A 135,485-nucleotide genomic window follows, 5' to 3' on the forward strand; every position below is an offset into this window, starting at 1 on the left:
AATTGGTTAAAACCCAAGCAGCTGGGCACACTGGTGAGGGATTTTCCTTCTCCAGCTCACTTGAAGTCAGAAGACTCACCTTAATTCTGTGCAGCCCTAAGAAAAGATCATGGGAGAAGGAAGCTTTTGCTGTTTGCTATCACTATTGCTGGCAAGTTTTTATTTTCTGCTCCTGAGACATTAATGCTTACTGCTTCAGGATTCCGTGAAGACTGAGGACCAGGTGAGACATCCAGCCTCAAGGACTGAACAGTTACTGAATTCTTGGCCTTCCCATTGGGAGACTTGCCACAGCAGAACTAGCCAGACCACAGTGATAGGGCACACTGATAAGTCTCCTTTTTAATATATATAGATTCATTCTGTCAGTTCTGTTCAGATAAAGAAACATGACAAATGAAAAGAATGTGACCATTAGCCTTTACTTCTTTATGAGGTTGCCTGGGAAGGCCATCGATAACATCTCACATATCTTCCACATGGGAAACATGTTAAAGGGTTGGGGCAGTGGCTTATACATGAGAACATTCCAGTGAGAAGAAAGGTGAAGACATGCCTATCCCTCAGGAATTCCCTCCTGCTCCGGAAAAGGCCATCGTTCTGCGGTAGTTCTAACAGTAATGCTTTAAACAATGTTTCACTATTGTCTGCATTTGAAACTAAGTATACTTCTTATTTGTGTATTTTTCTTCTGGAAACTTTATTGGGTAGCATTAAAAGAAATAAATGAAAATGGAAAGCTTTCCTCTAAAATAATTTTTAATAATGAAAATCACAACCAGAAGATAGGTGGGTTATGGTATTGTGTGGCCAGTATTTTTAAGTCTGAATTTGACAGTTCTATTTGGGGACCAGAGATTAAATAAAGAGGAGCAAATTTATAGAATCATAAAAGTCACAGATATTGAAAGTGGATGCAGTAGAGAAATTAGCAACTTAGTGGTTGCTACACATTAATAAGTTTGACAATTCCTTTTCTTATTAAGTACGTGTTTTATTTTCATTTGTCCTGTAGACATTTGCTTCTATAATGACTCATCAGAAGGAATGCTATTGATTGTATCCCTGAACCTTTCAGAGACATAACAGCCAACAGTGTAGAGGCCACCATTCACACAGGGCCACTCTCAGCTGGTTTAGCCTAATCCAATTTGATGATTAAAGAAGACATTTTAGCTAAACCTTACTAATGTGAAAATTAAGTTATCTGAAACAAGTATAAACCAATACTTAAGTTAGCTTTAGAAATACTGGGGTGATTGTTTTATTTGATGGGAGCTAGCATTACTTAAATTCAACAGATGACAGCGCAGGAATATCCACATTAGTCAGCATGAGATAACGTAACTGCTATGGGGTGGATGCAAACTTTCCCCAAAGGCTCATGGGAAAATATAGCTACAACCTAGTGGAAACTCTTTTGGGAAGTTTGGAACCTTTAGGAGGTGAGACTTAGCTGGAGGAAGTGGATCACTGCAAAGTGGACCTTGCGGATTACGAATAACCCAGCATTGCTTCTGTTCCCTGCCTCTGCTCCCTGCCTCTGTTGTCTGCTTCTCTGCTTCCCGATCTGTCTGCGTATTAGCAAGACACAGCATATTCCACTTGTTCCCCTTCACTCGCCACCATGAAAGACTATTCCCTCAAACTGTTAGTGAGAATACTTTTTTTTTCCTTTTTGGTATTTAATAAAGGCAACCAATGGAGTTCCTAAGTTCAACTGTCCTGAAGAGTCTGTAAGGGGATGAGCAGCTGCAATATTGAAATGAAACATGAGATCCAGCATGATAAGAGATGAAGAATTCACACAGTTTAATTTTGTATCAGAGTCGTGATTATTTTTCTGTTAAGAAGAAATTTCTTAGTTGGAAACTGTTTAGTTGCTCCCACACAGCAACCTCTGGTTAGCTGTTGACATGAAGGGAAACACGGCGAACCGTATCTTTAAATCCATTCTCTTTTCAAGATGAAATGTGGAATCAGTATTTTTTTTCTTCCATTTGATGTTACTTGTGATGTAATACGTCTCCTCCACCTCCTTTTATTTTTCCAATTCTATTCTTGTTAGCGTGCCTTCCAGCCAGGAAAAATGGCCCTAGGAAAACCACGTTGTCCAGGTTATAGAAAGGGCAGAGATAAAATTCTTAAAGTGAAATGATCCCTGGCAAAGGGTAGCTTTTCATGGCTCTTGGACTATCGCGTTGAACCCTTAGGGTTTGAAATTTTTTTTTTTTTTTTTACTTAATCTTATTTCCCATCACTTTTGCTGCAGTTGAAGCTACAGATAGCTTTTATTACAAATTATTTTCAATCAGACCATGGACATTGCTTCTCTGTTTAAGTGGTTATTTTTCTTCTGTCTTTCCTCTGTCACTTTCTCTATTTTTCCCTTCCTGCCTGCCTTCTTCTTCCCTCGCTCCCTCCCTCCCTCCCTCCTTCCCTCACTTCCTTCCTTTCCTTTTTCTTTCCTTTCTATATCTCTCCCTCCCTTCCATTCCTTTCTTTTTTCTTCTAATGGATAGAAAACAGATCAATTTTCTTCTTTCCTATTTGTTTTTTATTTGGATTGTCAATATCCTTTTCTTTGCTTATCAAATAAGAGATTCTAGAAATATTTGTAGTGATTTCCCACTTACATGACACATAATGTGGTCATTGTGGTACCTGAGCTTCATTTTATTTACTTCCTCAAATAATGAAAGAACATTTCCGAACGACTCAAATACTTGTCCTCAAATTTTATCTGACTTGGCTTGAAATAAATTTAAAAAAAAAATTAAAAACCTTTTCAAAGGAGAGTTGAAGCTTAATCATTTGTTATTTGTCATACTGATACTTATTAAACTGAAACCAAATTCCCAAGTTACTCATAAGTATTTTAAAGCCCAGATTGGAGATAGGAACATATTTCAGTGATTTGTTTAGTCTAGTAATTTTCACCAACCTTTAACGTGGGCTGAAGAAACTGAACGATTGGTGCTTTTGTCCGTTGCACTGTTATGAAGCAGACGTGTCCTCATAGGAAACACTAGGGCAAGTTACCCCGGAGCTTTGCATTTGGATGTCTGCTCCACAGTTTAGTCATGTAACTGGATTTGGGGTTGTTCGTCAGTGTCCTTTCTTTCATCTGGTCCTTTCAGAGTGCATAATGGAACGGTATTCCTGTGAAGAAACGCTGAGAACGTCCAAGACACCATCCTCTTTCCATAAAAGGACAGGAATTCATGAAATAGGCCCCAGTCTACTTTTATCCTTTGCTACCTTATTCTCTGTGTGTCCAGTCTCTTTTCTTGAATGCCTAACATAGCTGAGGAAGTCTGGGCCCTAGTTTTGAGCATCTCAACTCAATAAAAAAGCCACGAATGCTTGCTATGAGAAAGTTATTTTTGGGATCTCATCTGGCTCAGAGTTGAGTAGGGCAAGGTATGAAAAAATCACGTTCAAAAGCACTTTGCCAGTATGCCTCAGTCTTAGTCTCTGAGTTATTGAACTCTAGGGCAGAACTCCCTATTCAATGTATTCATGCACTGATGGGAAACAAGACACACATGTCTTTAAGTTTTTTCTACTTAGATTTAATTATTTTATATGTGACTATTATGCCTGCATGTATGTAAATTCATTGCATGCTTTCCTGAAGCCTCTGGAGCTGGAATTAGGGATGGTTATTAGCTATTATGTGGCTGCTAGGAAGTGGACTGGGTCCTCTGCAAGAGCAGCCATTCTTTTAATTGCTCTGCCATTTCTTTAGCTATGAAGACACATGTACTAAGGTAAACTTTTTAAGGAATTAGCAATAACTGGCAAGTATCCTATTCTGGGATGTAGTAATCTTTGAGAACTGAGTTTAACAGATTGAAGCCTAGGCAAATTGGACGTGACAATGGATGATTTTCACATAGAAGAAACCTCCTGAGAAAGGTGGTTTGAAAGCTGCCTGGGGTACTTTATCATTGGTCATGGGATGATGAGGTTTTGATTGGACATCATGGGTCAGAAATTATTTTGGATGTTTGAGGCAGAGAAAAGAGAGAACCAACTATTGCCACTCCAATGTATCTACAATATGAAAGGGGAGACAGAATGTTCAAAGTCAACTCTAACCAGAAGAAAAAGATACATCTGAGATAGGAATTGCCCAGTAGGAAAACTGAACTGATCATCAAGGGTATTAGCATAGCATAGAGAAGGTCACTCTAGTGGGAAAGAGGCTCTTACAAAAGAGTGGGCACAAGATGAGACCTTATCCATCACTCCAGCAGATGCTTATACTGGGGAATCCACATTGACTAGAGGGTTGAGGACAGATGTTGAAGGTGAGAAGGATGTCAGCCTGAGCAGAGAAGTGATATTCAGGGTGAAGAGGGAAGCCAAAGCTAGATGTGAATTCATGTTACACTCCTGTGGGGACAAGCCATAGGCTTAATCAGCTTTCTAGCAACATTATTTGAGAAATCCTGGGTAATTCTGGGCAACTACTACAACCAAGGCAGAAGATCTGCTTTCAAAAAAAAAGTATTGAAGTAGAGACACCTATATTTCTATAATAAACAAATATTTCTGGGGGAAGAAAAGCAGACAAAATACTAGTAATAGTCATGAAGAAGACATAGGTAAAATAAAAGACTAAGGCTGGGACATTGAAGTCAAGGTTAAGAAAAAAAACTGTTAAAAGAGCGTCAAGTGTACCTGAGTTCTATAAAATACAGCCTACAAGAAGGTTACCTGATGTGTCAATCTGAAAGTCATTGGTGACCTTTACAAGCAGGTACTTAGTACCTTGTTAGAGTGGAAAGCAAATTACATGGGTAAATGGGCAAAGTAGATAGAGAGGAAGTAGACATAAGAGGCATAGAAAATTCATTTAAAAAATGTGGCAGAGCCTTTGCCTGGCAGTAGATTACCAAAGCCAGAGCACAGCTAATTGTTAAATGAGGAAGTGTGTTGTCATTAACTCTGATGTATAAGCCATGTGCTTCAGCCTGGTTTGCCTAATTTTATTTGCTGAATTGGATCTGGCATTTCTTCATCTGCTTTTTGCTCCATTTCCTGAGTTCTTGGGTGCCATTCTTCTCTTTACACAAAGTGCATCACGACTCACTCACTCACTCACTCACTCACTCACTCACTCACTCACTTTCAGACCATGTTCGGCGCATGATGCTGAATATGATTAATTGATTCAAAAGTTTTCTTTCTATTCATTGTGTTTGGAGGTGTCATAAACATAAGCCAGTCCAAAGAGAAAGAAAAATAAAAAGAATTAATGACACCAGACAGTTCGGGAAGATTAGGCATTTAATAAGTTTCACATAGGTGTCACTGAATCTTATCACATTGGTAATATAAGAGATTTCATTTTCTACTACAAGGTGCTTATTAGTTCCATTAATTCAGAACTGTGATTCTAGGCTAAGTCACCCATTCAGGAAATGGGGAGATTCTGATCAAAGGTAAACACTTTGGGTTATGTGGTGACTACCTTCAGGGCTGGAACACACAACCTGGATGAATGTGAAAGAGAAGCACTCCCTTCTCACCACAAGAAGCAGAGATGTTCACCTTCTGGTCTGCAGAGATGCCCTGAGATGACAGTATGAAGGTTAAGATATGCAAAGACTTCAGTGCTTATTTTCTTTCGAAGGAAACTCATGGAACAGAAGATTAATGGCATTTTTCTCCAGAGAAATAAGTATGAGTTTTACATTTGTCTGGTAGCAGGAACTATAGGAGGGTTATTTAATTTCCTGTTTCTATCAGCCTCATGAAAGGCAAAACATATTACTCAAAGATCAGGGAATTGTGTCTTTGAGATACCTGGAGACATATTTCAAGTATTGTTAAGCTACAGTGCATAAAAGTTGGCTCTGTGGGCTTATAATGGGGCTTGGGGATCTAGAAGGGTAGATGTTAGAGCTGGGATGTAAAGGAAATACAAAGATACTGGTCAAAAGTGTACAGTTTGGTTTTTAGATGACTAAGTTACAGAATGTAACACACAACCTGGATGGGTGTCATGGATAATTCTGTATTGTTTACATGAAGTTTGCTTTAGAAGCGCATTCTCTGTCCTAAAAACACACAATGAGAGTTTCAAAGATCAATGTGTTGGTTATTTTGAATATGGCAATGCTGTCATGTATTTTTAAAACGCCCCCACATTATACGCCTTTGATATAGATTGTTTCTTTTTGCCAATTAACTTCACTTTTAAGGTAAATTCTTCAATGTTGTTATTGTTCTCTCTTAAAATAAGTTTGTTCCAAATTTATTGGTAAAGTCACAAAATCTTATTTTTGCAAGGCAACTGCTTTCTATAAACATCTGGGAATCGTAAAAAGAAAAGAAAATGAAATTAGCTGTTGTGAGATATGTCATAGAAAACAGAAATATTAACATCAAGAGAATGGTAGTGCTAATGGTAGCATCACTACATTTCATTCCGAGTTGATATTATCCTGCATGTGTCCTTATTCCAGAGTATAAAACTGAATGCTGGGAAACCCAAGTCTTGCTGAAGTGTTGTTAATAAGGATCTTCTGGCTTGAAAAGCATGCTGAACTCTGTATTCTAGAGAAGCTTAAAAAGAATAAAGTTTGGTTCTTTCTATCACAACCAGCCAGACATGGACCATCAAGAGTGTCAGAAAAAGACAGAAAATGGAAGTGACATGGCAGGGCAAGAGTGGGCCTTGTGGGTTTGGAATGAGGCTGGAAGCTTTCCAGTTCTGGAGCACAGATGTCAGGCATAGCTGGCCAGCTCTGGAAATATTCATAAATTTCTGGCTGCTTTTCTGGGGTTTGCCTGGCTGGCTCTGGAGGAACTGTGCTCTGGGCTCTCCGTGGTCCCCTAAACAGTAAGTAGAGCCAGCTGGCTTCTTCACCCAGCCAAGTTAGCAAATGAACCAATTCTACTTTGGGGGAGACCGAGAGTCATGGAGTCACACCGCAAGCAAAGCAGGGAATAAAGAAGAGGCTCATAAATTAGACCAGGGAGTCTAGTCACCAGTGGAGAGCTGAGTACATAAAGGAATGCCTGTCTTCCCCAGAAATGATCAAGGTATGCTTGGACTTGGATGTTAATATGTTTGGTGAATGAGGACTCTGTAAAGAATGGATGGCTTTAAATGAGATGAGATGGGCATAATGCTATTCTCCCTCTGACCAGACTACAGCCATGGTCCTCATCTGGATGAAGACTCAAGTCTGGCTTGTAAAAACCTGTCTCTCAACATGATTTCATTCATTCCTCTCCACACATTACAAAACATAAAATACTGACATAGTTTCTAACTGCAAAAATCTGATTCCTGTCTGGGAATGACTATTTACAGCCCACTCATCAAAGATTTTTTTTTGAGAAAGGTTAAGGCAACCCAAAGTATTTACTGTGTGTTCCAGCCAACACTTGATAATAAGCCCTTGATAATCCCGTCTCAGAGCAGTTTCTCTGAAATCTTAAGAGCTGTGAATACACGTATCTCCCACAGCATAGGAAAACTTGAAAGAGCTCATTAGTGCTTTCAAGAACAAAATACATTTATTTAAATTGTAATCTCAGGGATGGAAATGGGCTTCATCTTCTAGAACTCTGGAGGTGAGAACCACAGCTGGGATGTAGCAGGCATGTTGGCTCCTTTTCTCATGGCAGCAGCACATTACTGACTAACATTAAATTTTTATGATTTGTTACCCTAGAATCTGCCATTATATATTTTGATAGATTTAAGCACTGATTTTTGAAATGTAGCTTTAACATCACTCCATTTCTTTATCAACGTGAAAACAGTACAGGGTTTTCAGAAGATTGCAGTCACCAAACTCTAAATGAGTTGTCAGAAGACCCTGGTATTTGTACTAGTATTTAATTGCTGGGCAGTGAAAATAGGCTGAAATATATTGTTTCACTATTAATAAGTAGAATATGACAGAGGTTATAATATACCACTTCTCAGATTTGTCCCTGGAGAGCTATGACTTACATTTTGAATGGCTTTAGCTCCTTTTGGATGGGTCATACTGTCATTTTTGTCAATTGTCAGAAGCTTGGAAAAGATAGCTGCAAAACATGTCTTTTAATCTGTGCCTACAGCGAAGTGACTGAAAGTTGAGAAAACTGTAGCCATCTCAGAGTCAGTGTCAGACACCTTGACCTTGAACTTGCTTAGTTAAGTTGTTTTTATATTCTTGACCGGTAGGAAGTACATGATCAAAGTATTTGCTGGAGTAAGCCATTAAACTTTGAAGTAATTTGTATGCATCAATAGGTATCTACCACAGTGACTTGCTGGTATTTAGCCTAGTTTGTAGTGAAACATTATCCTTGCATGCTTATCTCACACTGATTTGTAACCTCCAGACATTATCACATTGAAAGAAGATGATGTGGAGTTACCAGGCTTTTGTTTAGGGCAGACATTCTTCAGCTGCCTGGAACATACCTCTAGTTACATTTCTTCTGGAGACTTTTCTTCTGTTTGTATGTACCATGAGTATCCATCTTCATACAACATTTATAATTCTACTCAACTTCGCAAGATAATTTCCTAAAGCCATATAACTTTTGACTGAATCAATTAGCAAGTGTCACATGTGATACTTATTACTTCTTTGATTTCACCTGACAAATCAAGTGTATAAAAGGCAGAACTTTGCATTTTAAGTTTATCTAGTTTATGAACAGATTGCTTTACTCCCATTGCAGATGAGCTTGCTATAGTTGACTTTATTGTTTTGGGCACAGGATTTCCTTGTATTTGTTTGCTTACACTCAGCTTGTCATTTTTGGGTCACAGAACAGATAGATTTTACTTTCATTTTAATTTTAATAGGAAAGTAAGAAAATCTTTAGAGTAAAACACATTATCTTTGTGAACTCTTTCCAGGCATTTAAAAACCATCTTGCACAGAATCTATAAAATAAATTTCAGATGCAATATAATTAGTAGTTGCAAAATAGGAAATATCTTTCTTTAGCAAAATGGAAATGCCAGATCACAATTTTGGTAGGAGAATAATGCCACCTACCTCACGAGATCCAGAGATACACATGCCCTAATTCCCAACAACCATGAAAATGTTAGTTTACATGATAATAGGATTTGGAAATGTGATTAAGGTGAAGGTCTTGGGATGAAAAAATTACTTTGTTTTCTTCAGATGGAACCAATGTAATCATAAGGGCTATTGTGGGAGTAAGTGAGCCAGGGTCTCAGGGGCACCATGATGTTATTTTTCTAGCTTTGAGGATGGGAAAAGAGCTAGTCTAAGGAATCTGGATAACTTTAAGAAGCTTCAGAGCAGCCTTATAATAGCGAGAACCTGGAAACAGCCTAAGTGTCCCTCAATAGAAGAATGGATAAAGAAACTGTGGGACATTTACACTATGGAATACTACTCAGCTATTAAAAACAAAGAATTCCTGAAATCTGTGGACAAATGGATTGAACTAGAAATGATCATAATGAAAGATTCTAATGGTATATACTCTTTTATATCTGGACACTAGCCCAAGGGGTATGTCCCAAGAAAGTCTTCGCTTACCAGGAAAGTGGGACAGAGGGGAAGTCTTCCTATTGAGACTCTAGGTGAGAGAATCAAGGGAGAATGAGGAAATAGAAGGACCCAGAGGGTCCTAAAAACCTACAAGTAGATCATTATGAAAGGCAGATCTCGGCCCAGGGGTCCTGCTCAAACTATGGTACCAGCCAATGACAATACATGCAGTAAACTTCGAACCCCTACCCAGATCTAGCCAATGGACAAGATATTCTTTGCAGTTGAGTTGAAAGTGGGGTCTGACTTTCACATGAACTCTGGTGCCCCATATTTGACCATGTCCCCTGGATGGGGAGGCCTGGTGGCACTCAGAGGAAGGATAGCAGGGTACCAAGAAGAGACTTGATACCCTATGAGCATATACAAGGGGAAGAGGTCCCCCTCAGTCACAGTCATAGGGGATGGGAGTAAGGGGAAAATAGAAGGGAGGAATGGGAGGATACAAGGGATGGAATGAAAATTGAGACGTAATATGAATAAATAAATAATGTAAAATAATAATAAAAAAGAAGCTTCACAGATAAAGCGACTAGGTTTTTCTCCTTTGTGCTCATTAAGGAACAAGGGGCTTTGTCAAAACTTTGATTTTACTCTGCGGACACTCATTTTGGATCCTTGAACATTAGAATTAGCAGAATATAAATCTACATTGTTTAGAGCCACTAAGTTTGTGACGATTTCTAAGAACAGCAGCGGTGAGCCCATAGCTGTCCATGTAGGACAACTAAGGATGGACTTTCTCATGTTGAAAATTAAAAAAAATCATCTTTTATATATCTTGAGGATATTTATAGTCTTTATCTTGAACTGAATTACTTTCCCCTTATTCTATTATTTCTTCAATTCAACAATAGAGTTACTCATGAGTGGCTGCTTTTGCTTTGGTATTCTATAATTTCAGCTCTCCAGTACACTATTCCCACATAGAGGGCAATAATAGTAGACTCTTCATTCATATGTGATTTATTGATCTCATTTTCTTATTGCTGTTTTCCAGATACAATATCTTAAATGTCCTGGAAAAGTAATAACTGCAAAATATACCATGATTTGATCCCTAAAAGATTCTTTTTTCCCCTCTATTCTTATGATTTAAAAACATTTAATTTAAGTTTATTTTAACTTGTGTAAGAGGACTCTCATACCAAAGCAATTCATAATGCCAGAAGTATATTTTGAGAGAAAAATAGCATAAAATATACTTCTTTATTTCAGATATATACTGTTTTCCAGATGTGTTTTCTTTGTGGATCTGGTAAAACACAAAAACTGCTCTCAATAACTTGCAATACATAGTATGTTATTAGCCACAGTTACAATGACTTACAACAGGTCTTTTGAAATCATCTACTCTACCTAATTGAAATTTTGTTCTCTTTGACTCACATCTGCATTAATCCTCACCCCAAGTCTAGTAATTACTGTTTTATACCTTATTAAAATAAATTCCATTTCAATAGTATACATATTACTGGATATATATGTACATATATATATTTCATTAACTAGATTTTATTTTTTTACTCAGAGATTGTTTTAGCCTGAACACTAATTATCTCCTTGGTATTTTTGTTCAGTTAATTGGAATGACTCATGATATTATATGTGCCATGTAAATCATGTTACTAATAATATAGTGATTAATAATACCTGATAAAATAATGAATAACATATCTGTTTGTTATATACTAATATATATTTTGCATTATAAAGTAATTTTAAAAGGAAGTCTTTTTATTTTTAACTAGCTGTGATCTTACAAAGTCCTTTAAATCATCATCTTAGTGCATCTATTGCTCAGATTTCGATAGAATTTTTGACTTAATAGAATGAATTTGCATTAATTAAGGAAAAGGGTCCCAGTGCAATCATCTCATTTGTCTTAATTTTCTATGCTTACTTTGTCACAGGGGATAGACGTGTCCATCTTGTAATGTTCTACAGATAACTGCTTTAAACTGATAAGCAAATGGTAAAAAGCTGTACATAGGCCTTACATCCACACTACAGTGTTGGTTGGGGACCTGAGAGAAAGTGGCTGTTTTTTAAAAGAGTAAGCACCAAACCACCCCCATATTCCTAAAAGCTTACAGAGCTTGCAGTTAAAGAGATATCATGAGAAAAAGCAATCTCTATTATTGATGAGTTCTGAACCATTGTAGTCTGGATGACCGTGGGATAATATAAACCAGTAGTAATCAAGTTATTGATCAGCTTTTGGGAATAACATGGTGACCTCTTGGAATGTTGTTATGAGTACCAACAATGTAGCCTGGTGCATGGATAGTTGAGAGGCTCAGAGGAATATTCCAGAGTAACCAAAAGCACAAAGAGTGTTTCCTAAACTATGCATCATAGAAAGAAAGGATGTGAAGGAGATGAGATGAGCTTCTTCACCCTGGGACTGTGAGTAGAGTCATTAATAAGCCCACAGATTCAAGAGGCAGGATGTGAAACCAGTGTACTCCTCTCTCTACAGGCCACAATTCCCTCCTCTGTACCTCTTCCTTCTTAGTCAAATTTGGTCCTAGGTATTAAAAACCCTTTAAAACCTGAACACCGACTGTTCTGTCATTGAAAAGGAGGTAGGGAATGATCAAAAGTTGAGTAAGTGTCAGTCTCCTTACTCCTCTACTCTGTGCTGTTCTTTAGATAAGAGCATGGTATATGGTATGGGTATGATGAAATGGTGGGTGCCTTCCAGAGCCTGGATTTGTTATTTCCAATTACCCATCAGATGGATAATAAGAAGTGCTAAGTCTGTGGTGCTAAGTGAAAAGCCCTAGAAGAATGTGACCTCGGTGTGCCACATAACCTTGGTTTTTTCCCTTACAAGACATTTACTGTATGGAAAGTATTTAGCCATAGACTTAGTTTGTGGCATCCAATCCACTTTTCATTTATACGACATCTTGTCATTTGTTATCTATATATACCTGTCTAGCTGTCATCTTAGCTACTTTCTATCTACCTAAGCCATCACTGAGGCAGTCACACAGTTAGTAATAGTAGAATCACCTTAGATTTGTTTTCACCACTTGGTGACCTAAGCAAGAATCGTCAGGATGTATAGAAAAGCAAATCGCTCTGTAGGAAATTCCAAATAATAGTTTTTTTTTTATTTGAAAATTTGAAAGTCTCAGGGAAATTTCTGGATTGTGTGTGTGTGTGTGTGTGTGTGTGTGTGTGTGTGTGTGTGTGTGTGTACAAGCTAATATATAAAGCACACCATTAATTATGTAATTTTATTGCTTGACAATAGTTTACTCAAATATTTCACTTTTAGTATTAATTTGGTTCATTATCTTGCCTGATATTAGGAAAGTATCTATTCTTCTCTTGTTTTAATTATATTTCTATCAAAACATCAGTATATTTTTTCAGAATAGCTCAGTTGTTTAATCTACATCTTCCAAATATTATTAGTAAATTCAACCAAGCAAATGAAGTCAAGAACTATTTGCCCAACAATGGATGAGTGATTTTTGACATATATTTTACTATTTTATTTATATTACATCTCAATGCTTATCCCCTCCCTTGTATCCTCCCATTTTGCCCTCCCTCCCATTTTCCCCTTACTCCCCTCCCCTAAGACTGTGACTGAGGGGGACCTCCTCCCCCTGTATATGCTCATAGGGTATCAAGTCTCTTCTTGGTAACCTGCTATCCTTCCTCTGAGTGCCACCAGGCCTCCCCATCCAGGGGACGTGGTCAAATATGGGGCACCAGAGTTCGTGTGAAAGTCAGTCTCCACTCTCCACTCAACTGTGGAGAATGTCCTGTCCATTGGGTAGATCTGGGTAGGGGTTCAAAGTTTACTGCATGTATTGTCCTTGGCTGGCGCCATAGTTTGAGCAGGACCCCGGGCCCAGATATGTAATGGTTAACTTACAATCCAGATTTTGCCTCTTGTAACTTGATTACTTAATTCTGGAGAAATAAATTTTGGAGAAATTTATTGAAGAATAATACTAACCACAAAAATATTAAGTGCAAAATAGCTTTCCTCAGACTTCTGACATGATGAAAGTTTGTTGGCTTATGCAGGGCCCTGCAGAACCCTCTTTTGCCTGATATTTGATCTCCCAGCCCTAGTCCTTTTAATTTTCAATTGCTTCAACATTTGGTGAAAAAGAAAGTAACCATTGTGTAAATAATAATATGTAAATAATCATATTTGTATTCTTTAACATATTCTCAAGCTAACATGGGGGATTCAAAAACAATACCTGATTATTGTAGATGTGGTAAGTGGACATTTTCAGGAAGTAATGTCTTCTCAGTAGTCATTAGTCCGAAACAAACAGATAAGAAAATGTGGGATAATATTGTAGTTTTGTCATTTTGTATTGAAAGCTGAGGTCTTCTGTGGTGTATTATAAAGGATGAATTGAGGAGGAGGTAAATGGTCAAAATATACATATGAAAAAATTTAATAAAATAATTTAAAAAATAGAATTCCAAGCAAGAAACGATACTTCTTATAAGTTTAAAGATTTTAGTTTAATTCTCATTGGATAAAAGGTATAATAGAGTTTTCTTTTTCTTTTCTTTTTTAAAAATTTTAGCCAGGCGTGGTGGTGCACGCCTTTAATCCCAGCGCTCGGGAGGCAGAGGCAGGCGGATCGCTGTGAGTTCGAGGCCAGCCTGGTCTACAAAGTGAGTCCAGGATGGCCAAGGCTACACAGAGAAACCCTGTCTCAAAAAACCAAAAAAAATTTTTTAATTTATTCATTTTACATCTCAGTTGTAGACTCTTCCCTCATCTCCTCCCTGTCCCAACTTTCTACCTTGTTCCCTCTCCCCCTTCCCCTAGTCTTCAGAAAGGGGGAACCCTCCTCCCCTATCATCTGACCCCAGCCTATCAAGTATCATCTGTACTGCCTGCATCTTCTTTCTCTGTGGCCTCCCAAGGCTGCTCCACCAGGGGAAAGTGATGATAGAGAATTACATGTTATGGACACAGAGGTCGTTGTGTGTACATATCAGCACTTGCAAAAACAGAAATGTTAATTACGCAGGGTTGTTTCTTCAGAAAAAACAATGTATAACTTGTTTTCTACCCATAAGTCTTGGAAGGAATGTTGATTTATAGCCTGGTGACGTCTGCCCTATCTTTATGGCCTGGCCACACCTGGCTCCCCTAGAGTCTTATGTTTATCTGAATTTATCCTTCCTAGATCCTTATATTAATCATTGTTTCTCAGTTAATAGAACCCATCTTTATGGGAGATGTCACTTAAAAATGGGAGCAGAGGTTGTTAAAACCTGGTGACCTTTCACTGTCTGTGAGACTAAGACCACACAAGGTCTTCCTCCAGATACATAGATGTCACATGTAGTCAATCTATAGAACTTGTCTTTATGGAAGAAGTCACATGTACTTTAAAATAAATTTCAGCATAATCATGCCTTAAGCTTTATTGTACACATGGAATTGAATTAATTATTACAGGGAAACTTAAAAAAAACAAATTGTGTTGTTTAAAAATATGCCTAAAATAAACTTTCCAGTGTCAGACTTGGAAGTTTGAACCAACACTGCCACTGAGTCATGTTGAACTAGACTTCCTTTTGCCTCACACAAATCAACACTCTGCCAGTCTTGGTGGTAACAGAGATGTGCCACAAATTACTATATCTAAAAAAATTTTATGAGGTTATTAGTATAACCAAATAATTCCATAAAATCAGTAATAAAAGTTCAGATCCCAAGTCTATCTTACTATACACATACAAAAGCATTCTACTTAACAACTTGGGCATCACAAAATTGCCTTATTTATTTTATAAGAAGCTGAGATTTTGATTTTTTGGAGGTCAAAGAATATGCCTCTCTATAAAATATGATATATTTAGTGGAGCAGTTTTAGAACAAAAAATTTACCTTCTATCATGGCATAATACTCTCAATCTACACACACACACACACACACACACACTCACACACACATGTGCACACATACTCACACAGAATTTCCATGTTTATAAGTGTGTTGTGGATTAGAAGTCTCTACATATATCATATTACATATATACATATATATCAAATAAAATACAATCTTAAGTATTCACTACCTTTTGCAATTTTTTATCGATTTAATTCTACATATAACTTGTCAAGTATTCTGATGTCTGTAGTTCACAAAGTTTCTTGATATTAAAAATTATTTTCCTTTTATGCATCCAATTTGTAGATCATGTTTTAATAAGCAAAATAGTGATTCAGATAGATAATGTTTTATTTTTAGAGATGGGAAGGAAGATTACAAAATAGCAGTGATTTATCTTGTGAGTTTGGGGTTTAGCTTTTGATTCACTCTCTTATAAGGTGAACACCAGCTTTGGAAGTTAGAGGATTCAAAGTACCACATAGTTTTTGTAGCAAGAAACTTCATACTGTAAAATTCTTGTACTTGTCCTTTCACAGAAAGATTATGCCTGTATTAGTGAGCTTTCCATCACTACAGTGAAAAGGCAGGGTAATCAATTTAGAAGAAAAAGGGTTATATAGCTCAAGAACTCTCGCTGTTTGTTTTCTCTCACCGATTTGAGCCACTGGTGGGGATACAAAATGGCAGTACTTGGGTACAGTAGAACTAATGGCTCATTTCATGAACCAGTTAGCAACAGGTCTCTATGGACATGGCTCCTTGATCCATCCTTAGTGGACATTCTAATTACCTAAGGATTTTCCATAGAGCTCACATCCTAAATGCCCCACTGCCTTCCAATATCAATGTCTTAGAGACCAAGCCATTAACACCTGAACCTCTGGGGCACACTTATCCAGATCATAGAAGCTCCCATAGCCCACAAGATAAGTACGAAGCAGAAGAGCTTAGCAGTTAGTAAGCTGAACGATTCCTCAAGAATCTGGTTTCTTACCATGTGCTAACGATTACACACACACACACACACACACACACACACACACACACACACACACACACACACAACTCTTTGATAAAGAAATTAGCTTAATGGTTTATCCAGTTTGGTTTGCTTCCTACATTCAGAGTGTATGAAGAAGTCAACTGTGTCTCTTACAACTTTGTAAATTCAGTCTTTTGTCCTTGACCAGTTTTTTGGCTTTGACATCCTCACTTGTTAACAGTCTGTGGACCATTTTCTGTCTTTCCTCCTTTGAGTTCCTTGCATTTCTAGATCCCATGTTATTTTTAACCCTTTGTTTCTACTCCTTCTTTCTAATTTTGGTCTACCATTTCTCATGAACCCAGATCTTCTGTTTTCAATGTTTTTTTTTTCTGTTCAATTTTCATTTTATTTCCATATATACTAGTTCTTAGTTAAAAATGTGGAATTAAACACTGGCTAGAACTGCTGTTGCTACAGTATTTTTCTGACCATGACAGATTATATTCTCAAACCAGGAGTCAAAATGAGCCCTTCTTTAAGCTTCTCTTGACATGTGTTTTATTATAGCCATGAGAAAAGTCATTAAAATAGACCCTCACTGAATATATAGCATGCTTGTTGACTTGCTAGTTTCCAGATCCACTGGCCAAATAAACTTCTATTATTATAAGTTACATGGTCTATGTTTTCATGCTACAGTGGCAGAACATAGACTAAAGAAACATTCAAAAGTAAAAGGCTCATACAAACATGAGTAGAGAAAAGAATATATAAGACACAAAGGGATTATGGCTTTTCATAGGCTAAGAAAGAGTGTCAAGGGACTAAAACAATGCTAACACCTTTACCCTGAGCTTCTAGCATCTACTGTTAGAGCCATTAAGTATGCTGTGTTCTGCAAGGCAGGCTTCACAAACTCAATGCAATCTGCAAGGAAAATTTATTTCACTAACGTTCTCATCAGACTCCTTCACATGCTCTTGGCATAATTGAGTTTCTATGCCTTCTTCTGATTCACTAATAAGTAAGGATGAGGTTAGGATTTTCCCAGCTGGATTGGGTGACTCTTTTTCCTTATAAAAGAATGGATTATAGAAAAGAGAAACTGTTTCATTAGAAAGGTATACCAAAAATCCAATGACAAGGGTCCAATGACAAGGGAGGATCCACACACAGCGAGTAGCAGATTATTCAGAAAACTCATGGAAAACCCTTAATCAAATGTCCAGCATATTAAACCATTATAGTCGTTTAATCAAACTGGGACTCACAGATTCTGCTTGGCAGTTCATTGAAGATCATCATTTGTTGTTTCAGTAATACTTCTTTTTTGGTAGAAAGATACATGACATCCCTGTTATGCAAGCAGCATTATACTAATACATCAAAATATAATCTTAAAAGAAATAATGATTTTTATAACCTCAATTTATTATTTGTAGACAGAGGTCTGTATAGTGGTTCAGATGGTGCCATCCCCTAATCTATTTCCTTTAATTCTGAGACTAGATGCTTTGCTTTACTTGGAAGGATTTAAGAGGTAATTAAGTTAAAGTTCTTAACTAAGGGGATAATAATCTTGGACTAAATCTAATTACGTATCTTCCCCCAATCTAATTATGTATACTTAGATTCACAGACTAGTACATAGATACACAAGAGCAGTATGGGACCAGGGTAGTAAAGTCATGGTGATGTGTCAGCAAGCATAGGTAGCATTAAAAGGCTGTGAAGTGCGAAGAAGGATTGTCTCTACTCTCCAGAGTGATTGCACTATTTCTAATGTTTTGATTCCATATTCATATCAGTGAACGAATGCCTGTTATTTAAAAATGTTTGTTGTGATTTCAGTGAAATATACAATTTCCACTCATGCTAACTCTGATTGTTTTTATATATGATTTATTTAACAAGGGCAGTCCCTGATTTTTGATTTTCCAAAAACAGTTTTCTATATGGAGTTTATTTTAGAGAAAGCAAAAACAAACAAACAAAACCAAGTTGTAACATTGTCTGAGTATGAATGTGCATTTCCACCAGTTTTTCATCTTCTCTGGAAATGTCTTACAAAAACTAAAAATAATATTTAGATAAGAAAGCTTTATAAATGATCACCTGCTACATAAACATTTTAGTAACTATGAGTTAAAAATGTTTTATTTAATAACCAGGCAGAAATAATGTGCTTTCTTTTTCACCCTATGCCTCCACAAGGGACCCACTTTTTAAATTAAATCACTTAAAATTAGCCATCTCACTTCTATCTCATATCTCCATTTAAAAAAAAAGAAATTAGGTAATATACAGAAAATATCACTATGCCAATTTTACAAACCTTTGTATGTGTTATAGAAAAATAAATGTTATAAGAGCATAGACAAGAACAGAGGTTGATATGTTGAACTAAAGAATGCTTGGATCCATCATCAGAGAAACAGAAGAAATAGAACTATATAGTGGTGCTAGATCTGTAATAATGGAAAGATACTTCCTAGAAGAAGAGAATTGGAAAGATCACAGGACCCTTTACCGGCATGTTAACCATTACTCTTGTATGTCCACCTCCAGATTAACATGATGCTGAAACATGCTAGAGTACATGGCAGGCAAAGATTTACTGAAGGGGGATCTCTATGATATAGATTTACATTGTTACCAATGGTATATATGACTTTCAGAAATTCAGCTGTTTTTAAGTCCCCCACATTCCAAACACTGTCCACACTGCTGGCCGCCATCTTGGATCCCCCCTCCAAGTCTCCCACATTCCTATAAGTTACTCATGCTCCTGTAAGTCCAATAAGTTTATTGGTTTATTAAGTTAGACTTGAAAGAGATTGTTTCTTTAGTTTGTTGATTCCCTGTCTAAAAAAAATTCACATTTGTTACTGTCTCCACAGGAAAAAAGTAACATGATAAACTTGTGTACAACTGTAGGGTGAGACAGGATCATATATATGTTTTGTAATATTGGCCTTGATTCCTGCTGTGGGTAATAAGACATAACTGAAGATGGTGCATCTGGTGGAGGAATATCCACAATGGCAATCCCATTTTTCCATGTGGTATAGAATGGCATGATTTTTTTATTGTGACAACTATATCACCACTTCTATGGATGAGAAAAGCAAGTCTCTTTTCTGCACATCTGGGAAGTCAGTGTAGACAATATTTGGGGGGAATTTTGATGGGATACTTATTCCGTGCAGTATGTATTGGTGTTCTTTCTTGATGAGTAGGCTCTACCAAGGCAATTCACAGATTAAGCAGAGCACAGATTTTGATCCCTGATAGTTAAATGTGTATACCAGCCCTGTAAATAGCCTCTTTATTTATATTATATTTACTGCTTACATCACCAGCACTATGTGGCTTGTATGTAGAGAGAGGCTTCTTTTCCCTGGAAAATGGTTACTGGCATAGAGTTATAATAAACCTTCTAAGAATTCATGACTGCTGCTGTGGCATTAGTGGCCACATTACACACATAAAGGATCAAACATAGCAAACCCTCCGAAGGCCCAGGGCACATTGCAAAAGAATAAGGAAGGGTATAAGTATCCAATTAAAGTGGGGGTGGCAGTGAGGGAGAAAAATTATATGCTTCAGGCAAGGACACAAATGTGACCACTGGCTACCATGGATTAGAAGTTGTTGTTGTGACCTACAGAATGTGTGGCTCCATAGTCATGGCAACAGAGCAAAGGGAATACAGTGATAGCCAGGTCTCTGTTGGTAATGGCACACTTAATGCTCCCTAGTGAAAACAAAAGAGGAAGGATCACAGCATCCCACAACTGGGATTCCAGCCAAGACTCTCTCTTGAGTCCCGGATGAATATGATCTTGGGAGTGTTAAAGTATATGGGAGGTATAAGCTTAACAGAAGGAGGGGAATGTGGTGGAGCTTTTGTGAAGTTGTGCCCATGACTGTTGAGACTTTCAGTGATAGAGCTGCTTTTGAGTCACTCAACTCCTGTAATTGTCCCTTCATCCACTATTCTATTGCAAGGAAGCCGAATAAAAATCATTGGTTCAAAAAAAAAATCATTGGTTCAGCAAGCTGAAATTGGATGGATCATTTCTTTAGTCATTGTACCTTATCTGAGGTGAATAGATGTTTATTTTCATCTCCCCAAGAAAAGTAGTACAATAACAATAACAACACAGCACTGAAGGAAATGTATATTTAAGGTATATCCTCCCTACTTTTCAAAAATTTTCTTATACCACTAATATAAGCAACACATATAAATTATTAAATAATAAGAATTTCTTTTTTTTTAAGACATGGCCTTCTGTAAAACAAGCTGACTTTGAACTTGTGTGCTGTTTAGCTGAAGTTGACTTGAACTCCTGCTCCCCCTGCCTCTACTTCCAAAGTGTTGTTACTTTAGTACCACATCCGCAAAAATTCTTCCATGGCTTCTTATATTTCCATGTTCATCAAGGTAGCAATAATTCTGTCATGATTACAGTACATCTAACCTAACAGAACCCTGGACTTATACAGTGCAGACATACACTGGATAACGATGGCCAAGGGAGGTATGAAAACTAAAAATACAGAGGTTCCCTCCCCCTTTACGCAAAGATTTCCAGAAAGCAGAGAAAACAGGGGAGTGATAAAGATGTCCAGAATTACTTACTCTTTGATGCACCGTGTCACTTACATTTTTCATTTTGACTTTATATATGGTTGACTTTTGTCCTGGGAGACTGAAATCATTCTAGTGCGGGAAATGGTGGCTTTAGATCATTTGAAATCTGCCTGGCTTTTGGTTGCTACATGGTGTTCATGCCAATGTTCTCTAGCCTGGGAGCAAAACACATCCTTAATCCAGAGCCAAGTTCACCCTAAGAATAATAGTAACAAAGCTCTTTTAATAGTATAGAGATAGCGTATAGTGATCAGCTTGAGGGCTCAAAACACCCACAATGCAGCAAGCTCAGGAAATTCCTGCAGTTAACTTGAACTTCTTATTTTGAAAAGGAAAGAAAAGAACCTCTTTTAGATATTAGTCTCAAGGTAATTTAGGGGTTAAGACCCTTTTCTATGTTCCCTTGGTATTATTAAGGAGTACTGTATTCCTGCCATAGTGGCACTTGTACATTTATCTGATTTCCTAAAGAAGACTCTTCGAAGAGTGTGGTGCCTAAGAAGGTAATATAGCCTTCTCTGGTTGCCAAGGGAATAGGGAAACTTGAACTTTTCCACAAAACTAATTTGCAAACCTATGCACTTCCATTTGTATTGTAGCTACTTACTTTCAATTTTGGTTTTGTCTTCAAAGTCCTTGTGTGTCCCTGATTCTAATTTAGTGTCTTGGTCTTCAAACGGATTTTAATAAAGGATGCGTGACAGATACTGTCTTCCTTACTTTTACATAGTTGCCCTACTTCACAACAACAAAGCTTGGGAGAATCAGGGCAGGCTTTTCCCTAGCTTTCTTTCAGGTTGACAATAAGTTCTTTCCCAATCTGTTTACATCCATGTAGCCCAGTGTTGGGTAGAAACGTACAGGAAGTAGATGGCATTTTACCCTAGTTCCCTTCCAATATTTAATTGCTTCTCTGAGTGTTGGAGGGAGCAAGGACTCCTGTGGTTTACCCATCATCCACTTGCTTCAGAGGATTCAGCATTTGCCATTCAGCAGCATCAATGTCATAACTTGGGACAGTTTTCCAGTCTGGCGATTACTTACCACAAGGATTATCCTGGGAGCACTCTACCCTGGCAAAGGCCAAGGTATACGGAAGGAGGAAAATATCTCAAGAGGTCAGAAATACAGATGAGAAGTGTGATATTTAACAGTAGACATGATAAAGTAGAATTGGTTAATTTGAAAGGAAAAAAAACTGGATTTAATTTGTATCCATTCCTTCTGGTTTTATGTGACCCTAGAGAAATTTCCCAGAGCTTCAGTTTTCTTACCTAAAGAATGTTGCCAACTCATAGACCTAATACACGGACACACTGACACATAGACGGATACCTACACACCAATACACACACATACATGCACAGACATGTATACACACACACACACACACACACTTATACAGACCATAAAATGGAATCTTTACAGTATTGTTTTTTATCCTTCAAATTAGGATAAGATGGGCATGGTTGCCAGAGACCTTTAGGGTCAAGTGGACTCTGGAAGGTGTGCCTTTGCTTTGGTTTAACTTATTTATTTCCATGTGTGGCAGACTAGGGTTTATTTCTTAAGACCTCACCCCTTACTATATACCTGTATTTCTTAGTTGACTTAGCTCCTTCAATCTAACACACGTGAGCTCTTGCTTTTCCCCATCAGCTCATTGTCTTCCAGCATTTGCTGGTCTGATAAACTCCTCCCCTGTCCTTTTCAACCTATAAGCCAGAAACGGAGATGCCGTCCTTAGCATCCTGTTTCTTTACTCTCTTAGAATAATTTCTCTTTGCAAAATCACCAGCACTTCCAGTCCAGCAGAACATTCCTTTCAACATGGAACATTCTTCAGAGAAACCCACCTTTAAAAAGATCCTTCCTTCATTCTATTTTTTCATACAGTTACAGATCCATTCTAAAATGTTGATGGGATTTTATAAGCCTAAAACTCTCTTCTTTCACTTTTTGCTTTCTTTTGGTATTGCAACATAAGTGCACCCTTTCCTCCTTCCCGTTCCTCCACTCAAAGCTTCTCAACTGCCCCTCCATATTCTCTTTCATTTTTTTGTGGATTCATTTTATTTTATTTTTTATTAATTTATTCAGATTACATCTCAGTCGCTATCCCATCACTTGTATCCTCCCGTTCCTCCCTCCCTCCTGCTTTCACCCTGTCCCCCTCCCCTAGGTCTATGAACAAGGGGAACCTCCTACCCCACTATATGGTTATAGGCTATCAAGTCTCATCTTGGTAGCCTGCTTATTCTTTCTCTGAGTGCTACCAGGACTCCCCACTATGAGGAAGTAGTCAAATATGGGGCACCAGAGTTCATGTCAGAGTCAGTTCTCACTCTCCATTTTTAATGGTTGTTACAGTGTCCATAATTCTGCTTGTCTCTGTCTTTTCCTTGGGGATCTGCTTCAGCTGAAATTTTCTCACTGTGCTTTGCGCCTAATCACTCTGCCAAACCTCCATGCTTGCAAATCCAAAAGAAAATCTTCAATTTGCATCTGACTGGGTGGTGTTGCTTGCATATATATATATATATATATATATATATATATATATATATATATATATATATGCAACCTCCAACCTCTCTTTTGTCACCCCCAACTCAATTTCAAATTTATGGACTTTTTAATTGTTATGGCATATATGTGTGAATAAATACATAAATACTATGCTGATTCTGTTTAGTGTTGTTTGCATGCATATGATTTCAGAGATGGCCACTTTATGTTGGATAAACAATAAAGGGGACCTCCCTGAGGAAGACTAATTTTCCCCCTCTTGGTAGTCTTTTGTTGTCTGTAGGTCTTTATTTCGGGCTGGGGCACCATGAGATTTCCCTCTTACATGTGATTGTTCAGGTCTTGTTTAGGCAGCCACACTGCCAGCTGCAAATATCCAGATGTGAGTGTACCACCTGGAGTAACCCCAAAAACCAGGAAAATAAAAATGGACCATGGGCTGGAAGGCGCTAGAGAGGGGGGTAGAATGTTAACTCATCCCTTTTGAAATAGGTCCTTATAACACTCTCCAACTCTTTTCCTTTCATTTCTCTGAGACAACACTAATCACTCTTTTACGTTAATTTGTGGATCCTTGTTTATTACTAATTGCTCAATATTGGAATGCCTCAAGCATGTGAGCTCGAACTTTCCTAAAACCAGATAAAATGTATGTTCTTCTCCCGAAGAATTAATGCCTATACAACATCAACATTTTATTTCATTAATGTTAAATTTCTCTTGTGATGTAGACTTGTAAACCTATGACAATGTTCTGGAATGATCTGAGTTCTCAGCCAATGTAAAGATATTTTTGTATGTATTTTGGACATGCTACCAAACTCTGTTTATTTTTAGCATAACACTGTATTATAAGGATACCAGTGTGGTATGATCAATAATTTGAATTTTATGGTAGAATCAGTCTAAATTGTGTGCTCATTAGAACAGGATCATTTTCCTACATGCTATCTGGAATGTTTACAATTCATTTAAAACTTACCATAGTATATAATTATACTTGCCAGTCTGTTACTAAGTGACTAACACTATGCCAAGAATAATGGGATGTATAAAGGAAATATGAGCCAGTGTTAGTTTAAGAAACTATATACATCATATTTTCTTAGAATGATAAAATATAAATAGGTAATGCACTAAATGATCTTAAATTTTTAAATGTGTTCTTTAAATATTAACAAACGAGGCTAAAGAGATGGCTGTAGTTAAAAGCACTTGCTGCTCTTTCAAAAGACTCAAGTTTGGTTCCTAGCACTCATACTGAGCAGCTTGCAACCTTGTACAATACTAGCTTCAGAGATTCTGACACCACTTCTGGTTTCCATGGGCATGTGCATGTATGTGAACACATGCACACACACACACACACACACGCACACACATGCATACATGCATACACATAACCACACACATACAAACATACCCACAAACATTCATGCATAGATAAAAGGTAAAAATGATGTTTAAATAAGTATCACTATTAACAGAAGGATTCATTTGATGATTTAGATATAGCAGATTTATGCTTCTAAAGCAATTAAAATTATTTTACTGCAAGTTTAGGAGCATAATTGTAGTGTGACCATGAAGCACTGAGGCTTCTACAATATTATTTAGTACAAAGAACCCCTAGCTTTAATAACTGTGAAATCTACTGTTTCTTGAGAGCTGATCATAAGCCAGACCTACATTGTAGTTGACTGAGGTCTTGTGATAAGTTTGTGGCTTTGTGAATATAGACAAGTCACTTAAATTCTCCAGCATATAATTTTGTAGTCTATGAAAACAGATAAATCATATGAGCACTCAAACAATCTGACAAGATCATGGTGTGGATAAAATATGATAATTGTTAAAATCTTGATAAAGCACAAGTGTATGAAGATAATTTGAGGAAGATAGGAAATGAAACATTTGTTAATAGTATTTTGAGCATTGGCAATCATGTTTATGTAATTTGGGGTAGTTGCCTAGAACTTGCAAGTGGAGTGTGAAACACAGCCGACCTGATTATTTGACCTCAAATAGAATGCATAAATGACTGGCAGAATTTTCATCCTTCAGGTGATTGCATTATCATCACTATGTGGAATCAGTTTCACAACATTGTATACAGTCTTTGTGGGTATGTTTACTCATGAGCACATGTTTGTGGACACACACAACATGCACAGATGCATGAACAAGTCACTAAGAAAAGAACATTTAGCTAATTATTTTATAAAGATTGTGGTTAAATATGGTAGAGTTTGGCATATCAATCAAGTTAATTCCTTCCCGAGCCTCTGATGGAGTTGATGACCAGGTAGCTTAGTTGTACAATGAAGCTTAGGTGTTCAGGGGTTAAGATGTTTTTAGGTCTGGATAGATGTTTTAAGTTGACAATGACAAGATGTGACGGAGATAGATTTACATTCAGAATTTTAGATCACCAAGATAAGAAAGATGTTTTCTTCAAGGCTGTCAAATACAAATAACCAAAACACTAAGAATGTAACATTTATATAATTCCTGATTGTTTCATGGTTATTCTTGCTACAGATAGTTTATTGTATATATGTGGAATAATATAAATGTATATGTAAAAAATAAAAAATGTTTAAAAAAAAGAGATGGATGAATTTGAAAGACCTTTGCATGGCATATTGGACAGTTTCAATGTCTAAATATTCATCTTAAGAGTTACTTTTCTGGGTCATGAACGATTCATTCGGTCACATTTAGATTCCTTTTAGTCCTCATGAAAAAGTTTAATCATGTTCACTATTCCTGAACCACAGCATCTAGAAGCTTCTAGAAGAGTCAAGTGGTATTTGATCCATCTTGGCACCCTAAGAAGAAGTTCCCTGGCTGAGAAAGAGAAATGCTGTAGAAATGGAAAAGCAAGGCATACTCTGTCAGGTCTTAACATTTCCCTCAATTATTCACAAGCATTTTTTCAGGTATGTGAAATGCTATTTTCAGATGACTTGGAAATAAATGATATGAAACTCTTTCTGTGTTTTAATGCAAATTAGTTGTCATCTTGGTGGACTGAATGCACATCGCACATGCATTTCTTGCTTCCTCTTTCAGACTGTCTAAAATGTCCTTGCCATTAAGGAATGGGTGGCATTAACTTAGTACAATGCAAATAGTGTGGCAGAAATCCACATGGTTTTCAATAAGCCATTACTCTTTTTAAATGAGGCCTAACATGATGTCACCCATGGACCTAAAAAGTCCTTTAATATGTCAATAGTGAGCTTGTATGAAGCATGGTGATGTCTGTTTCCTAATGATGGTACAAGCACTCTAGCCAAATCTAATATTTTAAGGTTTGTCTTCAAGCTAATTGTATTTTGGTAAAACAAAAATTTTCTAAAGACATATTGTGATTATTAATAACTCTGACTTAACCAAAGAATCACGTTACATATTTAAATGGATTCTTGACTACTTTCGGTATCATAGCATTTGCCTGAGCAAAGAAAATCTCCAGACACCCCCATCTTAAAGGAACAGACTGAAAAATGACCAGAAAGGCATAGAGTGCATGCCTTAACAGAGTTTACCTTGCATTCTGAATGGATGCCAATTAACTCTACTTAGAACTCTTGGAACATAAACTGTTCTGCAGAGTTCATCTAGAGGGTGTACTAAAGAAAATAAAGTCAGTGCCTATTCATATTTGGTGCCCAAGATCTAGGGAAGACATGGACTGTGCTTCAGCCATATAGATCATAAACTTGGTACAAAGTTGTATCTTGGTTAGGACATGAAGTGGAAAACTAGGAAGTAAGCAGATAATTTTTTAAAGGAAAAGGCCCTGGGATAATGTTTAGTAGGGATTGTGGATTTTTTTTCTATTTGATACTAGACATTTTAAAAAATGACCTCCAATATTTTTTATTCCAACTCAATCTTACATGTTATTTTTACATTTTGAAAGGAAATGACTGGCACAGATTTGAGAGATGTTGGAAAGCAGAAAGGATTCTTCAACAGGTGTACATTTATTTAAAATATTTGTTATTATTCTTTGCACTATGATACAAGTTCCTCAGTTACATTTCTGAACATTTATTTATTAATGGTAGCAATGTCAACAAAACCCAGAAAAAAGACAGTGTATTTCATTTTTATATTTTGTATGTATACATTTATATTATTACACACATATAAATTAAACTACATACAGGAAGAAGAACCACAAAAAATCAGTAGTTATATTAATGTTACATTAATAGTGTTTTGGCTCTTTGTATTTGGCTACCTTGAATAAAGCATCTTTCCTATCTTGGTGCATTTAAAATTCTGAATGTAAATCAATATCTATTATATCTCACAGTTATCACCTTAAAACATCTATCTAGACCTAAAAACATCTTAACCCCTAAACAGCTAAGCGTAATTGTAAAACTAAACTATCTGGTCTTCAACCCCATCAGAGATTTGAGAAGGAATAACAATTACCTGAGTAAACAGGAACAGCAAGCTAACATCTTCTTCATTTATAGTGAAATTGGTATTTAATGATATTAAACTAATCAGAAGTAAGTCACCTTCTGGATGACTTCCAGGAGATGTACAGAGAATGTTGAAAAGAACAGGAAGCAACAGTTTATGTGCCCATCTTTTCTTAGGCTTTTCTCATCAAATCCAACCATGAGCGCTATGCTATTAAGTTCAACAGTCTTACTCCTTACATCTTAAAATCGTAAAAGTCCAAGGTTGACTTGCCATGAATTTACTTCCAACTCTCTGCTGTCTTTTCTGATCTTTCCTGAGTCATTTTTTGTGATGTATATATGTGCATGTGTGTGAGTTCATATGTGCATGTGTGTGCCAGTGTATATGTGCTCACATGGGTGAGTGTGCATATGTGTGTGTGCCTCTGTGTGTAGGTACCCATGTGTATTACCTCAGAGTATTTTGATATCTTATTTTTTTCATTATATATTCTGGTGATTTCATCTCATCCCATGGTTTTAACTCCATTCAAATTGATGACCATTTATGAACCTCCAAGTTTTGAAAGTGTATTTACCCAATAGAGACAACATCTTTTCCCCCTGCACATTATGTCCTCTTTACCACTCATACCCTCTTTTTCTAGTTTCTGCTTATTAAATGACATCTATACACTTACAGTCAAAATGCAGAGTTAGTTGTCTCCTGTACCATATATGTTCCACAGATTAAACTCAGGCCATCAGGCCTCTTGTCAAACACCTTTACCTGCTGAGCCATCTCGACAGTCCCCAAATTTCAATTTGTAGAACCTTTTAAGATATTTCTATTCTCTCTCCCTCCTCTCTCCCCACCTGTGAGTGAGTGTGTGTGTGTGTGTGTGTGTGTGTGTGTGTGTGTGTGTGTGTGCTGAGTATAGAACCCTATAAGATCATCCTTAGCTACTGAGAGACATTTGTAATTTTCAGTCTAAACAAACTTGCCTTTTACTTAAGTTTGCCTGTGTCTTGTTCATGTTTGAATATCCCATGATTACCAATATTTGTTATTGGCATTTTTATTCTCTGTTCAAACCAAAAATGCAGTATGGATTTGCATTCTATTTTTTTGTCTTTCTTACACTGAAAATTAATACTTCAATAAATAAAACTAGAAATATTTGTTATTTTAAATATGTTTACTCCAGCCTAAGCTTTTCTGCTTTTGCTCAGCAGTTTTGAGTGAATACTATGACTTACAATGGTAAGATCTATTGACTTAGAAGAACCAGGGTACTCAGCACTTAACTTGGAAGCTTCCTATGCCTATTTTCTTTTAACAAGTCTTTAAAACATTAACTAAACTTTGCAACTTTAAGCCCTTACTTTGTTAGGCCAATAATTACCCAATAAACTTTGAAGGCATCTCATGCAGTAAGTTATCTCTTTCTTATAAAGGAATTCAGATACATGTTATTTTGACCCTTTCTTACATTAGTATGTACAGTGCAGATTACCACCTGTCAATACAAGCATCCTCCATGTTTTCAGTTTAGGCTGAGGACTGGTTCTGAGGAAATGCTGTGTCTGTACCAAAATTAATTTACTTTTGATAACAAAATTGACATATATTTTAGAGCAAATATTTTAACATTCAGGAAACATCATATACATATACATGAGATTTTCAACTCTACCAGAAGAAACAAGTCTTACTATGCTTTGTACTGTAACATAGTACAAATTTATTGTAGAAATATGTTTATTTTCATATATAAATGTTTATTATACTTTTATTTTTGAAAATTTAATACATGTACACAGCATATCTTGGCCATCTCTCCATCTTTCCAACTGTCCATAGGATTCCATTTCCTTAACAACTTCATGTCTTTCTTTTATAAGTTTTATTTATTTACCTTCTGAGTACAACAGTATTGCCCTTATGCACATGCTGTGGGGCCAAACACTGGGTTACTGGGAACTGACCAGTGGCCATACTCTTGAATATAAATGATCATTTCTACTTAATAACCGTCAAATGCCAAAAACTTCTCACCTAGTGATGGGGGTCATAGGAACCCTCTCCTGATTTATGATGGAAGTTTTAAATGGATGGATCATGTACATATCTGCTATGAGTTCCTTGAATGTAGCAGCCATGTCTTATCAAGGGCAGCACTTCACAGTACTGCTCTTCAACCTCCTGTTCTTACATTCTTTCTGCCTCTTCTTCTGTGATGTTCCCTGAGCTTTGGCTAGGAATTTGGAGAGTTGATGAATAAGAGCAGTGGACTCCTAGAGAGAATGTGTTAAGAGTAGATGAAGTCCTGAGTGACTGTGTATTGTTGACATGGGCATGCCTACGCCAAGGGCCAATGCCTTACCCATGGGGATTTGCCAACCCTCACAGTGGGGGTATGATGCTCAGAGAGATGACAAGGCCTACCTATGGTTTGAGTGTGATTGTTGACAGTGAGAGCATATACAATGTTTACTAATAATTCAGCAGTGTATGGAAAAACTAGCAACTGCAGCTTCTTCCTCCTTGATATTTACAGCTTGAGACTGTTTACCTTAAGAAGACCTTCTGCTGAAACTAGCTAACTCTTCTTCCTGTGTTATAAATAACAAATATACTGAGGCTCCAGGTAATTGTATAGTAGACAAGACTCTATCAGAATATTCACAAAGCATCTGGTGCATCTTTTTTGTATGTGTGCCTGTGTGTCTGTCATTTCTTCATTCTTTCACCATCCTTAGTCAGATTCCTATGACGCAAACCACTCAGGACATTGGAAATAAAGATGTCCCACTTATGGCTGAGCACGCAGAGTCACTTAGTCTCAGCACACTGAGCAGTAAGACATCTCTGAATTAACCACTATTCACTGCAATGAAAGGTTTCACTGACCAAAGGTGGGAGCAACACAAATCTATTTATATATAAAAAATAATATTTAGAAGGCAGTGTGATAACATTTAAAAAACCAGCATCAATAGTTTATTCCCTAGAGCTTATGACTTCTCTGGTAATGGGTTTTTAACATTTTTTGTGGTACCAGCCATGAATTCCTTCCTGTGAAGAGAGTGGTTGGTTATTCCATAAACAGCTGTGTTACTATTGCACCAGCAGACATATATTGTCAGCACACTGACTTATGACATGTAAAGTTCAGTGCTGGATAAGACCACTGATGACTTTTTTCTCTTAGCAACCTCCATAGCATTTTCCAGAACTATGGAACTGGACAGTAAGGAGAATTTTGTGATTCAGTAAAAAAATGATTTCTCTAAATCTTAGAATCAAAGTATTCATTATCTTCCATAATAGGTGGGCGACCAACAGTGATGGAAATAGTCTTTGTTGTTTTGGGGCCTCCTCTGATCAATAACCTACAAGGAGGTAACCTGTGCTTGGAAGTAAGGCTTCAGTAAATAAGCCATACCTTCTAAGACTAACATTGTTCTCAAAGGTGGGGTATTTCTGTTCAAAATCATTTTAAAAATAGTTTTAATTTATTTACAAACTACTAGGTTTTATAGGTCTTCATACAATATTAATTTTTGTTAAGCTAGCCCTCCCCTTCCTTTCCCATCTCTTGCCACCCCTAGCTCCAACTAAACCTTTAGCTCCCAGGATGCCTCTTCCCCTTCATATCTTACTTAATATCTTTCCATGTAAACAAACATGGCTATAAAGACACATCAATAGCTAAATAACTACCATCATACAACTTTTTAGGTGATTTTTAAGACAATTCACTATTTTCAAGCCTTCAGATTCTGGGTTTCCACTTGTACAATGACTAAATAAATAATTTTCGTAAATGTTAGTTTATACTTACAGTTAGAGAAATTCATAAAACTGAAAATTTGGATAAAGCTGTATTATGAATGATAGAACTAGGTTTTCCATAAGATTCCATATAGGATTGAAACTCTATGTTTCAATATTTGAAAGGGCCCAGTCATTTAAATTAATTTTCTAGAATCAGAAATTAAACCAGAAGGTTTTAATATACTGATTATCTGTTGTTTATATTTTGTTTCAGTAAATTATATATGTGTATATTATCATTTTATTTTTGAAGTTATTTTTTCTTTTTCAACTATTTAAAATTTTATCTAGATTAATATTCAAGCTGCTGGAAGATAAAAGGTACCAGTGGTCTTACTCAACTGTAAATTCTACAAACTATAATGGAAATCTGCTAGGCAAGATGCACCCAACCATGCAATACTGTGATGGGGGAACCAACTTCTTTCTGAATGGACTTCAGGCCTGCTCTACAAAAGGAAATACATTTCTGTTATTTAAATTTCTGATTTAAAATGTCATGCCTATGACATAATAGGTCCAAGGAAGGAACATACTAGCATTTGAAAAAAATTTCACATTGTCCATATACCTTCTAATTCTTTGTATTTACACCCAAAACCAAATACTGCTCTTTGCCTTAACCAGAAAGCTTGTCTTTGCTGTAAAAGGCAGTGAATGAAGGGACATATGACTGCTCATTTTGCTGAGGGTAAGTGAAGGTTGAATATTCAACCATAACTAAGACATTTCTACTCCACCTCCTAAATCTCAGGACACACTGCATTAAATAGGATGGAAAGAATGCAAGACTCAAAATACAGCAAGAGGGGCTTTGAAATGCATTCCTTTGGGCATGATACAGCCATTCAAGACATAAACTCAGTATAGTTGTGCTTGCCTAATTGTGCTTAAACAGTAATGGGCTAGTGAACAACCAACTGTACATGAGAGAATGTTTCAAGGAGCCCCAAATTCCTCTGTCCTGAACTGCTGGCCACTTACAGATTCAGAGAATGAGGTATCATTGGCATCTGCTCTATAACCCTTAGTGAGTCCATCATGATACATTGGAGGATTGCAAACCATAGTTTCACAAGAAGCTCAGCTTAAACTCATTGGGTTTCCAAACAAAACACAAACACATGAATACAAAAAAGAGTATTAGAGAGAACGAGGGATGGATATGGCTGGGTGAGAGACAAGAAAGGATGGGTGAGAGTACACTGCAAACATGAGAAAATATCCAAGAAGAAATTTAATAAAATGTTAATCTCGTATATATTTTCCATTGTTGTTTCTTTTTAATTTCAACATTATCAATACATGAATGTTTACAGTTTTGTAAGTGACATTTTAGTCCTTTTTGCTTACTTTTCACTAAATGAGATAGTCCAGGAGTGGAACATAAAAACTTCTATAAAGTGTTTCTCTGTACCTCCCTTTGAGGATAGTTGAGTTATTTTAGCACTCACCTAGCTTCCTAGGGTAACCTCTCTACTTTAACACTTTTCACTTAATAATTTTTTTTTGCCATGTGAGGCAATGATCACTGGTCCCAGCTATTCATACCTGCCAGAACAAAGGGCAACTAAGTCAACTTTCTTGTCAGCTTTCTTCATGATGGTTACTCATAAGCAGAACAGCCAGAGTTTCTTCAAACAGCAGGAATGATTTCTGTCTCTTCACATGGTCTAGTCTTTAAACTGACACAGTGAAGGGAGTAAAAAAAAACTATATGAGGGTCAACAGTGCACAGAATCCAAGCTGGACTGATGGTATGACTGACAGTTTCCATTGGTGTTTGTCAAAGAATGAAGTCAACAGTTAGAGATACTCATGTTTACACAGAAATCTTTCTTGTTTTCTCTTTCTTTCCTGCTACTTTGAATCCACATTGTGTCAGTTTTGTTATTGTACAAATGGAAATTTTAATTTCAGCCTTGCATACTGTTTATGCTCCAAATAGCATCATAACTGCTATAGAAGCACACAAAACCTCTGGGAGACTATAGTTTTCATAGTATCACAGCAATGCTGCTAGTAAACACATAATTATATTGAACCAATTTTCCAATACTGACAAAAAACCAATGGAGCCTTTTTCATTAAAGAAAGTAAATCATGTGGCTGATATCTAAGATGTGTGAAGAGCACCAAGGTAGAAATGCAGTAAAGAAAGGAAGCTAGCCCCTGTGTGAAGTATTTTATTTGCATATTAGCCACTTTGAGCTTTGCTTTTTGTTCTTATTTGCAGTCAGTGGCAGTTTATGGGTATTAATAGCCAATACAGTTCTTCATGGTGCCAGCATGTTTTAGACATTGACAAGTTATATATATAACAGACTGCTGTGCTTAGGTACATGGTAGGTGATACTACCCAGGCATGTATAAGTATACTCTATCATGTTTCTACAATGAGAGAATCACCTAAGGAAGGAGTGTAAATCATTCATCACTTTACTCATGTAAAGTGTCTTTTGGGCCAGGAATCAATGTGAGTGTTTCTTGCCTATTAAAGCATTCAGTCTTTTCACCTACAGCTGTTAACCCTTCATAGAAAGAAAACATAGCAAAAAGGGATGAAATAATTCAACCAAGAGCTTCATTAAGTGTCATAGCAGTGAGAATTTGAAGTCATAAAGATAAACACCATTATCTTAACCAGCACACTAATCTTTCTCATATGCCCCTATGCCAAGGCTTCTGCTCACTAGAATAGGCAGAACACATCAGGTAGAGTAGTGACATAGCCCATCTTCTAGGACAGAACACTTAAAAGTCTCTCTTTTACTTCCTTGTCCTTTTTCCTCTTTCCTTTCTCCCAACTCTCTGTCTCATATTAGAGACTGGGCCTGGTATCTAGTACCAAGCAACACCCATAGTTATTTATTTATATTTTTAAACTTTCAAACAGATGGCTTTTCTTCTAAAATTTCTGAAAGTCTCCTAGTAAAATCTTATAGGCAATTATAATATGTAATACATTTATAATTGATTTAAGGTTCAGCTTAATTGAACTTTCGCTCAGCAGCTGCCCATTAGAATCTCCTAGGGAACTATTAAAAATACCAGTGTCTGGCTTCACTCCAGGCCAATTAAATCTCCTCTTTCTAGGGAGAAATGAGTCTGCAGTATAGGTACTTCAGGAAATTCTCCTGGTGGCACTAAGACAGCCAGAGTTCAGTGGCTACCACAAGCTTTTACCCCTTTCACTACTGTAGCATGGAGACTGTAGGTGACGCCCTTAGATTGAATTAGAGGTTAGAAGTGAGGATACTATTGATTATTTGATGGTACCTAACTCTGAGAAGCTTGGCACACTTATACAAGGTTTGTTTGTTTTGGATTTGGTGGAGTTTCTGTGAGTTCCTTTTGATTCCTTTAACATTTTCCAGAGCAGCATCTTGAGACTTTGAACAGAAGTCCAACATCAGTAACATAATTCTGCAAAACTAGACAGAAATGTTTTTTTTCCTGTTGTAGCTAGCTTAAGTACGAGCTAGCCTGTGAGTGTATGGACTGTGTATGGCTAATGCAGTAGAAGATACTTTGTCATATCAACTTGCTGCATGATCTCTTAACATTACGTTTTAAAAGAAAGGTCTTTTAATCATAAGAGAGGCACAAGGATTTGGGAATGACATCACTGGCATTCTGAAAATAAGTGCGAAACAGCACACTATATACTTCAAGCTATCCTAAGATCTAACATGATATAAACTTAAGCATTTTCCCCCCATAACTGAACAAAAGTCAAGATGTTCAGTCATGGACACTATATGTGAAAAACATCAGGGTTCATTAGCACAGCACATCAGGATTGTCAGATGTAGCAGAGGCTGAGATTTTCCTCTAGTTCAACACCACACACACACACACACACACACACACTCACACGAGAGAGAGAGAGAGAGAGAGAGAGAGAGAGAGAGAGAGAGAGAGAGAGAGAGGGAGACAGAGACAGAGACGGAGACAGAGACAGAGACAGAAAGGATGACTCTTTCAGTTTAAGAAAACAAAACCAAAACTCCCACAATTACCCTTTTCTCCACATTCCATCCCATTGTGTTTATTGATTCTGACAGAAAGAGCCGAGATGTGTGCTGATAAACACTGATCTTTTCTTTCTTCTTAATCCTGAATCTTGTTGGCTGGCTTGCTGGATATCTCTATAAATTCCAGAAGTGTTTCTTACCTTTGTCCTTGGAGATGCCCTTTCACTTGACAACACTTGGAAATGGAGAAAAGGAGTTGTCAGGATGATTTAATGGGCCTTTTCTTTTCTTACTCCTTTTATTGGATGGAGATAGGAAGAGCATATTCAGGAGGGGACCTTGCCCCTCAGTGGTTGAATGGGGGATGCACATATATTTGTTTTTACACACACCCCTTGACAAGTGAGTTTTCATCTCTGTGAACTCGTAGAACAGTCAAAAGAGAGCAGAAATGCTAGGAACATGGCCAGGAAATAAACTTGGCAATAATATCTCATGGGGATGGGACTGTGGGCCAGTTATTTAAGTGAGATGCTGAATTTGTGACAAAACGTTTCTCTGACAATCTCTCACTATCTCTTAACCCTCTTTCACATGGCATGATGAGGACTGGGATAAACAAACACATATTCCAGATTACTAAGGTCATTATTATAAATGGGTGAGGATAAGGGGAAAATGGGAGGGAGGGAAGATTGGGAGGATACAAGGGATGGGATAACCATTGAGATGTAACAAGAATAAATTAATTAAAAAAAGGAAAAAAAAAGAAAAGGAAAAAAATAAATTTGTGAGGAATAATTTCAGATCAGGTAGACACGTCAGAATCATGTCTTGAAATTTGATATGAAAACAGGCATTGCATGGTATTTGCATTATTGTTCTTAAAACATTATCCTAGGATGAGGACAAGATCCAGTGAATGTGCACAGTGTCAAGAGAAAAGAAAGAAGTGTGTAACAAGGATGTAGTCACACTATGTAACACACAGGATATAGTCACACTGTCACACAGGGTTTGTTTATCCAGAAAAGCGGCCCATATCTTCCTCACTATTGCTAGCTAATTTTTTCCACAGTTATGCATTCTCAACTTTTGCTCCTCTTTAAACAAACTTAAAGTATATTTTTACTTCTTTCCTGGCTCATGAAAATAATCATCAGTTTACAGAGAGAGAGAGAGAGAGAGAGAGAGAGAGAGAGAGAGAGAGAGAGAGAGAGAGAGAGAGAATCTGTGTGTGGTGTGGTGTGGTGTATAACTCTAGTTGATTTCTGGGACAAAAGAAAGAATGCTCAACTGTCTACATGTTGGTTATTTACTAGAAGTCAAATCCATTTTTAAAAATAAGATATGATAAAATAGACAAATGTTCCCTCTTACAGCATGTAGAGCAATACTATCAACTATCAGGAACAAATGTTCCTTCTTTTCTTTCATAAAACAATATAAATACTTCTCTAATATTTCACCTTGACAAAAATTCAAAAATATGGCATTAATTATTATCCAAACAAATTATAATTACAGATACTGGAGATTGTTTTCTTCTGTTTCCTGTTTTCCTCTCATTTTATGAACCAAGAGTTATTACTAGTTATATGGAAAAACATCCAAAAGTTAATCAATATTCCACATGAACTGGATGGAGTTCCTTGCTGCAAAATTTATTAGAATCAGTTTTCTCCAGATACCAAACTTTGTGGAGTTCCCATGTTTAGAAAAGCTTTCCTCACTTACCAGCTTGTCCACCACCAGTTTCCTCAGCACACATTTATTTTTCTGTTTTGTAAACTAACTTCGTTCAAAAATCAGGTTTAGAACTTTAATATTAAAACCATATGAACTAGGGAAGTATCCTTAAGAAATGAAAAACATACTAAGATTAAAAAGCATAGAAAAGGAGGGTAGGTGTACCCTGGAGAGGAGGAGCAATTGGTGCTTTTACCATCATTCAGCGTCTCTTTGGGAATTAGAAACAGATCCTCAGAATGTCATCCCAGATCCACATGGGAACTCACCAGTTATGAATAATAACAAGAACTTGCACACACAATACTATTACTAAACTGAGTGGAATAGTAGAAGACTTGATAATTGCAGTAACGCAACTGCTTAACAGAAAGCACAGCAACATATCACACAATATTCAAACCCACAAAGGAACCCTATAAAGCAGGGTCATATGCAAATGAGTGCTTTCATTCTTTTCTCCATTCTTCCCTCCCTCCTTCCCTCCCTCCATTTTTCCTTCCTTCTTTTATACATTACTTTATTTGTGTAAAGTTTCCTTTGGGTTTTCATCTCTCTCTCCCTTCACTGCCTCTTGCCTTAGGAATGACCGCTTAAGCCTCCAGTTCCATTGAGCTCAATCAGTGTTCGTTAGATGGTTGTGGTATAACACAAGCATAAGTGAACACATTCCTTTTTCCTCTAGTATTCAGATAGGGATAGAGAAACGATGAATGAAATATCAGGAACAAAGGGAAAAGAAAGAGAAGAACAAGGAGAAAGAAATCCAGGAAAGCTTTAAATCAGCTGGGTGAGTAACAGTGTACAAGGTAGCAACAGTGACAGAGCAAACAAAACATCGTTGGTTTTAGGCTGATTTGGGTTGAGAGTTCAACAGGAGTGACTGAAAACTCATCAGTGGAGTCACAATTAACCTTAACGAGTGATGTGGGCTGTTAACTGTTTTGTCCTTTGCCTACATCATGTTAGTAACCCAACTCCATGAGGGTTCATAAAAACTATTGAGTAAATACATGGTTTCAAGCTTTTTGTCTATCACAATGGTTTCCAATGTCCTGACAATAGCTAAGTTTGGAAAGAGAGGAGTGAGACTCCAACAATGGTTATCATGTAGATCCCCACAATTCTGGCCTTCGCCTTCATTGTCCTCCAGACACTGACAGCCAGGTAGCTCTGTGCTGACTGCGAAGCTTTGCCTCTGCTGTTCTGCTATATAATTCTCCTAAATCATGATGAGATTGCCAGCCTTGGTATTATTTCCTCACTCCACTGTAATTGCTATTTAATGTAACTCCTTCCTTTTCAAAGGATTTTAATATTGAACACTTATTTTCTTTTTATCTGGCCAAATTTTCTTTCCATTACTTTCAGCTTTATTGTCTTTAGAAAATCCTTTAAATTCTCTGATGGAGCAGTAGGGGAAATGAGGCAAGAAGTTGAGAATATAGCACGAGAAATCAGTCCAAAGTTAATGCCTACAGCATTTCTTTGGAGTGAATAACTGATTTTATAGCTTTACCCAGAGTGCATGTCATGCAAGGAGCTGTGATTGATTGGGAAGGAGTTGGAAAGCTTCATTCTTAAAAAAAGAAAAAAAAGAAAAAAGAAAAAAGAAAAGGAAAAGAAAAGAAAAGAAATGTGGGAAGGAGCTCACTATGGCTGTTAGAGTGCCGCAGGGGTAAGGTGCCTTTCCTGAACACTTCCAGGGTCTCATAAGGGTTACTAGAGAAGTCATCCTTGTGACTCTGATGGTCACACACTCACACAGATGATTCTGAATGACAAGGAACAGTGAAAGGAAGAGACAGAGCAAGGCCAAGGACAAGTCTATGACTGAAAAGCATGCTATGGTACCCAATAGTCTCAGAGGACACACAGCACATGTGATCTCAGAAACACAATAAGCTCTTGACAGATGACAGGGTGTGTATTTTATCATAAATCACAATAGACATTATTTGACTAATGTCAAACATGTACTCCTTTGCTCTCTGGCATTGGTATAATTGTGGAGGATGTAGGATTCTCTTGTATACAAACAAGTGGAGGACAAAAATATTTCTTCCATGTAATAGAGATCAACTTTAGCATCTTCACCATAGGTCTAGTAAGGTATGCTAGCTGCCAGCATGGAAGACCCAATTCATCAAGAATAGTTTGCATTCAATAAAAAGTCTAACCTCTGACCCCAGTGATTCCTTCCTCCTACAAGGAGCTCCTTGGAAATCATTGTTTTAGCAACTCATTTCCTTTCATAATGACTACAGAGATTCGGAAATTCAGAATTTCTAATTGATATCTACCCCAGTGGTTTGCTAACAGCTTGTGCCTCTCTGTCCTCATTCTGTCTTCTGCTGCCTGTAGAAGCAGGGCCACCATTTTATAAAACAATTTCATTTAATTGTTGGAGGTTATTGAGTCATTCATCAGAGTGAGCTCCTCTCCTCCTATGGAATAATCATTTTCACACTCCTATGAAATCATAGCTTTGAACACCAGTCAAGGGTGTTAATTTATTTCTTTGGACTCCCCACCCTAGCTGTCAGCATTTTTATTTTAAAGTGACAGGATCACCATTTAAGAAACCATGTGCTCTAATAAAAAGCAGGAACACTTTGATGCTCCTACCTCTGATTCCCCCAGTTTGATAACCACCTTCCCAAAGAGACCAAAAAAAAAAAAAAAAAAAAAAAAAAAAAAAAAAAAAAGGTGAAACCTATAAATAGGTAAAAAGGCCACCATCCCAGGACTGAAGTAACTTTAACCTAGGTCATGCTTGGGAAATTCAGCCATGAACAGTTGGCAACAAGAATCTTTCCCAAATTGCTCCCTGGGTGGGAAAATTCAAGTCAGTTCAGAACAAGTTTGAAGAGAAGAAAAGAAAAAAAAAGTGTTGTTTTTCTAACATTTTCAAAGAATTAAGTTGATGAAAGGTGCTGGATTTAACGCTCTTAAAAATAATTTTCTCTCAAGAGAGAACACACATTTTGCTCCAAGGATGGCAAAAATGATGACCTCTTGTAGCCTTAAATTGCTAGCCCGTGAAAGAGAAGACGGGTGCCCAGGTTTCTATCGAAACTACAAAGTGTAACCCAAGGCAGCTCTGCAGATGATTTGCAAAAGTCATGAAGAAAAGTAAAATGCACTCAACGGGTGAAGTTCATACGGATGTTGTCATAACCTCTTTGATTTTGCCTTGTGCCCCCTCCTCCTCCTCTGTGCTCTGCTCTCGGCTTCTGTTCAAATGCCCTTCAGTACCAACTCTGGCTTTCTCCTCCGGGAACTCCAGCAGTAACTAAACGTGACGGTTTAGGAGCTCACAGCCGTTGCACTGCATCCCTAGTTGTTCTTGTGTACATGAGACTCCATAGAGTAAAAAGGAAACAGAACCACCGTGTATGACAGCATCCCTAATTATTTATATCTCAAATTGTACTGACTCATTTCACTGTCTGTTTACTTTAAGGCAATTTACTATAATTTTTTTCATATATTCTATCTAGATAGGAAAGCAATAATTTGGTTCAATTGCAACAAATTGGATCAATCAATAAATAGTATCAAATAAATTGGATTTTTAAAAATTTATTATTCAGATTACATCCTGATTGTTATCCCCTTCCTGGTATTTTCCAGTTCTCGTCCTCCCTCCCTATTCCCTTCCCCTGGACCTCAGACAGAAGGGGACCTCTTCCTCCACAGCCTATCAGTTCTCACCAAAATAGCCTACTTCTCCTTCCTCCATGCCCTGCTGCTGGGCCTCTCCACTAGGGGGAAGTGATCAAATTGGAGGCACCAGAGTTCATGTTAGAGACAGTCCCCACTTTCCCCACAACCATAGAGAGAATGCACTGAACAGGGGGTCTAGGTTTACTGCATGAATTGTCCACCCAGCGGGGGATGGGGACTGATGCTGGGCCTCGCTGCTGGACTCCAGGTGGAGCACTGACAGTGGTATGGAAGAATTGGAGGATGAAAGGACCCAGAGGATTCAGGAGCACCACAAGGAGATCATTAAAGATGGCAAAATTGGACCTAGGAAGGCCTTGGCACCAGCCAAGGACAATAAATTCTATTTGTCATCACTATCTGTGATGACAATGCATGGTTGGTACTGATACAGTGCTTATCAGGATGTTGACCATCACAGTAGAGACATCACTCTTCTTCTCCTCTTACTGTGATTATTCATAGGAATGGGCCCTTCTCTAAATCTTAGAAAAATAATATTTTTATTATCAAAGTAATTCATAAACAAAAATACGTTAGGTAAAGTTCATCAATATTTATGAATTTTTAAAAAGATAATTGCTGTTCATAGTTTAAAATAAACACTTCAGACCTCAGTCAATTTTAATCATATAGGTATTGAACTTAAGTTTATTATGCAATTTTAAAGTTTCAAGTTCAGGCTGGAGTAAATAATATTCACAGAGGTTTGCAAACTATATAATCACAAAAATTTAAAAAGGAAGAGCCAAACAACAAACCCACAAACTGTTACTGACTAATTATGGTGGCACCAGGCCAAGGACTAAAGCTTTAAAAAAGATGTTTTATATCATTGAGTGGAATTAATTTTATGCAAGCAATTTCTAGCCAAATGTTGATGTTTGAATAAAGGTTAAGGGGCTAACCAGTACTGAAGTGAGTAGATGGGTAACAGTGGCATGAGCTCTGACTTATGGAACTCTTTGTTGATGGGAAGAACCCTTGTAGCTTCGTCCTGTGATGGGCCCCTTTAAAAAGATGCTCAACACCCCGGGGACCCATTTGAAAGTCTTTCAGGATCTTTTGTTCCCCACATATTGGCTTGGACATCATGCATTGTGTCCAACATGGCTTCTGTTATCTTCCTAGATGAATCTTTGATGACAAACGGGATGTCAGTGCTATCTCAGATCTCTCTCACTGAGCATCAGAGAGCAACCAAGTAGAAGCCACATGGCAGAGTCTCCTCTTTGTTGTATTTCTTCTTGGTCATTTCATCTTCCAGCTTTTAATGAACAAAATCCAAGATTTCACACAGTGGTGAGCCACACTAAATTCCTGATATGATCAAACAAAGCCTATTTATTGTTTTTTTCCCCTAAGTGATATGTCACTACTATGGCTCAATCTTATTCATAATCAAATTGGAATAGAAACCTCAGATCTGCAAATATAAAAAAAAAATATGTCCCCCAAGTCCCCTGGTGAAGCCAGTGTGCTATTACATTTCAAGTTGATGTGATTGTTAACCTGTTTTTTATATGTGATACTAGTATCTCACCCACTACAACATTAGGAGATGTTTGAGAAAGAGAAAATAAAAAATACTCCATTCATTCTTATTATTCCTTTTATTTTTAAGATTATAATTATATTATTTCCCCTTCTCTTTAGTCCTTCTAAATACTCTCAAAAATGTCTGTTTGCTCTTTTTAAAATTCATGGCCTCCTTCTCACTAACTGTATACATATGTACAACCTTGTCTGTCTGTATAATGTTTCTTCTGTATATGTTTTCAGCAATGGCCATTTGGTATTGGATAACCAATTCCTCTTTCCTGGGGAAGACTATTGCTTGCCACTCTCAGCATCCTTTAGTTTCTTATAGTTTTCTTTTAGTAGGATTGAGGCCTCCTGATCAACCTCTCCTTCCAAATGCTGTGCATATTAGCATGTTATTGTTGTTGTTCTTATTGAAAGCACACAATTAAAATTTTAGTAAGTTTGAAATAATATATCTGGGTACAATTTAGAATAAATTTTAAAAAGTTTTTTAAAGTTTTTTTTCTTATTTTAAACCATTTCCTTTACATTTAAAATATTTATCTACTAGGAAGAAGTCAACTGCTCAAAGATTCACTTAAAACTTACCATTTTGAATACTTGAGACAGGCCAACTTTACCAAGAAGTGACCAAATCTCAGCGTGTTGGAATTGGCATATGTGTTGGATTGCCAACACATATTTCTAATGTAAACTGTACATCAATGGAGGAATTTATTGATTTGCATTGCCAGTGTGCACAGGAGGAAGAAGTCATTTCTCAAACGAGGCAAGGGGCTGCACGCAGTCAAATCGACCAAGTCTCCCAAGGACCCATGTTTACTCTTGCGAGTGATGACCCCAATGACTTCTGCCTTAATATCATTTCAGGTTCCAGCAGCTCTCTTGCTGTCACACTGTGGTCCAACTTTCCAAAGACACACACAAAGTTCTATTAACAAACTCAATTTTACCCAAAGTTGACAACCATGACAAATCATGACAACATAAAATATGCATAATAGATACGAAAAGAACAGATGCTTTTAGTCAACTTTTCAGAAGTCAGAATTAACCTCAGCAGTATTAGTTTATAGGCACTAAAGGTTCCGCTGTTATGGATATTAGAACCTATTTTTATTTTATATGTTTACATATTTCGTTACCATAATTTTATTGTGGTATTTGTAGATAGGAAAGTATTTTTATATGAGAAATCTTGTGTCTAAAAATTCTAAAGGAATATCTAAAATATCTAAACTCCACTTTTGAAGGTTATTCAGCAATACAGTTAATTCTAATGTCAATAATATAAAGCATGACTGCATTTTTAAAGCTTTAAAAGTAATGGAATTCATTATCAACTTCTGAGTACTGAAGGAAATTTAACAACTTCACATGGATGGGTAGACTTTACTGGGTAATGTTCTGGCAATGCCCACATGTTAGGGCAAAGTGATCAAAAACAGGCAACTGAGACTTCAACATAAAACCAGAAACACTAAATCTGTTAGAAGGCAAGAGTGAATAAACTGAGCTTATCAGCAAAGGAGACAACTTCCTGAACAGAACATCAAAAGCTCAGGCTCTAAGACCAACAATTAATAAATGAGATCGCATAAAACTGAAAAGCTTCTGTAAGGCAAAGGACACTGTCAACAGAACAAAATGACAGTGTGAAAAGATCTTCACCAACTCTACATCTGAAAAAGAACTAATATACAAAAACCTATAAAGAACTCAGAAAATTAAATATCATCAAACCAAATAAGCCAATTAAAAATGGGGTACATAATTAAACAGAGAATTCTCAACAGAGGAACCTTGAGTGGCTGAGAAGCACTTTAAATGTTCAAAGTTCTTAATCATTGGGGAAATGCAAATCAAAATGACTCTGAACATCCATCTTACACTTGTCATATTGGCTAAGGTCAAAAACTGAAGTGACAGCACTTGGTGTTGAAAATGTGGGGAAAGGGGAACACTCCTCCATTGCTGATGTCAGTGCAAACTTGTGGAACTACTTTGGAAATCAATTTGGTGCTTTCTCAGAAAATTGTGGGTAGTTCTAAGTCAAGACCCAGCTACACCACTCATGGGCAGATACCCAAAAGATGCTCTACCATACAAGGACATTTGACCAACTATTTTCACAGCAGCTTTATTCATAATAGCCAGATTGATATATTCCTCAACTGAAGAATGCATAAAGAAAATATGGTACATTTTTACAAGGGAATTTTACTCAGCTATTAAGAAAAGTTTTCTATGCATTAGTTATTATTGCTGTAACAAATTACCAAGTCATTCAGTTTATGAAAAGGCATTTTTAGTCTCATAGTTTTGGAACTGTTTGCTAACAATTGGTCTCACTGATTATGGATGGGCTTGTCCTAAGGAAGCTCATTGTAGTGCACAGCAACATTTGCCTCATGATCAAGATTCAAAAGGAAAGAGAAAGAGAGTGGGTTTCTTAATCTTCTCTGTAGGCATACTCCTAATGGCCAGGAGACTTCACAACTGACCGTGCTTAAACATATCACACTGAGATGGGAACTCCAGCTTTAATTCATTTCCATTCGGGGACATTTAATATATTGACTGCACCAAACTACATCATGATGCAGATGGTAATTGCTTCTTCAGTGGTAATCTAGAGCAAAGTGTCTTCTGGATGTCTGACAAATACTGATACAGACATTGTCTTCTCCCTTGAGCTGGTATGGCCATTACCATCTTATTGCCTTGTGCTTTCTAGTCCCTTCTCCTATCTTTAAATAACAAGATATTACAGCCCACCTTAATGGTCAGCTAAGGGGTAGCATGTTAGCAATCTTCTTCCAGGTGCTTTCTCTTTTTTAAAAAATTTTTTAATTAATTCATTCATATTGCATCTCAATAGTTATCCCATTCCTTGTATCCTCCCAGAGATCCACATGTTTTGTAGAAAGCCCTTGAAAGCAGATTTTTTTTACAGATAAAACAATGTTTGGAATTTAGTCTCAGATCACATGGCATGTCACCTCTCCTTGTCACAGAACACATTAGCATCTTCACAGTGAACTGTAGGAAATGATTGCACTAAAGACTCTGTATAGTGTCTCCTATTGTTTGGATATTAAGTACTCTCTTAAAAACTCATGCGTTAATGTTTAGTTTTCTATTGCACCAGTCTTCAGGAGTGAGCTTTATTTTGAAGTAATTACATCATAAGGGCTCGAACTTTATCAATGGATTAATCCATTGATGCATGCACTTCTAATATGGTACTATTATTGGTAGGTGGGATCTACTTAGAAGAAGTCAGTCAGTACTGGTGTGGCTTTGATGCCTCTTGTCTTTTGTCCCTTCCTGCCACTATTCCCTGCTTGCTGTCATGAGTTGAACACCTACTACCACATACTCTTGACCCCATGTTATTCAGGCTGAGCAGTGGATACAACCAGCTACAGTCTGAAACCACTGAAAGCTTAAGTCAAAATAAATGCTTTTTCTCTCAGAGTGCTTCTATCAGGCATTTTGCCACTCTGCCCAAAATTACAACAGTTTTGGTGTGGCTCTTTCCAGCAAATGAACTGAAAGGAAAACAAAACAAAACAAAACAAAATCACACACACAAAACAAACAAACAAACAAAATGGCTTTTAGCCTAAGTACATTAGATGTCACAATGGGAAAATCTACAAGGAACTGTGGTCAGTCAAAAAAGTCTGTTGGCTGAGACTGAAACACAGGCACCCACAGTTCCTCTTCCCAACATTCTTTAGAGCACACTTGGATGTTGTTTATCTGTAAGGAAAAGGATCATGTTGGAAACCCAGTTTACTCATTTCATAGAAGTCAACGGTCCTGATTCCTATACTTTCATTATAAAAGTCTCTAAAGCATTCTATTTTGCTTACAAGTTATACACATAGGAATATGCATACATCATTATTCATGATCCATGATAATAAATCTTTTTTTGTAAGATATGTTCAAACAAGAGAAGCTCAGCTTTGTTGAAGCTTTAATTTATGGTCATACACAAACTTGAATATTTGCTTATTGGAGGGAGAAGGATCTCTGTGAGTTAAATGCCTGCCTGATCTATGTAACAAGTTCCAGGCCAGCTAAGTCTGTACAGTGAGACTCTGTCTCAAGAAAACACAAAACAAAATACCACCCCCCCCAAGGAAAACTAGTTTAAGAAAGAATAAATATTTCCTTTGACATTTAAAAAAGGGAATAGAAACTATTGTATGAAACAGAAATAAATCAGGTGAAAGAGCAGAATTCATGCTGACCTCGGAAGAGGAAGATGATGTAAAGTCATAAAACATGGGTTTTATTAAATAAGTTACCTACAAAAGAAGACTTTGAAACACTTAATAGTTAGAAAATATCCAGGTGCCATCAACTTTTGCAATGATCACAAGCCATATTTGAGTAAGATTTACTCTTTATCAAAACTTAAACAATTTTGAGAAAAATACAACTTGTTTATTATTATGTATTTGAAGTGGAGTCAGTGTCCCATGGAGGAAGGTTGTTTTGTCCATCAACTTTGTTGACTTTAACATAGTAATGAAATCTGGCAAGATCTCCATGAACAACCGACTCGCCTCACAGAAACATTGCATTTTTATGTATTACGTATTTAAAGTTTTTATTCATCATATTTCTGTTTTGAGTAGAAACTCCTTGTAGTTACAAGCAGTATCGTTGTTTGAATGAAAACAGTCCCATAGACTCAAATATTTGAATGCTTGGTCCTCGGTGCAACTATTTGGCACGGATTAAGAGGTATGGCTTTGGTAGAGGAGGTTTGTCACTCAAAGGCCAGCTTTGAAGTTACAAAAGCACACCTTATTCCGGTTTACTCTCTGTATAAGAGAGAACTCAATCTCAAGACAACCAGGAAACTTTGTCCCTGCTGGCTAGCTTTATAGTGCAAGAAGATAGTATTCAGGGTACTGGCAGTGGTGAACCCTATGTGCTGCAATACTGACATGGCAGGAAAGATGCACTTATTGTTACAATAATGGCCCAACTGTTCGGGGCAACCAATTGCTTTCTGTTCTACAGGAGGAAATTCCATGTCTGATACAGCCAAAACCTATGTCTAAGGACCTCCTGCCACAGGAGGACCTATATATGCGGTTTTCTAAATGATCATATAATCAAACTGCCTTGTAAATATTTATATTTATACTCATAGATCTAAAATGCTTTCAACCTTGTCAGAGAAGTTTCTTTCTTTTCTTTTTTTAAGTGGGCTATAGTTAGTGAAGAGATGCATACCTGGTCAAAGTGTTGAGAATAAAAGACTGAGTGATCAATTCTAAAAGGGATGTTTAAATCACCACTACCAAAGCTCAGAAACGAGTAGAATGTAAGGGATGGAGAATGGAAAGGAATGCCACAAAATATCTTTCAGATATGACACGGCTATTGATTACATGTACTCATAGCACCTATGGCTAACTGTACAATGCTTGCTCAGCATAAAGTAATAATTCTGGCACATTTGGGGAGGTTGATTTTCAGGCCCCACTCTTTCTGTACTAGGGAGCTAGTGACAGATGATACTTGCTCAGGAAGGGAGATTTCCTCTTCTTTATGGTTGTGGTCATTGGTAGTTTCCCATGCTCCGGTGGAAATCCCCATCCACATACACATATAGACAGCACTAACTGGATTTAGTTAGTGAGTTAGTTAGTGAGTATTGAAGAAACAGATAGGAAGACATGAAGTTGGAAGAGGAACTTCTTGGGAGGAAACTACATGGGAAGAAATGGTGTATTTAAGGTGATATTTTTATCATATACATGTATGGAACGTTCAAGATAAAAAAAAGTCAGAAATCAAAAAAATCTGATAATTTTTAAACATGAAAACAGGCACAGGGCATTGTTGTAGTGTAAAGGCAGAGGTTATTTCAATCAATTCAGTACCATTTCTGTGAGCAAGGCTCTTACCTTGAGCCAGGAAGTAATGAAGCTGCCTAGACTTATTTGTTCCTGACCACAACACATTGGAAGTAGAAGACTCCTTTAGAAGTTCACTTTGTGAGGGGCAGAGGCTGGGGAAGGAGCAAGGCAATCCATTTAGTTCCCCTGTACAAGCTAAGTACTGACTAAGGGAAGGGGCTGTCACTTAGCCAGAGCTGGTAGTGCTAGTAGTGTCTAGCCATTCATTGGAAACCATGCCAAAGGAAGGATGTATCAAATCAATACCGGATTGTCATGGGATCAAAGCAGGTGTTAAGTACATCTAAGTCCAGCTAATGTGAGAGAAGAGAGTGTGATGCCAGTGCGGGAGCCAGGCATCCCAGAAGAGCATGAAGGGTCTAGCTACCCAAAGAGAACATCTGTGTTTCAGTGTCTGATGGCCCTGGAAACAAGGGACACATAAAACAGGCTAGAACTTGGACACATGGCCTTTTCAAGCCATTTTCATGTCTGTTTTTGTGATTTCTAAGAAGATCTGGTGGTGGTGGTGGTGGTGTGAGAATTAGGGGTCATGCAACAAATGAATTTTTCATTGTCCAAAATGAAAGATATTAAGGCCTGTGATCATTATGACTTGATTACTCAATTTTCTGCTCCTGTACTTTGTTTTCACTGGTCAAGAAGCATGAAGTGGAAAGAAGCCTGGCTCCCCAGAGTTCTATCAGTTCCTGTAGCTGTTTGAGACAGCAATGTCAAATGGGCAAACCTAGAACAGCGCAGGACCCTGAGGTCCATGCCAGCTCTGGCTTGCTAGCCTTCTCTCTGGCAAGGACTTCCAATAAGAAGAGGTACAGGGCTCTGACCTCAGAAGTGTCTATTAATAGGAGAGGAATCTGAGTGGATCACAATCAGTCTGGAAACCCATGTGTTTCATTTTAACTGTGGATCCTTTTAGCAGTTCATCCTCCTATAGATGTGTCAGCAAAGCCTGTCATATGGGATGCTGACTGTGGGATGGAAGCTTAAAAGCAAAAATAGATAGATTCAGATAAAGAGAGTAATGATAATAGGAAAGATCCAATTCTTTCTCTGCAGACAAGCAGCTTGCAGCCAGGCAGAAGCACCAGTGGCCTGCGCCTGCCCTGAAAACCACCCTATCACTGTCCATGCTATTCAAACTTGAAGCCAAGACCAGTTCTCAAGATCTCCTTCCTACCCAAAGATTGCTCCAGATTTCTGCTGCCACAGAAATTATGGGATGGCTGCAAATACTCTCAAAATATCTGAGATTGCTTTTATGGCTGAGATAATTTTGTAGACTTTGTAGAGAGTAACAAAGTAGTGTAATTGTTTGTCTCCCCACTGAGGTCCAGGACACACTTATTTATCCCTCCAGAGGAAGGAATTTTCTCTCATGTACTTGGCACTCTGAGGGTAGCAAAAGTTCATGCTGGGTTGGCAGGTTAGCACTGGGACATTCCTATGTTCTTTCTAATATTCATGATTAATCTTACATTTCTTAGATTTTGAGAATAGCTAAGAACTCAAGTCAGTTTTTGAATATTTATGTATACTAGTGAAACCCCTCAGCAATTTGGTTTCACAATTGGCAATCATAATACTGAAACGTTTTTTTTTTAATTTTATGTAACGAATAGTAACATTTTAAAAGTGTTCATGGCTTTAAACTTTTTCTAAATCATCAGGCGCGGTGGCACATGCCATTAATCCCAGGACTCAGAAGGTAGGGGTAGGCAGATCTCTGTGAGTTAGAGGCCAGCCAGGTCTACAAAGAGAGTCCAGGACAGCCAGGGCTACTCAGAGAAACCCTGTCTTAGAAAGCCAAGCCAAACCAAACCAAACCAAACCAAACCAAACCAAACCAAAAGACAACAAAACATAACAACAACAACAACAACAACAACAACAACAACAACAACAACAACAACAAAAACCCAAACCAAAGCAACAAAGAAACAACAACCCTCCAAACCAAAACCAACTAGTCCCTGCAGTTTCTAAGGAGAAAATGGTACTCCCATACCCTCGCCCATTGCTTTCTGTCACTTGCAGCTTCTGTTCTAAAGTATAAAAGGACCATCTCAGAGTAAAAATCTACGGAGAAAAGATCTCAAATCACGGACACACTGGTGATTTATAGAGGGCCCTGGGTTCTAGAGTTCTAAAGCTGTTTCCTGACTTGGTGTGGAGCTTCACTGCAGGCTAGTTTCAGAATGGTTCTGAGTCCCCCACTCCAAGGGCGCTGCGCAGGAACCGAGGGACTCTAACAAGACACAAGGTGGCAGTAGCACACCATTTACATTTACCGTTTCCTCAGGGGGACTGTAGTCTCATAAATCAATTGTTTTGTGGTAAGTTAAATTCCTTCTGAAAGGAGAGGGAATAGGTCCTTTAAAAATCTGAGCAGTGGCGTAATTATGTTTTCCCTACCACCCCAACTGTCTTGTCTATACATTTTAAAAAATTATTTAATTAATTTATTCAGATTACAAGTAAATTTTTTCCCTCGCTGTATCCACCCGTTCCTCCCTCCCTCCAGCTTTCACCCTATTCCTCTCCCCTAGGTCTAAGACCAAGGGGGACCTCCTCCCCCACTATATGGTCATAGGCTATCAAGTCTCATCTTGGTAGCCTGCTTATCCATTCTTTGAGTGCCGTTTCTTATTTTATTTCCATGAACTTCAAGATAAAGTACCCACAGGGAGTAGAATTATAGGAAAAGCTCAGCAATCTCCATATCAAGGGGAGAACCTCCTAAAGAAACTAAAGAAATCTAGGCCAGTGGGTATGAAGGTGCACTGCATAGATAGCCTTGACGCTGCATACTGAGTTCCCAGAAGTAAAGGAGGGTGGTGTGATGGGTATTGAGACACAACTAGGTTCATGAGAATTATTTGGGTTATTTTGTTTTTTATTTTATTTTAGGGAAGTTTGGAGTTTTGTTTTTCCTAATACTCTGACTTACACACACACACACACACACACACACACACACACACAGAGAGAGAGAGAGAGAGAGAGAGAGAGAGAGAGAGAGAGAGAGAGAGAGAGAGAGAGGTTTTTCTCAACTTATAAAAGCAAGAAGGATTTAAAGGTACAAACTTGTCTTTTCTCATTGTTTTTATATTATTAAAATGTAGCAAAATACAATATCTATACTTTCATGTATTAATTATTCAGCTAAAATATTCGAGTAAACAATTTTAATAGAATCACATATGGTTTCAATTAAAGATTTGTTATTTGTCTTTTAAAAATCTTAGTAAAAACCCCGAGGAATGAATCTTTACTCTGGCATAGCAACATATTGAATTACAAGTATTTGTGACTGGTTCATGAAAACCTGGATGTAGTGATATAGGGGAGGAGCCCAGGATGATTCTAGAACTCTGATTCAGATTTATAATTTTCTTGTTGACAGAAAATTTTTAGTACTTTCCCAGAAGCACACAGCTGCCCTGAACGGACAGAACACAAGGTGGCAGGATGGCTTTCCAAAACCTCTTGACTTTTAATATGCTCAAAATATAGAAAAGTTTCTAAAAAGTAGCTAGCATGTGCTAACAACAGTTTTAGAAGTATTGCATGCTCTCCAAATTTTGTGGCAATATCACAGGGTAGGAGGCAAAAAAATATGTATATTACAAAAGCCTACTATTTCAGTTTCTGCTTAAGAAAATTAAAAATTGTAATGAATATGTTTATTTTTACTATATCTTTTATGGTAATAGTATTTTAGTGAACCATTCTTGTAACGTGATAGTGAATCTGGTTTTTTTTTTTAAATACAAGTTTTGAAATTGTTTTAACATTCAAATTTCTAACAGACGTCATTTGGAGCACCACTTCTGTTGATATTTTATGTGCAGGCTAAACTATGTTAACATCAGTTTTCTTAAAATAAATTAAATCTCCAAAACAAAACAAATATAATACCTGTGGTCAGAGGAAAAAAAGCTCATCATTGTGAAGGCTGCATAGTCTAAGTTGACATTTTATAAGAAAAAACTTGTAACCTGAGGTCCAGTCCATGAGTATTTACCTGAATTTATCTGAAAGTGTTAGGGCAATAAATGTTCTTATGAAGCCCTGCCACCTATAATGTATTTATTTGTTTGAAATTGTAAAGCTTGTCAGAAAAGGTACTTTAATGTTAGTAAGATTTGGAAAAAAAAATAACTCCTGGTGTTGAATAGTTATAAAAAAAAACTTTTCTTCTATTTCCATTGTGCATGCTTGTAAAGAGACAAATATCTTGTAGCAGAACAGTAGACCTCGATGCTGTTAGCGGGACTGCATTTCCGACAAAATATTTAACAAAACCATCTATCTTCTGTGAGATTATGACTCTTAGAATGATGGAAAAGTTACACACGTGAGAAACCTCCTTGCATGATATTGGTCAGGGTAGTTTAGGTGACTCCCAAAATGGGATGCATCCCAGAGGTTGAAGATAAGTCCAAATCACTGAAGATCCTCTCCTTAGGATGTGGGACTCAGATGATTCTAACTGAATCTAATTGGATGTCCTTCATGGGAGGAGCTTCTTTAGTACCAGAAAGTACTGTGTAACTAGCAAGAGAGGGAAGCCCGTAACAGCCCTACCCAACTGTGACACCTAGGAACCACAAGGCTGACCACCATGTTAAGCTACGCCTAAAGGTGTAATATTGGCACTCACATCTTGGTGGTAACCAGCTTCTCTTTCATTAGATTTGGGGTATACTCAGTGAGAGGGAGGGAGTATATCCAATCATGCCTGGTGTTGGAAATCTAGCTAACTACCAGGCCACGGATCTTTAAAGAGAGTCTACTGCCACCACTTTACTAGTCAGGCATAATTTCTATAACTATATTTTGAAAACATATCCTTATGCCCACTGATAAGTGTAACTCTCATCCTACATCAAGGAAGCTTTTCAAGAGAGAGACCATTATTTTAAAAAGCACACCTGGTAATGATGCAGAGATCAACAGATCGTTGGGAACCCAGCCTCTAACAGATTCATTTATAACACAGTTCCTGAAGCCAAAGCTCAGAACACATCACAGAAGAGGAGCAGAAAGACAGTAAGAGCTGGAGAACCAGGCTATCTGCTGTGAGATTATGATCCCTAGAGCTGACAGAAAAGTTACAGCCGTGATAACTCAACAGCACCCAAACTGTTAAACAAGCCCAAACATTGACAGTTCCAACAAACATGCTAATAAAGAGGAAAGTCTTAGTTCAGACAAAGAGCTATAGACAACTATTTCAAGAAAGCGAGAACTAGCCTTTCCCAGGGATGCAGTCCCTAACTGCTTATCCAAGACAAAGAAGTCAGGATGAAATTACGCACACTAAACAAACTCCACGTGTTTTATGTTTGTATACATATAAAAAAATTAGGAATTGTAGAGGGAAAGGAAATGGAGGAAGTGATGTTAATTATATTTTAATTAAAACTCTTAAAATAAAAACAAAACCACAAAATAAAAACAGACAAACAGACAAACAAACAAACAAACAAACAAACCCAAAAGGACACTCAGGAGTTCTTAATTCTGAAAGTACTGGGAGTGGGTGGGTATCCTTCAGGCTAGCAAAGTCTACAGGAAGGCCAAGAGGTCAAGAGGTTGGGATAAGAGTTAGTTTCAGTCACAGTAATGAGCAGACATGTAGATATAGTTCATTTAACTCCTAGGAACGCTCAGCTCATTATGTTTTCCCTTCTCTGTGTGGCGGGTATTCCTCTGTCTTCCACAGATCAGAGGAATCAACATGACAGCTCCCAGTCTCTTCACCTTCCTGTCAAGCATGGTTAACAGAAAGCAGATGTATTTTATTCTACCCTAGAAACTAGTCAGTGTACTTGGGGCTCCCCTGGAAACCTGCACACATTAGCAGGAGGATGACTTCTGTCAATCCTTCCAGCCTCCACAGTAAGTTTTATTTCATTACATGTAATAATATTTTTTATTTTTAAAATATATTTTATTAATTTATTCATATAACATCTCAATTGTTATCCTATCCCTTGTATCCTCCCATTCCTCCCTCCCTCCCATTTTCTCCTTACTCCCCTCCCCTATGACTGTGAATGAGGGGGACCTCCTCCCCCTGTATATGCTCAGAAGGATAACAGGCTACCAAGAAGAGACTTGATACCCTATTAGTAATAATATTTTAAAGTTCCCAAAGTATCTCTGTTCCTATCCCAAGGTTAAGGTAAATGAGGAGTGTGCTATTTTGGTTAGGAAAGATGATACTCTCTCCTGGGCTTCCATTTGAGAGTTTCAGATGTTTCTTTTTGCTTGGGGAGAAGGGCCTATCTGTTTAACAACCTTCATTCATAGACACCTCCAAGTCCTCTTGGTAAGATCAATTCCATTTTCAATCTTCAGCTCCTTGCACTTTTACAGAAATAAGAGCATTATTAGAAAGTGTTAGTATTCAGATAAATTAAAATTAACATGAAATAGATTCAGCTTTTTCAATGCATAATTTATATCAGTAAGGATGTTCAGAGTATTGAAAATGTAGATTTAAATTCTTCAGTGTATGACATATTAAAGAGAAGTGCTAAGTGGTGTTTTCTCTTATGTTGTTCTTTATAAGAATTATGCTTTCTGGTAGTGTAAAGGAGTTTCCTGTCTTGCCACGTTGAGTAGTAGATTTGGAAAAGGAAGCAAGTCAGAATTTATTGAGAACATACCACACGCCATGCCATATTCTATTTATTTATTTCCTCTTTGAATGTGTCTTCATAATAGCTTTTATAAGTTAGAAGTTCCACCAAGATGCCCCAAAGATGTGTCCTTTATGTAATATAATCCCGCTGCAGCTTTTCTTTTTCTTTTTCTAAATTAATTTATTTATATTACATCTCAATTGTTATCCCATCCCTTGTATCCTCCCATTTTCCCCTTATTCCTCCCCTATGACTGTGACTGAGGGGGATTACCTCCCCCTGTATATGCTCATAGGGTATCAAGTCTCTTCTCGGTAACCTGCTGTCCTTCCTCTGAGTGCCACCAGGTCTCCCCCTCCAGGGGACATGGTCAAATGTGAGGGAAAGTTGCTATTTAAAATCCAATGGGAGTCTTTCTTCATGGATGTTGATGGTATAGAAACCATGCCTGAATGTGTCTTAGAAAGAGGAAACTCCCCTTGGAAGAATGTCCAACAAGTGGATGATGGGGGTATAAAGCTTATAGTTCTTTGTGTAGGGTTGAGCCTATTGGTCTTTTCCCCATTCACTTTACCATGTCTATTGTTGCTTTCTTTGTTCAGCTCATGTTTGGGCAGTCACATTGATGAGACTGAAATTACAAGGACACACAATCACACTGAAACCTCTCTGGCTTTTACTTTTGGCCCAGCTCTACTTCTTCAGTGTTCCCAGAGTCTTAGCCATAGGATCTGTTCTATAAATCCATTCAATGGGACTGGGCTTCCCAAGTCAGCATTTCTGTTCACTGTAATGGTCTCTCTTTGTTGCAAAGGATAAGTTTTGTTTCCTTGATGAGGAGTGAAGACTACCTTTACCTTTGGTTATTTTGTTTCTTTATGATAATGTATCTCACCAGCATTTTCGACTTTGAAGACGTCCCTTACGTTCTGCTTGTGCCATCCTCAACGCCTCAGCTTCTTGTTGAATTTGTGAGTAAATGCCTCCTGTTGTTGCATAAAATACCCTCAAAGATGTGACAGATAAATGAGACAAAATGTGTTTTGTAGGTGTTGTGCTTTGGGTTATATTACAGAAACTCTCAAGCAAGAGAGAGTAAGGTATTTTCAAATTTGATATAGCTTAAAGCCGCCATGTCTCTATTTAAATCTTGATATCTTCCTAAATTATATTAGACAGATTTTATAATGTTAGGAAAGCAAAACAGTTACTAGCAATTCATGGTGAACACATTTTAATCATTTAGATATAACATACTCTTTTACATATTGTCAGAATTTTCTTCAAAGGAAGCATGTGTTTCAAAATAAAAGGGAGGCACATTTTAAATTATGAATAAAAATGAAAACACTTGAAGACAATGTCCTAAGGCCTGAAGTCAAGTACACTAATGAGTTCTTTATCAGTTCAGTATGTTTTGCCAAAACAATCTTCAGCCTGACTTTAGTCTTGTTTTTCAGTGAAGATCAGTTTTTGGTTATCTTTCATGAAGAAGTAGAAGGCAAACAGGAAGAATAAAATAAGCTGAGAATTATTTGTATGTGATATGACAGTGAGCTATGGTTACACCTCAGAGCAGATGGTACTCACAGCACTTTACATAATTCCACATGAAGATGACATTGCAGCCTCATTTCTGCTTGGATCTTCATCAAAAAATATTTCCCAGTCCCACCATGGCAACTGGATTCTGTACATTCTTCCTTTTTCACAGCACCTTACCATAGTCAGAATGTTAGCGAGCATCTATGGATACAGACAAAGGTACCCATCTCTAACCTAGGAAACTTATGGAAAAGAAGTAGAGAAAAGGAAAACAAAGGGGTATGTGAAACCATGCAATTCTTGGGAAGAGCATGAAAAAAATTGGGGGTCTGTAAATTTGACATCAGTAGTGAATCTCAAAGGTTCATATTTACACATTTACACATATATGTAACTGTATACCAGCATACATCCAAGTCAACTTCGGATGAGGATTTCTTTCTGTCTTGCACATGGTCTCCTTATTGCTCTATCTTCATCTGACCTTTCCTTGGTGGAAAACAAAGACCTTGCTCCCTGGTGCTCCTTTCAGAAGAACACCATTCATACTATCTAAGGGCCTCGCTGTTTTCCTTGCTAAAATTTCCTTTCTTTAAAGACGGAAAACACAACTACACTAGGTTCAGTGTTTCTACATGAATTTGGGCAAGCGTGCGTTGATTTGTTTCATAATGTTCTCTGAGTCACCTTCAATGAAATCTAAAAACCCAAGTATCACAGGAAACCAATACTAAATTGTTGTTTATTGGTTAGAATTTAATAGGCTAAGAAAGTTATGAAATGTTGGCCTGGAATAATAGCTAAGAAAATCTGAATGTAACCAGGTCAGTTGGGTTAGAAAAACATGGATCTCAATCAGAAAAATATCCAGAAAAAATGGACAGCTGTCTATACTGGAATATAGAAGGGAAAATGCTTAGAATCTGAATGTTTAGAGTATAATTAAATTAAGCAATTTTGTAGATTTCAGCCTATATCATTCAGCAACATATCATCCAGCATTTTTAAATTTAAAATTATATCTTTATGCTTGTATGACTTCATATGCATCATATCATGTATGTTCAATGCCCACAGAAGCCTGTAGAGGAAGTAGATTTCCTGTAATGGAGTTTCAGGTGGTTGTGAGCTGCCTGATATGGGTGTTAGGACTAATCTTGGCTTCTCCACAAGAGCTCTTTACTTCTGAGTCTTGTCTCCATCTCCAAAGATCACCCTTTTACTGTGATCTTCTTATTTTGTTTTGTTTTGTTTTGTTTTGTTTTGAGATAGAGTTTCTCTTTGCAGCCATGGCTGACCTAGAACTTACTCTATAGGCCAGGCAGTCCTTGAACTCACAGAGATCACCTCCTTAGTGCTAGAATTAAAGGCCTGTACCACCACCAGTGGGCTATTGTAATTATTTTTTCAATAAAAAGAATATAGCACATGAATAATATCAAATGATATTTTTCTTTGTATTTTGGGGTGGGAGCAATTTGGTTAATTTCCACAGCTTTAATTCTCCTTGTTTTTTTTTTTTTGTGTTAACTTAGTCTCCTAATAATTATGTAGACTGATTTAAATAGTTGAACAACAATAAGCAAATGGTCTATATTACTGTAACTATATCTTACAACAGTATTGAGTGATACTGTTATTCTCTTTCCTTGAAGTATGATTGGTACAACCCTTTGATACCTACAGGAAAAGGTCAATTCTATTCTCATTTTTTCATCACTTTAAATTTTAGAAAGCAACATCTACTACAAAATTCTATGCTCTCTTGGTACTGTCTAGGGTTTATAAATACTTTTATTCTATCTTTTTTAGGAAATTACATGTTATCGATGTTATCTGCCATTTCTCTCATTTTATTACTTAAAATAGATTCCACTTTGCCTCTACAATGTCATTACACTCTCATCTAATTTAGAGAAGATATTTAATAGGTGTATTATTGTTGCTTATGTGAAAGTTTGCTTTAATTGGATTTTCTTTTTTTTTTGATTTTTATTAAATTTTTTACATTTACATATATATTTATATTATCACACACATATACAATAAACTACCTACAGCAAGAAGAACCATGAGACAATCAAGAATCATGTAGATGTTTTGGCTATTTGTATTTGGCGACCTTGAAGAAAACATCTTTTCTATCTTGGTGCAGCTAAAATTATGAGTGTAAATCAATCTCCATCACATCTCATCATTATCTCCTTAAAATATCTATCTAGACATAAAAACATCTTAACCTCTAAAAAAAATAAGCTTAATTGTAAAACTAAACTATCTGGTCTTCAACCCCATCACAGACTTGAGAGCGAATAAAATTGATTACCTGAGTATACCATGAGTGACATACAGAATATGGCATTTAAAATGTTTTAGTTATTTTAAAGATTCATAGACAAAGAGACAGGTTAACTCCTGGCAACACCCAGCCTACTTCAAAGAGGATGATGAGCATAAAAGAACCTCCTTATGGAGATGGCTTCAAATGTGGTAAACAAGCCACTGGGGAAAATGTCCTCATTTCTACCACAGACAGAATTCTGCCTAGAAAAGAGCAAGCTTGGATGCAGTGAGAGTGGATGGCCAAACTCTATCAAGACAGGGTAAGCAAGTCCTCAATGGTTCCTGCCTCACAAATATATCTGTCATATGTATTAGGACAGAAGGCTAAAGATGATGCTCCAAGGTTATAGAGAGTTTTGGGTGACTGCTCAGCTAGCAAACTGTTTTAATTGGATTTTCTAATTAATTTCTTCATTCATTTATATTTTTATAGATCCTGGCTTTTATCTTCTCTCTTGGTCATGCTCCTTACTCTACAGAGTCCTATTGCCTTCAGTATTTCTTCTGAAATCATGTCTGTTTTTTGGATGATCTGGTTACTTTTTGATCCTCCACAGCTCTTATTCTGGGATAACAGTTCAAAACTTCCTTAAGTGTTTAGAGTCATTTTTTTCCTTAATCTAATATCTTTCTTTTGATGTTTCTCCTTATTTAACCACAGCATATCAGTTCACATCCAATTAGAGAAGTGGAGACTCCAAGGATTAGGAAACGTCATTGGGATGAAGCCATAGATGGTCACGGGAACTGATGAAGGCATTTAGGGAATGTTGTTGCCACTCTGCCTGGTATTAAGCCTGAAGTGGCCATTGATTTTACAGCTAGGAAAAGAAAAGCTAGACATAGAGTTACAGGGAAACAGAATCAACAAGTGCCAGGGAGAATCTATGGGAGAGAGCTGGAGCTGCTGTTTGTGTCTCATTTCCAGTTTTATGCCATGCGCCCCTTGTTAAAAAAGAATAGTTACTCCCACATACTGTATGTGATCTGGAGACTGAAGTACAGGAGCTGGCTAGAGATGAAAGAGCTGTGGCTCTGGATGGTTCTGTATGCCCAGGAGATGCCCCTGACGGATCATTAACAACCTATGCAAGCTGCAGGCGTGTCTAGCACTCTCCAGCAACATTAATGTTAACAACTACCTAATCACTCTCACCCTTCAAACTGCAACTAGTGCCTTTCTTGGCTACTGCAACTCAACAACATAGGAAAATGAACTCTATATGAACCAACCACAGTAGTTTCTTTGCGGTTATTATACTGACACAAAAGCATTTTAATTTTCAAACAGAGACCAGCAAATTGCCCTTCAGCTGAATGAATGGCCACCATAGTATTCACCAGAGATGGTTACAGACACTTGGAGTTTCGCTCTATAAAGTTTTATTATTTTGGTGTGAATTAACATATTTAAATATTTTTATTTTATATATATTTTTTGTGTTTTGTGTTTTCCTGAAAACTACTCCAAGTTTTAAAAAATCATTCTTATTTTAATGTACTACCAAGGAAAGTGGGATTCAGAAAGCATGTGTTTACAGCACTGGCATTGGTTCAAACTCAAGTTTATATTTTTTTTATATAATGAACATACGACAGCATGCTGCTTTTTCAATACTTAGTGTTTAATAACGGACAAAATTTTAACAATACACTAATATAAATACTGAAAGGGTTCCTCTTCTTATAGCTGTGGTTTTTAAAGCCACACCATATGCAATGGAGTAGCTAAATGAAAAGTTCTGTGCTTTATTTCAGTCTTACATCCAGAGTCATATAAAGTTATCAACAAAAGTAATTACTGCAAAACATGCTAGACTTTTCCATGACCCATTTTAGCATTCACAACCCTTTTGAGTTTTAGCCCTTTTTTGTGGACAGATTTAGCTTTGTTTTCTGGCCTCTGGTCCATTAACGCTGGCCATATGCCTGTGTGCTTCAGACTCCTCTCTTTCCCATAATTGTATTGGAAAACTAAATGTGGCAACTCATTTTGTTTACTAAAGAGTCTTGTTCATCACTTTGAAGTACTAATGACATTTATTGAACAGATCCTTGAAAACTATGGCCATGTACTTTGGGTTTGCCAAACTCTTACTTAAAGCAAGTTTGCAGTAGGAAAAGAAATACTTAAAAATGCCAATGCAGTAATTTTTAATTAGGAGACATTTTTTCCTAGGGAAGTAAAGTTTCAACTTCTTTGAATATGAAGTTAAATGTTAATACATTATTATTATTTATTGTTAAAAAGCACAAGACCTTTCTCTGTTTCATAATTCAGTAGAAAATATTTAAGCCTCAACTTTGATTATTGCATGTCACCTAATTATCATTAAATATTTCCCTCACTGCAACGGGTCTATGTGTTTAAGGTATTTTTCTGTGTCATTTAAGACAAGTTCTTGTCCTGAATTAGCACATGCAGCATTACACATCAGGAACACATTACTCAAAGCAGCTTCATAACAACAATCATTTGAAATTTCATGCAGATTTACAATAGAGTGATGATTTTGATCTTCCTTAAATTTTAGTTAGCATCTGTACAAGACACTTTGGCTTTATGTATTTCCATATCCACAACATTGAATGAATGGTTTTTGTCTAGATTAAAAAAAAAACTAAAATACAGCATGAATAGCTCATGATGTAGATGAAATCCACATAGAAGAAATAGGCCACTACTAAGTATCAGTGAGTAAGAGGCAAGCACTGATGAAGTAGCTCCTGGAATTTGTTCCAGATAGAACTCAGGAAGGGGTACAGAGTCTACAGGTAAATAGTAAGGCAACTCTTTCATTTGGAATATAGTAGCTTGGGCTGATTCTATAAATTTTGATTTCTGTTGTTTGATCATATTATATCCAGAATACCATCATATCCTTTTAACCCTTGCATGGGTTATTTCTTTGTTTTCAGGTCCTCGCATCTCTAGTTGAATCATATATGTAACATTATATATGCATTCAGCCATTTTCTTTCTTCAAGAATGATGTTTTAAAAAATCAGTGTTTTTCAAAGAAATATTTCTGCCAGCCAGAGAGTGTAGAAATATTTCTATGAAATTGAAAACTTGGACACTGTTTGGGAAATAAACACAAGAAGGCTGCAAGATATAGAGGAGAAACCAGATTGGCTAAAATTTGGATTCCAAAAAATTCATGGCAGGGAGTATTTTATTGTAAATATATAAGTTAAAGAGGATTAGAATTCTCAGAAATCATTAACAAAGCACAATATCTGTTAAAGACTAACTAGGAAGTTTTGGCTTCCATTCTGCCTTACTAGTAAGTAAAGATGTCCTCCAAGGATGCCAGAGTAAACTAAGCAGGAAGCTGTAATTTTCATTCCTGCTAAGGCTGATCAGCTGCCCTGGCATCTTTACTAGCATCAAGGATTACCACTAAGGGAATTTGAGCTTTTACACCCACCCAGCTGTAAAGAGAATACCCTACGTTCTTTCTTATTGTGCCAGGAAAGCCACAGTGATGTTAAGGATTACCACCTCAAGAGCTTGAGCTTTCATATTTACCCAACAATAAAGATAATATTCTGATTTTCTTTACAATGGTGCCAGGGAAAAGTGTAGAAGAGAATTGGGGCTTTCATCATTGCCCACATTCCTCTCTGTACTATTATAAAGGATACACCAAAAGGGCCAATAAAGCCCATCTACTCTTTCTTTTTACTCCAATAATATGTGCTAATGATCAGCGGTGAAATAGAATGCCCCCTCTCCTTTGAGTGTTAACAGAACTTTAGTTGGAAATCTGAAAATTTACATCTACCTCTACCATACATTCTTTCAAAATATCATAGTTTTGATCCCTGCAGAGGAAACCCAATAAAACTTCCAGAAATGTTCAGGTTTTACTAAGACTATCACTCATCATGACAAAATAGGAATATTCCTAATAGAATGTAAAAATACAGCCAGCGAATGTCAATACTAAGAGAAGGCAGATGATTAGATTGAAGGGTCAAAAGTCCAATGTAGTCTTCTAAAATTATCCTTCAAGAAGTAGTTAGAACCACATTGGAGAGACAATCAAAAGTTAAGAGTGTTTGCTGCTCTTCTGTAGCATCAACAACTATGTTGTTAATTGATAATCATCATAGAAATACAAATTGAAATCTTAAGATATCATCTCATCATGGTTAGAATGACTATAATCAGTAAGGTAAAATATCTCTGCATGGTATAGATGTGGAAGAATGGAGGTGCTCACACATTCCAGCTGAGAATTTACACTGAGCCATTATGTAAGAAAGTATTCCTTTAAGAAGCTAGAAGTGTAATGAATAATAGAAATAAAGTTGCCATACACTCTAGTAATCATACCACTTGATACATAAACCCAAAGTATTTTAAATTAGTACATTACAGATGCATGAATTCTTCTATTTATTATAACTCTTTATAACTATCTAGATATTAAATTAACTTATCTATTTATTCATGGATGAATGAATAAAAATATGATACATTTACTTATGTAATCAAGTGGATATTATTCAGCCTTTAAAAAGAATTATATTTTGTTATTTGTAGATATATAGATTGAACTGGAAAGAATGTTGTCAACTGTTAAAGGGCAAAGCAAATGAATGTAAATGCATCATGAAAGCATTCAGAGGAGAACAGGGGAGAAAGAATCAAAATATATTCAAATAACTTACAGCTTTCGATAGGTTCATAACTGGGTAACATTTTATATATGGCCTAGATAACATCACAATACCAAAAATCCCAGAAACATTATGCAATGAAGAGGAGTGTAACACCAAGAACGGAATCCATAGCAATGAACACCGAAACTGGACAACCTAATGTTCTACCATAAAACAACAAATATAAAAACTCATTACAATAGTCTCAGAAAAGTTAATTGCCAACAATGACATACCAGTGGTTAATAAGACTATCAAAACCATGTTTGGCATCAACAATAATTTTCAGAGGAATATGAATGAAAACCATGGTGAAATATTTTCCTTTTCATGGACGGTTAGTGAAAAAATAAAGACACAATCTGGCATGAATAAGCAGAAGCAGGAACACATTTACACTATTGACAGGAGTACAGAATCTCTAGGCAGTTATGCAAAGCAACCCTTAACTTACTAAAAACTTAAAATTATCATTACTGAATGACACAGCAATCCTACTCCTTGATATCTTAATGAAAGACAAGATTTTTCAATGTAATATTTTATTGACTATTTGTGTATTTCACATCATACATCATGCACCCTGATCACACTAATCTCCCAGTATTTCCAGTTCCATCCCCAATTTTGTGATCGGAAGAAGAAGAAGGAAAAGGAGGAGGAGGAGGAGAAGGAGGAGGAGGAGGAGAAGTAGGAATAGTAGGAGGAGAAGGAGTAGGAGGAAGAGAAGGAGGAGGAGGAGAAGGAGGAGGAGGAGGAGGAGGAGAAGGAGAAGAAGAAGAAGAAGAAGAAGAAGAAGAAGAAGAAGAAGAAGAAGAAGAAGAAGAAGAAGAAGAAGAAGGTCCATTTCTCAACTGTGAGTCTGTGATCATTACTACTACTGAAAATATAGTTTTCTTACCCTTTACAGTAAGTGGAAGGATGGCTTCCACATAGGTTCTGGTGACAGTGTAGATGATGAACATCCTCATGGTCTCCAGCATTAGCATGTGTCATGGACTTCAGCATGGTCTCTGGTGGGAGAACAGACCATGGTCATCAACATGGCTTTCTGCCAACATAACCCTTGGTGGTAGTGCAGGCCACTCACATCCACATGGCCTCTGGCAGCAACACAGATCATGACCACTAATGAGGCTTTCATAAAGTAGCATAGACTATGGAATTCCACCTTGCCTCCTGAGGTAACAAGGGCCTTGGCAGCCACATGACCTTCAGTGGCAGCTGAGAACATAGGTATCTACATGAACCCTGAAATTAAATATGGTCTGGGGAACCATAGCATCCAACAGATACCAACAAGGCCCTCAGGAGCAGCATGAACCACAGAGGTCTTTCGAGGAAGTCCAATCTAGAAATTGAACTGTTCTTCAGCTCAGGCATCTTGTCCTTGCTCAGAACCAGGGGGTGTTTGTGCAGGTGGGCAGTATGTTCCAGGGCAGGGTATGTGAAAGCTCCAGGCTGCTGCAAACTATCCTGTCAACCCTACATAGCAATGACATCTTCCTCCATCTACCACAGCCTTCTCTCTGACCTGACACCACAGTTATCAAGTTATGCCTCTAGTGTTTCTAGTTTAGCCTCTTTCCACCAAGCATGCACAACTGCATTCTTGCATCTTTCTTTCCTTTCTGTTGCATACTCATTCATGGTAATACCATTGGAAACTGAAGTGTGTCACACAGCTTTGCATGCATTTATTATTGCAATGAGACATTGGTCTGGTTCAAGGTTTCTGGTTTCTGAAGAACATAAAAACAGAACCATTGCTGAGACTTATCCTGCTGTTTTCCAGAGTCAGAATGAGGATGCTGCTAGACAGAGGGGCCTGGGAAAGGTTCTTGCAGCCATACACCTCCAGCTCTCTTTGTCTTCTGCCTTAAGGCTCACCAAGCTTGACTTTGTGCTTGTAGTAGCTTTCCTACCTTGTGCTTTCTGTCTTGCAACAGGTCAAGTAGCAGAGGCCACAGCCTTGAAGGCTCCTTGCTCTGAGCTGGCCTGGGGGCCTAGGGGAGGCACTAAGGAGATTCACCTGTTTTTCAAGAGCTCCAGGCTGCTGCACATCTTCCTATCACTGTGCTGGCAACCTAGGGATCATATCAGGCATGACTTGGTTGAGATGCACCAAACAAAGCATATAGATTTGTTATTCTTGACCACTTGAGGCTCTGTTCTGCCATCTCCTTTCTTGTTCCCTGAGTCCACTTTTTAAAAGTATCTTCCCATAAGGTTGATATTTATTTATTTATTTATTTATTTATTTATTTATATGCTTCTGTGTTGGTTGGTTGATTGTTTTGGAGATACTTCAGGCTCTGCAGACTTCTTTCCTGTCACCTCTTCACTCTTTGGAGCCTTCATGGGTCACTCAGACTCCATGGCACCCAGCAGCAGGTGCTGATGGCTTCCTTTGTCATCTTTGTCTTCTCCTGGAATCAAGATCTTAAGCAGGTTCCAATAACTGTATGTTTCTGTATCAATATTCACAACAACCAAGATATGGAAATAATTTATATGTCCAATCAACAAGTGAATAGGCAAAAGAAATATGGAATAATTATACCATCTGGGAAGTATGACATACAAGTTCAAGGAAGAGATTCTTGTAGGTATGACAATATGAATGAATCTTGTTATTATGCTAAGTGGAACTGCTTGGTTATTTAAAGTTTTTATGTAATTACATATTGTATATTAAGCTTATTCTTCATACTTTTCTATCTTCCCATAGATCTGTTAGACTGCTTTATATTATCACATAGCATATATAACTTTATGCATGTTTGTTGCAAGTAGCAATCAAAATCACAGGAAACACATGATAATGACTTTCCAAGACTGTTTTAACTCAATATGATTATATCCAATTGCATACATTTTCTTGCAGAAAATATAACTTCTTTCTAGCTAAAAAATAATCACCTATGTGTATATATATATATATATTCCATTTTCTTTGTATATTAAACTGTTACCAGGTACCAATACTTGCTTTTCAACTTAGATATTGTGCATAGTGTTGCAGAAAACATTGATATCTGAATCTCTCCACAATATGCTATCTTAGTGTGCTTGGATAACTACTTAGGAATGAGGTAGCTGAAGATTTATTTTTGGTTTTTTGGAGAAACTTCCATAGTAAATTCTATACTGTCTGAACTATATTACATTTCTTCTCATGGAATGTAAGTACACCCCTCCATACTTTTACTAGCATTTTCTGATGCCTTTATCAAGTAACAAGATTGAAACATTAACAAAAAGTGTCTCAACTAAAATAGATGGGCGTGAGAGATTGCCTAGTAGTTCAGTGCTTCTACTCTTGCAGAGGACCTGATTGTTTGCACTCAGGTTGAGAAACTCACAATTGCCCATAACTCCAGATATTTGGGATCATAACACCTCTGCTAGTCAACACAGACACCTTCACTCCCCTGAACACACACCTACACTCACATGCACACAAACCTGCACATACACACGTGCACACATCTGCACTAACATATGCTCCTACACGCACATGTACTTGTTCTCATGTGCATACACATGCACTGACATACACACATAATTAAAAATAAAATAAATCATAGGAAAGCCCAAACCCAGATTGATTCACTACTGAATTCTACCAGACATTTAATGAAGACCTTAATAAATGATTCTCAAGCTATTAAAGTGGAAAAGGAAGAAATTGTACCATAGCCTTCAAAAAACCAGTATCATTTTGATACAAACTAGATAAAGACACAATAATAAATAATATTATAGACAACTCTCTGTAATAAACAGTCACAAAAATTATCAATAAATTATTTGCAAACTGAATACAGAGCATGTTAAAAATCTCACTACTATGAGCAAATTTGCTTCATCGCATGATGCAAGGATGGTTGAGTATATACTGATCAATTAATATAATAGTTACATAAATGAAAAGGGCATAAATCTCAATATATGTCAAATCCTTTGACAAATTTATTACTCTTTCATGTATGAGAAATATATAAGGGATAGGAAGAACATATTTCAACAAAAAATAAAGGCAAATTTGGAAAAAATCTATAACACATGGTAAAAGAGCAGAAAAGTCAAAGTGTTTCTGTTAAAGTTAGGAAGAAGACTGTGGAGGAAAGTCTTGAGTGGATGTAACAACTGTCAATAAAGCACTGTTTAGCAGAAGGACAGGAAGTGGAAGGTGGGACTTCCTGGAGAAGGGACAGAGCCAAGATTGACAGTTGAGAGGGGAAGACTGGACAGTTGAGGAGGATCAGGGAGAGAAATAGCCCAAGGATCATAGTGGCAAGTGCTTGGGATATATGTATGTTATGAGGTGTAGAGTAGTTTATTTAGTTTATGAGTAGATTTATATCAGTTTATATTCTGCGTAGGGCTAACAGCTTTTAAGTAGTTTCAGACTCTGTGTCAGTTATTGGCTGAACTGATACAAACTATTGTAACACAAGACAAGCATATTCACTTTTTTCATTCTTTTTTTTTTTTTTTTTTTTTCTTTTTTTTTTTTTTAAAATTAATGGTTATTTTATTGTCAGGTAATTTTTTTTTTTTAATACATTTTTATTAATTTATACATATTACATCTCAGTTGTTAGCCCATCCCATGTATCCTCCCATCCCTCCCTTCCTCCCACTTCCCCCCCCTACTCCCCTCCCCTATGTCTGTGTCTGAGGGGGATCTCCTCCCCCTGAATATGCTCATACGGTATCAAGTCTCTCCTTGGTGACCTATTATCTTTCCTCTGAGTGCCACCAGGCATCTCCATCCAAGGGATATGATCAAATATGGGGCACCAGAGTTTGTGTGAGAGTTAGATCTTCTTCTCCACTCAACAGTGGAGAATGTCCATCGGCTAGTCCGGGTAGGGGTTCAAGGTTTTTACTGCCAATTTTTTCCTTGGCTGTTGCCACAGTTTGGGGAGGACCCCAGGGCCCAGACTCGCCTGTAGTTTTCCAGGACCCACTGGATCCTTCCATTTCCTCTTTCTCCCAGGCTTCTCACACCTAAAGATTCAATAGGATGTCCTCCCCTCTTACCCATTATTCTGGTAGGTACAGTTTTTCATGGGGACGTACACCTTGGGCTAGTGTCTCGATATAAGTGAGTATATACCATTTAGCTCTTTTTGCTTCTGTGTGAACTCACTCATTATGACAATTTCTAGTTCAATCCATTTGTCCACAAATTTTGGAAATTCCTTGTTTTTAATAGCTGAGTAGTATTCCATAGTGTAAATGTACCACAGTTTCTTTATCCATTCTTCTGTTGAGGGACACGTAGGTTGTTTCCAAGTTCTGGCTATTATGAATAAGGCAGCTATGAACATGGTTGAGCATATGTCCCTGTTGTGTGGTAGTACATCCTCTGGGTATATTCCAAGGAGTGGAATAGCTGGGTCTTGAGGAAGCCCTATTCCCATTTTTCTGAGAAAGCACCAGATAGCTTTCCAAAGTGGTTGTACTAGTTTGCATTCCCACCAGCAATGCAGGAGTGTTCCTCTTTCTCCACACCCTCGCCAGCATGAGGTGTCAGTTGAGTTATTGATCTTAGCCATTCTGATGGGTGTAAGATGGAATCTCAGTGTCGTTTTGATTTGCATTTCTCTGATGACTAAGGAGGTCGAGCATTTCTTTAAGTGTTTCTCAGCCATTTGATATTCCTCTGTTGAGAATTCTCTGTTTAGCTCTGCGCCCCATTTCTCTATTGGGTTATTTGGTTTGGTGGTGTTTAATTTCTTAAGTTCTTTATATATTTTGGATATTAGACCTTTGTCAGATGAAGAGTCGGTGATGATCTTTTCCCAGTCTGTAGGCTGTCGCTTTGTTCTCTTGACAGTGTCACCAGCCTTACAGAAGCTTCTCAGCCTCATGAGGTCCCATTTATTAATTGTTGATGTTAAGGCCTGGGCTGTTGGTGTTCTGTTCAGGAAGTTGTCTCCTGTGCCTATGAGTTCCAGACTCTTCCCCACTTTTTCCTCTAACTGGGTTAATGTCTGTGGTTTTAAGTTGAGGTCTTTAATCCACTTGGACTTGAGTTTTGTGCATGGTGACAAATAGGGGTCTAATTGCATTTTTCTACATGTAGACATCCAGTTAGACCAGCACCATTTGTTGAAGATGCTGTCGTTTTTCCATTGAATGGATTTGGCTTCTTTGTCGAAAATCAGGTGAGCAAATGTGTGTGGATTCATCTCTGGGTCTTCAGTTCGATTCCATTGATCCACTAGCCTATTGCTGTGCCAGTACCATGCTGTTTTAATTACTGTTGCTCTATAGTACAGCTTGAGATCAGGTATGGAGATTCCTCCAGCGGATCTTTTATTGTAAAGGATTGTTTTTGCTATTCTGGGCTTTTTGTTTCTCCATATGAAGTTGAGAATTGTTCTTTCAATATCTACAAAATATTTAGTAGGTATTCTGATAGGGATTGCATTGAATCTGTAAATTGCTTTTGGTAAGATGGCCATTTTTACTATGTTGATTCTTCCAATCCACGAACATGGTAGATCCCGCCATCTTCTGATGTCATTTTCAATCTCTTTCTTCAGAGGTTTAAAGTTTTTTTCAAATAAATCCTTCACTTGCTTGGTTAGGGTTATTCCTAGATATTTTATATTGCTTGTGGCTATCGTGAAGGGAGTAATTTTTCTAATTTCTTCCTCTGCCTGTTTGTCATTTGTATATAGGAAAGCTACTGACTTTTTTGAGTTTATTTTGTATCCTGCCAATTTGCTGAAGGTGTTTATCAGCTGTAGGAGTTCTCTGGTGGAATTTTGGGGGTCACTTATATACACTATCATATCATCTGCAAATAGGGATAATTTTACTTCTTCCTTTCCCATTTGGATCCCCTTGATCTCCTTTTGATGTCTTATTGCTCTGGCTAGAACTTCAAGAACTATATTAAAGAGGTATGGGGAAAGTGGGCAGCCTTGTCTGGTCCCTGATTTTAGAGGGATTTCCTTGAGTATCTCTCCATTTAATTTAATGTTGGCTATTGGTTTGCTATATATAGCCTTTATTGTGTTTAGAAAAGTGCCTTGTATTCCCGATCTCTCCAGAACTTTAAACATAAATGGGTGTTGGATTTTGTCAAATGCTTTTTCTGCATCTAAAGAGATGATCATATGGTTTTTCTCTTTCAGTTTGTTTATATGGTGGATTACATTGATGGATTTCCGTATGTTAAACCATCCCTGCATTCCTGGAATGAAGCCTACCTGGTCATGGTGAATGATGTCTTTGATATGCTGTTGTATTCGCTTTGCGAGTATTTTGTTGAGTATTTTTGCATCAATGTTCATAAGAGAAATTGGTCTGAAATTCTCTTTTTTTGTTGGGTCTTTGTGGGGTTTAGGTATCAATGTGACTGTGGCCTCATAAAAGGAGTTTGGTAATATTCCATCCATTTCTATCTTTCGGAATAGCTTGAATAGTATCGGTATTAGCTCCTCTTTGAAGGACTGGTAGAATTCTGCGCTGAAACCATCTGGCCCTGGGCTTTTTTTGGTTGGAAGACTATCAATGGTTGCTTCTATTTCTATAGGCGAAATAGGGCTATTTAATTTGTTTATCTGGTCTTGGTTCAATTTTGGTAAATGGAATCGGTCGAGAAATTTGTCCATTTCCCTTAAATTTTCAAATTTTGTGGCATAAATGTCTTTGAAGTAGGTCCTTACGATTCTTTGTATTTCTTCGGTGTCTGTTGTTATGTCTCCCTTTTCATTTCTGATTTTGTTAATTTGGATAGCTTTTCTTTGTCTTTTAGTTAGATTGGCTAACGGTTTGTCTATCTTGTTAATTTTCTCAAAGAACCAGCTCTTGGTTTTGTTGATTCTTTGGATTGTTGTCTTTGTTTCTAATTTATTGATTTCAGCTCTGAGTTTGATTATTTCCAGGCGTCTACTCCTCTTGGGTGTTTCTGCTTCTTTTTTTTCTAGGGCTTCCAGATGTGTTGTTAGGTTGTTTATGTGGGATGACTCCATTTTCTTTTTAAAGGCACTTAGTGCTATGAATTTTCCTCTTAGCACTGCTTTCAATGTGTCCCACAAATTTGGGTATGTTGTTCCATCATTTTCATTGAATTTCAGGAAGTCTTTTATTTCTTCCCTTATTTCTTCCGTGACCCATGTGTCATTAAGTAGAAAGTTGTTTAGTTTCCACGTGTTGGTATGCTTTTTGTTATTTCTATTGTTGTTGAAGTCCAGCCTTAGACCATGGTGATCTGATAAGATACAAGGTATTATTTCAATCTTCTTGTATCTGTTGAGGTTTGCTTCGTGACCAACTATGTGATCAATTTTAGAGAACGTTCCATGGGGTGCTGAGAAAAAGGTATACTCCTTTGCGTTTGGGTGGAAAGTTCTGTAGATATCTGTTAGATCCATTTGATTCATGACATTGGTTAATGAAGTTATTTCCCGGCTTAGTTTTGAAATCAAAGTCCTATCCTTGAGTGAAAGTGGGGTGTTGAAGTCTCCCACTATTAATGTGTGGGTATCGATGAATGGGGCAAGCTTTGTTAATAACTCTTTTACAAATGTCGGAGCCCTTGTATTCGGAGCATAGATGTTCAAAATCGTGATGTTTTCCTGGTTGACTTTACCTTTGACAAGTATGAAGTGACCATCCTTGTCCCTTTTGACTAATTTTGGTTGAAAGTCTATTTTATTAGATATTAGAATAGCTACCCCAGCTTGTTTCTTGTGACCATTTGCTTGGAATATTTTTCCCCAACCTTTCACTCTGAGGCAATGTCTGTCTTTGTGGTTGAGATGTGTTTCTTGAATGCAGAAGAATGTTGGGTCGTGTTTATGCATCCACTCTGTTAGTCTGTGTCTTTTTATTGGAGAGTTGAGACCATTAATGTTGAGAGATATTAATGACCAGTGATTGGTAAGTCCCTTCATTTTTGGTATTTATAACAATCGAGTTTTTGTGAAGTTGTGATTTTGCAATGGTGTAGTTATTTATTTCTTATGTATTTTTGGTTGTAGTTTGACCGGTTGGGGTGGAGTTTTCCTTCTAGTAACTTCTGTAAAGCCGGATTTGTTGCTAGGTATTGTGTGAATTTGTTTTTGTCATGGAATATCTTGTCTTCACCTCCAATGGTTATTGATAATTTTGCTGGATATAGTAGTCTTGCCTGGTATCTGTGTTCTCTTAGCGTTTGCAGAACCTCTGTCCAGGCCCTTCTGGCTTTCATGGTCTCTGCTGAGAAGTCAGGAGTGATTCTGATAGGTTTGCCTTCATATGTTACTCGTCCTTTTTCTCTTGCCGCTTTTAATATTTTTTCCTTGTTCTGTATATTTTGTGTTGTTATTATTATGTGGCGGGAAGATTTTCTTTTTGGGTCTATTCTATTTGGTGTTCTGTAGGCCTCTTGTATGTTCGTATGCATCTCCTTCTTCAAATTGGGGAAATTTTCTTCTATTATTCGGTTAAAGATATTTTCTGGGCTGTGGAGTCGGTTACCTTCTCTTTCCTCTATCCCTATTATTCTCAAGTTTCTTCTTTTCATGTTGTCTTTTATTTCATGAACGCTTTGTGTCAGGAACTTTTCAGATTTAGCATTATCCTGGATGATTGTTTCCAATTGTGCGATTGTATCTTCAAGTCCTGATATTCGTTCTTCCATTTCTTGCAATCTGTTAGATAAGGCCACCTCTGAGATGTTTGCTTTCTTTTCTGATGCTTCTCGATCGCGTTTTTCTTCCGTGCGTTCTTTTATGATTTCTTCCATTTTTATCTTCAGGTCTTGAACTGTTTTAATAATTTCCTTCATCTGGTTATTTGTGTTTTTCTGAAATTCTTCAAATGCCTCTTTATATGACTCTTTTAAGTCATCAGCCCTCTTGTTTGCTTCCTCCTGCATTTGTTTACAAAATTTATTTGATTCTTCCAATATCATCTTACTTACTAAGGATTTGAGGTGGTTTTCATTTATATCCATTGTTGTTGGGTTCTCCAGGTTGTTTTCATTAGGATTGCTGGGATCTGGAGATGCCATCCTGTTTTGGTTTTTGTTAGCATTCTTTCGTTGTCCCCTTGTCATTTTGGTGAGTCTAATGTTGGGAGGTGGTTTGTAGTGACCTTCCCTGTTTGGGAGTGGATAGTTGATGTCTGCTTATAGGTAGGGTGCCCTTATCTGTGGGGAACAGGGAGTACTTCCCTGGACCAGGCTGGTGATTCAGATTCTACTCCTGTAGATTTTTCTCAACACCTTAGGCTCGAGGCTGAGTCCCGCGAAGTAGGTTTCTGTTTGGGCCTTTTCCCCTTACTGCTGTATCTCAAGTCAGCAGTATTGGGATCTAGAGTAAGGTCAGCACACAAGCTCTCTGGTTGTGTAGGTTGATCCCAGCTGTCTGTCTTTCCTGTTGCTTTGTAGCCAAGACCCCAGGTGGATCAGATCTTCTGGGTTGTAGCTGTCTTAGGAGCGTTCAGCCTTTCCCATGAATTTGGGAGTTCTTGCTGGGTCTGCAGGAGCTGACACAGCTAGGATCTGCCTGTTGGAGATTACAGGATCTGTGCCTGTAACCATACGGTTTCAGGCCACTGGCAGTATCTGAGGAGGTAGCAGTTTCCACGCCCCTGTATGCCAGGCCACTCCCAGCTTGCTATAAATTAGCGGTTATACCCTGCACATATGAGCCTCAGCTCCCTATATTGTGGGATACAGCTAGGGAGAGCCCAGTCAGAGCCAGCAGTTCGTCCCCGTGGCTGGGGACAAAAGCAGGTTAGACCGCTCCCAGACGCTTTAAGGCAGCAGTTATTCCCTGCCAGCAAGGCCCACAGCTCCGGATAAAGTGGGCGGTCCTAACGAGGGCGCGCAAGAATGACCCCTGCTAGGTCTATTGATCAAGTAGAGCCCAGTCAGAGCCAGCAGCTCGTCCCCGTGGCTGGGGACAAAAGCAGGTTAGACCGCTCCCAGACGCTTTAAGGCAGCAGTTATTCCCTGCCAGCAAGGCCCACAGCTCCGGATAAAGTGGGCGGTCCTAACGAGGGCGCGCAAGAATGACCCCTGCTAGGTCTATTGATCAAGTAGAGCCCAGTCAGAGCCAGCAGCTCGTCCCCGTGGCTGGGGACAAAAGCAGGTTAGACCGCTCCCAGACGCTTTAAGGCAGCAGTTATTCCCTGCCAGCAAGGCCCACAGCTCCGGATAAAGTGGGCGGTCCTAACGAGGGCGCGCAAGAATGACCCCTGCTAGGTCTATTGATCAGGTAGAGCCCAGTCAGAGCCAGCAGCTCGTCCCCGTGGCTGGGGACAAAAGCAGGTTAGACCGCTCCCAGACGCTTTAAGGCAGCAGTTATTCCCTGCCAGCAGGGCCCACAGCTCCGGATAAAGTGGGCGGTCCTAACGAGGGCGCGCAAGAATGACCCCTGCTAGGTCTATTGATCAGGTAGAGCCCAGTCAGAGCCAGCAGCTCGTCCCCGTGGCTGGGGACAAAAGCAGGTTAGACCGCTCCCAGACGCTTTAAGGCAGCAGTTATTCCCTGCCAGCAAGGCCCACAGCTCCGGATAAAGTGGGCGGTCCTAACGAGGGCGCGCAAGAATGACCCCTGCTAGGTCTATTGATCAGGTAGAGCCCAGTCAGAGCCAGCAGCTCGTCCCCGTGGCTGGGGACAAAAGCAGGTTAGACCGCTCCCAGACGCTTTAAGGCAGCAGTTATTCCCTGCCAGCAAGGCCCACAGCTCCGGATAAAGTGGGCGGTCCTAACGAGGGCGCGCAAGAATGACCCCTGCTAGGTCTATTGATCAGGTAGAGCCCAGTCAGAGCCAGCAGCTCGTCCCCGTGGCTGGGGACAAAGGCAGGTTAGGCCGCTCCCAGACGCTTTAAGGCAGCAGTTATTCCCTGCCAGCAAGGCCCACAGCTCCGGATAAAGTGGGCGGTCCTAACGAGGGTGCGCAAGAATGACCCCTGCTAGGTCTATTGATCAGGTAGAGCCCAGTCAGAGCCAGCAGCTCCTCCCCTCGGCTGGCGACAAATCTCCTGTATTTTCCCTTTCTGCTAGAGAAAGGCAGCGTGCGTCGCCTTAGGGCAGCAGTTATTCCCTGCCAGTAAGACCCACAGCTCCCGATAACCTGGGTGGATCTGTCGCGGGCCCACAAAGATGGGTCCAGTTAGTTCAGTTGTTTGGGGATTGCCGGCAGTCGGGCCACGCAGCTGGCGCCAAAGGCAGTTCAGACCGCTGGCGTGAATCTCCTGCCGGAGTACTGCCAGTTCCCTTTAGGGCAGTAGTTAGTCCCTGCAAGCGTGACCCTCGGCTCCCTATAACGTGGGCGGACCCACTGGGCTGTGGGAGCAGACCACGCCGGTTGCTAACTGCCCCAGTTTGCAGGGTCAAACCTTTGTGTCTGGCTTCAGCTTGAGCGCAGGACGCGGACGCGGTCCCCAGATCTAGTTGGTTTTGGTGAGACTCGCCACCTGTGTTTCCACCCGGGTTAGGCAGGTGCCGTCCGCAGTTCGGCGCGGTGTGGATGTACAGGATCAATGGTAGTTTCACCCTATTCGCTGAGACTCCTCAGGCTTGGGGCTCCGGAAAATCTCCTCCCCAAATGGCGAATTTGGGTTTTTTGTGCTGGCTACAGCTTGATTGTGGATTCCTTTTCAGAGTTTGGGGAGTGCGTTTAGCCCTCGGGGCTGTCGCTTGTCCCGGGGTTGGACCCCCTGGTGGTCTGCGGAGTTTGGGGTCCCACTCACCTACAGTTCTCAAAATCCAGCAGTCTGTGGTTCCATTCAAGTCCCTGGTCTCCTCAGAGAAGATCAGCTATGGTGCCTACTGGTCGGCGCCATCTTGGAATCTCTCACCACTTTTTTCATTCTTGTTCAGTTTAATACTTGAAGACTTTGCTAAGGACAGTGAGATAAGGAACTAAAGGGGAAACAAACAAGAAAGGAAGACACCAAAGCAGCTCTATTTGCAAGTGATATGGTTCATAAATAAGAGATCCTAAAGAGTCACCAGAAAACTCTTAATACTGATGAGTACTTTAAAGAAAATGGCTGCATACACAATTATCATACAAAAATCACTAGCTTTATTATAAAGCCATGACAAATGAACTGAGATATAATCAGGGAAACAATATCATTCATAATCGCTCAACAAAAATCCTGAAATAAACCTAATTAAAAAACTAAAAGACCTTTACAATAAAAACCTTAAAAAAATCGAAGAAAGAAATTCAATGCATGTGAAAATGTCAAGGATACAAAGTCCATATTCCTGTATTTAGAGGACTTCATATTGTAGAGGTGACTACCTTACCAAAAGCCATCTAGAAATGTCATGTAATTCCTATCAAATTAAAAGGTCATTATTCACAGAAATAGAAGAAATATCTTAATGTTCATACAAAAATGCCAAGACTGTAGATAGACAAGACTTCTGGTTCAGTTTTGCTTACCTCATTAATCTTGAGCTCCTTATTCTTCTTTATTAACATAAGCACTAATTAATTAACATAAACATGAGCAGTGATAATAGCAGATATAAATTTCCCATAATGTTGCTGAGTTTCTTGTAGTTTTGGATTAAAGATTTCTTTCAAATAAAATTTGTGAAAATATTTCATATATTTAACAATTATTCTATATATTTCTCTTTGGGCATTTATCATAAAACTCTCACTAAGTGTGGCATACTTGATGCTGTTCCTCACACTCTGAACCTGGTGTGTTCCTCAGGAGAAGCCTTTGATCATTTGATCCCAGAATTACTATTCTTGTTTTATTGCTAAGATAAATGTACCACTGCGCTTATGTGTTTTATAGGATTTTTGCCCCTCAAGCTCCTTTTCTTAATTTTGTTATGCCAAATTTACCCAGATCACCAGAACCCCGCCCCCCAAAAAAAAGACCACCAGGACTCGATACCAATGCAATAGACACAGTGTCCTATATTACGGGCTTAGAGCTTCAGATCACAATCCTTTCTGACAGAGCAGGATAGGAGAGTGATACCAGAGCTTCAAGGGAAATGGATTTATAAGGAAAAACTTTACTTAGGGGTTGGGGTCCCAGGGAAGTGAGGAAAAAACCATAAGCGGGGGTCAGGAGTCTCAGGAATGTCGACCTTCAGTCAGGTTGGGTGGAAGCTGCATCTCCAGGGAAGTTGTTTTATTTCAGAGAATCACTGGGTGTTAATTGTATCTAATTGTTCCAATGGAGTTTCTGGAGAGTGCTGGCAGGTTTAGGTTACAGTTTGTCACTTTATTGTTGTTTATTTTGGTGAAACATTGTTCTTAAACATTATTTTATTTTTAATGAGTCTTCCTTTGTGTGTGTGTGTGTGTGTGTGTGTGTGTGTGTGTGTGTGTGTGTGTGTGTGTGTGTATGTGCACACGTGTGTGTTGAATATAGGACTTAACCATACTAAGCGAGTATTCTACTACTGAGCTGAACCTCCAGTCTTTTGTCTGTTTATAAATTTTGAGGATAGGGCTCACTAAGTTCCTAACACTTACCTTGGACTTTCACTGTAATCCAAGCAGGTTGGAATGTGAAGTCTTATCGCCTCAGCATCCTAAGTAGCTGAGGTTGTAGTTTTATACTCCCGGGCACATTTCACTTCTTTATACATATTTTGAATAGATGATATAAGAGAGTCTAATAAATCTAACATCCGGGTTTCCTCAACTACATTTTCTATTGGTTTAGTAGTGGGATGAGAGTAATCAACCACTTTTTGATTAGATGTAAGGTCTGCTCTACAAGTTGAAACTCATACCTGGAGCCATTATTGGACCAAGAACCTGTGGCCTGTCAGGCTGTAGGTCCTAGGAGAGAAACTACTATTACTATCCTAAGGGGACACAATAGTAAACAGGCACACATGACACATAATACTCTATAACACTTGCAATAACTCCCTATACGTACTGATTAGTACATCTGTCAACCCTTATCACAGAAGCTTCTTTTTGCAGTGTACAGCAATTAATACAGAGACTCACAACTGGCCACAGTAAAAGACAAAATACTCATGTCCACATAAGGCATTATGTCACACCCATCCTGCCAACACTTGAAAATCATTGTGGAAAAGGAGGTAGGAGAAATAAAAGTCAGAGATAGTGAACGACTATGCAACTATGTTTTCTGGACAGAGCAGGGCCCTGACATATGCAAATTCTCAGCAGGTAGGACAGCATGCAGGAAGACAAAATTCCAGTATGGAGAGTGGAGGTGTGCACAAACTCCCAGACCTAACTGAGAAACTCTTAATAATTGATAGCTTTGGGGTGAAAGGGAGTCTGTTTTTCTTAAGGGTGCAAGCCTTGGGAGGTTGATTATTCTTTAGGGAAGGCCCACATATCTAAGGATACACAAAGGATACGAATTAGACTGATTGGGGAGTGGCACAAACTTGGAGAAGTAAGGAAGATGAGATACATCAGGGAGGAGTGAGGAGAAGGTATAAATATGATAAAAAAATACATTCTAGGAAGTTCTTATAGAACTTAAAAATTTTCCAAAATACAAAATAAGAGCAACAAGGAAATGCAGTACAATGAAACTGCACGGTTTATTTTTATTCATTATATTTTGCCAATGTCTTTGGAAATAGAGTTAAGAAGTGCTTTAAAATCTGCCAAGCCAGCACATTTGTTACCTCATAACCCTAAGTCTGAACTTTTAGTGTTATAATATAGCATATTGAAAGACATCTTACCTTGGAGAGAAATTGCTTTAGGGGCTAGTCGAACAGATTTTTTTTTATTCAAATAGATTTTAAAAATATGCATCATTTGGGAAAAATAGATATATCTTAAATAATTATAATATTCTTAACTCTCTAAAACTGTGATAAAGTCTCATATATTTGAGAAATGTTCATTGTGTTGTGATGATACTGTGAAAACACCATATTGAGTGTATCCATACAATAAAAAATGCTTTAAAGAGTGGACCAGTTATTTTCATGGTAACTTATTTTCATGGTAACTCACTTGGATACGGCAGTGAGGATTTGTCAGCACTTTTTCTTTTCTATGTAAGGCCATGTAAATTTTCGTATAAGACAGAATTCTAAAGGAGAAGTCACAGAAATACAGATGTTCTCTGATTTATGGATGTTAAACCTGCAAATGTTTAATCATAAAATGATGGAAAAGCAATATACATGTAGGAGAAGCTATTGTTTGAATTTTAATGCTTTTATAATACACTGATATCAAATTTGCTACTTGAGATACTGAGCAGGATAAGTAATCTGAACTTCTGAGTCAGTCATATGGAAGTAAACTAAATGTTTTATAGTATATTGTGCTAGTGTGACACTTAGTAAATTATGGGTGCTAAATGTATTGGCTTCTGTTTTTAATATAACAGTGTGTTAGCAGGACGCAACCTTAACATAAGTTAAGGAACATCTGAATACTTACAAATGTACTGTAATTTTATTTGGGGAAACTGAAGAACAAGAATGACTACAGTAACACCTAAAAGCACAGGGGCTAGAAAGATGGCGTCGCAGGCAAGAACACTTAATACTTTTGCAGATGGCCTGAGTTCAGTTCCCAGCACTTTAGTAGTCCTCACAACCATTTGTATCTTAAATTCTAGGAGATCTGAAGTTCTCCTCTGACCTCTGTGAACACCAGTCACATGTAGTAGCCCTCAAATGACCCATTCATGGAAAGGCTAGTCACAAACTGGTGGCAATATTGAAAGATTAGTGAGTTTAAAAGGCATTAATTTTGTAAGTTAACTCCTTGCCGAGTTAGTAACTGAATCATCAAGAAGTGTAGTTGGAGATAGTAAATCACTGGCTGCATGTCTTTGCAGAATATGCCTGTTCCTTGTTCTTTCTTGTGTCGTTGCTTCCCAGTTGTCACAGTGTATGCACTTCCCTTCAGTGTGCCCTATCCTCTTTCATCATTATGTCTCCGCCTTGGTTTAGGCTTGCCCTAGTTGATTATCTATTGCTTTGATGCAATATTCTGACAAAAACCCAATTTGAGGCCAAAAGGAAGTTGTTTCATCTTACAGTTACTGGTTAAAGTTGTTGGTTTTTTTTTTTTTTTTTTTTTTTTTTTTTTTTTTTTTTTGTGGAGGGGAAATCAAGATAGACTCTTCAAACAGCTAGTCATATCATTTCAAAAGTCAAAAACAGAGAGAAATGAATGCATACACGATTACTTGCTTGCTTGATTTCCTATGCTCAGCTTGATCTCCAGTTAAGGACTATCTGTCTGGGGAATGGTACCACCATGGTTGGATTTTTGCACATAAATTAACTTAGTATGGTCTCCCACAGGTATCTACAGACCCACTTGCTGTACACAATCTGCCTTTGTGGTTCTCTTCCAAGGCGATTCTTGGTTGTCAAGTTGACAATTAAAATTAGGCATTATTGGATCTAATGTAGACAGCCTAGCTTAAAATAATAACCTCTCAAAATGAGTTAAATTTCCATCTTCAAGTTGTGTTGTGTGAATGTTCTTTCATAATAACATGAGCTAACGCAACATTTGAAGACAAGAAGTGGACTACGGGTTAAAAGTCTTACACAGGTGCTTGAGTGGGAGTCTGGAAAGTCTGGCAGAGATCATAAGAAGGGGCTTAGAATGCAAAACTGAAGCTTTTGGGGCTCAGAGCACCCAAATGCTTTAGGGAATAAAAACTGTCAATCATAGAGAGTAAAAGCCAGACTCACAGGACTTCACATGCAAATGACTACTCTTTGTCTCCTCTAATACAACATTTGAGTTAAATTATGGCAAAGAATTCACGAATATTTTGTCTGAGTCCTATTCATTTGAGTCAGGCTAAATTCAAAAGCAACAACCTAATAAGTTTGTCAAAGCAAATTTCAAGAAATCACTGCATTTTTGTGGTAGTGTGGTTATAATTGGCTGCATTTGGCCAAATTTACATGCAAGTCAGGAGCAAAGAAGTAGACCGCCCCCCCCCCAAAAAAAGTTAAAATACAGTTTGGCTAGTTAATGAGCATACTTCGTATTTAAAAGAAGGTGATTGTGAAGCCTTTGGAATGAGTTTCTGGGGGAAGTTTGAAAAGTTTGGCTAAACAAGCGAGAATGCTCTATACCACACTAAAGCTACTGGAACTCAGACACCTGAATGCTGGTATGAATGTGGGGAACAAAGGCTGCGCTCACAAGGTTTCAGATTGATGTGAGCAGTGTGGAGAATGGAATTAAACTTCAGTTGCCATCAATTCTGACAAAGAATATCTGACTTACTGACAAATTAACATGCCGTGTTCATAGACAGACACCCACTCCCTGTGAATGCGTTATTGGATCATGTTAATATATTGGTTTTAGTAGGAGAAGAGAAGTTACCTTCAGAGGAATCAGCCATTTGCTCAAGATTATAAAATCAAAGCCTAGGAATGAATCCAGAACTTTTTTTCTGAAATAGCTTGATTGTAGAAAATGCGCTGAGAACAAAAAGAGGAAATGGATGCTTGTGCTTAGCATGATAAAGCCCTGAAATTAGCTCCTTCATATGATGCACTGTCTCATGAGGTTGCGATGAATAACACATTGCCACAATCTCAGATAATTTAGTATTATATTTTCCTTACACTAATAAAATGAAATAAAGTGATCCCATTAATCAATTTTGCATATACGTGTTTTGTTTCATAACTGTCAGTTCACTAGTCTTAGACTGCAATCACTTTCCTCCTGAGTGAAAGGAACAAAATTCTTTGCTTTTTATGAATAGGAACCTACAGTTCATGTTCTATTAATAGATATACTAAGCGCTTTACTGAACATTACAGATCATTTTTCTAATGCACACTGCACATTAGCAAATTGATTCTTGTGAGACAGCTATTTTTTCTATTTTTAAAAGCCATTAAGTAATGCTTCTTGGAAGCTGACTTGGTCTTAACTGCTCCACTGTTGATAGTAAATGAAAAAGTTCATTGAAGACAATTTTTCCTTCTGTAGTATGATTTTTAGAAATTAAGTAAATATAGTCAGTATCACAGAGAAAATATTATGTCTTCTTTGTCAATACCATTTATATCTTCAAATCTAGATGGTCATATTACTGCATGTTAAAGAGGGTGGTGAAATAATTTTATTAACTTTGTTATTGAATTATAGTGCAGTTTATTAGCATACTCTCAAGAAATTCAACTATTCAAAAAGAGTTCGTGTGTGTGTGTGTGTGTGTGTGTGTGTGTGTCTGTGTGTGTGTGTGTGATTTGAGCTTACTTCTTTGGATAAATTATTGCTGAAAATTCTTTTCTTAACAAAGCATGAAGAGTCCCAGTGATCCCTTCTTCCACTGGAAAATAATTTTTCAATTTCCTTTTTATTTTTGTTAGGTCTTTACTAATTATGAGACACTTTTCAGATAATGTTATCATTAGCAATCTGAATATAACATTTAATGACATTTAATGCCATTTTCTGATTTACTAAACGTAAAATATATTTAATGAGTTACATAAAAATTATATCAACTCTTCTTGAAAGCCGTCAAAAGGAAATTAATATAATCTGTGTACCATCTTCCTCACACACACACACACACACACACATATGATTCCGGGGTTCCTATTTTTACAGTAAGTTGACATCCATTTGTAAAACTGAGAATTCTTCAATAAACGTACATGACTTCGTGATATGCAGTTTACATTATTTTCTGTTTAAGTGCAATATTGAGAAGTAATATATAGTCAATAAACCATTGCTATACAATAATATCTCTGTTAATTGTTTTTTATGTACTATGTGAGACTGCATTTGTCAGCTGTCATAATATATGGTTATGGATAAACTTTATATGATGAGGTATGACTTTATTAAATATTTACCATTATAGTCTTTTTCTTCAATGATTCTGGGAGAAGAAACTTATTTAAGTTATGCAACCACAAAATTGCCTCTAAATTGGAATTGTGGCTCAATGTCTGAAGTATGGTCTAGACAATTTCAAATTCCTCAATTCTGAACAAGCTGTGTAGAATAAATTGCCAACTTGAATGCTGATTTAGCTGAACCGTTGAATTTCATATTTCAGTGCTGCATTCCATTTGATTATACTAAACATTGGGCATAGAAGTACAACTCTGGTGTCCTGATTTCATGATCAAGCCACAAGTTTGCAGTGCTTAGATACAACCTGGACAACCTTGAGAGGTTTAGCACAGTGAATACCAATTACTTGACTGCCCTTAGGCCGTGTGTGTGTGTGTGTGTGTGTGTGTGTGTGTGTGTGTGTGTGTGTGTGTGTTTTCCTCTCTGTTTCACAATAAATACCAAAGAGAAGAATAGTATCTTCAATGAGTCAAGTTCTTTTGGTTATTGGGTATATCTTTGAAGCTGTTCTAGTTATGTTGGTAATAGCGTTATTCTATACAAGCCACTAAGGATTCTTTTTTTAAAATTTTATTTTTATTAATTTATTCAGATTAAATCTCAATTGTTATCCCATCACTTGTATTCTTCTGTTCCTCCCTCCCTCCCTCTTTCACTCCATTCCCCTCCTCTAGGTCTATGACCAAGGAGGACCTCCTCCCCCACTATATGATCATAGGCTATCAAGTCTCATCTTAGTAGCCTGCTTAGTATTTCTCTGCATGCCACCAGGCCTCCCTACCAAGGAGAAGTGGTCAAATATGGGGCATGAGAGTTCATGTCAGAGTCCGTCCCCACTCTCCACATAACTGTGGAGAATGTCCTGTCCATTGGCTAGATCAGAGTAGGGGTTTGATGTTTACTGCTTGTATTGTACTTGGTTAGTGCAGTAGTTTGAGCAGACCACCCTGGGCCCAGATCCACCTGTCATCATGATGTTCTTCTTGTAGGTTTCTAGGACCCTCTGGATCCTTCCATTTCCCCATTCTCCTATATTTCTCTTACCTAGAGGCCCTTAGGATGTCCTCACATTTATCCCAATCTCCTGGTAAGTGAAGACTTTCATGGGACATATCTTTTGGGCTAGAGTCCAGTTATAAGTGAGTATATACCATGTGAGTCTTTCTGCTTCTGGGTTAACTCACTCAGTATGATCATTTCTAGTTCCATCCATTTGTCCACAAATTTCAGGATTTCCTTGTTTTTAATAGCTGAGTAGTATTCCATAGTGTAAATGTACCACAGTTTCTTTATCCATTCTTCAACTGAAGGACATTCAGATTGTTTCCAGGTCCTGACTATTATGAATAAGGCTTCTATGAACATGGTTGAGCATATGGCCTTGTGTGGCGGAGCGTCTTCTGGGTATATTCCAAGGAGTGGACTAGCTGAGTCTTGAGGGAGCTCTATTCCTGCCACTAAGGATTCTTAATATGCTATTGGATGAAAAATATTCAACACACAATTACTTCCAGAAAAATTTAACAAATGCTAATGATGTACTTATTAGTCTTTCAGCCTTAATATGAAAATGCTACTCAATATATGAATTATTCAATCAAGAAGGATGCCTGTTATATAAAAATATTGTTCTCAACTTCGTTAAGAATTCAGACAGTCATATTTTATAATCTATTTCTTTGATGACTGTAACCTAATTAAGGTGTCTAGGTATGTACATATTTACATGTGGGTGATGGTAAACACTATTTACTATATGTGCAGTACTGTTTTAGATACTTAAATGTTTTATTTTATTGAATGGTTTGTAAGGTAACTATGTAGGGATGGGGTTACATGTCTTTTCATATAATTGTTTATCATCTGTATCCTTGGTCTGTGACAAACTTACCTACTAAGTATGATTGTTCTCAATTACCTATGTCTTCCTAGAGAAGTAATAAACCCAAGTATGTTTTTGATAATCTCTGAATTTGAAGATAGTTGGTCTAAAATAAATGTGGCAAATAGAACCTTAAGGATCTCTCTCTCTCTCTCTCTCTCTCTCTCTCTCTCTCTCTCTCTCTCTCTCTCTGTCCCTCATGTATCAATCATCTATCTATCTATCTATCTATCTATCTATCTATCTATCTATCTTTCTATCATCATCATCTATTTATCTATTATTTATCAACCTCTGTCTGTCTATCTATCTATCTATCTATCTATCTATCTATCTATCTATCTATCTATCTATCCCCATCTATCTATTGTCTATCTATTATATATGTGGGCATGGCTGTTCTATTGAACATATGTAGTGGTCAGTGGAAAACCTATAAGAAATAGGTTTTGTCCTGCACCTCTGATGATCAAACCCAGTTCTTAGCCTTGGAGGCCAGCATCTTTACATGCTCAGCTATTTCTTTGGCCTCTTCAACTCTTAAATATGGCATTCTTGGGATTGTGCCCTCAGAATGAATATTTATACACCTTTGACTTATGAGACTTTTTTTGGGTATGGTTTTAAGTATTTATTTTCATTTGAACTAGTTTTAGGAGTATAGAATTTTTGAGGTGATACCTCATTACCTAGTTAGGATTCTTTTACTGTTGTGTTTTTATTTAGTGTAAGGCAGAAGAGGTCACTACTATTTTAGTTGTTTACATTCTTTTAAATCTTTTCCTCATAGATATTAGGCACATACATTTTCCCATGTGAAAGAAATGCAAGTTTTACTTAAATGATGCTTTCAACCAGAACTTCAGAAACACAAGGTGGCATGCTATATCCAACAGATTTAGCCCTTAGTCAAGTAGTTTAGAAGAGTTACTGTTAAAATGCTATTTATTTATTGCCATGAACCAAATTGCTCCAAAAGTTAGTACCTTAAAACACCTTTGTCCCCCCTGCCCCAGTCAGATATCTAGTGTGTAGAGCTGGTCTGTTCCTTTGCTTCAGTATTCCTCAGCAATCTCAATGTAATGTGGGGCTATCATCTCACCTCAAGGTTTTCTTGTATGGAAGGAATCACCTTCCTAGCCACTCACATGGCTGCTGCAAGGATTCCATTCCTTGTGTAATAAATGGAAAAATCTCATTTATTGCCAGCTCGACACCTCCATGTAACTCTGCCTTTGGTTTGCAGTGCAGGCGGCGGGTGGAACGGGTGGTATCCAGTGAGAGCAGTGAGTCCTACCACCTTCGCTCTTTGTGTTTTGTTGCATGAGTTCTTAGGAAGATGTCCATATAAGCACTTGTAGGAAGGACTCCAAAAGACCAAGAAAACTGAAAGCTTTTATCATCTTAGAGTTAAGAACTGAAGCACAGACAACATTTGCTGTGCTGACATAGGGACAATACCATATGCGCGCGCGTGCGCACGCACACACACACACACACACACACACACACACACACACACACACAGAGTGAACCAGTGGTCTCAAGTGCTGCTGAGTGGAGTTACAGATGGCTGTGAACCAACTGACATGGATATTGGGAACCCACTTTGCATCCTCTGCTAGAGCAGCAAGCTCATGTAACCACTGAGCTGTCTCTTTAGCACTGATATTCCCTTTTGAGTTTAGCTAGACCTCAGTGGAAGTCGAAAACAAGCCTGGGAATTGCCATCTTTATTATGGTCTGCTGCATATGTGGCTGAAAAGTGAGGGATTTTGTAATTAAGAAGGAAGAGAAAGGAAATTGTGTCTGACTGGCAGTCTCTGCAATAATGGATTTGGCAAACAACTCCATTTTCTATGCCTTAGCTGATATTGGTAAAGCTGGGAAAAGAATGTTTCCTACCAGGAAATGGAAACACTCCGTACATGGCAGGAACCACATAATTTGAATTTCTTTTCCTTATTCTTCTGCCATTACTGACCCAGTTCAATCTGCTACAAAAAATGAGACTACTCTGCAAGCAAGTAGTCTTTGGTATAAACTTTGACAATAGGAAGATTGTTTTCTTAAAATAAATTTAGTTCATAGTTTTAAAATGCAAAATATATGGGAAATTTTACCCTATGTTGATTTTCAATGAGCTTTTAGTTGCTTCTACTAATTTTAATATCCACTGACCATTTAATTATCTTACAAAATGACATCTAATGATTAAAAAGTGTTACAAATGTATGTCTGTGTCATTACATCATTATTTACTTCTTATGTGACTTCTTACTTCAGACTTCATATTAACTAGTAAATTCAATGTCACGAGATCCTAGGATGACTCGCCATGACCTTAGAAAATGAATAATTCCTAGAGCTCCCAGTCATTGTCTTCTCCGAGTAGGGCTACCTGTGTCATGAAGCTCTTGCCCCACCCTCATTTTTTGTTTGTTTGTTTGTTTGTCTGTTTGTTTTTTCAAGTGGTATTATCCTCTACATAGTGTGATGGCTTCCCTGCTTCTGGAAGCAATTCTTTGCAGTCATGGCTTTTCTGTTCTTCCTTGAGCCAGCTGCACTGCGGTGCCAGTACAGGAATGAGTCAGAGGGCTTTCAAGTTGCTTCAGGACTCAGGCTAGTCCTTTGGTACCCACTTCTAACAAGGTTCCAACTGGAATCTTGTAATACAGCTCCTCCTTCCTCAGAGATTTATCTTTGTCCCTGAAAACCATATCCCAGCCCAACCCATGTTGATTGTCTTTATACCAAATGGCAGCCCTAAATTTTTATTTATTTATTTTATAAATTTATTCAGATTACATCTCAATTGTTATTCCCTCACTTTTATCTTCCCATTCCTCGATCCTCCCTCTTTCACCCTTTCCCCTTCCCTAGGTCTGTGACAGAAGGGGACCTATCCTATGGTCACAGCCTATCAAGTCTCATCCTGGTAGCCCGCTTATCCTTTCTCTGAGTGCCACCAGGCCTCCCCACCAAGGGGAAGTGGTCAAATATGGGGCACCAGAGTTCATGTCAGAATCAGTCCCTGCTCTCACACAACTGTGGAGAGTGTCCATCTATTGGCTAGATCTGAATAGGGGTTCAATTTAAGGATGTATGTCTCTTGAAATTTCTGTTAACAGTCCAAGTATATTGAAGGAAAAAAAATCATATCCTTGTCTAATTAATGCACATCCTAGTCATCAAAAATATAAATGTCTGCACCTATATGCATATTCCTACCCCCCATCTTATGTCTGCATTGTTCTTATTCAATTCTGATCATCTTTTTCCATCACTGAAACTGCAGTTTGACTGAATAAACCTTCCACCATCATTGGATTCCTTTTGCTCCCTAAATTCTGAAAATTACCCCCAAAATATGATTAGTTCTTGTGCTTGTTTTGAGTGGCGATCAATCTTAAATACTGAGTGATAAAGTAGGATTCATCATTCCCTGTATTCCTTGGTTTTTGTTTTGCTTTGCTTTTTTGAGCATCTAGTCACATAGGTGGACTGCTGTATGCCTTGTTGCTGTCATTTGTTGTCTTTCTGGGTCCATCTTCCCAGTTTTGTAGACGTGTAGGAACAAGCTATTTATGAATGTATGTTTCCTGCTAACTTTGCTAAAATTATAAGCGATTTCATGAAGTGCACACCTCATGACAAACATCATCCGGACTTCTAGGATTTATTTTTTTATCTCCATGCAAATTTTACCCTAAGCCATTTCAATTACATCACTTAAAAGTTTAAAGAGTACTCTATTATTTCTGCTATTACAAGCTCCTTAATTGAAAGTGCAGAATCATAGGTAGGGTGAGGAGAGGCACACCGATGCTCACTCTTGCTTTTATTTAAGATAAGAACCAGCATTTTCTCTCTCTATTCCTGCAACTTGGTCCATATTCGACACTGGAACACACATGATATTTTGATCCATTTTCAATGAGTCAATCCTTCAGCCCTGGTGACTCTCAGTCTTACTGCCCTTTGTTCCAAATGTTTTCAGAATTATACAGACAGTATTCTTGCATTTCTATTTAATAAAAGTCAGCAGGGGAAACAAACAGGATGTCAACTGTCATTTAATATTTGATAAAAATCATTTGACTTCCTCTTTCTCCTTAGTGTCTTTGAACTGCTTTGAGGATGACTGTATGTTTAGTAGGCTTCAAAAATCACAGAAGAAACTGAGAGAAGGAAAACAAAATGTAACAGATAATTTTGTCCAATTTGAAGAGCTTTGGTTTATCACTGTGAGAACTCATGCCTTAAAGCATTCAAAGACAAGGATTTATAAAACATTGTAAGAGCCTTGTTTGTTTGCTTGTTTGTTTGGTTTTGTGTGTGTGTGTGTGTGTGTGTGTGTGTGTGTGTGTGTGTGTGTGTGTGTGTGTGTTGTATGTGAGGGTTCAGGACTGCAGACATACAAGTAGAGGTCAGAGCAGGACGTAGAGTTTCTTCCTCTATTGCTCTCTACCTTTTCACTTTAAATCCTAGTCTCTCACTGAGATGGAAACTAATCCTTTTAGCTAGGTTAGTTGGCTAAAGATCTCTCAGGATCTTTTTCCTCTCTCTACCTGGTTAGAGGCAATTGTGGTCATGGCTGGCTGGAGATTTGAACTCAGGTCCTTATATTTATATTTTGCTTACTGAGCTATCCAACTTTTATTTGGTTTTTGAATTGATAAATAATTGTACATAGTTGGGGATGCAGTTAGGTGTTCTGATATGTATATACATGTAAAAGGGTCAGGTAGCTGTGTATTGTCACTTCATGCTTTATAATATTTTCTTTGGCTATAATAGTAGATTAACACTTTAGAGTGATGGTTATCAATCTTTCTCATACTGCAGCCATTTAATAATGTTCCTCATTTTTTGGTGACCCCCATCCAGAAAATAATTTAGTTGATACTTCATAACTATAATTTTGCTAATGTTATGAATAGTAACATAAATATTTGAGGTAGAGAATATCTTATATGTAACCCCCGAAGGGGTCATAACCCCCAAAGGAGTCTCAACCCATAGATTGAGAAACACTGCTTTTGAGTGGCTTATTGTGTACCAATACTCAGTATATTGCCTTCACAAGTCAGATGGATTTTTAACCTTTAAAACAAAGTTGCTTTTTAATCTTATTATTCTGAAATATGAATAACATTGTGCAGCTGATAATGATTGCCAACAGGGTGAAACACTTCATCAACACATTAACTATGACCAATCGTAATTCCTATTTCATCTAAAACAAGGAAGAATATTTAACATGATGGAAAACATAAAGGATATTGAAGTGTCATTTACTATTCCAGAGCATTTTGAAAAAATTGAATTGTGGTAAAACATAAGCACAGGATGAGGATATGGCTCCATGGAAAATCATGCACTAAGTGCTTCACATGCCTGACACACTGGGTTAAAATCCCAGCCCTGAAAAAAATGAACAGAACTTAGCATTGTGTTTTGGTGACTAACTTAAATATAAAGGCTATAGATGGACATGAGATGTATAAAATATCGATGAGATTAAAACCACAATCATATGCCAGTTCTATCTCTTATTAGCTGGATGAATATACTATAGAATTCTCTGTTTCCTAATTGGTGGGTAAAAAAGATTGCATGAGAACTAAATGCAATTACAAGCTACTTTTATATCCTAGGAAACAATCTACAACTATCAGAATCTCACTAGTCCTGACAATGACTGATTTCCTCTTGTCTTTTACCCAATTGGAATCCAAGAGGTGTGAAGGTAAGCAAGCAGGAATGTGCCAGACAAGCCATAGACAAAGAAACTGTTGAAATGTTTAATTAAATTAACATCTAATTTAATTTAACATTTAATATAATCAAATTAAATAAAAAGTTAATTTGAATGCAGACACAAACTTAATCATCAATATGTATTATCAATATATATATTTGTTCATGTGGTTTTCAGGGGCAAAATTTGCTTATGGCTCAATTACTAGAGGTGTATTATTTTACGGCAGTGTTCTGGTATAAACTAGTAAAATAGATCCTTCAAATGTGTGTCAATTTCTGGATTCTTCATCCTTTAACACATATGCTTTTTTAACACATCTGTGCAGTAACAAAGGAAGCATTCCCAAAATATATATATTTTAAATGTTAGAAAAACTTGATTTGAGTGTCACTAGTTTTCTTGTAAGTCATATGTGACAAATGTAAGCTTTTCTGGAAAGGGGAAAATGGATGCACATATTTGTTATACATAATGATTCTTGACCAAAACTGACAAGTGTTTTTGAATATCGGTTCAAAATTATATGACTGCCAGCTATTGGCAATTGTACATTGAGAAATGAGCTTAGTGCTCAGAAGAATTCCAAGTCTCACAGTTGTTGAAGTAAAAGTCAGACTGTCTATAAAGCAAAACAAACACTGCCTTGGAATCACAAACTGTCTGGTATTCTTAACCATCTCAAAAACACATTGGATATTAAAAATATTTAATCTGGTATCAATTGTGTTGTTTGAAATGGCTCCAACTCAATATTGATAGAAATGGTGATTCAGTACCTATGAATTAAGCCCAGGACAGACTTGTGGCTATTCCAATCCATCCTGTGGAGTTTTCTTTCTGATATGATAAATTAACACAGAGACTGCCCCATAGTGAAACATCAAGGATGCTATTACAGTATTGTCACTAAGGACTGCCCCACATAACAAGCTTCAGGAAAGAAGAGATGGGAGATAATCACACAATTTTGGATGCTAACATAGCTCACAGATTTCTTACTTCATCCACCAGAAAGTTTGAAGTACAAATAGAGGCTGTGAGGATCAGCTCAAATGCACAGAAAGTGAATGTCACACATTCTCTGTTGACAGTCAAGTAGTATTGGCAGGCAATGATATTTGAACCAAATAGTTGAGATGAAGATAGTATATTGAAATACATATACATACTCAAATATGTATCTACAGATATACATGTGAACATACATATATGTATATATAATATTAGATATATACTATTCAAGCATAATTAAATTAAAATAGGAAATCTGATAACTGACCAGAATTTATGTTTATTTTTCTTAATTTTTTTCTCTTTGCTTCTGTCCTCCTTTCTTTCTTGATATATGCTGTAATATGATAAAGAGTATCATATCCCCTACTGAGGATTTTAATGTTACATGGAACCAAATAAGCTACTGTGGAGGTTAAATTTCAATGATTTGATGCTTAAGGTTTATGGTGTGGAAAATAAGTTTTGCAGAGAGGAAAAATATTTGCCCTTCAGTTGGAATATTATAACAAGGAACAATAGCCTATTGTGCATATTTCAACTTAATTTTTAAACTACTCTTGTTCTTTCTATTCATGCAAAAAATCACATATTCATTTAATAACAATGCCTTAGTATTCTGGTTTCTTGTATGAACTAAAGTCTTAGCTTCCTATGATCATAGTAAGAAAGTAACCAGACTCGGTGTGTTAAACAACAGAAATTATTTATTGCCTCAGTTCTGAATTCCAGAAGTCCAAGATCTTTACAGGTGGCTCCACTTTTTTAAAATTAAATTTTTTAATACTGCTTTTCTGATTTCTGCTGAATTCTAACAGGCTTTGCTCTTTTTACAACTGGTACATGCATCCCCCCAAATCCCTTCTGTCTTCTTCATAGAAAATTCTTAACCCATTCCTTGTTTTAACAGGACCATCTTTTCACAAGGATAGTAGTCATACTAGATAGGGATCCTATCCTCCTCTACTATGATTTTATTTTAACTAATTACATTCATAATAACATATTTCTAAATAAGGTCACATTTCATATTTGGGTGGTGAGATTCCACCGTGTACATATATCTCTCTCTGTCTCTCTGTCTCTCTGTCTCTCTGTCTCTCTGTCTCTCTCTTTGTGTGTGTGTGTGTGTGTGTGTGTGTGTGTGTGTGTGTATAACATATATGTAATTATGTATACATTGATAAATTTGTTCATAAATGTATATATCTATATTTAGGAAGATCACAGGTTTGGGACGTGATTCAACTGACAGTGGTTCTGGTGGTCTGATCACAACATTACCTTTGTATATAGTACTTTGTTTCCATTCTTGTTTTCTCATATCATGAAAGAAGAAGCAGGCAAGACAGTGCAGAGTCCTCCATCTTGCATTCTTGCTGAGGCCACGTCAAGTTTAACAAGAATTTTATCACCTTGATGGAGAATCCCATGGAAAATTGCCTGACTCTGTTCCAGGACCTGAGACCAGGATGCTCCAGCTGACCTACATTACCTTCTATTAAACTGCCTACTTGTGCAAAACCTCTCCTTCCAGCTAACTACTTATCTTAACTGCTGTTAAACTGCTTACTGGCCTAAAACTTAACACTGTGGTCCCTGACCGAGATACCAGGATGTGGCTTTTGCCTTTAAAAGCCCGTTGATCGAAATGGTTGTGGACATAATTAGGGCCCAAATAACTTAGTGTAGATGCAGCCAACCAGATTAAAGAGGTTTACTTCCCCAAACTGTGTCTGAGTGATCATCTCTGAGGGATTCCTCGTAACAGGAATCTCTACCTAACATCAAGGTATGTTCTCTGAATATCCAAGCAAAAGCAGAAATGACACTAAAAGAAACTGAGTGTCGTAGAATATTGAGGTAACCACATTGTCAGTGCTTACCAGAGCCAGCACAAGGGGTCAGAGCAGAAATGGGAGGAGGGATTAATTGTCAAGTGAATACCAATTCATAAATTCAGGAATTGGGAGGGACGTCGTCCTTATGTGTGACATTTATTGTTCACGGAAGAAGTAATTGTATCATATTCCACAACAAAATGACATGAGCTTAGAAAACTTGTGAAAATTACAGCACATAGGTGTGTAAGCACCTAACTCAAACACTAAGATTATGGCTGTCTGTGGTGATTTGAGAGAAAATGGCCCCCATAAGCTCAGAGGGAGTGGCACTAGTAGGAGGTCTGGCCTTGTTGGATAGAGAAATTGTGTTGCCGTGGAGGCAGGATTTAAGGATGCTCAAGCCATGATCAATGTAGCAGGATCACTTCCTGCTCCCTGATGATGATCCAGATGTAGAACTCTCAGCTCTTTCTCTGGCACCATGACTGCCTGAATACCACCATGCTTCCCTCCATAATAATAACGAACTAAAGAAACCGTAATGCAACCGCAATTAAATGTTTTTCTTTATAGGAGTTGCCATGGTTGTGGTGTCTCCTCACAGCAATAGAAACCCTAAGTAAGATACTGGTTTTTTTTCTCCAGTGTGTACTTTTGACTCTTTGCCAAAAGCTAGGAGAATGTAAGAGCATCGGTTTACAGGAGGCCCTCTGTTCTATTCCTCCAATCAGTGTGTTTATTTTTATCCACTCCCACTCTGTTGTTATCACTAAGGCTTTGTAATATAACTTTCTCCCAAATGTTTTATTATTCAAGATTGTTTTTACTATTTTGTATTTCCGTTTGAATTTTGGGATTTTTTTCTTCTTCTTTTTTTTTTTTTTTTGTGGAGAATTCCATTGAGATGTTGATTGGGATAGACTGCTTTGGGCAGGGTGGCCATATTTACAATTCTAATCCTTATATCCCATTGTGTGGGATTTTGATATTTTATTTTATTTTATTTATTTATTCTTGTTACAGCTCAATGGTTATCCCATCCCTTGTATCCTCCCATTCTCCCCTCCCTCCCATTTTCCCCTTATTCCCCTCCCCTATGACTGTTCCTGTGGGGCATTTCCTCCCCCTGTATAGAAACCTACAAGTAGAACATTATGATAGGCAGATTTAGGCCCAGGGGTCCCACTCAAACTAAGGCACCAGCCAAGGACAATATAGGCATAAACTTTAAACCCCCACCCAGATCTAGCCAATGGACAGAACATTCTCCACAGTTGAGTGGAGAGTGGGGTCTGACTTTCACACGTACTCTCGTGCCTCATATTTGACCATATCCCCTGGAGGGGGAGACCTGGTGGCACTCAGAGGAAGGATAGCAGGTTTGATATTTTATATTTTGATATTTTCTTAATTTCTTTCTAAAGCTACTGGATGGCTAGGCCATTGGCCCTAGAGGGAAACCAAATACTGTTATATTGGTAATTGGACATAGTAATAAATTGTCCACTAATTTCTTATTGTTAGATTATTGAATATCTCAACCCTTATCAAAAATTTTTCTTTTCATAGCCAATGGACAACTGTGTAGGGACTAAGTGACTGTGGAATGCTAGGTTTAAGTAAGTGAGCTACATCACATCTCTCCCTCTAAGACCCCATGATCATCACTACGAGGGAGCCAAAAGGCTGGAAGAGTGAGAGGTAATGGACATGTACCACTGCACGGTATTTGCTGGACAAGATGAGATTGTTGCACATATGTGCTCACAGTGGCTGAGAGCCAGCTAAATCCAAGCATGAATAGGAGAGACTGTTGTCAAGTCCCATTCTTAGCTCAGAAGTTACTAGCAATTGATAGATTCTGGGAGAGAAAAAAAAATCAGATTTTCTCAGAGTTGAAATCCTTGAAAGGTTCCTCATACTTCTGTAGAGTGTCTTACATCTGTTCACACAGTAAGAGGACTCAGTGGCTTTAAAATCAGAGCCTATGAAGTTGATAGGAAAAAACAGTAGGTGCATGGGCAAGGAATCGGAGGGGAAGAAACATGAGTATATTTGATCAAAAGAAACACACACAGGCTGGAGAGATCGCTCAGAGGTTAAGAGCACCAGCTGCTCTTCCGAAGGTCCTGAGTTCAATTCCCAGCAACCACATGGTGGCTGACAACCATCTATAATGAGAGCTGATGTCCTCTTCTGGTGTGCAGGTGTACATGTAGGTACAACACTGTATACATAATAAATAAATATTAAAAAAAGAAACACACGCACACACTCACATGCAAATGTATGCATATGAAGTTCTCAACAAAATGCCTAAATATAAGAATATCCATTAAGGAAAAGAAATAATTCAGTAATGTACATGCTAGGTTCTTTCAGTTGCTTTCATAAAAACATCTCAGAAAAGCAACACAAAGAGAAGAGTTGTTGTTGTTGTTGTCTGTTTGTTTTCTTGTTTCTGGTTTGCACTTCAGGAGACAAGGTCCATTTTGGTGGGCAATCCATGGCAATGGGTGGCTGTTCTTGTGGCCTTAAGAGCTTTTAATATGGCTTGTTTTAATATCTGGGAAATCAGAGAGAATGAACTAGAATCCAGCTTAGACTGTCACTCTCAGGGACTTATGACCCACTTCCTCCAGTCAAGAGCCATCCTCAAAAAGATTCTATAACCTTTAAAAATGGCACTGTAATTAACACAAGTAATTTTGGGGAAATTTGCATTTAAACCATACTACTTAGCTTAAATTTAATTTAAAAACTAGCTATGGTATAGAAAAACAAGGAGTAGATAATGTGAAAAACTTGGATCTCTCAACATGTATGTTATGATACATCTGCAAAATTCACTATAGACATGTATCTCCTATTTTGATTAGGCTATTGTGTTAATAAAATCACAGAGTTTTCCAAAAACATTTTTCCCATAAAGTGGGAACATACCTTTAAGATGATTATGAAAAGTTTATTGTAATAAATAACTAGTAATAAAACAGTAACATAATCCTTTGTTATCACAGCACAGCATTGGATGCACTGGGATTTTGGATGACTGGTCAACAGTGAATTGTAATAGGATATCTCTCCATAAAATGTTTCAAGGTGATAGGTATTTTTAATTTGGTTAAAATCTTATAATACCACTATCATTGATGGAGTCGGTTCTCCATTTAAATGTCGTTAAGTGACTATAATTATACAGAGAAAAAATCTTTAATGCTGGGTGGCTAAGAAGCAGAGATATTTGTGTGTTGAGGCCCTGGGGACAAAGTAAATCATTCTAGGTCATAGAAGTCAGTTACTCAGGTCTTCTAAGTAGGCCCATCTCCTACTTTCTACGGTCCCTTAATAATGCCATTACATCATGAGCCAACCAGTGAGTGATTTCATTGACAAAGGTGAGCTTCATGATATATATGTTAATTATGGAAAATGTCTAAAAAAAAAAAAGAACATTCCAGATGATAGAATGCTCTGGGTATTTCTGTGGGTTTGTGTGTGTGTGTGTGTGTGTGTGTGTGTGTGTGTGTGTATAGCTATGTGTATGCATATGTGTGCAGTGTACCTGTGTGTGGATGAAGGACAACGGACAGCCTCTTGTACTATTCCCCAGGAATGTTGCCTGTCTTATTTTTGAGAGAGGAAATCTTACTGGCATAGTGAGCACCAGGAAAGCTCCTTTCTCCACCTCCTTTCTCCACCTCTATGAACCTGGCCTTTCTGCGCAGGTTCTGGAGACTGAAGTCAGGTTATTTCTTGGCTTGTACAACACTCTCTTAATGACTGGGCAATCTACCCAGCCATTCCAGTGTTTACAAAGGACTGATTATTTAATATAGTCGTTTCCTCTCCACCAACAGCAACCGTGTCGTGTCGCATTGTCTTCTTGCTCTTGCTGTTGATGTCAGAGTTCTATGCATGCACAGGATATACACACAATGGTAAAAGAGTGACTATGTTCCAAATGACAAGTGGCCAGCATGGCTCTGGTTTATGTAAATGCTACAATGGAATCTTGTGGACTCTGATAATTTGGAAACATGAAGTCAAAATGTGTCACCCAAAGGGAAAATATACTTTCTGTATATCTTCCTTGAATATATGATTTTATTTCCCCTTTACTCTGCTCTTGTTTATTGTAAAATCAATCCATTTATCTGTTTAGTATCTGTGATATTTTTCTTTAATTCTGGACCTAATTCCCATGAACAATTTTCCAACTGCGTACCATGTGCACTTTTTTAAATTTTTAAATTTTTTTAAAATTTTAAAATTTTTATTTTTTTCCTTTTTTTTATTAATTTATTCTTGTTACATCTCAATGGTTATCCTGTGTAAGTATTTCTGAAAAACAAACATACTTCATGTGTGCATGCACATTTAAATTATGAGATGTTTTCTATTCAAAGAAATCTCCGCCTTTTTCATTGAAATTGTAATTTTGGTTGAAGAGATGGCTCTGTCAGTAAGGTGCTTGCCTTGCAAGCAAGAGTACACTTGACCTTCATTGACACCAGGTGTGGTGGAACATGCTTGCAGCTTATAACTCACTACTTGCTGGCTGTTGAGCTCACCTACTTGTGGAGCTATGAGCTAGTGAGAAAATTTGTCTGAAATAAATAAAGTAGATGGTGCCTGAGGTCCTCTGACATCCACATAGATTCACACATATATGCACTTATCTGTACACATACAGATACACACACACACACACACACACACACACACACACACACACACGCCTGTACATATACACTGTTTTATGATTCAACTAATGTGTGGAATTGGAGACACCACATTGCCCTGAGTATCAGATACATGTCTCTGAACTCTGAGTAAGAGGATGTTTGATGTGTCTCACAGAAAATCTTTTGATCTCAGAGTAATATGGCCCTTTCCATTCAACTTATGTAAAAAAAAGATTTTATCTTTAACATGACTTTTCTCACCAATAGTCGGAAGGATCCTATGTTCTTGATTTTTCCCAGTACATAATATCATATAGTTTCCTATTGTATAGAACAGCTTCTAAGGGGCAGCCTGTTTTAATTACATTTAGCGCATGAGTAATGATTAATAGTTTCTGGTGTCTTTTTTTATGTATTTGTAGCCTTTCTTGTTTCTTATTTTTTATTACTTTTAGCTTTTATATTTTTTACCCCAGGAACATTTCCATTTCTTTGTTTATTCACAGAATAGTGTGTTATTATTTATTTATTTAATATTTTGAAAAAATTTAAACATCTGGTATCTTGTCATCCACTTTGAAATGTTGTTAAGATTCATTTGCTAATATCCTGTATTTTGGTGTAATAAGTTATTATTCTTTGTGTAATATTTTTGGTTTTGATATTTTTCTTTATGATTTCTTTATAAAAACATGCCATAGACATTGTAGTAAATTTTATCTGTTCTACATAATAAATTTTAAGCTAGCCAGAGCCACAGACTGAGACCTTATCTCAGGTTTTTTTTCTGTATATTTATCTTTTCTATTACTTTAATTTATTATATGTGTGTGTATGAATACAGTGCATAATACATGCATGTATGCATGCCCCCTCCCCCTCCCTCTCTCTCTGTCTCTGTCTCTCTCTGTCTCTGTGTCTGTCTGTCTGTCTCTCTCTCTCTCTCTCTGTCTCTCTCTCTCTCTCTCTCTCTCTCACACGCGCATGCCTGCGTTTGTGTGTGTGTGGGGGGGCGGACAGGGAGGGAGGGAGAGAGACAGTGTGTGTGTATTTATGTAGGAATCCGGGTTTTTGTCTATTTGTAGTATGAAACATTCAGGATACAGAGCTGTGTGCAACCATAAGATTAAAAACATCATGACAAAATTTAAAAAAAGAAATATTGCATTTTCAATAAAAATCTTCTTGTCAAAGTAAGTACAGAACTAGGAAGGAGAAGTTGGGGGAGTGGTCCATGGAAAGTTCTACTCAGCAAAGCACCAAAGCTGAGCATCACTGCTTCCTATTTGATGGTTGTAGAGTTGTACTATATAAGAAAGCCTGAAACTTTACTAGCAGAAGCTAGTGCAAGGGTGAGGTTTTCCTTAGCTCATAATGGTTTTCACATGGACTTTAACTGATAGAAGGAAAAGGGAAATCCGACTAGCCGTGTGACCCACTACTGAGCTGCATCCTTAGCCCACATGAAAACATCTTTATGATATCACCTTGACCCATTTCTAAGTGATTTATTCTATCCCATAAATAGCTGCAGTACCTCTCTGCCCTGGTTTCACTTTGACAACCCTTTACTCCTGGCCATCTGACCTCAATTTCTTTACTATTTATATCTTTAGAGGTTGGCACTGCTTTTCATATAACAATGCAACAATGACTTCTAAATCTAATCTTTTAAAAAAAAATCTTCTGCCCAACTTACCAAAATTGTTGGTGCTTAGAATGCTGTAGTGTAGACAGACAATCCATCAAATGTGTGCTGGCAGATGCTTCTGTGGAATTCAGAGCATTGCCGAATAAATAAATAGAAAAAAAAATTCCCAAATTAAGCATAACTTTAAATAAGGTATTACTGGAAAACTGCCAAGAACATTTCTTTTGTTTCTCATTCTGCCTGTGTTGGAGGTCAAAAGGTCACCACTTAGTGTGCCAGGGGAGCCCAGACTCAGCTTGCTGCACTGAATCAAATGAGCTTCCATGCTTATCAAAGCAAGCCTGGAGAAGTCTGTCTGGATTTACTGATGGATTGTCCAGCAAACCTGCCAGAGCTTCTAGCTTATTGTTCATAACCAGCAGCGTTACCTCATCCACGAGTCCAAACACTACTTATCTTTCTTCAGAGAGCCAGATAAGGAGGTACTTAGAAGGAACAGTGATGAAAAGCAAACTCAGTGAAGAGCTGTTTTTGCCGGCTCAGCTCCTGGGCCAGTCTGTCTTATGTCTAAGTGTCCTTTCTTTTGTTACAGATATTTCCTGGTTTAAAGAAAACAATAGAGTTGAACGGGAAAGAAAACCTCAGAATCTGGAGAGATGCCTGGATTACAAGTAACTCATAATGTTATACCTTTCTTATGAAAACCACAGAAAGAAAACTGTTGTTCACATGGAACTGGGATTCCTGTTGAACTTATAATGGTTTACTTAAAACTATGCTTTAAAATTATTTTCTGTGTGTATGGGTGTTTTTCTTGCATGCATGTCTCCATACCATGTGCAGGCCTGGTTGACTGCAGAGGCCAGAAGAAGTGGCTGGTTCTCCTGGAACTATGTTCTAAAGAAAGTTCTGAGCTGCCATGTCGGTGCTGTGACCTAGACTTTTGGTTCTCAGGAAGAGCCACTGAGCCATTTCTTCAGCCCCTTATAATTGTTTCTTTTCAAAATGGCACAAACTAAAGGAATTTACAAAGGGGATTTCTTTAAAGAATCATTAAGTGCACCCTTTCTTTATCTTTAAAACATGAAATATTTTAGCTCAGATTCTGTCTAATTCTGGAAGCTGATGATCAATTAGGAATCTTGAATACCTCATGCATGACCAGAGCATAATTTGATGCAGTATATCCCTATATCCCACTTATCTGGGTCTCCAGGGTCTGGACGCTTTTCTGTCATGAGCAGTTATAAACTTGGAACTGAGGAGTGAAAACTATGAATGACTTGGTTTAACATTGCCAAGCCTTGATCTGAAATCCAATATAAATTCTAGCAAGTCTCATGTTGTAAATCACTTGGACTTAGGCCTTAAAGGTATTTTCCCATTTTACATGTAAAAAAAATCAAGCAGAGATGAGGTGCACAGGGTCTCTGTTTATTATTCTAATACTGTTGTAACACTTTCTTTACAAATTCAAGTTTCTGAAGGCCAAATATTATTGCCCATGTTAACTATTAAATAATTTAGTCTGTATGGGAAGATGTGTTTGGAGAATGGCATTTGTCTGACTTTTTCTCAGTAGAGAGAGGAGCATGGGCACCTTTGTATCATGAGAGGAAGAAAGCTGGCTGTCCCTGGCTCATCAGGTGGCACCTCTGTGACATAAGTGACTATTGACATAGATTAAAAGTGAGGAAAAGAAGAGTGAAGGGCGTGGTGGAAGGGAACGGAATGAGTGCACGACTGGAGGAATGGTTTGGTTTTGTGTTTAAGACTGTTACAAGGTAAGCATCTACTGTGAGCTACTACTGTCCAGTTCAGGTCCCAGCCCAGAACATGGTGCCACTCACATTCTGGGTAGGTCTTCCTACCACAGTTAACACAATTAAGAAAATCTCAATATGGCATTAGAGATGGCTCAGTGCTTAAGAGAACTTGCTGTTGCTCTAGGGGACTTGAGTTCAGTTTCCTGAAATCCATTTTGAATGAATTATTTCATAAAACTGTAACATCAGCTTCAGAGGCTACAATACCATCTTCTGGCCTCCAGATGCACCCAAACACACACACACACACACACACACACACACACACACACACGTACAACAGGCACGAGTGTGCACATGCCTACACAGATAGACACACATACACATAAAAAGTAATGAAGTAAAAGAATAAACATTAAAAAAGAAAAACCTCTTATAAGTATGTCAACAGGCCAACTCAGGCAAACCAAGTCCTAGAAGAGACTAACTCTTCCTAGATGAGACATCTCTTCCTAGGTAGTTCTTAATTTTGTATTCTTGACATTCTTGTATTCTAAAACAAAGCATCCACACTATTATTGAAATGAAGTGACTAAATTCATGGGCTTGTAAGGAAGCCCATTTTAAAAAATGCAGTGTACAGCCCTACTGAGGTCTTGAAATCCAAAGACAAAGAAAAATCCCTTTTCTTCGGGTCTGGAAAAATACTCAACTCTTAGCCAGTGCTTAGAGACAGGTTTTTAACTTACATATAACATGTGTATTACAACTTAATAATTAATTATTTAAAAATATTTCTTTTACTTTTTGAGATTATTATATGATTACATCATTTCCCTTTTCCCTGTTCTCCCTTCAAACCCTCACAAATAAAACTCCTTTGTTCTTTCCAATTCATGGCCTTTCCCCCCCATTAACTGTTCTTACATATAAAACACACACACACACACACACACACACACACACACACACACACACACAAATGTGTCTGTTTATAAATATATAACTATAAACTTTTCAGTCTGTATGATGTGACCTGTTTCCAGGATTGGCCATTTAGTATTGGATGTCCAATTGGTGGGATCTTCACTGGGAAAGACTATTCTTCCTCCTGCTTTCAGCTGCCTGTAGTTTCTGGGAGACATACTTTGAAATGCTAATCTTGTTAAAACTTAATTTACAGGTGAAGCATGTGTATCTTACAGCAGGAGATAGTAGAATAATTTAAGCATACCTGCTCAATGATAGTGTTAGAGACAAAGCTTTTCTATGCTATGGGAAGCAGTTGTTGGAGGCCTTTGAGTAAAGCAAAACAAAACAAAACAAAACTATAATTTACAGATGACTCTGAGAAAAATGAGCAAAGGCTTTTGGATATTGACCTTGTTTGCTATGAAAGCCGAATTTTAGAATTTGCTAACTCACTGTTTATATGAGTTTACATACATATTTGTAAATGGTATGAAGAAACTGTTAATCAGATCTTGAAACAGATTTCCTGCACACTATCGCAGGATATTAATAAATAATTGAAATCTTGGTTAGTAAACCAAGAGTAAATTTTATTACCAATAAAAATATACACCCTAATTTGTAAAAAAGATTAGTAAAATAAAAAAAACCAGCCAATTATATTTCTTCCAACATACATTTTTTTTTTTTAATCCAAGCTCTGTCAGTCTGGGTCTTTTCATAGGGAATTGAGACCATTAATATTCAGTAATTATTAAAAGGTATCCATTAATTCCTGTCATTTTGTTGACTTCCTGTTATTTTCTCAGATTTGTTTTGATTACCCATTCTGTCATTATTTATTTATTCTCCGTGACTTCCTGGGGGGAATCAATTTACCATTTCCAGATTGATTTACTTGTTTGACTGCTTTCTGTAGGGCTGGCTTAGTAGTCATGGATTCTGTCAGTTTCCTCTCACGGAAAGTGTGGGACCACAATGGCCCAGGATCATGGAGGAAAGGTCAAAGATAGCTTCTACCTCAAATACCTCAGATGAGGATGACAGAACTTGGCTCCCGCCCTCTTCCTAAAGTGGCTCCATAAAGTCGGCTGCCCCACCACCAACCCTAGTAAGAATTTATTACCCTGACAGTTATCAGGCTTTACTCCTTGTTTGACCTTATAAGTCATGCCCACGCCCCTGAGTATGCAGAGCCAATATCTCCTAATACCCCTGTCTTGGCCAATTGTATACAGCCATACAAATCTTGCCCCAGAGACCCAGGCTACCTCCTCGGTAGCATAAATACTTCCTCCTCCCCCAATAAATGAACAGTTCTCTGAAGCTGTTCCCTTAAATGTGCTTTTTGTCCCACACTTGCTGAGTTGACCAAAATCCTGCCTGCACCGCTCATCACCCTGGCCAGGCTTAACTCTCTCTAGCCCAGCCTGGTGAGCAATGCGCCTGGCTATCCAGAGAGGGAAAAGCTGACATGGAATGAGTGGCAGGAAAGGTTTTATTTCTCTGTATAGTTTAATGGTATTTCTGGTTATAAAAATCCGGGTTGATAATTGTGAGGTTTCAGGACACAGAATACATCTTTCCAGAGCCTTCTAGCATTCAAGATTTCTATTGACTAACTCAGTGTTGTTTTGATGGCTCTGACTTCACAAATGACTCCATACTTCCTTCTTACAGTTTTTAATACCCTTTCTTCATTCCTTGTTTTTAATGTTTTCATTATAATGGGAAATGTATGTGTGGACAACATCTCTTCCACCAGGTTTTGGATGTTTCCTTCTGTGATTTTACTGAATATGTTCTCTGTGCCTTTGCTATGGGTTCGCCCTCTTTCCCACCCATAATTGTGGGTTATCTTCTCACTGTGTCACCTAAACTCTCCAAAGTTCTGTTTATATACTTTAACATTTTTCTCATTTACTGATTGATCCAGTTTCTGTATTTTGTCTTCCATCCCCAGCTCCCTAGTCTTGGCCTGGTCCATTTTTTCAGAGATGCTTTCCATTGAAGGTTTTAATTGGTTTATTGGGTTTTTCAATTCTGGAATGATCTTGTTTGTTTTTAAATTAAGCAGTATTTGAATGTCTTGGCATGACTTCCTCATTTCATCAATCTCTTTATCTTTCTTGAATTATTTGACCATAGTTATAATAATCCTTCTGAATTTTGTCTGGGAGTTCTTCCAGGTAATTTTCAATGGGGGCCATTAGTATAAGATTTGTGGACGTGTGTGTGTGTGTGTGTGTGTGTGTGTGTGTGTGTGTGTGTGTGTGTATGTGTGCTTTGTTCATTTGTTTTTGTTTTGTTTTATTTTGGTATGTGGCATGTCATTTTGATTTTTTTCCTGTTGTTTTTATTTATGTATTAAGTTTGTGCATCCAGGGTAAGTTTTTGGTTGAGTTTTTCTTTTTCTTCAAGTTGCCCTTATTGTTTTCATTAGAGGTGTTTACATGTTCATGATGGGGATTCTTTATAGCACTACTGGGACTTCAATTTTCTGTATCTGGTATTTGGGGATACAGCCTCCAGATCAAGTCTTCTGTATGTCGCCTCTGATTTTGTGCCTTTAGCAAAAATGGTCAAGTAACATGATAGAAATTTTCTCTGGATTTAGGGACTGATCCTGCTTTTTAAAATTTTAATTTATTATAATTTATTCAGATTACGTCCTCATCATTCTCCCCTTGCTTGTGTCTTCCTCTTCCCACCCCTCCCTCTTCCGTCCTATTCCCTCCCCTAGGCCTCTGACAGAAGGGGGCCTCCTCCTCTACCGTATGACCACAGCCTATCAGGTCTCATCAGGATAACCTATTTTCTCTTCCTCTATATGCCTGCTAGGCCTCTCCACCAAAGGGAAGTGATCAAATTGGGGAATTGGGGGCACCAGAGTTCGTGTCAGAGGCAGTCCCAAGTCTCCTCACACCTGTGGAGAATGAGCTGTCCATTGACTATATGTGAACAGGGGGTCTAGGTTCACTGCATACATTGACCTTGGGTGGTGCAACATTTTGTGCATGACACACCATGTCCAGATCCACAGGCCTTGATGGTCTCCTTGTGGGGCTCCTGAGTCTTTCCAAACCTCCTCATTCTCTACTCTCAGCACTCTACCCAGAATCAAGCAGCAAATTCCAGCATCCGTTCTGATCCCCTTCTGTATGGAGTCTCTCAGCGGACATCTTTGTTGGGCTAATATCCGCTTATAAGTGTGTATATACCATGCATGTCTTTCTGGGTCTGAGCTACCTCACTCAGGATGATCATTTCTAGTTCCATCCATTTGCCTGCAAATTTCAAGATTTCCTTGTTTTTAATAGCTCAGTAGTATACTCAGCTATTGTGTAAATGTACCATAGTTTCTTTATCCTTTCTTCACTTGAAGAAAATATTAGTTGCTTCCAGATTCTGGGTATTATGAATATAGCTGCTATGAACATACCTGAGCAAAGGTCCTTGTTGTATGGTGGGGCATCTTTTGGGTACATGCCCAGGAATGGTGTAGCTGGGTCTTGATGTAGAACTATTCCCAATTTTCTGAGACAGTGCCAGGTTGATTTCCAAAGTGGTTGTACAAGTTTGCACTCCCACAAGCAATGGAGGAGTGTTCCCCTTTCTTCACATCCTTGCTAGCACGTGCTGTCACTTGAGTTTTTGATCTTAGCCATTCTGATAGGTGTAAGGTAAATGGAGGTTCCTAGTCAGTGAGATGGCTGGACTCTGAGAAACCCCAGAAGGAGGGTGTGGCTTGTGTCTCTCAGCCTTGTGTAGTGGCTGGAGAGTCTTATGTGGGGATCATGCTGGGAGCCAGTGAGTTCCAAAGTGAGAGAGAGCCAGGCACTGACAGGAGGTGGTGGAAAGTGTGTAGCATCTGCCTAAATGAAGAGAAGCTTAGAAGCAGAGTGCCAATAGCCTATCTGGCTATCTGCACCATAGGAGCCTCGTGGGGAGTAGTCTAGTATCTGATAAGTCCCAAAGTAGAAGAGCTGTAAGGTTTTACAGTGATCTGAGTGGGTTGGGGTGAGTAAGGAGCAAGCTTTGTTTATCTGGGTCTCCATGAGACCTGGATTGGCTCTCTGTGTTGTTAATTTTCCATTGTCATCACGTGTGTGGCATTCTTTCTGAGGATTTGAAATTTAAGAAAAATTAAGAAATTGTGTCCAAATTCCAAATTAAACGAGGTTTATACTCAACTAAAATTGTGCTATAACCCTAAAGGCATACATGATTCTGAATTCAAATCTTGAAAATATATGTAATATTTCTACTATCGTCCAATGTGTAGCATCCAAAAACTGACTCAATAGATGTATGTAACAAACTGTAGGATATTTATCCTAGTTTGAATAAATATACAATATGGATGCCAATATGTAACCAAAAATAATTGAAAGACGATATAATTATCAGGACATTTTGAATTTTACAATTATGGATAAGGGATTGTGAGTGTATATATGTTCTTTTCCTCTATCCTTACTATCTGTACTTAACCAAATATATCAGTTCTACTGGAAAAAGCTGTATATGCAGAGAACTGTTTTTTATTAAGTTATCTATCACTGTGCTCATATAGGCTATGGGAACTGCTCAGAAATTCAGCCAAGTTTCTTGGGCCTTACATCAAAATTTCAATAACAAATTCCTTCTTGGCTTTTAGATGATGATTTTTGTCGTGACTATATGGGAAAAAAAGACATTAAGGGTCAATTTCCAAGCTTTCTTTATGTGAATGATGCCTTTGCTGTAACGCAGGAGTTTCTATATCCTCTGAATAAGGAGGATGGTCACCCTCCATGTCTGCAGTCTTCCTATCTCTTCTGTTAGTGCTTCTGTGTGATAAAAGGAATAGCCCTTAGTTTCTGGTTTGTTGTTACTGCTGCCGTTGTTGGAGGCTAGTAGTGACCTAGGTGTCTCAGGACACCTAGAAGATGAAAACTTTGAAAGATACAGTTGATGTGTTTATGGTAGTAGTGTTTGAACTAGAAGAACCGAAGGCATTAATTAGTTCATTTACCTATCTGTAAATGTTCTGATTCAAATTTTAGGCATAATATAACTGACCATATAAGTAGTATAGTATGAAAGAGAGAGACACTGGTGAGTTAGTTTCCTATCATGATAACAGTCTCTGGGCTAATGAATCTAATAAAGAGGAAGGTTCATTTTTGTTTGGTTTGTTCATCTGGCTTTGTTGCTATTAGTTCTCTGGAGTTGTGACATCATAGCATAAGCATGCGCGTGCGCGCGTGGGCACACACACACACACACACACACACACACATACACCAACCAAAGAAGAGATTGAAGTCCACAATCCCTTTGGACATTGTTTCCTTAAGCAATTATGGACTTATTCCCCTTAAAACACTCACCACTTCTGTGTCGCCCTCTGGGGACCAGCCTCTGACACATTGGGTTTCATGGACATTTTAATGCCAAAACTTCAGCAGGCTTATGCCTGACCATGAGCTGAATCAAATCAAAGAGAGAGTACTTTCAGATGTGACAGTCCGAGGGGAAGGATGTCAAGACATTGCGCTGTCTGTGTGATTACAAATAACCCATTTCCAAATTTGAGTGTAAAGAAGATGAAGCTTAGATTTCAGCCAGGGTGCAGAAGAGACTTTTGTAGAACTTCTGTTTTTGTTTCTTTCTGGAGTCTTCCACATCATCAAATAGAGAATACGTTTCTCCCAAGGGTCAAATAATACATTCCTGGTTACATATCATTATATTCAGTCCATAAATGCTATTTTACTTTTAATTTGGGTATGTGATGTCAGTGCATGTATATTTGCAGATTTATGTGTGTGAATGTAATTACATGTATATACGCCATTGTGTCTGGAGGTCAGGAGACAATCTTGGGTATCAATCCTTTCCTTCCACCTTACTTGAAACAGGGTCTCTTTCTTGTTCACTGCTGCTTACTCCAGGCTAACTGTCCTGTAAGCTGATTCTCCAGTTTCTACTTTTTGTTCCCCTCTGGAGAGCTGGGTCTACAGATGTGGCCCGCAGCTGGCTTCAAGAGGGCTCTGGGGATCAGTATCAGGTCTGCATGCTGATGCAGCATGTATTTTACTCAGTGAGCCATTTCCTTACCACCTTAAACTATTTGCATTCTAAATGCTCTCCTGGGCCAGGGAACAAAAGGTTGGATAAGATGTCACTGAGATCTAGTGAGGAACTTGTCATACATACTTTATTATAATGGATCTTGTCACTGCATCCATTTGGCTGCATGGAGATCAAAAATATTTTCTAGAAAAATGTGGTGACAATACCCTTAATTTTATTATTGTTTTTTTCTGTGAATGAAAGTGAACGTGTGGGGGTGTATATATGAAAGCCAGAAGTCAGTCTTGGTAGACCTTTCTCAAGGTTGTTCACCTCTATTATTCTCTTAGAGATGGAGTTTCTTGCTGGGCTTGGTCATATCAAGTAAGCTAGGCTGACTAGCTAGCACTCTCAGGCATCTCTCTGTCTCCCTCTGCCAAGAATTAGGATAAAAATAAGCATTATGATGTTCATCACTTTTATATGGGCTCTCGGAATTGAACCAAGGCCATTGAACTTGTGCAGCAAACCCTGTACCCACAAAGCCATTCCCCAGTCCCAACAATGTCCTTTATTATGTGTTTAATGACCAGACTTCAAGATATCATTGACATTAATTCAGAAAAATAGCATAGACCCTCTGTATCACATCATCCTGATTATCACAAAAAGACCTCAAGTGGGTGAATTGAAAGGCCTCATATTTCAACAATTTATGGTTCAAAGAACCCTTCTTAAATTATTATTTTTGGCAAAGAGTACAGGTCTCATCATTAAGTTTTCCTTGACATTTGCACCATAAAAATCACATTTTAACAGAAAGGCAAATTATAATCTCAACAATTGATAGAAGAAGCCCTTCAAAGTTTTCATTTATTCTATCCCTTTCCACAGTGCATCTTGGGTTTGAAATGCAGTTTGAAAAATATATTGCTTGCATCCTTCAACCTTAGACTTAGTTAATATTATGTTACAAAGATAAGTTCGGAAAAATATTGCATGGAAATATATCCCAGGTGTCCTAAGTAAATGCATATTTATGTTGAACTCATTTCCTACTTGAGTTATTGCTTACATTTTGAGTTTTCAACCTCCTGGAGTAAGCATAACTAAAAATTAGATTTCTTACAGCCTTGTCAGCTGGGAGGAATCATTATCATTTAATTTATGATCCGTTATGGTTGCTGTGAAGAGCATCTACCCTAGAGAGTGAGTGATCACTGTGAGGCAAAGCAGATAGGGAAGGATCTACTTTGTTTCTGAGCATAAGTGGACCAGAGGTTTCTAAACTCCTGAGTTGTAGGTCACCCATCGTGGCTCTGGCATGCTACAGAAAGCCCTTTCAAGCCTGAAGTCATTACCAGGAATCTCCTGAGGAGCCCTGGGATTAGAAAGCATGGCAAGCCATTTTTTTTAATGTCTTTCATTTGGATTGTTTTGCATCATGTTTATATAAACATACATAAACATTTAAAGAGGAATAGACTTTGCAAGGAAATGATTATATCAGCTTTTCAATATGGGACATTTGAGCTCCACTTACTAAGAATTAAATGTTTTGGAGACATTACTGTAAGCTTTTATGAACTTTGCATCAGCATTGTGCTCTGATGACATCTCTATGTTTGTCTTCCTACAGTAAGCCCAGGAGCGTAGACTCAAGGTCCCATTATCATTTCCTGCCATCTCAAGTGTGTGAAACACTATATACTACATTTTTAACGAACTATTCACATAAAACAGGTTTAAGACTAAGTCTAATTTAGGTAAAAAACATTAAAAAAAAAACCAAAAACCATTTGTGTTCTTATATAGAGTGTATTTGTTTCTTATAGTCTCAGGAGTGAAAAAGTATTTAGCAAGAACTGTGTCTCCTACACTTTACTTAAATAGCATATTGTATTAGCTGTGCCCAAGTCTAAAATAAATGTGATTTTTTTTGTTATATTAAGTAAAAGCTGTAAATTTGTACCTGTTGGTACAACAGAAACAGTGAATAATTATGAAGCTATTTACTCATAAAAAGCATATTTACATTTTAATTTTATCTATAATTATTATCATATACTTCTTTAGTACATATTTATTTCAAAGTCTCTCCATATAGCCCAGGAAGCCTTGAACTCTCAATACTGCTCTTGCCTCGGCCTCCAGCTACTGGTTAGCAGGTGTGAACTATTGTGCTTATTTCTTTGTGCACAATTCAGATAGTATATCAATAAATTAGTTCTTCCTACGATTCCATATGCACAATTGAGCTATCTTAAAAATTGCTGATAATTGTAGAAATAGGAGGCTCCACTGCTGTTGATTAAGTTTAAATGGATGGAGTAGGAAACTCCAAACCTGTAGTTAAAGTTGCTTCTAACCAAAATCATCGTGTTCGTTGTCAAACTGTTTAACCAGATAATAGAGTTAACTGTATGTTCTAGTAGGGTTTATTACAGTCATTTAAGGGAAAACTTTTTTCCTTTTAAATTTTAATTTAATTTTTTACATATACATTTATATTATTACACATATAAACAATAGATTACCTATATCAAAAAGAACCATGATACAACAAGGAATTAAATAAATGTTACATTCTTAGTGTTTTGGCTATTTGTATTTCACAGCCTTGAAGAAGACATCTTTCCTATCTTGGCGCATCTAAATTTCTGAATGTAAATCAATCTCCATCACATATTGTCATTATCAACTTAGAACACCTATCTAGACCGAAAAACAACTAAGCTTCCATGTAAAACTAAGCTACTTGGTCTTCAACTCCCTCAGAGACTTGGGAAGGAGTAAACTCAATTACCTGAGTATGCTAGGAGTGCAGATTAGTAGCTTTCCAAATGAGAAGATGACCAAGACAGTTTTCTACCTGATAGTCACCCAAAACTCTCTATAACATTGGAGCATCTTTTTCAGCTTTCAATGGCTAAACTCTGTAAAGACAGAGTAAGCAAGGCTGAATACAAAACTTTTAAAGAACTCTCTGGGAAGCTTTTATATGTGGCTATAATTATGTAACTATGAAGCAGAATATCCTTTTTTGAGTTCCATATGCTTATTATATATAATTTTGTGTTTTTATACTAGACAATGTTATATCTGTATAAATCCAGAATACAGTGATGATTCATTTTTTCTCATCTGCCAATCCTGGTAAATGAATTAAAAAGATTTTCATCTCTTTGTATACTATGAATGTACAGCAATCTGTGAACTTGGTATAAGTTCTACTATTTATGAACACAATTGCTCTAAACATTCTCATTTGTTTATGTCCATATATGTAAGTACTCATTTGGCTCAGAATGGCTAAAATAAATGAGCCATAGAAATGATGATTAAGATTCTTAAATGTGGTAGTCTAACATAGAGAAAGTGACACAATCAGAGTCTATGAAGTGCTATAACATCAAACTTTTCCCAAAGCCATGGTACCAGTTCACCCTTTCATTAACGCCATGGAAGTTCAGGTTTCCTGTACCCTCAATGATCTTAGACATCAACAGGGTTTTTTGTTTGTTTGTTTGTTTGTTTTTTTGAGACAGGGTTTCTCTGTGTTAGCCTTGGCTGTCCTGGACTCGCTTTGTAGACCAGGCTGGCCTTGAACTCACAGTGACCCACCTGGCCCTGCCTCCAGAGTGCTGGGATTAAAGGCGTGCACCACCACACACGGCTGAGATAAACAGTTTTACTCTTCAGCTTTTCCCTGTGTGTGCCTGCATAGTTGGTCTAGATTTTCTTATTATTTATTATATTGATCATCTTTAACAAGTTTATTGATCATATGTTACCTTATTTTGTGTGGTTTTTTTCCCTTCCTAAGTTTTCCACCTTTCAACTATATTGTGTTCCTTTTGTTATTAGCTCAGAAACTCCATTTATTCTAGGAGGTATTGCTTTTGTGAACTTACATGTCTTACTCTCTCTGTTTCAGCTTCAAGATCCTCTTTTCATTTCTTTTGTCAGCGATTTTAAGAGAATTGATTAATTGTAATAGAGAAGTGTGATCTTTCCTGTCAATTGGACAGGATCTGGAACCTGTTGGAGATAAGTCTCCTGGTGCAACTGTGAGGGATTATTCAGATTAGGTTACGCTCTGGCCACGCCTGCAAGAGAATATCACATCTGCTCTTTTGAGGTGCTATGACTTACTCTAAAAGTTGGAGACAACATACTCTCATCTGGGACCAAAGCCTGCATCAAAAGGAGAAGGTTAGTTGGGCCAGAGCATTCATCTCTTTCTGCTCATTGGCCACAGATACAATATCATCAGCTGCCTCATTCCACAAGACCACACCTTTGCCACAGTGGACTGCACCCTGGAACTGCGAGGACCGTGTGTTCTTTCTCCCTTAATTTGCCTCTGTCAGGTATCTTATCACACGCCATTGAGACAAGTAACTGATTTTGTCACTAAAAGTTGCAATGGGAACAAGGTTTTCATTTTTATTGAAATATTTTTGTATATTTCCTGTTGAGATGTCTTTGTATATATATAAAATCAGAAAACTAGAAGATGCAGTGATGGGCTGGGTAAGTCATTCACTCAGTAGTAATAACTCTGCAGAAGCTAGGCAACAAGCCACATGCCTGTAAACCCAACACTCAGAAAGATGAGACAAGAAGATGACTCAGGTTCAAATGTCAAGTTGTAAGAAGAGTTCTTTTATTTACATTTTATAAGAAATGCACTAAGAGCAAGGTCACCATCAACTGTATTGTTAGTGTGAGGCCACACTGAGCTGCATAAAAGCCTGTCAAAACAAAACAAAACAAAACAAAACAAAACAAAACAAAAACAAACCCAGCAATATTAAATTAACCTACTACAATTTTGACATATGCACAATTAACTAATGTATGCAGGAGCATGACTAGGTCCCAGAAACCTGTTGATGCAAGGTTATTCCATGGACATACCATTCTAAAAAAAAAAAAAAAAAAAAAAAAAAAGATAACCTTTTAAAGCTCTAAATAACACATCAGCAGATTCTAGTGATCACAGCACAGGGAGAGCATGGTTTGAAAAGGGCCATGAGGAGCCAGGTGTGGTAGTGCATTCCTTTAATCCCAGCAGCAGGCAGAGGCCAGTCGATTGCTGTGAGTTCGAGACCAGCCTAGTCTACAAAATCAGTCCAGGACAGCCAGGGCTACACATGGAAACTCTGTCCGGAAAAACCATCTAAAAAGATAAAAATAAAAAAGAAAGAAAGAAAAAAGGAATGGAAAGAGCCATGAGGGAAGTTTTAAAGGCAGTGGAGATGGTCTGTGTTGTACAGGCAAGGAATGCAGGAGGCTGGCTGGTGAGATTACATTTGCCTGAGATAGCAGAATGAACAGGAAGTGGTAGTCTGTCTATAAAGCCGCACAGCCCACGCTCAGCTACCCATCTTCTCCAGTGAGTCTTCATGTCCTTTAACTCCTATGACCTCCCCAAACACTGTCACCAGCTGTGGACCAAGTGTTCCAACACATGACCGATGCGGGACATTTCACAATCAAATCATCACATTTCACTTCGCTTTAAGTGTTTGTTATCTGTGCAATCATTTAATTTACAATGGAAATTAAAGCTTTAATAAAATAAAAGTTGGTAATGGAGAGTTTGCTTAGCAGTTAAGAGCCTCTTGTAGAGTCTGAGTTTAACTTGTAGCACCCACGTGGTTGCTCACAACTGTCTGTAACTGCAGTCTTAGGGAATCTAGTCCCTTATTCTCATGTCCTCAGTCACCAGGGGTGCATGTAGTTTGCATCCATACACACATGCAGGCAAAATAACTCATATGCATGAAATAATAAACTAATTTGAAAATAACTTTAGAAAAGGAAACATTTTAAAATAATTCATTTTAGTTAACCACAGCCACGTTTTCTATTACTTTACCGAACACATTCACTAGTGTTACATAAAACTTGAGAGTCTATTTTCGTGAGATCTGGATTAATTTCTACTTCTAATGTCTGTTTATTTGTTATGCAATTAACATGTCATCAATTATAAGTATCCAAAGGATCCCTTCCACAATCCTGCAGAAAAACAGGCTGTACTTTCTGAGCATGCATGGTGTAATAGTTCACAAACAAGCAAAGCACATGCTCTGTGAGCTCAACTGCTTTGCCTATGTCTTACTTAGTTCCTTTTCCACTTGCTGTGGCAATGGCTACTGAAGGGAGAAAGGGCTTAGCACAGCTTATAGCTTCAAGTGACCGTCCATCAATATGAAGAAGTTGCAGCAGTAGGAGCTGCTCCAGACAGCTGGTCACATTGCTGCTATTGTCAATAAGCAGAGAGCAATGGATTCTCTGTGCATCTCCCCATGCCCTCCCTGGGTCTCTCTCACTCTGGTTTTCATGCAGTCCAGAACTCAGCTCATAGAATGCAATGCCCACATTGCAGGGAGTCTTCGTATCTAAAAATAAACTGGTGTTCACTTGGAAGCTTCATTCCTGCTGCCTAGCTGTCAAGGTGCTATGCACATTGCTGGAGGAGAAAAGCAAACCCCAATCTCACTCAGCCATGATCTCTGTAAGCTATAACAATGCATGACAAGATATACACTCTGGTACAGTAGTAGCAAAAATGAATTGGGAGTAATGAGCCACTTTCTCACTGGATGGAGGATCTTCTCCATACGATGAAACCAACTCCTGATATTTTTTAAAGAGGCCAGTAACTTGTAACTAGATATGCCCTAGAGCCCATGGGGAGAAGCCATTACTACTATTCTGCTAAGTTCCCATCATATTAAAACAGCTCCTAATGGTCTATGGCTTTACACACGGATCAAAATACCTCTCAGCTGTCATCGTAGAGGCTTCTTCCTGCAGCAGATAGTAACTAACACAGACCAATTGGTCAACATGCACAGAATAAGAGACGGAGGAGTGCTCAGCCTTTAAAGGGACATACATCTCACATTTATTTTGTCTAAGGCATAGGGTCTTGCAGAAGAGTGGTGGAAGATTGTAAGAGACAGAGATTGTCAGATAATCCCAAGGAAACGATGTTTTCCAGATACTTCAGGGCATTTGTAGACATGGCCTCATGGCGGTTGTGACAAAATGTACAAGATCTGCATGTGTTCCAATCAGACAAAAATCCCAGTGTAGAGAAGGGGAGGTGGGCATGAAAGGCTCACAACTAGCTGAAGAGCTGTTAGGTAACCTATTATGTGACTCTTCCAAAGAGAAGATAACTTCCCTCTTGTTGAGTCAATCTTAAGTCCAATAAGAGAGCTGTTGATCACTGGCAAGATATTTGTGCCACTACAGCCTTCCAGCTACCATTCCACGGTGGCCATTGTGGTTGCTAGGAACCATAGCTGCATAGAATGGCGTCTGCTTCATTCTACTTTTATGAGGCTTGCACGGCACATTTTGGTACCATGAAAGCTAATCTATATGGAGGAAGCCTTCAGGTCAGATCCAACTTGGTTCCTCTGGGCCCAGTGTCTGAAGCATATTTTCAGCAACAGGGACTTAACTTCTACCTCTGAAGTTTAACCAAGTGCAGTAACAATAGCTTGTAATGTTTTGGGAGCTTTTTGGAAAATCCTGACCAACAACTTGAGAGTGGGCTTCTCGTGTCTTATGCCAGATTTTTCAGTTAGCCAGTCTACTGGTCTTGGAGAGTTCAGGAGGGAGAGAAGTAATAAAATAAAATAAAATAAAATAAAATAAAATAAAATAAAATAAAATAAAATAAAATAAAAGAGGGGTCTATAGGTATAGAGGCTAGAGGAAGAAAAATACAGAGGAAGGAAGAAGGATAAAATAGTAAGTTGTCTGAAAAGTCGCAAGGACTCATACTATTAACTACTTCTACCTAAACATAATTACGTGCCAGTAGTTCAGATGAGATTGCCTAGGTTTGTTCATTCTATTCATTTGCAGTGATACCCAGCAACCAAGAGTGTGCTATTCAAAGCAAATGATACATCTGGAAGAAGGAAGCAAGTATAGAAGAAAGAGAAAAGAAGAAGAACACCAATAATAGATGTCATGACTTCATTCCTATGTGAGGTCATGTTTACAAGAAAACAATTTGCCCATGGCTAGACAGTGGTTCCTGTTAAAACACACAGTCCGCAGATGTGAGGATGTGACCTAAGATTCTCAGAGCCCATGACAAAGCTTAACATGGTAAGCACACACCTGTAATCCATGTGCTACTCAAGGATGATGGAGGCGAACAGGGAGAACCTGTGGAAGGTTCGCCAGCCAGCAAGCATGTGGTACCCAGAGGAAACCCACAAAGTGGAAGGTGTGAACTGTCAGCTGAGGTGGTCCTCTCACCTCCACAGTCATGGTACATGTATCATAAACACGAAAGTGTCCACACACAGTACACACACATACACACACAACACACACATATTTGTGTTTTCATCTAACAACATTTTTTTGTTTTCTTTTATCATGCCTTGAAAATAGAGTCACTAAGTCCTAAGTCATCTGTTAATATTTTTCCCTTTCCTTCACCATGGTTACTTTTTTTTTTTCTGGAAGGGGAATGTGCTATTCCACTGGTAAACTGTAAGTCAGTAAGGATGTTCCACATTGGGAACAAATTATAACAGGACTTTCTTCCTACTGCCAGCTCCCAATAATGACATGGAGACCTTTTATTAATTATGAAAGCTTGACAAGCTTAGGCTTGTTCCCAACTAGCTCTTATACCTTAAAGTAACCCCTCTATACTAGTCTTCACTTTGCCTTGTGGCTTGTTACCTTTCTTCTGTCTCTCACTCCCAGCACCCGTTTCTTCTTCCTGTGTGGATAGTGAATCCTTGAACCTCAGATTCCTTCCCAGAGTTCCTATGTCTCCCAGAAGTCCTGCCTACTCTCTCCTGCTTCAGCTATTGGCCATTCAGCTCTTTATTAAACCATTCATAAGGTGTTGGAGGGAGTGTTTGCAAAATATGATGCAGTCATAGGAATAACAACACAATGTCTGGCCTGCACTCAGCTCTCTGTGGGCACAGAAATCAGCATTTGAACATTACAAGAACAACCTTTATATAGTGCACAAAAGGTCACCCCAACAGATGCTGGACTCAGCTCCTTCTGCGGGGGGGGGGGGGTCACAGGGTGTTGACAGATGCAAGGTGTGGTCTGTATCCTGTTCTCATTGAGTCTTGTCCTGGAGGGTAGGGCATGTTGCTAAATGGCTGTGGCATCTAGTCTTCTTTTTCACTCACATTGAAACTTGAGTTATCCACAAAATTTAGCATCAGTACAGGCAATACTATACATTTCCCTTTATCCTTCTAATTTCTATATCTGTACTGAACTAGCTCTGGGTAGGTTAAGTGCTACTACTTCTTGATTGTCCCTTAAGTCTCACACATTCCTCCTGCCACCTCAAACTGTCTTTTTCATTGCCCTACCCTTTTACAACAGTCAACAAATCTGCGGCCGTTTACTAACAACCATGCTACCAACTTTCTTTTTCTGGATTTTGGCTCCCTTTGTTTTGTCATGGAACCAAGAAATTATATATATTTTGTTTTCAATTATTTTATTTACCTAGTCTTCTAATATCATGGAAATCATTTTGGAAAAGTCTTCAAAGTTACCTAAATCACCTTTTAAAAAAAAGTGTAATTACCTTCCCAGAAAAGAACAAGTTTAATTTGTCTGAAACTTCTGAGGATCAAGATGAATAAGTGATGTATGCAGCTACACAAGATTACAGGTCTGAGCAAGACCATTCTGATCCTCCTGTAGAGAGCTCTGATAGTGCAGTAGAGCATAGATTTACTTCAATAAATTGTTAAAGTTCCTTTAAAGTCTCGGATTAAGACCAGGACTAAGCAGCCAATGGGTAGCTTTTCACTCATAGGTACTTCTCTAGATGAAGTAAGAATTTAAATATCTTTTAAGAAATTTATTTATTTTTTATTTCTTACGTATACATTTATACTATTACATGTATATACAAGAAGCTACCTATAGCAAGAAGAACCATGACATAAGCAGGAATTATATAAATGTTACATTCTCGGTGTTTTGACTATTTGTATTTGACGGCTTGAAGAAAACATCTTTCTTATCTTGGTGTGTCTAGAATTCTGAATGTAAATCAATCTCCATCTCATCTTGTCATTATCAACTTAAAACATCTATCTAGACCTAAAAACATCTTAACCCCTAAACAGCTAAGCTTCATTGTAAAACTAAGCTACCTGGTCTTCAACTCCATCAGAGACGTGAGAAGGAATAAACTTGATTACCTGAGTATGCTGAGAGTGCAAGTTAGTAGCTTTCCAAATGAGAAGATGACAGAGACGGTCTCTACCTGAACAGTCACCCAAAACTCTCTATTATGTTGGAGCATAATTTTCAGCCTTCTGGCCCAGTATATCTGACAGACATATTTGTGAGGCAGAAACTATTGAGCACTTGCTTACCCTGTCTTGGCAGAGTTTGGCCGTCGACTCTGCCTGCATCCAAGCTTGCCCTGTTTTAGACAGAAAGAAATTTAAATATCTTAAGGAACCCAGCCAGAGAAGTTAGTATGCCCCTTATATTCACAGAGTGATAGAGACATAAGCAGAGGAATTGTTGAAGTTTATGGCGAAGTTTATGGCTAGTCAGTGCTAGATAACTTGACCCAATCTAAAAAGTAAACCAGCATTGACAAAATGATAAAGTGACTGGATGAACAAAAGGGGTGTTATACAACCCTGCCCTCTAGAACAAGCACAGTGATACATTCTCAGATGCTGCATGAAGACAACCGGTCAAACTTTAAAAATACAAAATTAGTATTTCTCATCCACTTAAATTACACTCAGAATGTCCATTCAATATCACACCTAAATTGAAAACATATTTAACCTGTGTCTATTTCATAACAAGAATTTTTTATTGCATCATTAATTTATAGCCAAGTAGTTGGGTATTTTCATCACTATCGCTCTTCATTTGTCTTTTCAAATGCAATACTATGTACACGTGATTATTTCACAGTTATAGATGGGATGATTTTTGAGAAAGCAGAGATTTGATTTGAAGGTAAGAAAGCCTGTTAACATCGAGATATATAGAAGATTTTGGTCTTTGTGAAGATGATGAAAAAATTTGAAATGGTTCTGAGAGCCTACAGGGTAGAACAAGCCAAAAGATGCTGGTGGGAAAGTCACTATAAACTTTCCCCCATTTCTGTGAGTGACATTTCTAAGGTCTACATTTTGAGGTTTTGTATAACATACGTAGGTAAATATGAGTTCATGAGCATAAGAAACAGACCCAGTGACCTTTGTATGGCAACCATCAATCTAGGGACTATCTTGGAGGATTAAATCTCACCGGTTCCATGGAATTCTGAGGCCATACCATGTCAACAAAGTCTGGTGGCTTCATCTTACTAGTCCTCTCTCTCGCTCTCCCCCAAAAACCTACAGTTAAAAAATGATAGCAAAGTGTTATTCTAAAAGAAATAAATGAAAAATAAAAATGCCTGTCATGACTTTAGTTGCTATAAATTAAAAAGACAATCCATAAATATTCTTAGTGCTGAGTTATGGTCATGGCTTTCTTAAAAAAAAACTTTTTGGGAGGCAGGATAAAACCACAGCAATGCCATTTTTTCCAGATCTCAGGGAAGTTTACTATTATCCAGTTTTGAATCTACACCAGTGCACATACGTATACACACACACACACACACACACACACACACACACACACATACACATACAGACATACAGACATAGATATAGACATACACATGCACATATGAGAGAGAAAAGAGGCCAAGAGAGGAGGAGAGGGATGGATGGCAATTGAAATTAATCTAAGATATTTGGTAACTTCTTTATTAAAAATATACCAAAACAGCAGAGCTCAAAGAGCAACTATAGATTTTCTTAATATTCCTGAGACTGGGGAAAATGAATCCATCCTTTGAGATTATTTGATTTATCATCAGAAGTTGTTGATGTTTCATGGGATTCCTATCAGATCTGTAGCTTTTTATTTAAAAAGCTATAATATTGGGTAATGGGTTTTCTAAAGAATAATACTTTTTTTTTTTTTTTACTTTTTAAAAGGGCTGTGAAATAATGTTTTAGAGTTATGCTTGCTATCATTGTGGACATTGCTTGTGCCTATGGACAAGTACAAGGCCAGCCAGCAGAGGTCAGAGGACTGTCTATGAGATTTGAATCTCCTCTTCCACCACGTGAGCATCAGGGATCAGGTTTGAATTCTCAGACTTGGCGAAAGCACATTCCCCAACCCAGTCATTTCATTAGCCTATGATTTTGTTTGTTATTTTTAAAAATCCAATCTGGATTTCATATTCGCAGGTATATTTTATCATCGATGTATTTATTTTTAAAGGTTTATTTATCATATGAATATGAGTGAATACCTACATGTCTATATGTGCACCGCAGGTGTATCTGGTACCCACATCAGCCAGAAAAAGGTATCAGGTATCCTGGGATTGGAGTTATAGTCAGCTGCCTTGGGTGTTCTGGGAATGGAACAAAATTCTTCTGCAAAATCAGCAAGTGCTCCTAGCTGCTGAACCATCTCCCCATGCCCCACAGTGTTTATTTCTGAGGGAAATTCAAATAACTTCAGCAGTTATCAAAGCTGCTGAAGTACAAGGAGAAAGTTCCAGAACTGAAGTGAAGCAATGCACACACCAGAGATTACTCTATGGATTAGGTGACACAGGGTAACTTAAAAGTTAGCATTTAAGGGATGGGCAGAGCTCAGGACAAGAGCATCTGCTTTCTCTGAAGAATACTGTGATTCAACCCCCAGAAACCCTGAAAGTGAAAACGTGTAGATCCGCTTTGACTGAGGAAAGAGTGACACGAGGTTGTTCTGGATCTGGACCATAACATTTCAACAAAAACAACAATTATCTCAATCAACATGATTCCAATCCAACTTCTTTCAGTCAATTTTATTAATGCGTTTTTGAAAAGGAAAATAAAACATTGACCAATTCTTGGGAAACTAATGAATTTGTTGACAACAGTTGATTTCAAATAATTCCAATTCAATTGCTGGCCAAATGGCAGGGAGTAATTCAGATATCTCAGTATTTTTTCTTTTTAAAGATTTATTTATTTATTATGTATGCAGTGTTCTACCTGCATGTGTGCCTGCAGGCCAGAAGAGGGCATCAGATTCCATTATAGATGGTTGTGAGCCACCATGTGGTTGTTGGGAATTGAACTCAGGACCTCTGGAAGAGCAGACAGTGCTCCGAACCACTAAGCCATTTCTCCAGCCCCTCTATATTGGTATTTTAGGATTTGGGGAAAAGTTTAGAAAATTTGATTGAACGTTTATATTTCCTTTATACTTTTCTTATCCCTTAAAAGAATGAATATTTTGGTAGGTGTCAAATACTTGAGACTGTTATGCATGCACATGTGCTTTAATTAGTTTAACACTTACTGGTATTTAATCTCATTACTCTTTTCCACAATGTGTAACATTTTTTTCTGGCTACTATTAATAACAGTTCACCCATGTTTCCTTTATGTAACTGTTATCTTATTGAGCTGATAACTCGAGTTCTTCCTTTGTGTGGAATAGTTGAACTTAGCTTGATAGAGTTCTTTTGTGATTGTTCCTTGCATGATCTGCTAAAATCATAACCCTTTAAAGAAAAGTCTCTATAAAATAGTAAAATGGAAACAGATTTACTTTCAGTTATTAAAAGACAACTTTATATGACTCCAGTGACCTTACCATATAAGTTTCTAATTGTGGAAACAAAATTTGGGAAGTTTCCAGAGTCTTAGGTTTAGAAGAGGCTAACTCATTTCTAAAGCAAAGAATGGTTTCAAAAGAAAATGGAAATATAATCACATTTACTTGGCTTTTCTCAAATATCAAATGTTATCAGGATTAATTGCAAGTTTGTTACCCTTCCATGTATTTACAATTGCTCTACAGAAACACACACACACACACACACACACACACACACACACACGAATACATAATCTTAAAGTTGGTGAGCATAAATAATGATCTCATAGGCAAATCTTATTTTTGTTACTTACTGATTATATATGTTGTAGCTCATGGTGCTATTCCATGGGTTCCTTTTGCTTCCATTCTTCTCCACCCCCTTTCTTCCACTCTTTCAACTCCCTAACACTAGATAGGAGAGGAAAAAAGGATATGGAAGAAGGAGAGTGACATCATCATAAGACTACTTCCTGCTGACTTGGGGTGTCAAGTGCCATGGTGGCAAGTTTAATTTTTGGCATCAGGATATCTAATTTGTTTTTGTTGTTGTTTCTTCTTTGCACGAGAATACTTCAGAAGCCATAACCAACAATATGTGACTTTATGCAATTTACCTTTACTGTGCTTGCAATTTTTTTTCCTGGAAAATTATTCATTTCTTAGTGTCTGATGATTAAATGAGATGGTATGTGTACTTGGAATGTGGCAAATAGCAACAGTAAGATAGTGATTATGATGTCAGAGTAAATTGAGCCAAGCATGATGTCAGAGTCCTGTAGAACCAGGGCCCAGGAAACAGAGGGGGGAGGAAACACGAGCCCAGGAGCTGGAGTCAGGCTGGACAGCATGGGACAACTAACAGAAGAAAGCTAAATAAACTTAATAATATTTATCAATATTATTTTTCCACAGCTGGTTGGTCTATTTGGAGGGTTCTGCCAGCTGTAAGATGTATGGTTTGACTGAGACAGGTTCCGGAGAGAGTCCTCGTCTGTCTCGGCCAGGACTTCCCCAACCTCTCTGTTTCTTGCCCCCATTTCTTATTGCCCATAAGTGGAACATAGGCCCTGACAATGCTTCTACTGTCATAATAATTTGCTCCACCATGACCTAGAGCAGGCACTGCCAAAGACTAGAGATTTAGCCCTCTGTAATCAAAAGCTAAAAGAAACCTTTCCTCTTTTTAGTCATTCTCTGGGGTATTTTGGTTACATCTACAAACATATGCCCGCAAGGTATTCAAAGAGAGACTGGGACAAAGGTGAAAGCCCTTGATCTAAAGATGGGGAATACATTGGAGACTCTTCTATCATGAGCTGGCTTATCAAAAACATACGATGTTTGACTCAGCTTTCGACTATGCAGAGACTGCATAGTTCACAAACAAAACTGGAAGTTGGTTTCACTGCTCCTAGTTCCTGAAGCTAAGAACTCTCATCTTAAAGCACTGGTAGCTACTTGGTGTTGCTGAGGTCTGAATGCTATTTCAATTTATGGAAGGAAGAAAGGGTAGCAAGTACACATTTGAGAGGGGGAAAGATTAGCAGAGCAGACTTGTGTTAAATGTGCTGCAAATCCAGCACTAACTGGAACACAAGTCATACCCCACAACACCTCCTTAAACACCTCCTAAGAGTAGAACCCTTCTTACAACAGCAGTCTATTGTTGCTCTCAAACTGTTTACTTCATTTGAAGAATCTCTGACTGACATTGTCTCCATAAGGAAAGTCAAATCCCCTGAAATGATAGCAATTTCAGCTAGTTCTGAAAGAATCACATGAATGTTCTTCTGTCAATGAGTGTGACCCTGTGAAGGCCCTGGTTACAAAAGAAAACCAAATGTCATGAGCAAGAGACAGCAGGATAAGAAGAAACGACAATAAATACCAACCATCAAGGGTGGCAAGCTAAGGGATTCTATACAGAAAAATGTAGCTAGCCATGCTCTGAGAGAAATGAAAGGCAAAATCTAAAAAAAAAAAAAAATGTTAAACATAAAGGTGGGTAATTAAATAGAGTATTTATCGTGTAAAACAATCACATATCTGGAAAGGAACAAGAAACAAAAAAACCCCAAATGACTGAAAATAAAATATAAATAGTTAAACCGAGTATCTCATTGAAGACGAAACATTGCTGTGTAGGTGGTGGAATAACGCTCTAACTGCACACTGCTAAGGGGAAGCACACCGAAAACCAGAAGACAGGGCAGTTTAGAGTGGAAAGAAGAAGGAAAAAAATGTTTATTTTGGAGAAAAAACCTAACACAGCTATTTCTATGAGAAAAAGTACAGGTTACACACAGTGGTTTAGTCCTTACGTCTGTCTCCATTGTCCTATTCTGCAGCACAGTGGGAAGAGGCGGCCCTCTGTTGCTCTTTCCATGTGTGTATAGACTTTCCTGTGTGCATGCAAAGCTGGACAGTAAGCAGGACAGATGACCATGGCTTTCTGAGAGCCCAGAGCAAACTGATTCTAGGGGTCACCAAACACTTCTTGAACTTTCTCCACTAAAACAGATGGGCTCTCGTCTCAGAGACAGAGAGAAAAACTCTGTAGACAATATATTGAAACTTAGTGAGAAAGCAGGCTCCTTAACCATGTGCAGAAAACATGTCTTTATGGGAAAATAACTTATAGAATTGTGCTGAGTGAGTAAACTGTAATTATGATCTGTCTGTCTGTCTCTCGTTTCTCTGTCTCTTATAAACAAGACTGGTGTATGTAGATACTTTGAATTTCCTTAGAAAGAAATCCGAATCTGTTTAAAAATTGTTTAGCATAACCTTGCAGCCTCATCTGTTTCCTTCTGTTGATTTTGGCTCTGATGCTGTTGCAGATGTTCATGATTACGGAGAAGTCATGTGAGCCCTGCAGTCCATGGCTCAAGGTGGAGTGGAGAAGTCACGCAGGAAGCGAAGAACCCCAGTAAACTTTACACGTGAGTTCATACGACGGGTGAGTAAGCAGGCATTAGCATCTTCTAAGGGCCTGGTTTCCTTTCAGAACACCCAGGCAAATTCACTTAACCCAGAAGAAGCTGTTGAGATAACAGAGCACTGGCTAATGGAAGGGGGATGGGACTGCACGAAGGTAAAATAGCCTTCAAAGAGATGTTTTGCAGGATCCGGGGAAGATAAAATACCCAGCTGGCTCCTTATCACTTTCCCAGGCCAGTGTACCTTCACTGCAACCTGGGCAACTTGGAGCTGGAGGTTATGTTCCATTTCACATGGGAATTCTGCATGACCTTGTCGATTCTGAGAGCAGAGTGATAAACAGGCCAGCGCTCCCAGCAATGTCCTTGTTTTTGAGAGTCTATAAATGGACTTTGTAGTTAATAATTAAGCTCTCAAGTCTGTCTAGGAAGGGAATAGTGATATTACAAACTTCAAATGCCAGTTCCTACACGCTTGTAGATCCTGTGAAGTTTGGTTCAAGGTTTTCTTTATACTGTTTGTTAACAGACTTTATTGATTTTTAGCCTATTATTGAAAAATGCTGTACACAGAGCAGACAGTGATACACAAAACTAACTCCTTATGCATAAGCCTAGCTTTAATGAACACACTTAACCATTGTTTATGAACTCACATTATTCATAAAATTTGCTTAGCTTTGCTGAAATTTAGTTTTCCTCCTTTAGTCTATTGTATTTTCTTCTGTCTAATTTTAGTAGCACACAGCTTGTTTTTCTGAACACTATCTCTTTAATTCTTGAAGAACGTGACTTAACTCTGATGAGCTCTGAGGCTCTTTATTTTCTTCAAACTTTATCTCTCCAGATATCAACCAAATACTTTGCAAAAAGGCATAAGAAGATTTAAGACCAGCTTATGTCCTGTCCAAATACAACCCATATCCAATAATCCCCAAACAACAATGCCTTTTCATTCAAGATTGAATTTTCTCTGGAGCAAGACTGGTCACAGCATTTGTCATACAGAACTTCTCATTTAATAAAGCTCACAGGAAACGGCAACCACTGTTGCTATGGGCTCCATGCCAGAACATCATACACTGCTGTATGGAGTCAGCCATTACTGTGGTTTACGTTTAAATGGGTTCTTTCTTTGCATCTAAAAACATGAGTTTCAATTTGCGTAGTTTGAAATAATTTACAACGCTCGCTTTTTCATTTCTGTGGCCCATTCTTCAGGTTTATCCTATGGTTACCATTGTGTTGTTATCTCTCGTAAGTTATAATAAAGTTTTAATTTATTTTCATTGAAGTACCACTTCAGAAAGACTGATTACTCTTGAGATCATGATACTATTTCCTCACGACATGAAAGGTCTACCCATGTTTTATAGTAATGAAAGTTTATAGCAATGTTTTATAACAATGAAAACTTAAATGTTCTGGGATCGAGGATGTAGCTCCCTGGTAGCAATCTTGGCCAACATGTACAAGGATCTGGGTTTAGTGCCCCAAATCATAAATAAACAATAAATAAATAAGTAAATAACAACTACTATTAGAAACTTAAATGTAGTAAGCATTGGACAATCTTGAGGCCTAGCCTGTTTGCTTCAGTCTGAATTTTATATGCCTTCACATATATAATTTGGTGCCTAATATTCATAAAGAGCAAAAACACATGTGTTAATCAATGCAAGCAGGTGTGAGATGTCAGGAATTTGAATGACAGATATTTCAAATATATAGTTGGAGGCATTTTAAGAGTAAGATTCTGTATAGCATGTCACTTGCTGGCATCGTAAGTCTCCATGTTTAAGTAATTAAGTCAGGAAGCAAAATACGAAGAGAAGGTTAAACTAGATAGAGATTTGTGTTTGCAGTGTACTTCTTACTATGGCATTCAAAAATCAACCTGATTTTCATATTAGTTCAGTCAGTGCTATGTTGTAGTTTCTCATGTCAGGGCAGAGATGAAAACACTGAGCATTGCTGGCTGCACGTCTCATAGCTGGTTGGCTATGCCGCTTTGGGTTGGAGAACTTAAACTTTATAAGAATAGAGTTTCCTCCCTCTCATTTACTACTGATTTTGAACGTGTGCATACAGGCAACATTGTTAAATGATAGAATACATGCTACCTTGACATTTATTATATTTATTGTATTGCACACAGTAATAAAATTTTCCCTAAGGAATACAAGGATGGCACCCATAAAGGAAGGTATGTTTGGGATTTTGTTTCTGACACCTGAATTTTTAAAAATACTTAAGCATGTATTTTAATTAAACATCTTATATGATTATCTGCTCTGGATATAATAAAATTTTAGCCCACAGACAAATTTTCTACTTCATTGTTATTTAAAAACACAGCGAGTGAAACTATGCTCCTCCTTTTCAGGAGTCAAGACAGAATTGTAGACTTGGGAATCAGTCATGCAAAGCAGCACATCTGCTTAGCGTGCTAAACAAAGAAGGCAACAAAAACTCAAAGTATGTCCTGGAATACGTCGGAGTGTCCACAGCACATTACACTCTAAATGAAAACATCCCAGAAGACAATTTTGCTGTCTATGTCTATAACAAGAAGGGAACAAGCATGGGAGGCAGAGAGGATAACTAAAATCCCCTCCCTTACCTATTGTTTGCCAAGCTATCTTCATTTCTGGGAAAGAGAAAAGTCCAATCCATGGTGGGAAAATCAAAATTATAATATCACATCATCATGTAGTAGAAAAGTCACGACAATGACAACATTGACTCTAGACTGGCAGCAGGAGACAAGGTTGTGCATGAAATCCATACATCACACCATGGAGAAACAGGTACATTGTTGAGTGAATTACCTAGTTTACCATATAGAATTTTCTAGAATGGAATTATGCATGACATATTTCAACAAATGCATATTGTCTGATGGTAAAATATAAAATATAATTTCATTCAACAAGCACTAGTTGTATGGCCAAATTTTTCCAAAACACCATAAAAACAGCCAATGGTTTTTCTTTATGAGACAATAAAAAAGTAAATTTAGAACATGCATGTATCCTATTAACTAGCGACATGAAACTGTTCATACAATCCACTCATAAATGACTAGCATCCTATTTCCTCAGTATTAGTAATTGATTTTGACTTACAAAGGTCACTCCATGATTTAGTGTTCCACACACATACATGTGGGAGATTTGTGCTGCCTCACCACCTAAGATCCTACAGCCCTTACAAACACTACCACACCATTCATTCCTAGGCATGACCTATCTTAAAGGATTTGGGTCTTATTTTAGACTCAAATATGGTTTTACATTACATATACATTTCAACTTTAAATATTTTGCTTCCTCAGAAAACAATCTGTGGTGCTTGCTTTAATAACTACTGAGACTTGAGAAAGACTTTAATATAATTGAAATTCCACTTACCCAGAAATCTTCATGGCAATTGATTAGCCAGTTTGTGCCTATATTAAAATGCTCCTAAAGAAATAAAAGCAAGTCATTGCTAATTAAGAGACCTTACTTATGTTATCGATTCTGTACTTTTAAAATCATATGGAAGTGAAAGCATTCTTTTAGTTAGCCTCGCAGCACAGGTTGGTATCTAGACAAAAGTAGCACAGACTGTACCTTTAACAAATGTATTAGTAATTTGAACTCAACAGAAAATTAACCAGTGTGAAACCATTCAATACATATATTTGAAATGAATAAAGCATATAATCTTTTGTGCAAACTATGCTATATTCCTAAGAACTTGGAAAGTATAATCATCACACTCTCTTTATTTTATTTTGACATACTTCTGAGAAGCCACTGAATGCCTTTAGAAAGTAGATCACTTTTCCTACTTCCTTAAATCCAAGTTTTACTCTGTATGTTGTCCTTTTACCCAGATTGATCTTCAGTCATCAATAAACCCAATGAGTTAACATTTCATAAATCATTAATTACTTTCATTTAGGTTACTTTTCCTGAGAGGGGCTGAAGAGTCCCATATGTTGGTTAAGACTGAGATGAACAAAGTAACTTGAAACTTGGGGAACTAGTTTGCTTTTGACCCCGAACACAAACGGAGAGAGATAAATCCTTTGCTGTGGTTTTAAGTAGTATGGTGCCTAAACAGCATGATAAATCACTGACATTTACAGAGGCCACAGTTAGAGCCAAGCTGTCTTAATGCACTCTCTGGCACCTCAGAGCATATATACTCTCTATGAATGACCTCAGTTTGTGGTGTCATGCAGTTGACCGTATGGACCAGAGCTCTTTCTTATAGCATCTGGAGAGATGTACACTTTTGTTCTGATCATGTTTCTGCTGCATCTTTCCCCCTCAGTTCTCTTGTGTGCACTCTTCTCATTCATGCCTTCTGGTTCCCATTTGCAATAGAACTAGAAATGTTTAGACCCAATTTTATGCTCATAATGAGGGTTCTTAAACAAAAGTAACTGGCTTCCTTCCATCACACTGAGCATATCCCTTCACTCTTGTTTATTTTCAGAGAAAATGGGTTGAGAACATGGACATAATAGGTATATAATTTCTTCTTAATGTTGAGCTTTATTACACAGGAATATTCACTCACAGAAGTGCTGCTTATAGAATAAAAATTGAGGGCTGGCGGGATGACATAATGGATTTAAAGTGCTTGCTACTGAGGCTGAGGATGAAAGTTTGATGGCTGAAATGAGCGTGGTGGATGTAGAGAGCTGACTCCTGAAAATTGCCTTCTGACCTCTATTTGGGCATCATGACATGGCCATGCCTCTTCAGTTGAATAAATAAAATGTGTTAAAAATTTTTAAGGAGGAAAAATTTTGAATAGCATTATTAATGACTTTTGAAGGCCATTAAGACCCATAGATAATTAATTTATAGGGTTTATGAAAAATGGCCAAAGAATTCAGAGACTATATTTAATTTTCATCCCTTTAAGAAATGCGTTGGCATTTAATCATGATGTATTACATGTTCAGAGAGCAGTTCAGCGTGTAAAGTGCTGATAATAGATTAGAGCCAATCATTGTCAGGTTTATGTATCAGAAGCGTTTTTGAGGACTTTGTTTTTGAAAATATTAAGGCCATTGAAAGAAAGTTACATTTCTTTATGGAGATCTTTAGGCTGTTAACTCATGTTGCATCTAGCACTAATCTTAGTTCCACGTGGTCCATGTTCATTCCACACGAACATGCCAGTTCCACTCTGGAGTTTACTGTTCTCTCAAAGTAAAACTTACGGTGGGTACTATGTCCGAATTTCCTTTTGAGTGTTTGCCAAGCTGTAAGGTCATGCGTCTTTTCAGCTGAGTAAAATCTGAATCCATACCTGTGAAAGAGATGTAACTATAAAGTCAGTTCCATTAGTAAGCAAAACACATCTACAAATCATAATTATGTTGCTTTTTAGCTGTACTGATGTATTTTAAAATTATCTTTAGTTTTTAATTGTTTCATAAAATATGTTGAAATGTTTAATAACAATTCTGTATTCCATGTTCACTGAAATAATTCCTGTTTCCTTCTATGTTATAATCCACACTTAGTGCTTTATTGTGGGCACAGTGTCTGAAAGGTTAGGATAAAGGAATTATTTGCATGCTTGTTTTAGAGTGGTTTTTTTAATGTGTCAAATTCTGTTTTTAAAAATATATTTTATTAATTTAGTCATATTACACCTCAATTGTTATCCCATCCTTTGTATCCTCCCATTTCTCCTTCCATCCTATTTTTCCATTACTCCCCTCCCCTATAAATGTGACTGAGGGGGACCTCCTCCCCTGTATATGCTCATAGGGTATCAAATCTCAGAATGTTTTTTTAAATGTACAGTTTTCAATATTTTATTATAACATCTGCTACTTAAGCACCTTTATTTTAGCATGTAAAAATGCAATCTCCATTGTCATAGGCATTTACATTAATAGGGGACACTACTTGCCTGGTTTATGTATATATGTGTATCTTCAATTATTTTTTTAATTAAGAATTTTCATGCAATGTGCTTTGATGATTTTTTTCATTCTTTTCTTAAATATTTCTAGATTCTCTACACGTCCTTTACTCACTCAACTTTGTTTCTCTCTCTCTCTCTCTCTCTCTCTCTCTCTCTCTCTCTCTCTCTCTTTCTTACACACACACACACACACACACACACACACACACACACCCCAAAAAAGAAAACCAAAACCACACTAAAATATGGAAAACCTAAAGAGACAAAATTTATCACAACAAAGTGACACAAAGCAACATGGAGTCTGTTTTGTATTGTGTAGGTACTTGTGGCCTTGGGGCCTGCCCTACAGTGTGGTTAGTATAACCAGTGACTCTCCATCAAGAACTCTCATCTTCTTTTTCCAAATAGGTATCAATTACAAATAGCTTCTTGGTTCAAGGTGGGACTCTATGTCTCCTTCCCCTTTCAGTGCTGAGATTTTTGTCCGATTTGACCCTGTGAAGGTCTTGTGTGTTCTCTCATGGTCTCTATGCTTCATACGTGTATCAGTTCCACTGTGCCCAGATGATGTTGTTTTCTTGGAGTTATCTACCACCTCTGCCTTAAAAATATTTTCTCCAACTTTATACCTATCTTGTTCATACTTTAAAAGAGACAGAGATTGTTTAACCTGTTTAGTACTCAAGTAGTTCCACCATTTAAAAAATATTAAGTAAATTTTTCTCATATTGAAATTTTCACACACAAACTAGCTAAGAGTTATGACTAAAATAGCAGCTATAAATGAAACAAGGCATTTCATAGCTATAACCCTCATCAAAGGTAGTGAGTGTCAGCAAAACAATTTCCGTAGGAAGTGGAGGGCAAGCTCAGAGCTTAAATAGCTATCTACTCAGAGACATTAGTGAACTGAAGATGTATGTGGAATAAAGCAAAAAGTGCTATTAATTCTTCTTTGTGATATATGTGATATGATGTGATATAATATTATATATTATAGGTTAAGTTGCTTATTTACTCTGTGAGGAAGTAAGTTTACTTAAATCTCAGGACAACTAGATACTCTGAGGAACTTTATATCATTGTCTATTCAAACAATACTGGAAGATTTGTTTTAATAATGTTCCCTGGGTGAGAACAAAACACTTGAGTATGGAATCTAGGGGCTTTGTTTCTAAATTAGAAATTTCCACAGTAATCCTTAATTTCTGAAAAATTGATTAGACTTATTGGTACAAATATAAACTTTTTCTTGCTATTATAATCTTATATATTAATATCATTATACAATCATGTTTAAATTGTTTATTATATCAGGAGAGAGTGATTGAAATTTCCATCTAACCTAATTTTCAAAAAAGTAAATGTTCATTTTGGAAATTTACAATTGGTTAGAATACGGTAATATCAACAATTAACAAGTTATGTCTAACCCCACTATTTAGTTATAAGGATCCCAATTCAGCCTGTATATGTATATGTATGCCTGTATATGTATATTTATGTGCACTTTTGTCTTAATAGACAAATTGTGCATTTTTTGAGATGCACAGGAGCTTGTTTTAGGATTGCATGTCATTTCAGATCTCAGGCTTTGGATCCTGACAGTCTAAGGGAACTGTGTTTCAATGTCTTCTATCTGTGAGATCTAGGCAGGTGCATCTTTGAAAGTCTCAGATCTCTCTCATGGATGCACAGGGACCCATGAGAGAAGTTTGGCTCAGGAACCACTAAACTTATTTTTAATGACAACTTTCTGTGTCATCAACTGTTATATACTTTATTTAAACAGATAGGCTTTTCCTATCCAACTCCTATAGGAAATATATACATGTTCTTGTTTTCAAAGGTCTATGACCCTTCTTCCATGTAACTACAGCTCTAATATGAAGCAATTCAACCAAGAAGGGAGAGGTTTCCAATAAAGAATGAAGGTAACAACTAATTAAAATTAGAAAATGGTTTATGAAAATATTTACATTACATATCTGTTAAGAAGACATTCTTCTTTGTGACATCTGTTACTTTTAGATGCTCTATGTTGCCTATTGCCAGAAAAGGGACAACTTTTATGTTTGTAATTTTGAATTTCCAGAGTGTGATCAGGTTCTCAATTTGTTACAAGATTTGTGTGGATAGAAAATGTTACGGGTTAATGAAGCATAAAACAGTGTTGAAATTGTCATTCCTCGTCTAACCTTGTAGTTAATATTTTACCGACTCTCATGTTTTTCCTGTTCATGCTTACTGAGTCCCTTAAATCTCATGATTCAAAGAAATTAATTAACTGACTTACTATTTGTAAGCATGTCATTTCTGGGAATTAATGTTTCCATAATAACATCTCTGTCATTTCTTGTGCTGACGAATAATACAAGACAAGGTTGAATCACACAATTTGGTTAATTTTTAAAAATCTCAGTCATCTATTACAGATGTAGGACCATGGATCTTCCCAAAGGTCAAATGGTGAAATTCTCATGGTAGATTACAGGTTGAATTTGTATCACACAATGCTTTTCAGTTCTTCCTTTTCTACAAGATATTCATTGGGCATGTAAGTCACAAGCACATGCTTCCTCTCTCATCTTCCTCATTCTATCTCTATACCTATACGAATGTCTTCAGTGTTGTAGGCTCATCATCCTCTCAGACTTCTGTGTTCTCATGCATTATATAAAATAAGAAAGGCCATGTGAAACACCAAAATGGAACACTGAAACTTTCATTATTGTTGAATTTCAGACCCAGAACAAGCAGCTGGCGTGCCTATTTAACATATCACAGAAGAATTGGCTTTCAGGTTCTCCCAGCCTCCCTCAGTCCATATCTGTCACAAGGTATAGCTGGCACACTGCACCCTCTACTCTGAAATTTCCAACCCAGAGGCTGGGCTTCCCCCCTCAGAGGCTCTTCCCTATATAATCTCTCTCTCTCTCTCTCTCTCTCTCTCTCTCTCTCTCTCTCTCTCTCTCTCTCTCCTTCTCTGTCTCTCTGTCTGTCTCTGTCTCTCTGTCTCTCTGTCTCTCTGTCTCTCTGTCTCTCTGTCTCTCTCTCTCTCTCTCTCTCTCTCTCTATGTCTCCATGGAAATTTCCCTGACCCTGACCCAGTGAACCTACCCAAAAGCTTCCCCCAGTAAATCTGCCTTTATACTTCTAATTCAGATGAAGTAGCCTTATTTAGTAGGGTGAGAAACTCAATTAATTATGTCAAGCATATTATCCTGCATTCAAAGGATCAAAGAAGGAAATATGTCCTCTTTTCACATATAATTTAGTTTTTCAGTGTTTTGTGGACATGTTTAGAAGGCTATCTTGGAATCACCCTGACCAAATGGTAAAAA

General features: G+C 37.7%; 2 long non-coding RNA genes across 2 annotated transcripts; both read right to left on the reverse strand.

The window, feature by feature from the left end:
- Nucleotides 1-1,972: 1,972 nt before the first annotated feature.
- Nucleotides 1,973-100,917, reverse strand: LOC311609341. Its single transcript, XR_014783361.1, has 5 exons — nt 100,776-100,917; nt 64,964-65,075; nt 13,790-13,926; nt 2,945-3,162; nt 1,973-2,095 (listed from the first exon to the last, which is right to left on the reverse strand). It is a non-coding gene; the product is annotated as an uncharacterized lncRNA (long non-coding RNA).
- Nucleotides 100,918-119,883: 18,966 nt separating this feature from the next.
- Nucleotides 119,884-123,972, reverse strand: LOC311609340. The gene is made up of 4 exons (XR_014783360.1): nt 123,871-123,972; nt 123,568-123,664; nt 120,842-120,930; nt 119,884-119,990 (listed from the first exon to the last, which is right to left on the reverse strand). It is a non-coding gene; the product is annotated as an uncharacterized lncRNA (long non-coding RNA).
- Between the last annotated feature and the right edge of the window lie 11,513 nt (nt 123,973-135,485).

The sequence above is a fragment of the Acomys minous genome (assembly GCF_964271855.1).
Source record: "Acomys minous genome assembly, chromosome: 11".
Classification (NCBI taxonomy): Eukaryota; Metazoa; Chordata; class Mammalia; order Rodentia; family Muridae; genus Acomys; species Acomys minous.